Source organism: Globicephala melas, chromosome 15 (assembly GCF_963455315.2).
Source record: "Globicephala melas chromosome 15, mGloMel1.2, whole genome shotgun sequence".
NCBI classification, from domain to species: domain Eukaryota; kingdom Metazoa; phylum Chordata; class Mammalia; order Artiodactyla; family Delphinidae; genus Globicephala; species Globicephala melas.
In genome coordinates this window covers 65,447,786-65,590,393 of record NC_083328.1, presented here as the reverse complement: position 1 = coordinate 65,590,393, position 142,608 = coordinate 65,447,786, and the positions used below count along the sequence as shown (strand labels likewise).

Here is a 142,608-nt window from a genome sequence, read left to right as displayed (position 1 = left end):
CCTTAGACACAACCCATGCTTTATCTTCCTTTTTTAAAAGCTTCTCTGCAACTAGCACTGGGCCTCGCATAGGGAACACTCAGTAAGCCGCACACCAGGGGCCAGGAAGCATGTGTAAAGGCGGCGGGAGGACGGCCGAGTGGGACAGCTCCAGAGTTGGGAAGGGACAGGAGTGAACCCTCCAAACACGGGGAAACGCTTTCAGCAACTCCTCTGCCGGCACTACCAGGGACCAGGGCACGGGCAGCCCATGATCACTTCCGAATGCAGGGGCAACAAAGGGCAGAAGAAGAGCCAGACACAGGAGCCCGTGTCAGCAGCCGGCTCTCCGCCCAGGCACGGGAAAGCTGCCCAGCCAAGCCCGGGACCCCAACACTATCCTCACTTCATGGAAAGACTCCATCTCCCCTCATCAACAGAGGCCACAGGAAGACCAACTTCTCGTAAAAATGCCTCAAGTACTCCTCCACCCACAAAATACCAACTAAGTACCTACTAACCACTTGCCAGGCACTGGGGGTTCAAAGACACAGACCAGGCCTCTGCCCTCCCGACTGCTTGCTGTTTCCCCCCTGGAAGGAAAGGAAAGCTCAGGAGAATGGAGTAACTCACCCGAGGTTCCACGGCTAACGAGGGGCTGCGTCAGCATCTGAACTCAGGCCTTTCTGGCCCCCAAACCCAGCCCCACTCTCCTGCACAAGGCTTTGCAACACAGTTCCCAGAACCCCCCTGAGCCCAGGGACCACCCCCTCTGCCGCATGGCAGGAAGGCCACGGCCCCCAGTTCAAGGCCCTCAGGAGCAGCACTTGCCCAAGGGGCTGGGGCGCCCTCACTTTAAAGCTCAAACACCCGTTTGGAAAATGGAGGTTTCAACACTTTCCCTTAAAGCTTATTAGGGGGAAATGGGCTAACGCTCACCAGAGTATTTGACCGGTAACCGACGAACGGCTTTGGGGCCTGAAACGCTAGAGTCGGAGGTGATGGGCAGTGAATCAGGGGTTCTGGCGCCCCTCGGGCCAGGTTCACACGGGCTCTGCACGACCCCCTGCGGGACCTCGGGCCCACGCGTCACCCGACCTGTCTCTCGACATCAGCGGGCACAAGTCTCCCCACGGGGCGGGTGAGGCCAGGGGACCTGACGCTCCGAACCGGCGCCGGCCGGTGGCGCGGTGACCCGAGGCCTCTTTGTCTAGGACACGAGTCCCGAAAGGTCCACACGCGGCGGAGGGGACGGGCTCAGAACAGGGAGCGAACAAGGGCTCCGAGGTGACCTGCGGCTGGAGCTCCCCCCATCTCGGGCCTCAGTTTCCCCTCCTGTCGGGGGCGGGGAGACGGAGCACCGGCCTTGGAGGCCGCCGGGGGTCCCTGGGCAGCGCGACCTCGCAATGACTCACCCAGGGCGCCGGGACTGTCGGCTGCAGGTCATAGGGGACGACGAGAGAAGATGCTGCACGGTTCCCGGCGACTAGGCCGCAAGACGCAGCTTCCAGCGGTTGAGCGCCAGCGGAAATGCATTTGAGGTGCGGGATGCAGCCTAGAGCGGCAGCTCCCAGGGCGGAACCCGCGCAAGCGGTTCTTTCGCGGCCCCTTGTGGATTAGAACGGAAACTCTGACCTGCCAAGTCTCCAAGCATCCTTTCCTCTTCCCAACCGCCAATCTGAATATTAAATAGCTAGGACATCTGTAGTTTTGACCTGTCTACTCCTTCTCCCTGATTTTCTTGTGGCATTCACTTTTCCTGTTGAATTCAGTCTTGTTGGGAATATCAATTATGGTGTCTTGCCCTCTCCTGAGAAATGTTTGGGCGTGAGACCCAAGCTGGGAAAATTATACTTTCTTCCTTAATTACGTATCTCAAGTGTGAGAGAAGGGATCCTAAAGGAGCTTGGAGGCTAGTTGTGGAGCTATGAGTGGAGTCATACTTCAATTTACAAACTAAGGTGGTTTCTTGTAGGCGGTGTACCTTAGCAGGGTTTTGAAGGACTCAAACAGAAAGGGGGAATGGGAAGATGTTCAGAAAAGGGAGGAAAAGGAAGACGCACAAGCTGATGTGGCGGAAGGGATGGGGGAGTGGATACATGTGTTTGGATGTGAACAAGTTAGAAACTGGATAGAGCATCTCATTGCATGGCCTGTAATAGATGAATCTTTAAATGTTACAAGAGAAGAAAGAAATTCTCATTGTTGCAATGGGAGAGGCACTCACTTGATTCTGAAATGTAAGAAAAAGTCCATGTGTCTCAGTTTGCTCTTGGTTTCTGAGGGCTTAAAAAAATGAGGAAAAGGACAATTGAAATGATTCAAATAAAGTAAAATCAATAAAACAATGAGTAGAAACCAAAATGGCAGAAAATGAGCCTAACCATATTTAGAGCAACATAGCCAAACAACTTTAGGAATGGGAAAAGGGGCTGTGTACAGTCAGCAGAGGGTAAAAAGCTAGAGAACAATATGTTTGACTTTTTGCCCATAAAATTTTAAATTTAGGTAAAATGAACGCATTCCTGGAATATATTTAACAGAATTGCCTTAAGGAAAAATAGAAAACCTAAATAATTTCATAACACTTAAAAAAATTGAATCAGTTAATCTTCCCACAAAGAAAACATCATACCCAGGTGTCTTTTTCTAATATAAGTTTATTTATTTATTATTATTATTTTTAATTTATTTATTTTATCGATTTATTTTTTTGGCTGCATTGGATCTTCGTTGCTGCGTGCGGGCTTTCTCTAGTTGTGGCGAGCAGGGGCTATTCTTCATTGCAGTGCGTGGGCTTCTCATTGTGGTGGCTTCTCTTGTTGCAGAGTACAGGCTCTAGGCGCGCAGGCTTCAGTAGTTGCAGCGTGCAGGCTTCAGTAGTTGCAGCACGCAGGCTCAGTAGTTGTGGCTCGCAGGCTCTAGAGCACAGGCTCAGTAGTTGTGGCTCACGGGCTTAGTTGTTTGTCCTCATGAAGCTTGTGGGAAAATTCCCCCAAAGTGTTGCCCTTTAAAGATATTCCCAAGAGTCTTCATTAGAAGGGCCCACCATTTAAGGATTAGAATGGAGATTTTTGAACCCCTCCCTTCAGGATGGTAGAACGTAGGGTGACTCTGCTGGACGAGAGAAGGATGTGCTAGGAAAACATCAAGTGTTTTCTATGTTCAGCCAAGTATCCCTAACATCTCTGCTTTTCAGCCAGAGTCTATGATGTGAATGGCACATCCGTGAGTTGGGCAGTACACAACCTGCACAACCATATGTGGCAATCCTGCCTACCTACAGTGGAAGATGTATGGAGATGTACTTCAGGGCAAATGTAGCATATGTCTCCCCCACCCCATATACAAGAAACGGAGTAAATGTGAAGCCAGAAATCCACACACAGAGAGAGGGGGAGATGCAGGACAGAGAGTACTGGTGGAATTTCAGTCCCTGGTGTTTGTCATCTTGGAAGCCCTGTTCCACCTCTGCCTTTCCTTTTGTTCAGTTACATAAGCTTTCTAAGAATGTAATTCTTTTTTTTTTTTTTTAGCATAAGTTAAGTTTCTGTCACTAACACTCCTGGCTAAATGCCCAAGTCTTTTCCTTAACTTATCCTAAATGGTCAGTTATTAAGGTATTCCATCACTGGGGGTGGGGGTGGGGAGTTGGCATTGCACGAGGCACTGCGTGCTTATCTCAGATGACTTTCCCATCTACGACACTGGCCTACCTAACTGGAGATTCCAGCAAACAGGGCAGCATGCTGAGGTCTTGAAATAAATGTGTTACGTGCTGAGGTCTTGAAATAAATGTGTTACGACAACCTTTGCTCTTGGCGTTCAGATAACAGTCCATGATCAGTGGCTTGTCCTTATTTGTCAGTCAGCAGTGTGTCTGCAGACATTAAAAACAAAACAAAACTGCAGTGCACTCTCTGCAAGCTCCAGAAGGGATGGATGTTTCAAGTGGGTCTTTTGCCAGAAGGGGGTGTGTTGGGGACCTACCCAGGCAGGAGTAGGCTGGTGATTAGGTCTGCCTGGACCAAGGCTCTTTCAGGAGTGGACACAGGGGGCTTAAGGAGGCTGTAGGGGGAGGGAGAGCCACCAGCCACTTGGAGCCACTGGTCATCAAGACAGAACAGTAGCAGCAAAAAGGGGTCAGGGGCACTGCTGAGCCAATGAACCTTCTATTCATTCATTCATTCATTCATTCAATACATGGTAAATAAGCGCTTCCGCTCTATGGGGCACTATGCTGGTGGGTGTGTCCAACAGATGTCAACAACAGCCTGATTGGCAGGAAATTGAGAAAGGAACAACAAAAACTACCACCTAAATAATTCCCCAAACAACTGTTCGAATGATTTTTCCCCATAAAGGCACTGGAAAAGCTATACCACTTTTCCAATACTGTTTTTTGTTTTTGTATAATGACGGGAGGCAAAGGGATGACTGAAAGAAGCCTATTGTGTCTGCCTTCCTCCAAGCTTATAGTCTAATAATCCACTAATAGCAAAGAAGTTCTGTCCCATAAATGCAAGCATGGCTTTCGATTGGGAAGTCTAGTAGTTTATCACATTAAGAGGTCAAAAGTATGGTAAATATCACAGAATTTGGAGGAAGACAGATATGATGGATTAAGTTATGTAACCCCAAAAGGTGTTATGTTGAAGTCCTAACACCTGGTACCTGGGAATGTGACCTGATGTGGAAATAGTATTTGCAGATGTAACTAAGATGTACGTTAAGATGAGGTCATGTTGCAGGAGGAAGGACCATTAATCCAACATGACTGGTGTCCTTATAAGTGAGGAGAAAGACACCCCAGGAGAATGCCAGAGATTGGAGTGACACAGCTGCAGGATTGATGGACACCACCAAGCATTAGGAAAAGGAAGACTCCCACCCAGAGTTTTAGAGGGAGCATGGCCCTGCTGACATGTTGATTTCAGACTTCTAACCTCCAGAATAGTGAGAGAATAAATTTCTCTTTTAAGCCACCCAGTTTGCAGTAATTTCTTATGGCAGCCCTAGGAAACGAATTCAATAGACATACTTGAAATTTTTCTCTACCACGTTTTACACATTAGCAAGTTACTTAATCCTTCTGAACCCCAAGTTTTCAACTTCAAAGTAGATAAAATATGCAAAATGGTGCCACTATGGAAAATAGGATGGTGGTTGCTCAAAAAATTAAAAACAGAATTGCCATAGGATCCAACAATTCCACGTATCCTCGAAACAAATGAACGCAGGGTCTTAAAGGGATATTTGTCCACCCATGTGCATGGCAGTACTATTCACGATAGCCAGAAGGTACAAGCTACTCAACCGTCCATTGATGGATGAACAGATAAACAAAATGTGGTCTCTACATACAATGGAATGTTATTCAGCCTTAAAAAGGGAGGGAATTCTGACAAATGCTACAACATGGATGAACCTGAATAATATTACGTTAAGTAAAATAAGCCAGTTATAAAAGGACAAATACTACATGATTCCACTTATATGAGGTACCCAGAGTAGTCAGATTCAGAGACAGAAAGTAGAATGGTGGTGGTCAGGGGCTGGAGATAGTGGGGAATAAGAAGTTAGTGTTTAATAGGTACAGCGTTTCAGCTTGAAAGATGAAAAGAGTTCTGGGGATTGATTGTACAATGATGTGAATGTACCTGACACTACTGAACTGAGTATTTAAAAATGACTGGGGCTTTGCTGGTGGTGCAGTGGTTAAGAATCCGCCTGCCAATGCAGGGGACACGGGTTCGAGCACTGGTCCAGGGAGACCCCATGTGCCGCGGAGCAACTAAGCCTGTGCACCACGACTACTGAGCCTGCACTCTAGAGCCCATGCTCCGCAACAAGAGAAGCCACCGCCATGAGTAGACTGCGCACCACAATGAAGAGTAGCCCCCGCTCGCCGCAACTAGGGAAAGCCCACATGCAGCAATGAAGACCCAATGCAGCCAAACATAAAGAAATAAAATAAAAATGATTAAGATGGTAAATTTTATGTTATGTGTACTTTACAATTCAAAAAATTTAAATTAGGTAAAATAATGCATTGAAATACATGAACACCATAAGGGCTTTTTTTTTTAGCTTTTGGCTCATCGTCAGCTAGTAATACATTCTAGCTGTCGCCATCATCATCATGATTATCATAATTTGATAAAAATTACTATTCATTCATAACTTTGAGTCTTAGAATTCTAAAAAAAGAATATACATCATAAACCATCAGTCAATATCACATGTAATGGTGAAATCATAGAAGAATTCTTCTATTTTTATTCTAGAAGTCCCAGAAAAGTAGTCAGGGATGTCTGCTGCCCTTGGCCAGGACAACCCAAGGTCTTAAGAGTAAAGAATTGATATAGTCTGCTAGCATGGTGAGAGATACTGACCCAAAGTCAAATATTGTTACCCCGGAAGGCCCAGGTATTCAGGCAAGAAAGTTCATGATTCTCAAGCCAGGAAAGCTTACGTATAATTAGCCACAAACATCTCAGTTATTTAGTTAGCAAAGGAGGTCCAAAGTTGTTGTTCAGGGAAACCCAAGTTAATTAGCTAAGGCCATCCAGATTCATTAGTCAAGAAGGTTGTTTTCAAGGATTGTCCACTGCAGATAGAAGGAAAGTCTGATGTCACCGGCCAAGGTTATCAGTCTTTTGCTTGGACTCCGGTCCCCCAGGGCCCAGCCCTGCCTGTTTGGGAAGGGAACGGGCCACCTCTTCTCCTGTCTGTCTGCATGGCAGAGGCCTGAGCCATTTAGACTTTCACTGAGCCAACATTGACCCCCCTCTCCGGAACCAGGGGCCTTCAGCCCAGGACAAAAATGAAGCAGAAGCAGAACTAGTGACAAAGAGGCTGTGGGGGTCAGAGGACCAGCGAGGGGACACAGGGAGGAGGGGATGCTGACACCTCGGTGGGAACTGACCCTGGTGGGGAGACCCTCTGTCTCACCTCAGTGTGTCTGAGCATCCAGTGAGGGCCTGGGGGCTGCTGGAGGCTCCCAAACAGGCCCAGACCCAGGCCATGGGGCAGCAGAGGCCCTGGGTGGCTGGACTGGCCAAAGCTACCAATGGACCTCAGTCCCAGCCTGCAGGAGCCCAAGCCTATTCCTCCCGAAAGATGCAGTAACAGATAATCAGTAAGACGGCAAGGAGGAAGATGAACAGAATAAGCAAGACCGCCAGCATGCTGATCATTCTTAGTGCAGGGACAGGGCTTGGAGATCCTGCAGGGCTCACCGGGCCAGCTGCTGGCTTCCAGCCTAGACCCTGGGCATCACCTCCTTCGGACAATCTGTCCAGCCAGTCGAGACCCCATCTCCCCATCCCGCCCATCTCCAGGCTCCAGGAATCTCTCAGCCACTGTGAGGTCACAAACTCCAAGATGATGGAATGCTGACCTCCCAGCCACAGCCCAATCCTTTATAAGTGTGACCAGTATGTTGAAAGAGGGACTTCTGGTATGTCATCATAAAAACATTTTTTTTTGCCTGTCTCTTTAAACTTTCTAAGTGGAAGTATCTTTTCACTGCCCCTAGAAAAATATCAGGCAGTCGTCATCAGTCTTCTGATCATTCTTAAGTAACAAGTCTTGTATTACTAAAAATGGGGAACATAGTTTTCATTCAATTATTTTAAATGTCTGTCTCATGTATCAATCGTGTTTTCAATGATCATTGATAGGTCAGACTTCTCTGCTCTCCACCAACTGGCGCCAAGCACAGGGTGGGTTGCTGTCTGCTGGGAGGGGATGGGAACCTTCTCCCCTTACTTATCCAAATGTGTTTCTCTTCACCAGGTTTCTGCTCACTCTCCCCAGCCCACCCCCACTCCCAGTACCTCCAGGATCAGGATCAGATGGAATGACGAGTGAGATGGGGGAACATTTCTCTCCAGGCTGGTCATGAAATTAATGCTGAGCATTCTCCCTCAGCCTCTGTTTCAGGGGTTCTTCAGAGACCCCCCTCCTGGTGCCCTTTGACTGTACCCCCGGTGATGTGAACAGGCCCTCTTCTTGGGGTCCCCTCCCCCTAGCAGGCTCCCTGTAGGGCAGAACCTCTTGGACAGCAGGTGGACAGTCCTATCCCAGATTTTACACTTGTTGAAGGAGACAATGAAACTTTTTTTTTTTTTTTTTTTTTTTTTTTTTGCGGTACGCGGGCCTCTCAGTGTTGTGGCCTCTCCCGTTGCGGAGCACAGGCTCCGGACGCGCAGGCTCAGCGGCCATGGCTCACGGGCCCAGCCGCTCCGCGGCATGTGGGATCTTCCCGAACCGGGGCACGAACCCGCGTCCCCTGCATCGGTAGGCGGACTCTCAACCACTGCGCCACCAGGGAAGCCCGACAATGAACTTTTGACTGAGGAGCGGGTTGGGCACGGGTCACCTGTGCTCCCCAATTCCAGGTGACACTTATCAAGCTCCCATGTGTTCCTGCTGAAGCTCCTGGTATGAGGATCTCCAGAGAAAGGGGAAATTCCTCCTACTCTCCCTCTTGGGGGCAAGGTGGGGGGAATATTTTAAGACACAGAGTCCATAATTCCCTCTCTTTTTCATGTCTAACACTGTACTGTTAAGACCCTCAAATTAGAAGAGAGAATTGAGTCACAAGTAACCATTTTCCAGTTATTTTCTTCCTAAATTCTGCACCTGGTCCAATGTCTTCTTTAGAAGGCCGCTGCCATGATAGCAGGTGGAACCTTCAAAACCTGCCAAGACTGAACCACCTTTTACCTACCACAACTGTGACTTGTTGTTGTTCCACTGTTCATTCCACTATCTTGGTGCCTCCTTGGTGCTTGGGCTGAAATGTCCATTTTAATGTCCTGTTACACTAACAGCAAACATCAACCATGCCTCTTAGATGCCCAGCCTTCTCTAGGCACTGGGGATGCAGAAATGAACCAGCCTAGATCCCCTCCCTAGCATCATGGGTGCACAGGGTACAGGAGATCATCTAGGTTGGAATTGTGGCTCTGCCCCTTCCCAGCTTTTAGAAGGCACCTTTCCCTTAATCTCCAGCTCAGAACAACGAGGCTCCCAACCTGAGTGTTGCAGGAGGCCCAGACTCTCCTAGGATGTTCCAGGCTCATGGGTGGTGGGGGCCTGTGGCAGGGACATGCTCTCAGCCTCCTGCTTGCTGCTTTTCTCTTCTGGCTCTGAAGAGCTGATCAAAGCCAGATGGCCTTAGACGTGTTCTGATATACAGCAGCCACCAGGCACATGCAGCCACATGTGGCACAGAGCACTGGAAATGTAGCCAGTCCCAACTGCAATGCACTGTCAGTATAAAACAAGCACTGAGTCCAAAGACTTTGAACAAAGGAAAAGAAATCATAAATATCTTATTAATAAGTTAAAAATATTGATTACACACTGAAATGTAATATTTTGGTTATCTTGGGTTAAATAAAATATACTATTAAAATTAATTTCACCTTTTTGGGTACCTTTTTATTTTTTTTTAATTTATTTTTATTTTTTTTTTGCGGTACGCGGGCCTCTCAGTGTTGTGGCCTCTCCCGTTGCGGAGCACAGGCTCCAGACGCGTAGGCTCAGCGGCCATGGCTCACGGGCCCAGCCACTCCGCGGCATGTGGGATCTTCCCAGATCGGGGCATGAACCCATGTCCCCTGCGTTGGCAGGCGGACTCTCAACCACTGCGCCACCAGGGAAGCCTTATTTATTTATTTTTTTAAATTTTTAAAAAAATTTTTGGCCATACCTCATGTGGCATGTGGGATCTTAGTTCCCTAGCCAGGGATGGAACTTGTGCCCCCTGCAGTGGAAGCATGGAGTCTTAACCACTGGATTGCCAGGGAAGTCCCTAAATTTTTTATCTTTAATTAATTTATTTTTATTGCAGTAGAATTGATTTACAATGTTGTGTTAATTTCTGCTGTACAGCAAAGTGAATCAGTTATGCACATATATACATTGTTTTTTATAGTCTTTTCCATTATGGTTTATCCTAGGATATTGAATATAGTTCGCTGTGCTGTGCAGTAGGACCTTGTTGTTTATATGTTCTGTACATTTGGTACCTTTTTAATGTGGCTCCTGGAAGGTTTAAAATGACACATGCGGCCGGCCGGCATTATGTTTCTACTGGAGAGTGCTGCCTTAGGCTCTTCAAATACAGCACACTCTCTCTGCCTCATAAATAATCTCACGGTGTCCTCACAGTGACAGAAGCCCTGGGCTTTCTCAGAAATACCAAAGTATAGCAACTACCGCGCTTGGCCATCTGCTCTGTGCTGTGTTCTCGGTGTGCATTGTTTCACTTAACTCTCACAGCAGCACTGTTGGGGGAGGGGGGACTAAGACTCTGCCCATTACCAGAAAAGGAAAACTAAGGCTGGGCAAAGTTAGGTCACTTAGCCAAAGCCACAGGGAGAGTAAGGGCAAGAGTAGGAGGCAGCAGAGGACACTGGGGCTGTGTGCACACCTGACCCCTTTGTCCAGTATCCTTCCAGCCACAGCATCCCATGGCCCCTCCTCATCATGGAGATCCCCAATGTTCTCACAGTGTTAGAATCCCACAGCCTCCTCTCAGGTACAGAAGATGGAGTGTTCTCACCCTCAGAGGCCCCCCCATCCCATTTCCTTCTCCGCCGCATCGGTCAGGCCTGGATTTCCACATTGTGCTGACTTAGTGAAGCGCCAGGAATCTGAAGTGGGGAGACGCTTGCTCGGACACAAGCGTGGGCTGTTTGCACTTCAGAATGTGGACCAAGTTAGTGGCGGGGTTGCCTCAGGTCTGAGAGAGACACCCGGCCTAGGATGCAGGCAGTGTAGTGCTTGTGGGATTAGGGGCCGTGAGCCCCCCCTCAAGCCTCTCTGCAGTGCCATCGGGAGTATGCGACCTCTGTCTGTCTTCTCTGGCACAATGCAAATCTGACCAGGTCCCCAAAATGCAAATTTGATCACGTCCCTCTGATTCAAGACTGCTTTTACTTTTAGGATGGCATTTTAGCAAAGCACCTGCCCGCCTCTGTAGGCTTATCTCCTTGTCACCCTCATGATCCAGTTTCAGGTCATCTGAACAATATTTTAGTCTGGTGATGTGTCCAAATAACTATACGGCCAGAATTCATTCATTTGTTCAACTGTGCCAGCCACTAAACTCAATACAATGGTCAATCGGACAAGATGCCTATTGTCCACACAATACATGAGTTCTTCAACCTAAATATCCATCAACAGATGAATGGATAAAGAAGATGTGGTACAGATATACAATGGAATACTACTCAGCCATTAAAAAGAATGAAATAATGCCACTTGCAGCAACATGGATGGACCTGGAGATTGTCATACTGAGCGAAGTATCAGACAAAGACAAATATCATAGGATATTGCTTACATGTGGAATCTTAAAAAAATGATCAAACAAACTTTTTTACAAAACAGAAACACACTCACAGACTTAGAGAACGAATTTATGATTACCAGCAGGAAAGGGTGGCAGGGGAGGTATAGATTGGGAGATTGGGATTGACATGTACACACAGCTATATTTAGAATGGATAACCAACAAGGACCTACTGTATAGCAGGGGTAACTCTGCTCAATACTCTGTAATAACCTAAATGGGAAAAGAATTTGAAAAAGAATATATATGTATGTAACTCTATAACTGAATCACTCCGCTGTACACCTGAAGCTAACACATTATTAATCAACTATACTTGGATATTAAAAATAAAAAAGAAAGACCTTTTGCTAATTAAAGCTCCTCATGTGGAAGTCACCATTCCTACAAATTAATGACAAATCAGTGACAACAAACAGAACACACGCAGAAAAGCAAAACAGGTGAGGGAATGTTATTTTCAAAATTTCAGACTGCTTCTGGAAATTACCAAGTCATCCTGACGCAGAACTCCGGCTCCGATCCACCAGAGGTCGCTGCAGGACCACGAGCGAGGGATCCGCTCCCGGCGACGCCGCAGGCCTCGTCTCTGCTGCAGTTCCGCCGCCGCAGAGCGGGTGGAGGAGGTTCCCGGTTCTGGTGGCTTCTGTTTCTCTTGGATCCACGCCGTCTCCCACCATCCGCGGACATCCGCACCTTCCCGCACTGGCTGCAGTGCTTCCTCCTCTGTCCCGCGCCATCTCTCACGGCGACCCGGGTGCGTTACTGAGGGGAGCGCTGGGCACGTGGTCTGCTCCGCCCCTCCCCCCACCCTAAGGGGAAACTGAGGCCCGAGGGGGCGGGGAGGGCCACATGTCGACTTCTCGGCCCTCGTGTCTTCGACAAAGAGGCCTCGGGTCACCGCGCCACCGGCCGGCGCCGGTTCGGAGCCTCACCCGCCCCGTGGGGAGACTTGTGCCCGCTGATGTCGAGAGACAGGTCGGGTGACGCGTGGGCCCGAGGTCCCGCAGGGGGTCGTGCAGAGCCCGTGTGAACCTGGCCCGAGGGGCGCCAGAACCCCTGATTCACTGCCCATCACCTCCGACTCTAGCGTTTCAGGTCCCAAAGCCGTTCGTCGGTTACCGGTCAAATACTCTGGTGAGCGTTAGCCCATTTCCGCCTAATAAGCTTTAAGGGAAAGTGTTGAAACCTCCATTTTCCAAACGGGTGTTTGAGTTTTAAAGTGAGGGCGCCCCAGCCCCTTTGGGCAAGTGCTGCTCCTGAGGGCCTTGAACTGGGGGCCGTGGCCTTCCTGCCATGCGGCAGAGGGGGTGGGCCCTGGGCTGAGGGGGGTTCTGGGAACTGTGTTGCAAAGCCTTGTGCAGGAGAGTGGGGCTGGGTTTGGGGGCCAGAAAGGCCTGAGTTCAGATGCTGACGCAGCCCCTCGTTAGCCGTGGAACCTCGGGTGAGTTACTCCATTCTCCTGAGCTTTCCTTTCCTTCCAGGGGGGAAACAGCAAGCAGTCGGGAGGGCAGAGGCCTGGTCTGTGTCTGAACCCCCAGTGCCTGGCAAGTGGTTAGTAGGTACTTAGTTGGTATTTTGTGGGTGGAGGAGTACTTGAGGCATTTTTACGAGAAGTTGGTCTTCCTGTGGCCTCTGTTGATGAGGGGAGATGGAGTCTTTCCATGAAGTGAGGATAGTGTTGGGGTCCCGGGCTTGGCTGGGCAGCTTTCCCCTGCCTGGGCGGAGAGCCGGCTGCTGACACGGGCTCCTGTGCCTGGCTCTTCTTCTGCCCTTTGTTGCCCCTGCATTCGGAAGTGATCATGGGCTGCCCGTGCCCTGGTCCCTGGTAGTGCCGGCAGAGGAGTTACTGAAAGCGTTTCCCCGTGTTTGGAGGGTTCACTCCTGTCCCTTCCCAACTCTGGAGCTGTCCCACTCGGCCGTCCTCCCGCCGCCTTTCTATTATTTTACTATTTTAATAATTACTGCACACCGCACGGCTTGCCAGATCTTAGTTCCCCGACCAGGAATTGAATCAAGGCCGTGGCAGTGAAAGCGCACGGAGTCCTAACCACTGGACCTCCAGGGAATTCCCCCCAGCGCCTCTTTCGATGTCTCCTGGCACCTGATGTCTGTTGAGTGCCCTCTGCCTGGCTTGGTGCTGGTTTTTCTGAGGCTTTAAAAAAGGAGAATGGGAGTGGGTCTTGCCACAGCTGTGGTCTTCTGACCCTGGTCTCCAGTCTCAGCAGCCCTGTGTTCTTTTCTGCCTCTGGATTTGAAGTGGTTACAGGCTGCCCGTGTCCTGGTCATTGGTAATATGGGCCAAGGAAAAGTTGCAAGACTTTCCCCATGTTCAGGGGACCCATACTTGTCCCTTCCATACAGGACAGCCTTCAGTGACTAGCAGTGACCAAGCATGAGGCAGTCCGAGGATGGAGAGAGTCAGGCTGTAGTGCGTTCATTGCCTAAGACCCGAATCCCCCCAACACACACACCGTGTTTTCCTGTCGATGAGCATAATGGTTTCCTGCCAGTTGGGCAGATCACGTGATGGCTTCTTGTCCCCTGCGGGAGTGTCACATGGCTGCTGTTGCATGAGACGTGTCGTCAGGGAGAGCCGGGACTGAGTCCCAGGTAAGTGGTGTCCCGCCCGTTCTCTAGTACTTGAGTTGTGTGCAGGCTGTGAGGCCAGAGATGTCAGGTGCTGAGGTGTGGAGAGTGAGGGTGCAGTGGAGGCTTGGGCCCCCTTCTGCTCCTGAGAGCCTGGATGGAGGCTGCTGTGATGTTGAGAGGACAGAGATTCACATCCAGTGACCAGCCAAGTGCTCTTCTGTGAGCCTGAGCGAGAATTCTGTCAGGTGTTCAATCCTGGTGCCACTTACACACATTCCTTCAGGACCTAAGAGTTCTCAGTGTTTCTGCCATGAGTCTTCTCTTCAGCTCTTGGCAGGGACTGGTGAATAATCGGGTGGTTCTGTCATCTTAGGCTGGAAGTCTGGTCAGTGACCTGTCTGCTGGTCTGTTGCTAGGCCAGGCCGTTTCCCAGGATGCTGGCAGTGGCCTCCCTTCTCCGCTGCCTCACTGCCCTTTTCTGCCCCTGCATTCGGAAGTGATCGTGGGCTGCCCGTGCCCTGGTCATTGATAGTGCAGGGAGAGAAGTTGCTGAAAGCCTTTCCCCGTGTTTGGAGGGTTCAGTCCTGTCCCTTGCAAACTCTGGAGCTTTCGTACATGTCTTTCTTCCCACTGATTTGCGTTGCTTCCTGGTCCCTGGCGCTGTGTGCTCGCTGAGTGCCCCTTTTCCCGAGCAGGGCCCTGCCTTAGCAGTTCACGGGCTGGCAGTGGAGGGCTCCCCTCTGGACGTTTTCTCTGATTCCCCATCGCACCCCTTCCTCATCCCACATCCTCAGCCCCGCCCCTCAGCGCTGATCGCCTAGAAAGTGTTGATTTGCTGATCGGGCCCCTTATGCTGTAATCTTGAGGGCAGCGCCTCCTTGTTTTGCGTTGCGTCTGGTGCCTGATGCACAGCACCTGGACCAAAAAAAAACCCCAAAGAGGTGGAGATGACCCATCTGTTGTGAGGTGACAGGGCTCCTCCCATTGCAGAGTGTCAGGGAACCAAGCCCTCCAGCAAGCCAGCCTGCCGGGTCAGCCTCCTTTTCTCCACTGGAATTGTTTCTGTAATGAAAGGTAGACTTACTATAATCTAGGTAGACTTACTGGTCATGAGCAGGGCCCGTGGTCCGCTGTGGGTGTTTTTCTAGTGACCAACCTGGACAAAGCCCAGTATAGTTGAGGATGCATCTGTAAGTCGCCCTTATACTACGTAGCAGGCACGGGGCCCTCCCCCCACCTGTTACCCGTTCCGGTCCATTCTAGTCATTGCCAGGCAGCCACAGCCTGCAGACTGGTTAGCAGCAAATTGATCACAGTTGGCACATAGGGTAACGTAGGTATTATTCCTGTCAGAGATGACCTGCAGACCCCCTCCTAGGGTTAAATCGTCCTTGTTCCTGATACCGTGGTGTGGCCGTTCAGGTACTGCAGTAACAGCCTGCCTTCATAGGTGCTAGAGACTGCCAGCTGCTGTGCCAAGTGTTCTGTGCGTCCCCCAGGGCCTGCTGTGAGTGCCCGTTCACCAATTTCCCTTTGCAGCTGGGTCTGTGTGCACAGAGGCTCCACAGGAGGCGTCATCTTCGTGTCAGCCAGGCTCTAGGCCCCGGGGCCCCAGGTAAGGCTTTTGGACCTTTCTCTGGAATGTTGTGTTTTTTGTAAAGTCACGTGTGTGTTTTCTGGGGCTTGGGTGATCGTGTAAGGGGAAGTGTGGTGACAGTAGCATCCTGCTGTGGGGCAGTCCCCCACATGCCTAGGGGAGGGCCCTAGAAACCTGCTTGGGTGAAGGGCTCCCCGGGGCATCTCCCTTCCGAGCCCTGGGGTGTCAGTGCAAGTACCGTTGTGATGGAGACCGCTCCCGCCTCTCAACCTGTCTAGTGCTGTGACCCCATCTCAGACTCCACATCTTCATCTGAAGAGCAAAGCTGGGATAGCAGCAAAAGTTCTAAAAAATTTTTCATGGTGTTGCCATGATCACATGATCCTGATCTTTTCAGCCCGAAAGCATTTGCAGTTTTTTATGCTGGAAGTGTGTTGACTCCCGCTGGCAGAGAGGTTTTGTGGGGTCTTGGCAGGACATGACAGAAACTGCTGGGACTCGGCTAGGCTGGGCTGCTCTCCCTGACCCAGGCCCCTGCTCCAGCCTCCCATCCTTCCTGGCTCTTTCTGCCCTTTTCTGTTCCTGCATCGAAAGTGATCATGGGCTGCCCGTGCCCTGGTCACCAATAGTGCAGGGACAGGAGTCACTGGAAGCCTTTCCCCGTGTTTGGAGGGCCCAGTTGTCCCCTCCAAACCCTGGAGCTTTCACACACTAGCTTTTTGGTCCTGCCATTTCCTTCAGCACGCGGGCCTTTGCCGGCCCACATGTGATATGGTGACCGGGCTGGGCCCCGGACTTGTGGAGGTTCACTTTGTCTTTGAAGTAAAGGAGCCTCCGGACAGAAACCAGTCCATACATTTGTATTTGGACCTCACACTGGAATAAGTTCAGATAATGCTGAAGGGCACATGGGAGAACTGTAAATCGTGGGTTCTGCTCTATGAACTTAACAGGAATAGAGGACAACCCATAATACATTATTCAAGGCAGCCCATGACCGACATGCTTGTTTGTGTGTTGACTTTGCTCCTTTACTCTTTTGGGTTTTTTCCCTTTACTGTTTATTTTTTTTCTTTTTTTTGCGGTACGCGGGCCTCTCACTGTTGTGGCCTCTTCCCGTTGCGGAGCACAGGCTCCGGATGCGCAGGCCCAGCGGCCATGGCTCACGGGCTCAGCCGCTCCGCGGCATGTGGGATCTTCCCGGACCGGGGCACGATCCCGTGTCCCCTGCATCGGCAGGCGGACTCTCAACCACTGCGCCACCAGGGGAGCCCCCCTTTACTGTTTCTTGAGCACAATGTGTATTGCTTCTCCAGGAGCAGCCAGTAGTGTCGAAAGAAAAATAAAGGTGGGCCAGATGTAGGAGCAAAGAGGGGTTCTACCAATTCTGAATCATTCAGAAAGCTTCCATTTGTCATGGTCTGCCAGAAGCCCGAGGAGTTCTCTTGTCAGTCACTGAAGAGAGAAGAGTGCTTTGACTCACCAACCTCTTTGTCGCCCCTGCTTTTAGTCTGTGCTTTGGTGGGTTCTCTTTTAAAAAGGGTGACCCCAGGTGTTCACTAGAGAAGAAATTCCAGGCCTGTGGATCTGTGAGTCTGTGTCTGTAGACTCAAGGCTTGCTTTCTGGTTCATGTTAGGATGTGGTGCGGCAGGAGGACTCTCCCGCCGTGTAGTCAGCCGTCAGCAGGGGGCTGCCCTTCTGCCTTTCTGCGCTGCAGATGTGTTGGGTGGAGGCCGCAACTCTGCCCCGGCGCCTTCACTTAGTAGACTCTGCAGGGGCAACGTGGTGCTCCCAAGAGGCATGTCTGGCTCCCAGACAACAGGTGAGGTCAGGTCCCACTCACCCCCCACTTTTGGCCTGAGGGCTCCTTTTCTTCCACCTACATTCGAGTTTCTCCTGTTTGATCCTGTTTTGCCAGATGTTTTTGTTCTCATCTCATGATGATGTGAAGGTAGTGAGACTAATACTTGTGAACCACCTGGTCCTCAGTAGCCGTCTAACAAATCTGAGACTTCCCTTGTCTTTCAAACCTGCCCTCTGCCCCTTTGCATCAGAGGCTTGTCCTGTCCCACAGCCTAGTCCCTGGTCCTGGGGCTCCTCAGCCAGCCTGGAGCATTTAATGGCTGGTGGTGACCATTTTGAAAAGACTTTATCTACCCCCCGTCCCCCCCCATCCCAGACCTGGCACTTTAAACCTCTGGGTGCAAAGTCCCACACGTTGAGTTGTGGGTCACTTGTGTAGTGTCCTCAAGCATTAATGATATTTTCTCATTATTCCTTCAAATGGGCCTGGCAGTCTTGATTTTCACCCATCTGGGCACCTAATGAGTCTTTCTGGAAGTTTCTCTTTCATTTGCCTTTCTTGGGTGGGCATATTAAGTGGGTCTTTGCAGAATAGGATGACAGCTGCTGGGGCCTTGGGATGGACTGGGCAGAGAAGTAATGACAGTGGTGGGAGAACTGCTGAGGACAATGGTCCATCCTTTGATCAAGATGCAGCGGGAACTTGGTGTCAAAGTCTCTGACAGTGAGATCAGACTGAGCTCTGGTGTATCTGGCCAGTTGCCTTTATTGGGAACTGTTTGAAAGAAAATTGTTTATTCTAAAAACCGAACCTTTGAGGTGTTTTCCTTTATTATCCCATCTATTCTGGTGATATTCGGTCAGTATTTTTTGTTTGTTTGTTTTAATATTTATTTATTTGGCTGTGCTGGGTCTTAGTTGGCGGCATGTGGGATCTAGTTCCCTGACCAGGGATCGAACCCGGGCCCTCTGCATTGGGGAGCGTGGAGTCTTAGCCTCTGGACCACCAGGGAAGTCCTATTCTGGTGATACCTAGTAGGGCCTAGTCTATTGGGACCCTCTCAGTGATGTTACTTGGGGAGAAGATGGTGCTGCAGATTAAATGCTTGTATGGTTCTTCTCCCTCCTAGGTCAGCGTTCGATCTGGAGATCGTTAAGGAAGTCCCAAGGCCATGAGTCAGTGACTTTGGGGTGACTTGGGATCTGGCATTGCTGGTATTTCTCCCCAAGGTGAGTTAATGCCACGGGCTGGGAATCCACCGCCAGAGGGTTGGCTGGTTTGAGTTTATGCAAATGGGAACTCCCAACCGTTGGTCTCGTCTGTCTTTTCTTGTAGATTCCTTTTGTTCGTGGACACCAGCGGGGCAGAGAGTGGAGAGTGCAGTCCACACATGAAGAGCTCCCCGCCGCCTGCTCAGAGTGTCATGGGAGAACTGTTCACTCAGCACGAGAAATCAGGGCAAAGCGCTGGGACTGGGGGCTTGGGGCCCCCTTCAGCTGGCTCTGAGTCCCGACAGCAGTGCCCTTGGGCGCCATGGACAGGGAAGGCCTTTCCCCGTCCCTCTGCCATGCCTGCGTGACTTCAGCGACCAAGAGTTTTTCTCTTGAGCTGGCAGCTGCTCATCATCATCACTTTTCTCTCCACCCATCCATTCAGTAAACCTTATGCACCCGCCCCACCTGCGTTTTAAGTCAGTAACAAGCCACGTGCCAGCGAGGCTGGGCAGGGAGAAAGTGGGTCACAGGCCAAATCCTGTTTCCACTCTGAGCCTTTCCGTCCTGCTCCTGAGGCTTGGCACGTGGGCTGTTGTTTGAGGTGTTCTGTTAGGACGGGCGTGAACAAACGCTGGTGGTTGGCTCAGGTTAGGACCTGTGAGAGTTGAGGGCATCGAGGAACAGGCAGGCCAGGGCTTGGGAAGGGTGATGGGGACCGGAGTGAGACAGGTGCTGATGTCTTGGGGAAGCTGTGGGTGCCTGGCTAATGAGTACGTACCTGCTTGTGTGACCAACTGGCCTAGTTTGCCTGGAATTGAGGGCTTTCTCAGACATGGGACTTTTATTGCCAAAACCAGGAAAGTCCTGGCCAAACTGGAACAAGTTGGTCAACTTATCTGGGTGTAAAATACATGGTGTCAACTTGAGAGGACAGGTTACTGAGTAAAGGTGAGAATGGTGAACGTGGAGCTGCCATTGGTGGACTCAGTCTTTTGGAGATAATTGGGGTAAAATCAACAGTTGCACTGAGGACACGTATGTGAACTTTTTAATCTCCATTTTATAGATGGAGGCATCTACATGAGGAAGTATGTCCCAAAGGCTGTGATGAAAGGCTCTACTTAATTGTCCAGTTTCTGCATTTGGAATTGAAACCACCTTGGCTAAGCTGAGGCAGGATTCAGGCTGTCAGGCCTGCCCGGTGGCTTTGACACCCTGAAGGTCTGTGCAGGGGCAGGCATTCTTCATGGCTGAAATATTCTGCCCTGCTAGCCATTCTTCATGGCTGAAATGTTCTGCCCTGCTAACCATTCTTCATCGCTGAAACGTTCTGCCCTGCTAGCCATTCTTCATGGCTGAAACGTTCTGCCCTGCTAGCCAGTTCCTGGTAGACGCTTCCAGAAGTGGGCAGTCCTTTTTCTGTCTCACTCCGAGGACTGTCCTCTGACTTCTGTTTGCCACCTTTATTCAGCTGGTTGTAGCTGCCTGGAAAGATGCCAAGAGAAGGAGTCTGGGTCCACTGGAGCTAGCTGTGACTGAGCGTGATGTTTGCTGCCATGCAGGAACAGCAGCAGCGGGACACAGGCCAGTCCTGAACAAGTGTTCCTGGGGACCCCGGGCACTGGTCATCATGCTAGCCCTGTTCTACCGCAGTGTGTGAAGCACGAGCCATCCCAGGTCTGTAGGGCCTGAGGAGATCTGAGGAGAGCATTCATCCAGGGTGACCCAGGAACCAGGCTTAGGGTCAGTAAGGCACAAACCTTGGCTGGGAAACTAGGCCTCACTGGAGCAGCTGGTGGGAGATTAACCAGACATCATACTAGACATAGGGGTACAATGGTGAATAAGACAGTTTGTGCCCTAAAAGGGGTCACCAATAAATATATAGATAATGTCTCCACACACCAAACATTACAGGACGTGCAGTGCTGGGCACTGTAGGTGTTGGGGATGCAGCTTTAAACAAAACAGGGTGCCTCCTGGAGCTTGCTTAGAACTGCTGTCCATTATGGCAAGCCACCAGACACTTGTGGCTCTTTTAATAAAACTTAAAATTCAGGTCTTCAGTTTTATCAGCCACATTTCAAGTGCTCAGTAGCCACAAGTAGCTGCGGGGTTGGACAGTGCAGATACATAGAATATTCCCGTCACTGCAGGAAGTTCAGACAGCGCCAGTCTAGAAAACAAGGCGTTGAGTTCCATGAAAGGAGTTGCTGGGACACCTTTACAGAAAGGCTGTCATTTGAGGAGTCCAAAGAGGGCTGCTGTGCCTGGCGCTGCATTCCTGTGATTATGGGGGGGGATTGGGTAAATTGGGGGCATCAGCCCGGAGGGGGTGTGAGAGCACTGGCTTCCGAGTCACAGACCTGGGGTCTAACCCAGCAGGGTGACATAATGTGGGTTTCCATCACCTGACCTCCGTTTCCCCTTGTGAAATGAGAACCACACCTCCACAGGAATATGGTGAGGTAAGGATTAAACAGACTTGTATGTGGAAGCCTGTGTAGGGTGTGGCTTCAGAAAGTGTTCAATAACTGATAGCTATTATTATTTATTGAAGTTTCCTCTTCAATTTTTTTTTGTCTTTTTTCGGCCTTGAGGCTTTCAGGGTATAGCCTGTAATGCTGAAGTTTCCAGGAAAGCAAAAATTGTTCCCCTCCTTTTACAACTTAAGATATGTATAATGCAATGGTTAATAAATATCTAGAAACATATACCCCCAAATTAGAGGATATATGCTTTTCTCAAGCACCTACATTTACAAATACTTTTTATGTTCCAGGTTACAAAACAAGTCACAAATACCAAAGAATCAGTTATACAGATTATTTGTATCATACTACAGTATAATTAAGGACGATAACAACAAAAATGGGTTTGGAAAAATCCATATATTTGGAAAATTTAAAATGTTCAAAAATAACTCGTCAAAGATGAAACCAGAGGGGAATTAGAAACTACTTAGAACTGAATGATAATGAAAATTTCTACATACCAGTACTTGTGAGATGTAGCTAAAGTAATTCTGAAGAAGTTTGTGCCTCACGTGCTTATATTAGAAGAAAGGCTGAATAATTTTTATTAATAAGTAATAAAAAATAGAAGTAATGAGAATAAAAATTAGAGCAGAAACTAAAGCAGAGGGCAAAAATACAACAACAATCAACATGGCTAAGAGTTGGTTCTTTGAAAAGTCATGAAACTGATGAAGAAAAATAATTTCAGGAAGGGAAAAGGACATAGGACAGAACTGGGATTAAAAAAATACAGATTACTTTTCACGTATAAAAATTTAAACTTTGGGACTTCCCTGGCGGTCCAGTGGTGAGGACTCTGTGCTCTCACTGCTGGGGCCAGGGTTCAATCCCTGGTCGGGGAACTAAGATCCCGCAAGCTGCATGGCGCGGCCAAAAAAAAAAATTTTAACTTTGACAAAATGAGCACATTTCTAGAAGACATCCAAAAAAGTTGCCTCAAAGAGAAAGAAAACTTGAATAGTCTGATAAAACCCATCTGATAAAAGACCACAAGGGAACAGTAAAGTCAGATTTATTTGCCTGTTGCAACATAAACTTTTTTGGTCACTGTTAAAGCTGTGACTTTCTCACAAGAGGAATTTTTGATCCTTTCTTGAATAGACATATAATGACCAAAACGTATGTCCCATTGTTAAGGGACAATTGAATGCAGTCCATCTGGAGGAGGTTGAAGGGACCCTGGGCTCTGGCTTCAGACTGTCCGCAGTTTTGTCGGGATTTGGTTGTAGACAGGACATGCATGAGAAACATTGGTCAGGCCTTTAAAATCTTCCCGCCAATGTTGGCTTTTGCTTACAAGAACTTTCCGATCAAGTCTATTATTCTGCATAAACCCAGTCAAGCTGGGTGTCTGTCACCTATAATCCAAAGCATCATCGATTCTTTTTCTAAGCTTGTCAGGTATGATGCTTATTAGGGTATCCTGTGATGGGCCCGGCCCTGGCGTGAGGCCCAGCAGGTGTTGTACTTCTTCAGGAAGACTTGCCTGCTTGTGGTGCTGGCCTAGCTAACGCAGAAGTCCAGAAGGCAAGGGGACCAGCTGATCCGTTTAAATAAGTGTGTGTCAGCTGTCACTCCCAGCCTCCAGACAACGATCCGTTCTCAGGCTCAGCCTTGTTTGTCAATCTACCTACATGTCTGCTGACATTAAAACAGCAGACATGCCTCCTGCCAGTGGGAGAAGAGTGTGTGTGTGTGTGTGTGTGTGTGTGTGTGTGTGTGTGGGGTGTGTGAAGTGGGCGTTTGTGGTTGGAGGGGACATGCTTCTACCCTGAAAATCCAGGAAAGTAGGCAGGGTTGTCCAATGACCTTGGTCAGGAAAACCCATGAGAAACTGGGGAACCTATTGCTGCCAAAAGATGCAGAAACAGAGAAGGAGGGGCCAAGGAGACTGGAAAGTTTTTATAATAAGTTTTTTTCAAATAGCCCATGATTAGAGCAGTAGATTGGATACAGTAATCTGCAGGAAAAATCGTAACTTTCTTTGCTAACTAACCAAGCATTCCAGGATAATGTTTGGCGTTGGTTCATTATCTTTCACCATCCTTGCCAAAAATCTCACATAGCATATGTCAGTTGTATTCACTGAATAATATTCCATTGTTTGTATCTATCACATCTTGTTTATACATTCATCTGTTGATGGACATTTGTGTGGTTTCCACCTTTTGGCTATTGTGAATAATGCTGCTATGAACATCAGTGTACAAATAGCCATTTATGCTCCTACTTTCAATTCTTTTGGAGAACGGGGTCTAGGCGCGCGGGCTTCCGTAGTTGTGGTGCGTGGGCTTCAGTAGCTGTGGCTCGCGGGCTCTAGAGCACAGGCTCAGTAATTGTGGCACAGGGGCTTTGTTGCTCCGCGGCATGTGGGATCTTCCCAGACCAGGGTCCGAACCTGTATCCCTTGCATTGGCAGACGGATTCTTAACCTCTGTGCCACCAGGGAAGTCCCCACCATCTCTTTTTGAGAATAAAATGTTATTGGGACACAGTCACACTAATGAATTTACCCATTGCCTATGGCTGCTTTCACACTACAACAGCAGAATCGAATAGTTGTGAAGATATAGTCCATGATGCTGAAAATATTATCTGTCCTTTATAGAAAATGTTTGCCAACATGTACTTTAGATGATTCCTGAATGCATATTTTAAGTTTTGATAGAGAATTATTTTAGCCTATTTGAGGAAAAAATATAACCAGGGTGTCAAAACTGTGGTTTCATGAATGTTATTGTTTAGGAGGAAACTGAGTTTAAAGAGCGTGCTAATGGAAAGCGGACTTAATGAAATAGTACATAGTGGTACAGATGGTCTTTGGCTCAGGCAGAATTGTGAAGGTGGGGAGGGAGGGCCTGATACTTGAGGCCCACTGGACCGTGCAGGTGCTGGGCGATAGCGGTAGATGCTGAGCATGACCAGAGAGCTTCAGGCCAACCCCTCTGTCGGGAATGGTGGCTGCTGCTCTTTTCAGTTAACAGTGATAGTAAATAATGGGCTGTTATGCCTGGTGCTTTCCATTTCTCAAAGGACTTTCACGTCTGTTATCTCAAATGGATATCATTATTTCCACTTAGCAAATTCATCCATTAATTCCTTACCAAGGATTTATTGAGCATCTATCATGTGCTGGGTGGTATTTTAGATGCTGGGGATAAAGCCATGAACAAAACAGGCAGAGCTGCTACCCTGTGGACCTTAAATTTTAGTAGGGTGGGTATCAGGATTTTGGCAGCAAGGAATCAAAATCCATGATGCCCTCTGGCTTGGGCAATAAGAAAATTTATCATCTGTCATGACAAGAGGTGCAGTGTTAAGTTGGGCTGCAGGCACAGCGTGCTTTTGGTTTTGCTCTCCTTCCCTGTGTTTCTCTTGAACCTGCTCATCGCCATGTGTTACCATCCTCTGGTGGGTATCAAGTTTGCTTTGGTGTATCCTGACATGACAGCACCCACAGGAAAAACAGAAACACTGTTTCTTCCTTGTGTCTCTTTCTTAGAAATGAAAAACTTCCCCAGAAGCCCCACTGCAGACGCTGCAGACTTCCCCATGTGTCTCATTGCCATTGTATTATTTAAATTTAGATTGGACTGCATATTACAAACAATGGTTCAAAGAAGTGTTAAATACAAAATGGAGACTGGACTTGAGAATTCCCTGAGCAGACAAAACCATTTAAGCACACAAGCAAAACTAAATCCAGCTTAGTTCACGAACACAAGTGAAAGTTAAGTTAGGTTATTTCTTAAAAATGCCTCTGACAACCATCATAAAAGAAACTTAAGTCATCTTCCTGAAAATGGTATGAGATATTGGGTTGACCAAAAAGTTCGTTTGGGTCTTTCTGTAAGATGATACAAAAACCCGAATGAACTTTTTGGCCAACACAATAATTGCTTTTTAAAAATGCAATGCAGAAAAAAAAATGCAATGCAGTATTATTAACTAGGGTTACCATGCTGTACATTATATCCCCATGACTTATCTATTTTATAACTAGAAGTTTGTACCTTTCGACTCTCTTCACCCATTTTGCCCATTCCCTGCCCGCCACTTCTGGCAATCACCGATCTGTTCTCTGTATCTATGAGCTTGTTCTTTCTTTAGATTCCACAGATAAGTGAGATCATACAGTATTTGTCTTTCTCTGTCTGACTTATTTCATTTATCATCATGCCCTCAAGCTCCATCCATGTTGTCACAACTGGCAAGGTGTCCTTCTTTTTTATAGCTGAATATATATACCACATTTCCTTTATCCATTCGCCCTTTGATGGACACTTAGGTTGTTTTTATATCTTATAAATAATATTGCAGTGAACATGGTGCATATATCGTTTCAATTTAGTGGTTTTGTTTTCTTTGGATAAGTACCCAAAAGTGAAATTGCTGAATCATATGGTAGTTCTATTTTTAAATTTTTGAGGAAACTCCATGCTGTTTTCCATAGTGGCTGCACCAATTTATATTCCCACCAACAGGGCATGCACAAGGGTTTCCTTTTCTCCATGTCGAGCCGAAACTTGTTATTTCTTGTCTTTTTGATAATAGCTATTATTAAATATTATTTGATAACAATTCCAACAGGTGTGAGGTGATATCTCATTGTGGTTTTCATTTGCATTTCCCTGATGATTAGTGATGTTGAGTATCTTTTCCTGTACCTGTTGGCCATCTATATGTCTTCTTTTGGAAAACATCAATTTAGATCCTTTGCCTATTTAAAAATCAGATTGTTTTTTTTTCCATTGAATTTATGAGTTCTTTATCTATTTTGATTATTAACCTCTTATCAGGTACATGATTTGCAGATATTTTGTCCCATTCAGTAGGTTGCGTTTTCATTTAGTTTACAGTTTCCTTCACTGTGCAGAAGCTTTTTAGTTTGATGTAGTCCCACTTGCATATTTTCGCTTTTGTTACCTCTGCTTTTCATGTCAAATCCAGAAAATCAGTGCCAAGACCGATGTCAAGGTTACCATCTATGTTTTCTTCTAGAAGATTTCTGGTTTCAGGTTTTACATTCAAGTTTTTAATCCATTTTGAGTTAATTTTTGTGTATGGAGTAAGAGTGGGGTCCAGTTTAATTCTTTTGCATGTATATTTCCAGTTTTCCCAACACCATTTATTAAAGAGACTGTTCTTTACTCATTGTGTATTCTTGGCTCCTATGTTGTAAAGTAATTGACCTTATACACGTGGGTTTACTTCTGGGCTCTCTATTCTGTTACATTCATTTATGTTTCTTATTTTATGCCAATACCACACTGTTTTGATAACTACAGCTTTGTAATATAGTTTGAAATCAGGATGTGTGATGCCTCTGGCTGTGGTCTTATTTCTCAAGATTGCTTTGGCTATTTGGAGTTTTTTATGGTTCCATATAAATTTTAGACTTGTTTGTTCTATTTCTGTGAATTATGCCATTGGAATTTTGATAGGAATTGCGTTGAGTCTGTAGATTGCTTTGCGTAGTATGTATGTTTTATTATTATTAATTTCCTTCCAGTTTTATTGAGGTATAATTGACATACAGCACTATATAAGTTTAAAGTGTACAGCCGGGGCTTCTCTGGTGGCACAGTGGTTGAGAGTCCGCTTGCCGATGGAGGGGACACGGGTTCGTGCCCCGGTCTGGGAAGATCCCACATGCCGCGGAGTGGCTGGGCCCGTGATCCATGGCCGCTGAGTCTGCACGTCCGGAGCCTGTGCTCCGCAACAGTAGAGGCCACAACAGTGAGAGGCCCGCGTACCGCAAGAAAAAAAATAAATAAAGTGTACAGCTGAATGATTTGACTTCCATACGTCATGAAATGATTATCACAATAAGTTTAGTGAACATTCATTATCTCATATAGATGCAAAATTAAAGAAATAGAGGAACTTCCCTGGTGGCACAGTGGTTAAGAATCCGCCTGCCAACACAGGGGACACAGGTTCAAGCTCTGGTTTGGGAAGATCCCGCATGCCACGGAGCAACTAAGCCCATGCACCACAACCACTGAGCCTGTGCTCTAGAGCCCGTGAGCCACAACTACTGAGGCCGCATGCCACAACTACTGAAGCCCACACACCTAGAGCCTGTGCTCTGCAACAAGAGAAGCCATCACAATGAGAAGCCCGCACACTGCAATGAAGAGTAGTCAACGCTCGCCGCAACTAGAGAAAGCCGTGTGTGGCAACAAAGACCCAATGCAGCCAAAAAAAAAAATAGAAAAAAAGTTTTTCTGGTGATGTGAACTCTTAAAATTTGCTCTCTTAACAACTTTCATATATACTGTACAGCAGTGTTCATTATATTTATCATGTTGTACATGACATCCCTAGTACTTATTCATCTTATAATGGAGAATTTGTACCTTTTGACTGCCTTCATTCAGTTCCCCCTTTCCTCACCCTCTGCCTCTGGTAACCACAAATCTGATCTCTTTTTCTATGAGTTTGTTTATGTGTTTGTTTTTGAAGTATAACTGACCTACAACACTATGTTAGCTCCTGTTACACAACATGGTGATTTGGTATTTCTATTCATTTCAAAATGATCACCACCATAAGTCTAGTTACAATATGTCACCATACAAAGATACTGCATAGTTATTTACTATATTCCCCCCACTGTATATAGCAATCTATATGTGCTTTTTTTTTTTTTTTTTTTTTTTTTTTTTTTTTTGCGGTACGCGGGCCTCTCACTGTTGTGGCCTCTCCCGTTGCGGAGCACAGGCTCTGGATGCGCAGGCTCAGCGGCCATGGCTCACGGGCCTAGCCGCTCCGCGGCTATATGTGATTATTTTCAGTTCCTGATCTCTTAAGTTCAAATACATTTTTACAACCCTGCATTTTTACTTTCCCCACCCCCACATTTACTGTTTTCAACATCATATTTTACATCTTTTTGTGTGTGTATCGCTTAACTACTTATTGCAGTCATAGATGATTTTACTACTTTCGTCTTTCAAACTTCACAGTAGCTTTACACACTGCTAATTTACCTTTATTGTGTATTTGCCTTTATCAATGAGATTTTTTCCCATTTTAATTTTCTTGTTTCTAGTTGTGGCCCTTCCTTTTTCACTTAGAGAAGTCCCTTTAACATTTCTCATAAGGTTGGTTTGGTGGTGCTGAACTCTTAGCTTTTGCCTGCTTGTAAAACTATTTTTTTTAAAGATATTCACCATGTATTTCTTCTTTAGGTCTTTTCTTTTAAAGTTAATTAATTTATTTTTATATTTATTTTTGGCTGTGTTGGGTCCTCGTTTCTGTGTGAGGGCTTTCTCTAGTTGCGGCAAGTGGGCCACTCTTCATCGCGGTGCGCGGGCCTCTCACTATCGCGGCCTCTCTAGTTGCCGAGCACAGGCTCCAGACACGCAGGCTCAGTAGTTGTGGTTCACAGGCCTAGTTGTTCCGTGGCACGTGGGATCTTCCCGGACCAGGGCTCAAACCCACGTCCCCTGCATTGGCAGGCGGATTCTTAACCACTGCGTCACCAGGGAAGCCCAGCCTGCCTGTAAAACTTTTGATCTCTCCATCAAGTCTGAATGAAAAGAGCCTTGCTGGGTAGAGTATTTTTGGTTGTAGGCTTTCCCCTTTTATCACTTTGAATATATCATGCCATTCCCTTCTGGCATGCAGAGTTTCTGCTGAAAAGTTAGCTGGTATTCTTATTGGAGTTCCCCTGTATGTAACTAGTTGTTTTTCTCTTGCTGCTTCAAATATTCTCCCTTTAATTTTTTTCCATTTTAATTACAATGTGTCTTGGTGTGGTCCTCTTAGTGTTGATCCTGTTTGGGACTCTATGTGCTTCCTGGACCTGGATGTCAGTTTCCTTTCCCAGGTTAGGGAAATTTTCAGCTATTATATCTTCAAATATGTTCTCTGCCCCTTTCTCTCTCTCTTCTTCTGGGACCCCTATAATGTGAATATTAATATGCTTGATGTCTCAGAGATCTCTTAAACTGTCCTTATTTCTTTTTAATCTTTATTCTTTTTTCTTTCAGCTTCATTGGTTTCCACTAATCTGTCTTCCAGCTTGCTGATCAATTCCTCTGTATTATTTAGTCTACTGTTGACTCCTCCTAGGAAATTTTCTAGAAATTCCTTCTAGGTATTTTTCATTTCAATTATTGTATTCTTCATCTCTGGTTCTTCTTTATATTTTCTAACCTTGTTAAAAAATTCTAACTTCTCGGGCTTCCCTGGTGGCACGGTGATTGAGAGTCCGCCTGCCGATGCAGGGGACACGGGTTCGTGCCCCGGTCCGGGAAGATCCCACATGCCGCGGAGGGGCTGGGCCTGTGAGCCATGGCCGCTGAGCCTGCGCGTCCGGAGCCTGTGCTCCGCAATGGGAGAGGCCACAACAGTTAGAGGCCCGCGTACCGGGAAAAAAAAAAAAAAAAATTCTAACTTCTCACTCTGTTCATCCAATATTCTCCCAACTTCTTTGAACATTTTTATGATCATTACCTTGAACTCTCTGTGGGGTAGATTGCCTATCTCAGCTTCACTTAGTTCTTCTGCTGGGGTTTTATCTTGATCTTTCATTTGGAAGATATTCCTCTGTCACCTCATTTTGCCTAATTTGCTCTTTTTATTTCTGTGTATCTGGTAGGTTGTTTACATTTCCCATCCTTGGAGAAGTGGCCTTTTGTAGGAGACGTCTTATGTATCTCAGCAGCACACTCCTCTCTCTGGTCACCAGAGCTATATGCTCTAGGGGTGCCCACTCTTTGGGCTGAGTGTTGTGGCAGACTGACTGCTGTGGGCCATCTGGTAGGTGTGGCTGGCACTTGGTCTCGTTTGTTGTCAGGCCCTACCTTGTGTAGAGGCTGCCAGCCACTGGTTGGCTGGCAGGGCTGGGTCGTGGGGCTGCTGGCTATGTGATCCTGGGGTGGTTCTGGAGCTAGTGCTGGCTCACTGGTGGGCAGGGCTGGGTTCTGGAGTGGGTGACTGTGGGGCTGTGGGTCTCAGATTTAGTGTCAGCCTGTTGGTGGTGGGGCCAGTTCCTGATACAACTGGCTGCAGTATCTGGGATGTCCCAAGGCTAGTGTTGGCCCACTGGTGAGGGAGACTGGATCCTGGACAGAGGGCTGAGGGGTCCAAGGTGTCTCTTCTGTGGACTTTGGCTTGCAGGGGGAAAGGTGCATTAGAGGGAACGCTGAGGACAGGAGGGAAATCATTTACTCTGCTTCCCATTTAGCAATCTGAAAGAAGCCACTTCTTGAACTATCCCCTGTCCTACCCTGTAGTATATCCAGGACAACTGGACAGCCTGGTGAGGTCAGGCAGAGGGAACTATCTTCATTATCTTGGGCTGTCAAAACAAAATACCATAGACTGGGTGGCTTAAATAAAATAATTCATTTTCTCACAGTTCTGGAGGCCAGGAAGTCTAAGATTATTGTGCCAGCCAATTTGGTTTCCCGTGGGGTCTCTCTTCCTGACTTGCAGATGGCCGCCTTCTCACCATGTCCTCACATAGCAGAGACAGAGAGAGACAGAGAGTGGCCTCCCTGGTGTCTCTTTTTGTTGTTATTGTATTCATTCACCTGTTTTGTATTTTAGGTTTCACATATAAGTGATAACATACAGTATTTGACTTTCTCTATCTAACTTATTTCACTTAGCATAATACCCTCCAGGTCCATCCATGATGTTGCAAATGGCAAAAGTTCATTCTTTTTTATGGCTTAGTAATATTCCATTGTATATACGCCTGGTGTCTCTTATAAGGACACTCATTTTACCAGATTAGGGCTTCCCTCTTATGACTTCATTTAACCTTAATTAGTTCCTTACTCCAAATACCAGCGCACTGGGGGTTAGGCTTCAACATACGAATTTTGGGGTTACATAACTCTGTCCATAGCAGGAGGCTTTGAAATTTAGTTTCCCTGAGCTGCCTGGGATCCTAAGTGGTCTAAGTAGACCTAGAGATGGCTGTGGAGCTGGATGGAGAACTTGCTAGAAGGGACCACAGTACCAGAGTGAGGTACCAGATCTGCCCTCTGCCTAAAATTCAGCATATGCCATGGTGAATTGCAAATGTTTATTGAAAGGATCAGTTGACTGTGCCTTCTTTTTGTAGGTGTCACATGAGTGTCCCAAGTTCTCCAGCCTTCAGGAGTCACCCTTTCCTTGAACATCCACTGAATATCAGCTCCCAGACCTGCAGGAAATCCATTCAAGAGCCCAGTACATGCTGGTGTGTTTCCATAGATCCATCCTGTCGCTGCTGCATTTTCCTCTGCATGGCTCCATTGTGCCAGGCCTCTTTGTGGTCACCTGCAGCCATTTCTTCACCTCTTCTCCCAGTTGCCGTTCTTTCCCTGAGCTATTTTGCTCTGAGCAGCCATGGCTGGCTCCAGGACAGCACAGACCCCAAACTCTGGCCTGATCTTGTTTCTGCCTCAGAAGCATGTGGTGCTGTGGCCTCAGATGCCATCAAGGTGTCTTCTAGCTCATCCAGGCAGGCCTGTTCTCAAACGTTCAGCTGGGAGAATGTGACCATTTTCTGGAGTTTGATAATCTTCCGTCTTTCTTGGTGATCCACGGATGGTCTCACAACCCAGCTGAGTACTTATATTCAATCCCAGGAGATTATGAGAAGGTGTTGGTTTGTAGAGGAGAAAGATGGAAGATGATGGGGAGGAAGAGAAGATGTGGGGAAGCCAGAGAAGACAGAAAGAGGAAAACGTATTACAACTTAGCCCAATTTAACTCAAACTTGAATGTGCATCCAAATCACCTAGAAGGCTTGTTAAAGCACAGAGTGCTGGATCCCACCTCAGAGTTTCTGATTCAGTGAGTTTGGGGTGGGGACCAAGACTTCGCATTTCTAACAAATTCCCAGGTGATACTGATGCTGCCGGTCAGGGGACCCCACTTTGAAGACCACTGACTTCATCCCCAAACCATATGGGAGGCAGTGCACCCCCTTCAGACACAGTGTTTTGCTTCTCACAATGGGTAGGCAGATCCGTTCCTTCTTAAATATCCTTGTGGCCAACAGCCAAGTCCATCTGTTTGTTCGCGTAGTAGCAAGATGTCCAACAAATCCCTAAAGAAACTAATGAGCAGCTTGGATCCAACTCCTTATTGTCTGCCAGAGGAAAGGCATCCATGCTTGGTAATGAGCCTTTGGTCTCTCTGCCAGGCTCTGTGGCCAGAATTAAGCACTTTGTCATCTAGCTGGTAAAGGACTTTCTTGACAGTATTGAACCGGAAAGCCTAACCAAGTCATGTACTTACATCCCATTATATTGGGGGAACAGTGGACGGTCTCTACTCTCAGAAACCTGTTTGTTTCCATCTTGGTGGTGTGCAGGACAGGAGAGGGTGTGTGTCCCACATCATGCAAAGTCCTGGGACGTGATGGCCGCTGCTCCCGTTCACACATTCCACCAGCATTTTGTAGCCTCCTGCATAGTCTGACTCTGAACTAAGTCAGAACAGGGCACAGTGACAAAATACATCCAGGATCTGCTTCAAGGCTAGGCCTGTGACACAGCTCCATGCTGGGTGTATAGTGAACCCCCACGAAATGTCAGCCTTGATTATTATGAGTTTGATTAAGAGCAGAGTGTTCCCATCACGATCTGGTATAGAACTCTCTTGCTTGATGCAATTCACAATCTCCTTCTGGGAGGAAATTAGCATTCTTGATAAATGTTTAAGCAATTTTCTGATAAACTCTAACAAGATTAAAACCTCCTTGGAGAAATCAGCTACCCAAACACTCAGCTGATTATCAGACATTTATCTTGTATTCAAGATATAAGTTTAATAATGCTTATCCAACCATTCTGTTTTCCTGGGAAATGTCCTTAACAAAAGGGAACTCTGACTTGGCTTTGTGGCATGATCAAAGTAAAACTTTGTCACAAGCTTATAACTAATTTATCTGAAAAAATTTAAAACAGTCATTATGGAGGTAGGACACAGGAATAGTAATTAACATTTTTAAGTACTTGCTGCTTGCCAGATATTATAGGAAATGTCTTATATAGCTCATCTTTCTTTCTCTTTATAATGAGTTGGGTTATCATAGCTCTGTTTTACTTATAAGATGCTCAGAGAGGTGAAGTGACTTGCCCAAGATCACACAGCCAGTAAACGGCAGAGCCAAGTTTCAAATCCAGGTCTGTCTGAGTGCAGAGCTGGAGCCAGCAATAGCTTCCCTCTTTTGCCTCTGCCAAAGGATTATAGCGGGAGATGGAGAATAGGATATTCTCTGAGAGAAGGACAAGTATAGGGCTGTGGGACTGCACAGCAGGGACAGTTCCCTCCTAGGTACAGGGCTTGGGAAGGAGCTATGGGGGAAGAGGTTTCTCAGCCCAGAAGAGGATGTAGGGGAGGGACACTAAAGACAGCAAAAAAGCCGGTCAGGAGCAATGGTCTGCACAGAGGCAGAGTCAAGGCCCAGGTATGTTTGGAGGATATGGTAGAGTTCAATCTGGCAACTGCAGGAGTGGTCCCCAGTCCTTTCAATAATGAGAACCGTGTCTTCTAGTGTTGTGGATCCTACGTGCTGCTAGTTGGATTCTTACGACTCTGGATTGACAGAGCCCATCCCAGTTCTATCACCTACAGTCTGTGTGATATTGGGCAGATTACTTCACCTCTCTGAGGTGAAGCTTTCTTCATGTGAAAATTGGAAGGTAATAGTAGCATTTCTCTTATAGGATTGCTGTGAGCATTTAATGAGATAAACCATGAAAAGCACATGTCCAGCACCTACTAAGTGCTCTGTAAAAAGGTGAGGTTTTAATGTGTAACTGATTTATGGTGGCATTATGTCACTATTTTCTCAGTAGGGCTGTGAAAATTTTTTTTCTTATTTTAGTGTAATTTCAGACTGCTAAAAAAGTTGCAAAAAGTGTACAAAGAATTCCTGAACACGCTTCATCAATATTATACATATATATACATAAATTTCCCTCCTGAACTGTTTGCAAGTCAGATGCAAACCTGTTGGCCTTTTACCCCTAAACACTTAAGTGTGTATTCCCTAAAAGCAAGGACATTCTCTTATATAGTCATAGTACAATGATTAAAATCATGAAACTGACACTTATACAATACTATTTTCAGCAGACTATATTCAGATTTTGTCAACTGTCCCATAACATCCTACATAACGAATGAAAATCTTGGATCATATATTACATCAGTTTTCCTTTAGTCTCCTTGTAACAGTCTCCTGGTAACAGTTTCCCAGTCTTCTTGTCTCTCATGACCTTGACATTTTTGAAGAGTATATATAGGCCAGTCACTCTCTTTAGGTTTGTCTGATGTTTCTTCATAATTAGATTCAGGTTGTGTTTTGGGCCAGAGTGCATTTCAGTGCATCACATCATTGTGAATATTTTTGTTCATGCCTTAAAATAGGGTCCCCTCATGGGAAGAGCTGGGGGGCACTGGACCACCTGCACAAGAATCCACTGAAGGACTCGATAAACATGCAGACACCCCAGTACCCCTGAGAGTGTGGGCCAGGAATCTACTTGATTAACCAGCAGCAGTGTGACCAGTTGTCTACTTGTCTACGTTCCTTCCAAGACATGGCCAGTAGATGGCGGTGCAGTGTGCACTTTCAATGCAGCTTCTGCATTTCTGGAAAGATCTCCCTGTGAAACTTCCTGTGAATTCAAGTTAACATCCACCAGGAGAGCTTGGCTGCTTAAGCTGCTCTCCCCTCCTGTCCCTTCGGAGTGACTTCTCTTTTTTTTTTTTTTTTTTTTTTGCGGTACGCGGGCCTCTCACTGCTGTGGCCTCTCCCGTTGCGGAGCACAGGCTCCGGACGCGCAGGCTCAGCGGCCATGGCTCACGGGCCCAGCCGCTCCGCGGCATGTGGGATCTTCCTGGACCAGGGCACGAACCCGGATCCCCTGCATCGGCAGGCGGACTCTCAACCACTGCGCCACCAGGGAAGCCCTAGAGTGACTTCTCTTGATGCCCCAGGACCTCAAAGTGGTCAGAACTCCCTTGGAGGTTCCTAAACTCCTCGAGGTGAGAGACCCCTCTTTCTGAAGAGCTAGCCAAGCAACTGTAAAATGTAAAATCATAATACCCCAACTAGCATTTACTGAGAACTTACTGTGTGACTAGCAAGACTCTCACCTTCTCATTTAACTCTCACAGCTACCCCTGAGAAGGAGATTGTTAACCTTCCCACAGTCACACAGCAAGTTCCCATCACTACCTCCTGTTTCCGTCTTGGCTGGAACTTGTGCTTGAGTCAGAGTTGCAGACGGGGAGCAATAATGTCTGTGTCTCTGGCCCAGGCTCTGAGAGCTTGGGGAGCATCCTGAGAAAGGAGGGGATGCCCTTCCCTGCCTTGGGGGCCAGGGTGACTGGGCAGGGAGCTGCAAGGGACAGACACTGGGTCAGTCCCACTGTTAAGGGGGCTTCAACTGATTAGGGAGGCAGACACGACATGGGTCACAGCACATAGAGGGCCAGTGGGCAGGCTGTCTAGAGACTCTGAGAGGCTGGAGGGACTGGGGGACTTTCAAAGACTGGGGGTGAAACCGCACAACTCAGATTGGGATTTGAACCCATGGGCCGGGACTCGAACCTGGCCAAAACCCAGACGGGGACTTGAATCCACTGTCTTTTAATTAAAATCACATATCTGGTCTCAGGACCTACTGAAGTTCAGGGTCTTTATGTCTCAGCAATTCAATAAGAGACAAAGCAATAGGTAAAAAGTGGATTTACTTAGAGGGATACACATTCCATAGATTGAGTATGGTGTGTCTCGAAAGGCGAGAGTGGCCCTGGGAGAAACATCCTCCACGGACAGAGCGTGGGCCATCTCAGAAGGCGAGAGGCCCCGAAATATGGGCGGTTAGTTTTTATGGTCTGGGTAATTTCATAGGCTAATGAGTGGGAGGATTATTCCAACTATCTTGGAGAAGGGGTGGAGATTTCCAGGAATTGGGGCATCGCCCACTTTTTGGCCTTTTATGGTTAGTCTCAGAACTGTCATGGCCCTGGTGTCATTTAGCATATGCTAATGTATTACAGTGAGCATAAAATGAAGCTCAAGGTATACTGGAAGTCGAATCTTCTGCCATCTTGGACCTAGTTGGTTCTAACCAGTTTATGTCACATCCAGAGGCTATGTCATTCTTTTAAAGGTTGTGCCTTGCCCCCTTCCCACCTGTTTCAGGGGGACACTGTGGGACATTCAGTCTGTGTAATGCTCATAATAGAGCAAATCATACTTGTTGAATTTGTTTCCGCTTATTTAATCCTTTTCTAAGAGGACTGAGGGGATTTTCAAGGGAAGGGATCCATGGTATCGGGGAGGATGGTGTGAAATGAGCCTGGAGACGTGGACAGGTAAGAATGTTCACCTGGAGATGTGGGAAGGTGGGGATTTTCTCCAATGGGTGTGGTCAAGGGAAATGTCCTAGAAAGCAGAGAGTTTGACTGGAGATCTGGAAGGCATCCTTATCAATATGCACTTCTGTTGAGGTCAAAGCCGCACATTGTTTATGCAAGACCCCAACTCCCCTTCTTTGTTGTTAGCAGAACCCTGGATTAGTTGAAGTGGCCACCTGCCCAGCTAAAGAGCTACATTTCCCAGCACTGGCAGCTAGTCCTGGCTAATGAGATGTGAGCCAACAAAGCTGGGCTGGTGTATTAGTCTGGATTCAATCAGGAGAGAAAAACCACATGGTAATTTGAATAGAGAAGGTGTAATATAAAGAATTCTTGACTATAACAGAGGATTGAAGTAATGAGGGGTTGCCTAGTAAGAGGTAAAGAGAACTCTGAAGAATACAGGTGAAGTAGCAGATATAAGGAGCAGTCATGACTCTCAGGGCTGAGAAAGAGCTTTCCCTCCCCTATGCCCTCCCCCCAGTGCTGAGGTCCAGACTTTGTTGGTTTGGGCACAGCTATGGTTCACTGAACAGCAGAGAAGTTACTGAGGTCTGCCCTAGTGGAACTTGCCAGAAAACTGCCCTCTATCATACAAGGGAAAGCTATCCTGATACCACTGAGGTATCTCAATGGAAGCACTTGAATACAAAATTGCCAAAGGTGGGGGTGCTGGAGGAAGCTACCGGCCTTTCAGTGCTTCTGGCTGCTGTAGACTAGGAACAGGTGCTGGAGCAGCTGCCTGCTCTGTAGGAGGCTGCTGAGTGACCCACCTGAACCAGGAAAGGGTGGGCTCCTGGAAAAGCCCTCTCAAAGGGATTCGATTTGGCTAGTTTGTCCCTTTTGCACTTGGATCTTCCCTTTCTTCCTGCATCCTGGATCCAGAATGAAGAGGACTTGGCACAGAGCTGCAACTGACATGTCACGTGAGTGAGAAATAAACCACTGTGGTGGTCAGCCACTAAGATCTTGGGGTTGTTTGTTCTGCAGCACAACATGCTGAAACCTGACCAATACACATGAAGAATGTTTATATAATAATTGCCAGTTACAGTAAATAGAAATTTCCTGTTTTGTAAAATACTATGAGGAGGTGAGAATTATGGTTAAAGAAAGAGCCAATAAGTTCTAAAGCAAAGAAAAAGAGTCATAAAAATACTTCCTGGACATTAGAAACACTGATGCTTTCAAATTTATTACAGGAGCAGGAGAAGAAAGAAAAAAGAACAAAATGGGAAGGAGAAAGAGAAAGGTAAAATAGTAAAGAAAAAGCAAAAATAATTTGAGAATACTGTGTTTATAGACAGCTCAACTGACTCCTTGGTATTGCTCAGGAAAATAAGAGGAATATTATTAAACCAGAGCAGCCTCGTTTCTGCTTATCTAGAAGCCACTTCGAATTGCCTGTGGGAGACACAATAGAGAGAATCTCTCTGTCCTCAAGACATATGATTGAAGCCATTGTGCTCTCTCTCAAAGGCATCTTAACATGCCTTGTCTGTCCTCATCAGCAAGCACATGGGCTTCCCACTGAACTCTAGTTTCAGAATGACCTTTGAGTTGTCCCCAAGGATCCATAAAGTTAATAGCTTTTATTTTGAGTCAGACACTTCAGCACACAGTCTCTCAATTTAGTGAGGATCCAGCTATTGGCTTTCATAGAACGTGGCAAGAGACAGAAGCAATTGGCTTTGATGGGTATAAGGAGGAAAAGGTGGCAGAGTGAAAGCCCCACTGACCCTCTCCAGCACCTTTCAGGTGAACAACAGCAGCAGCAGAGACAAATTGATGGAGCAAGTAACAGAAGCACGTGTCATCTGAAATGAATGTGGCAGAGTTGAGCAAATTGGCAAGAGTACCTTCCAGACGCACAGAGATATCTCTAACACATTTAAGGAAGACATGGAGAGTCCCTGCCTATCTCCTGGATATTAAGTAGGTACAGATTTCCTAAAAGTAAGTAAGAGGGTCTGGAAGGGTCTGGCCAACATCTTTACCTGGAAAGATGAGAACTCAGAGCAAAAGAGGACTCAAGAGTGTTAGGGAAGGTCACACCTTGCGACTGTCTTCAAGCCCCGGGTTGATGGGAACCAGGGCTGTAAGGATGACCCTGTAACTTTACCACCCTTGTAATTCTCCGAGCTGGGCTCCTATATCAAGCCAACAAGCTAAGGGCAAGGTGAGGAGAGAGAGGTGAGAATCACACTCTGATATCACCCTTGTACAATGCCAGCTGAACAGAGATGAATCAGCTCAACCACACTGGCTAAAGGGCTTTACCAAGAGCCACAGGTCACAAAGGGATACAGAGGATCCAAATCAAATAATGAATCAGGTTGATATTAGTGATAATACGGCATCGTGCAAACAAATGGATATGTAAACAGCGAATATGTCTCCCATTGAAACACCCGTGAGAATAGTTACAAAACTTGACCATGGCTATAAAGAAAATATCAGTAATTTTCCCCCAAGTAGAAATAGTAGAGACTTCTTTGACCACCAAGTAATAAAACCAGAAATTAAAAAGTAGAAATGAGACAAAAACCCAACCATATGGAAAAATTAAACCCCCTCGTCAGGACTTCCCTGGTGGTGCAGTGGTTAAGACTCTGCACTCCCAATGCAGGAGGTCTGGGTTCGATCGCTGGTCAGGGAAGTAGATCCCACATGCGTGCGGCAGCTAAGGGTTTGCATGCCACAACGAAGGAGCCAGGGAGCTGCAACTAAGGGGCCCGCATGCCGCAACTAAGACCCAGTGCAACCAAATAAATAAATAAATAAATAAAATATTTTTAAAAACCCTCCTCAAAATTTATTTACTCATTTTAAAATCAAAGTATAGTTGATTTACAGTGTTGTGTTAATTACTGCTATACAACAAAATGATTCAGTTATACACATGTATACATTCTTTTTAAAAATATTCTTTTCCATTATGGTTTAACATAGGATATTGACTATAGTTCTCTGTGCTATACAGTAGGACCTTGTTGTTTATCCATTCTCTATATAAAAGCTTATCTCCTAATCCTAACCTCCCACTCCATCCCTCCCCCAACCCCCTTCCCTTGGCAACCACCAGTCTGTTCTCTATGTCCATGATTCTGTTTCAGTTTCATAGATAAGTTCATTGGTGTCATACTTTAGATTCCACATATAGGTGATATCATATAAGTTTTGTCTTTCTCTTTCTGACTTACTTCACTTTGTATGATAATCTCTAGTTGCACCCCCTCCTCAAATTTTAAAACTCCATTTGAGAACAAAAGAAAGTCAGAATTGTAAGTTCAAACAAGATTGGAAAACAAAGATGAAAACACTATGTCTAAAACAATGAGATACAGCTAAAACCATCATGGGAGGGACTTCCTTGGTGGCCCAGTGCATAAGAATCCGCTTGCCAATGCAGGGGACATGGGTTTGATCCCTGGTCTGGAAGATCCCACATGCCACAGAGCAACTAAGCCCGTGTGCCACAGCTACTGAGCCTGCGCTCTAGAGCCCTTGAGCCGCAGCGACTGAGGCCCGCGCGCCTAGAGCCGGTTCTCTGCAACAAGAGAAGCCACCGCAATGAGAAGCCCACACACTGGAACAAAGAGTAGCCCCTGCTCGCTGCAACTAGAGAAAGCCCACGCACAGCAATGGAGACCCAACGCAGACAAAAGAAAATAAAATAAAATAAAATAAAAAAACATTATGAGAGGGAAATTTCTTCTTAAACACTTATATTTCTGAAAAAGAAAAAAGAAAGACAAATATAAATGAATTAAGCATTCAAAGCTGGAAGATACAAAATGAGCAACAAAATACATCTAAGGAAACGGCTTCCCTGGTGGAGCAGTGGTTGAGAGTCCGCCTGCCGATGCAGCGGATGCGGGTTCGTGCCCCGGTCCGGGAAGATCCCACATGCCGTGGAGCGGCTGGGCCCGTGAGCCATGGCCGCTGAGCCTGCGCGTCTGGAGCCTGTGCTCTGCAGTGGGAGAGGCCACAACAGTGAGAGGCCCACGTACCGCAAAAAAAAAAAATACATCTAAGGAAAGAAGGGCAGAACGAAGATAAGCAGAAATTAATGAATTAAAGTATGAAACAAAGGTAGAATTGGTAAATGGAAGAGTTGATTCATTGTGGAAAAAACCCTACACAGTAAAATAGAGAAGCCACTAGCCAGCCTAATCAGGAAAAAGACCACATACAGAGAACACATAATTAGGATGAGAAATGAAAGACAAGCACGATAAGAGAACATTTTAATATGTATTTTTTAATTACATAAATAATGCACGGATACATAGGCATTAGAAATAAAAGTCAAAGAAGAAGAAAAAGATAGAGTAAAAAGTTAAAGTCAGCTCAGGCTGCCAGAACAGAAGACCACAGACTGGGTGTGGCTTAAACAATAGACATTTATTTTCTTATAGTTCTGAGGCTGGAAGTCCAAACTCAAGGTGCCCACACAGTTGGTTTCCTCTGAGGCCTCTCTCCTTGGGGTGCAGACAGTTCCCCTCTTTACACGTTCGCCCCTCTGTACATGAGCCTCTGGTGTCTCTTTGTGTGTCCAAGTTTCCTCTTCTTAGAAGGATACCAGTCAGTTTGATTAGGGCCCAGCCTAATTTTAAGTTCATCGACACATTAAAAGGCCCCATCTCCAAATAGAGTCACATTCTTACGTACAGGGGGTGGGGTGGGGTTTGGGGCTTTAGTATATGAATTTTGCGGGACACAGTTCAGCCCGTGACACACTCTCTCTCTTTTTCCCCCTCAAGTTCCACGTTTCTCCCAGAAGTAATATGATTAACCCCATGACATTTGCGGGGCCCAGGACAAGAGTCAAACCAAGGCCCACATACCATATATCTACATACTTTTTGTAAATCCAGCTAACAAACTGTTAAATAGAAACGTTCTATCCTCCTACCTGGACAAATATACCTTCATATTGACCTGAGAAACCACGTTTGGATTTAGAATTCCTGGACTCTCCAGAGTTTCTTCCTAGAATGTGGTGTAAGGCCTCCCTTCTCTTCCCTTGCCCGGCTCCGTCTACACCACCAGGGCCTCATGCATACACAGATGGAGACTCCAACCTGCACATCCAGGTTTCTCCACACACCCCTCAAACAGGACCTAGCAGTGGTCACAGCAGTGGTACACTCCATCCTCAGGAAGACATACCTGAGGCAAGGTCCCCACAGACTCTGGAAGGAATGCTGGGGTCCCAGGAATAGGAAGGCTGGTCTAGAAGGAAGGTTCAGACTCTAGATGGGCATGTCCTCTGGATGTGATGCATCTGGAAGGAGGATGAGCAGCCCCTCTAAAGAGCAAGCCCAACGGGGAGGTCCCTCTTGCTCAGGTCTAAGGGGAATACTGCTACAACTAGATATTTGTGGGTATCTTTTTAGACCATTTTACATCCATTTAATACATGAAAAGGAGATTCTAATTCCAGAATAAAAGCTTATTTTAAAAAATGGATTCTCGGGCTTCCCTGGTGGCGCAGTGGTTGAGAGTCCGCCTGCCGATGCAGGGGACATGGGTTCATGCCCTGGTCCGGGATGATCCCACATGCCATGGAGTGGCTGGGCCCGTGAGCCATGGTCTCTGAGCCTGCGCGTCCGGAAGCCTGTGCTCTGCAACGGGAGAGGCCACAACAGTGAGAGGCCCGCGTACCGCCAAAAAAAAAAAAAAAAGGATTCTCTCTTTTTCTGAGACTTGCTTTTTTTCCCCATTCTATCTTGTAGATCTTTCCATGTCAGCATATATAGATCTACTTTATTCTCTTTAATTGTTGCATGATATTATACAGTATAAAGGTAAGGGGGAAATGATGAAGGCCCATTTAACACAATGCAATGTTAAGCCTCTTGAAAATTTGGATGATTTAAAACCAAAATAAATTTTAAAAATAAAAATTCCCAAGACTGGCTTAAGAAGAAATAGAAAACCTGAACAGACTAATAACTATGGAAGTAGCTGAGGAAGTTGTCCAAGACAACCCCATGGTTTCTTTCAAATCTACAAGTGACAGGTAATTCCAAAGCTCACCAAACTCTTCCAGAGAAAAAAGAAAGAAGGAAACTGCCCAGTGATTTTTTTTGGAAGGGTATTAATATTGATGTGGATTGTATTGTGTCCTCCCCCCAAATTCATATGTTGAAGCCCTAACTCCCAATGTGATGGTATTGGGAAGTGGGGCCTTCCAACTGGGAGGTGGTTAGGTTTGGATGAGGTCATGAGGATGGAGCCCCCCTGATGGGATTAGTGTCCTTATAAAAAGTGTCCTGAGAGACATCTCCCTTTCTCTTTGCTATGTTAAGACAGCCAGAAGATGACCATCTGTAAGCCAGGAATTAGACCCTAACCAGAAAGCACATTGGTGGGACTTTGATCTTAGACTTCTCAGCCTCCAGAACTGTGAGACATAAGTTTCTGTTGTTAAAGCCACCCCAGTGTTTTGTTATAGCAGCCTGAGTTGACTAAGATAAATACCGAAACCTGACAAAGCAACAAAAAGAAATTCACAGACTAATTTAATCTACAAATATTGAAGCAGAACTTCTTCATGAAAGATTAAGAGGTAGAATCTAGTAATATAGTTAAAGAATAAAAAACTATAGTCAAGGGACTTCCCTGGTGGCACAGTGGTTAAGAATCCTCCTGCTAATGCAGGGGACACGGGTTCGAGCCCTGGTCCGGGAAGATCCCACACGCCGTGGAGCAACTAAGCCCATGAGCCACAACTACTGAGCCTGCATGCTCCAACTACTGAAGCCCATGCACCTAGAGCCTGTGCTCTGCAACAAGAGAAGCAACCTCAGTGAGAGGCTCTCAGTGAGAGCCCACTGCAAGGAAGAGTAGTCCCTGCTCGCCACAACTAAAGAAAGCCCGCACGCAGCAATGAAGACCCAACACAGCCAAAAAAAAAAAAAAAAAAGCATACTTGGAACAGCTGTGCTTATTTTGCAAACTCAGTGAGAAGCTGACTTTTGCATAACTAATTAAAAACCCCTTGGTGGGACTTCTCTGGTGGTCCAGCGGCTAAGACTCTGCACTCCCAATGCAGGGGGCCTGGGTTCGATCCCGGGTCAGGGAACTAGATCCCACATGCCTTAAATAAGAGTTCGCATGCCGCAACTAAAGATCCCACATACCACAATGAAGATCGAAGATCCCGTGTGCCGCAACTAAGACCCGGCGCAGTCAAATAAATAAATAAATGTTTAAAAAATAAAAATCCACTGATATTTTTATCTCAGCAAAAAGCCTCCCACTCTTGTGAAGTTGACATTAGGTGCCCATTTTATGGATGGGGGAAGGAAGCATGGAGAAGATAAATGTGTTAGTTTCCTAGGGCTGCTGCAAAAAAGTACCACAAACTGGGTGCCTTAAAACAACAGAAATTTATTGTCTCACAGTTCTGGAGGCCAGAATTCTGAAATCAAGATATCCATGGGGCAATCCTTCTTCAGAGATTCTGGGGAGAATCCTTCTTTACCTCTTCTTAGCTTCTGGTAGCCTCAAGCATTTTTTGACTTGAAACTGCATGTCTGATCTCTGCCTCTGTCATCATCTTGTCTCTCTGTGGGTGTCTGTCTCTATGTCCAAATCTATAAGGACACCAGTCATATTGGATTAGGAACCACCTGAATGACCTCATTTTAACTTGATTATCTCTATCAAGATCCTATTTACAAATAAAATCACATTTTGAAGTGCTGGGGGTTAGGACTTCATCGTATCTGTTTTGGATGACACAATTCAACACATAACGGTAAGTAATTTTGAATCATGGAGTATTAGATCCAAAAGGGACTTTTTCTATGAAGCCACCCCACTCTATAGTTCCTCTCTGCATGACCTTAACCATGCCCAGGCTCTCCTAAAATGGAAAGTCACCAAGGAAATTCACCAAAATATTAACTATGCTAATCCCTGCAACCCTTGATGACCCTTTAAAATGTAGGCCTCTCAGATCCTCTCTTGTTTCCTACTGACCTGGGTTTCCACCCTCCTGACTTAACATTTCATGGCTCATCTACCTCCCGAATATCCTCCAGAGCCCCAACAGAGGGCTTAGACCTGTCAGGAAGAGCGAGAACCGGGTGAGATATCCTTTGGGGAGTTCTGTGATCTGAACAGGAGTGATATGAAAGTCAAACGCAGGGGCACTGGGCATGTGCAGCACAGCATAGACAAAGATATGGAGACAATTAACAGCAGACTCTAAATTGGAGGAGCTATGTGAAAAGGGCCTGGGGCAGCCCATAGCTGGGGAAAAGATTGGAAAATTAGGTTAAGTGACAAGAGACTTCAAATCAAATCACCAGATACATATTAAGTGCCCAACTCAGTACTGCAATGAGGCATGGGTGATACAAAGACATATAATATCTGTTTCCTGCCCTCAAGGAAAGTATAATCTACTTACAGAGGTTAAACATAAAACTCAGGAGACGTAAGATAACAAAATATTTAAATAGCAATTCACAGTGCCACACAATCATTTGCTAAGTGAACTGTAGAGCTGATGACAAGCTTTTAGAATTCTGAACCAGGAGAGATTATCTGGTTATTTATGGTCTAGATAGGCTGCATATTTTCTTGCTGGGGGGAAACGAAGGGTTAACTGAGCAGGGCAAATCAATGAAACTAAGAGGTGCTTTTTCACAGAGATCAATGAAATTGATAAACTTTTAGCTAGACTTAAAAAAAAAAAAGAAGATCCAAATAAAATCAGAAATGAAAGAGGAGCCATTACAACTGATGACACAGAAATAAAAGGATGATAAGAGACTACTATAAACAATTGGGTAAAAGCCAGAAGAAATGGAAGCATTCCTAGAAACATACAACCAAGCAAGGTTGGATCATGAAGAAGGAGAAAATCTGAGCAGACCTGTAACTAGTAAGAGATTGAATCAGTAATCAAAAATCTCCCCCAAAAGAAAAGCCCAGGACCGGATGGATTCACTGAGAATTCTACCAAACATTTAAAGAAGAATTAATGCCAATACCTCTCAAACTCTTCCAAAATACGAAAGAGGAGGGGATACTTCCAAACTCCTTTTATAAGGCGAGTGTTACCCCGATGTCAAAACCAAAGTCAGTACAAGAAAAGAAAACTACAGGCCAATATCTCTGATGACTATAGATGTAAAAATCCTCAACAAAATGCTAGCAAATCAAATTCAACGGCACATTAAAATTATCACACAACATGACCAAGTGGGATTTACCTGTGTGGGGCAAGGACGGTTCAACATATGCAAATTACACACCACATTAACAAAATGAAAGATAAAAATCACAGGATCATCTCAATAGATGCAGAAAAAGCATCTGACAAAATTCAACACCCTTTCATGATAAAAACACTCAACAAACTAGGAGAAGAAGGAAATGACCTCAACCTAACAAAGTCCAGATGTGACAAGCCCACCACAAACATCATACTCATTAGTGAAACATTGAAAGCTATTCCTCTAAGATTAGGAATAAGGCAAAGATGCCCACTATTATCACTTCTATTCAACATAGTACTGTAAGTCCGTGATACAGAATGAGTCAGGAATCCAGGCTGCTGGAGGCTCTGTCATCGTCAGTACATTTATCTCCAGTTACCTTGGGTGTCAAATCTGGATGTGGGAGGGGAGAGAAAGAGAGAGAGAGAGAGAGAGAGAGAGAGAGAATGAGACTCAAATAGGGGTGTTTATGGGCTACATACACCCAGAGTGGCACACTTCTGCCCACATTCCACTTGCCAAAGCTCAGCTACATGGTCACATCTAACTGCAAGGGAGGCTGGGAAACAGCTGTGAGCCCAGGAAGAAAGAGAAATGGTTTTGTGACTAGCTATCTAGTCAGACTCTTTCATACCTGCTCTTTTTCAGGTGAGGGAACTTAGGCTCAGAGAGGTGCTAGGTCACAGTGAGTAGAGAAATTGAGAGACCCCAGCTATATATAGTTGATGGAGCAAAAAACAAATGTGCGAACATAGTATCTGAAATTATAAACTGACCAACAGAGAAGCCAAAAATATGAAGTTACATAACTATTTTGAGAGAGGAACTGTAAAAGGGGTGGGTTAATGAAGTCAGTAATTTTGTTTAATATTGGTGAATAAAAAGAGAGAGAGAGAGAAACAGGAACATTATTTAATATTTGGAGGTATCCAGAACTAAAAACAGAAACGTTTAAGGAATTAAAAGTTGTTCCCTCTGAGACCATTGCTGCTTATTATGGACCCTTTTGTACATTGATGTTTTTGTTCTTTTTTTTAGTTTAATTTTTATTTTATATTGGAGTATAGTTGATTTACAATGTTGTGTTAATTTCAAGTGTACAGCAAAGTGCTTCAGTTATACATATATCCATTCTTTTTCAGATTCTTTTCTCATATAGGTTATTAGAGAATATATTTTTTTAATATTTATTTATTTATTTGGCTGTGCCGGGTCTCAGTTGATGCATGTGGGATGTTCGTTGCCACATGCAGGATCTTTAGTTGTGGCATGCGGACTTCTTAGCTGCAGCATGTGGGATCTAGTTCCCTGACCAGCGATCAAACCGGGGCCCCCTGAGTTGGGAGCGGGGAGCCCTAGCCGCTGGATCACCAGGGAAGTCCCTATTACAGAATACTGAGTAGAGTTCCCTGTGCTATACAGTAGGTCCTTGTTGATTATCCATTTTGTACATTGATTTTTTTTAAAGCATGTGCCTAAATTGCTTTGATTGACATCTTACAATTTTTATTTTTAAAAAGTAATATTTGCTTGTGTAAAAAAAATCCAAACTACAAAATGGCACAACAAGGAAAATGAAAACTTCCCAACCTAATGAACCCTTTACTTCCACTCTTCAGAGGTAACCTCTGTTTCCAGTAAATTTCCAGTAATTTCTAGGGTAACCTCCTAGAAATTTCCTGTGTACATATAAGCATTCATATGTCTATATCATCTTAAATAAAAGGAGATGATACTGTACCTACTGTTCTATAGCTTACACTTTCTACTTAATAACGCCTTGACGTCTTTTCATGTCTGCATATATAATCATTCTTCTCAGTGACTGCATAGTATTCTTCTGTGTGGACGCACCATAATTTATCTGTTAGTCTTTATCGAGGGCCACATGGGTTGCCTTCAGTTTTTGTTTTGTTGGGTTTGGTTATTGTTTTGCTATCACAAACAATGCCACAATAAACAGCCCATGCAGCTCTGGTATAGTAGATGAATAAACCCAGAAAAATCGAACTTTGTTTCTAGGGAGCCTACATAACAAAAGACACTATAAGAAGTCTCATAAATACAGACTGACGCATGTTTTGCATACTTCTTTGAATACATGCAGAAAAGTGTACAAATAATAAGTGTGCAGATAGATTGATGTTCACAGAGTGAACTCACCCATGTAACCAGCACACAGATCAAGAAGTAGAACACTATCAAACCCCCTTAGGAGCTCTTCATGGTCAGTCCTCCTCCCAGGCAGCATGAGCACTCTCCTGACCTTTGGTTCCATGAATTAGATTCACCTGCTTTTGAACTTTGTGTCAGTGGACTCATACAGCAGGTACTCTTTTGTGTCAGGTTTCTTTAACTCGGCGGTCTGTTTGTGGGAGGTATCCATGTTACTGTACGCAGCTGAAGTTCTTTTGTGCTCACTGCTGCTTAATATTCTGTTGTGCGAATATTCCACCACGCATCCATCCACTACTGATGGACATTTGGGTTATTTTCAGTTGGGGGTTATGATGAAGAGTGTATATGAACACACCAGTATGCATCTTTGGTGAACATAGGTGGACATTTCAGTTGGGTGTCTGACTGCTGGGTGATGGGGCACATCCATGTTCAACTGTAGCAGATCCTTCCAATGGTTGTACCAATTTACATTCCCACCAGCAGTGGACAAGTGTTCCAGCTACTCCACATTCCTCATAACACCTGGATTTTGTCAGGGGGAGTTCTTAGAGAGGCACTTTTGATTGAACCGCAGGTCCTAGAAAGCTAGCTGGGGGTGGAGGGGTAGGGCTGAAAGAAAGCTGGGCTTGATTGGGTCTGGGGGATGCCAGTGATGGCTCTGGGACTAGCCCTGCACCCCAAGATGAGGTGGCAGCGGTGAGAGTGTCCTTTCAAAAACAGCCTACCTGTCCCTGGGGTTTGTGATGATAGGTCTGCACTAAGGGTACCATGAGATCACTTGAGGTGGGAGGAAAGCCTTCTCTAAGGGATAGAGAGAATCCAGCTCTGGGTTCTTTAGTGGCCATAAAGCAGACATCTATTCTGCTGTGTTTTAATCCTCTGTGGGCTGGGAGAAGCAGGCCCACGTAGATCTGCTGTGAGGGAAGTTATGTACCAGACTCCAAGGAAATCCTCAGGATACCTTGACAGGTTCCTTTGTCACATGAACCAGGTGCAGCCCCCTAAGCCAGTCAGCTGGAGGTGAATGTCAAGCCTATAGTTATGGGACAGGTGGGGATCTCAGAAGAGAGGCCTGGACCAAAGGCATATACTCGGGGCTCATGGCAACCACTGATGGTCTTCAAATCCTTGGAGACTGAAACCTGCTTCTTGCTTACATTAACCAGAGTGGATTCTGAAGTTTGAAGTTAGGGATCCCGACCAGTACAGGACTTGTAGCAGCAAAAAGAACAGAGCTGGGGATGAGTCAGGGGGGCAGGAGATGAGGGCCCTCCAGGCCTGGTCAGACCACAGAGAACAGATATCAGTGTCACTGGCCTTGAGCTCAGTGTCTGAGGCCAGCAGTGTTTCGGAGCCGGAGAATACAAGACCCCTTGTGAAGTTAGAGGTAGCACAGTCACAAGACCACCCTCACTTCTGATATCAATTGCAAGTTGGAGGGTCCCCAAGACCACCCATAAGTTCTATAATTGGCTAAAAGGACTCTAGAACTCACAGAAATCGGTTACACTCCTGGTTACAGTTTGTTAAAGGGAAAGGATACCAATTAAAGTCAGCCAGTGGAAGAAGGGCAGAGAACAGAATCCAGGGAAGTTGTGAACACCGAGCTTCCAGTTGGCCCTTCCCTGTGGATCCGTGGATGGCCTTACTTTCTCAGCATCACAGTGTGACAATATGCACAGTGTTGCCAACTGGGGAAGCTCACCCAAGCCTTGGTGTCCAGTCTTTACTGGGGCTCCATCTGTAGACATGGTTGACCACCCACGTGGCTGACCCCATCTGCAGCCCCTTTGGAGGTCCAGATGGTACCATGTCACCCAAAGTCCCCACCATAGATCACACCGTTAACTGTCGGGCATGTCCAGTGCCCCCAGCTAGACAAGACACTCTGATCAGGCAGGATTTCCCAAGGGCCTAGAGATGACTTCTCAGGGGCTGAGGGCAAAGACCAGCCCCCTCTCTGAGCCAAGGTGAATTCTTTATTACATAACCCTCCCCCCACGCCACTGCCGTGAGCCCATGTGAGTCCCCTCCCCTGCATACTCCGGAGGAGGGGGGAGGGTGAAAGAGGAGAGACTGAGAGCAAACACACCATTGCTAAATTGATGGAAGGGTCTCTTTAAATGGTTGGATTCCATTTCTGGACATTTATTTCACAGATGTACGTGCTCCTATGTTTCTACGGATGCATGAATAAGAAATGATGTATGGGTAAAGTTTTTCACGGAAGCACTATTTATTGTCAAGAGTTCAGCTGAACTGGAGAGAGCTGGGCTGCCAAGTGTCGGAGGAGTTGACTAAAGCAACAACAAGCCAAAATGAAAGCCACAGTGAAACCTTCAGTCACTCACTCCAATAGCACAAGCGAGCGGCTCAAACCAGAGAAAGCACCGACACCCCTGTTCCATTTCCCCCATGGGACAACGTGCAGGTGGATCAGGGGTTTCGGTGCAAGTGTTGGGGCCGTCTCACTGATGAGGATCCCCAAAAAGAAACCTCTGTCAGGTTCCTGGACCCTGAGCCAGGGAGGCAGGGGGAGGGAAGGGGGGAAGGGCTGGGAGTGGAAAAGTACTGAGTGTGAGTCATTATGGGGAAAATATCTTCAAGGTTCCCCCTTCTTTCCCTGACAGAGTCCTTGGCAAAGGCCTCTGAAAACCTCTGCCTAAGGTTTCAGGTAAAGAGACTTAGGAATGAGGGCTTCCCTGGTGGTGCAGTGGTAAAGAATCTGCCTGCCAATGCAGGGGACACGGGTTCGAGCCCTGGTCTGGGAAGATCCCACATGCCACGGAGCAACTAAGCCTGTCCGCCACAACTACTGAGCCTGTGCTCTAGAGCCCGTGCACCACAACTACTGAGCCCGCGTGCTGCAACTACTGAAGCCCACGCGCCTAGAGCCTGTGCTCCGCAACAAGAGAAGCCACTGCAATGAGAAGCCCGTGCACCGCAACAAAGAGTAGCCCCCGCTCACTGCAACTAGAGAAAGCCTGCGTGCAGCAACGAAGACCCGATGCAGCCAAAAATAAAAGTAAATAAAATAAATTTATTTAAAAAACCCCAAACTTAGGAACAAAGGCTTCTGGGCTAGGAATGCAAATATGCAAAGAGCATAACTGTCCAGGGTGCCTGAGTCCTTGACTGCAACTCCCCTCAGAGACCACAGTGCATTGTCTGGGCACCGAGACTGGGATGAGGAGGGTAGCTTTCCTCCACGAGGCCTGTCAGGTAAAGCCTTTGTAATTGCCTATGGTCAGGCCCCAGAAATCACACGTAAGATTTTGGTTAAAATGCTGGACTTCAGTTAAAATAAGGAGCTGGACTTCTCATTCATAAAAGCCAAATATCAGAAACAGCCTAAGGACCCATTAGTAGGGGGTTGGTTAAAAAAATTGTGGTCCATCCCCACCAGGAAATCCGATTAATCTCTAAGAAAGAGGAAGCTGTCTTGTATGTCCACAAGCGTGGAACAGTGTGTAGCTGTAGGAGGGCTCTTGGGAAGTTAGTGAAGCGCAGAGGGGGAGGCAGTTTGTAACCAGGAGGTGCAGCATCTCCAGGGTGGCGTCTTAGTTTGTGTGGGCGTGAGCTCTATGGCAGCATAACTATCAATGGTTCTTCTATAGTCTCTCGATGGTTCTTTGATAGCCCAGAGTTCTGATCATTAATATCAGAATGTGCTGTCCCAAGGCCAGTCCTCCTATAAGGTCTGAGCTGTTGAGGATACTTGCATGTCTATAGTCGGATTTCAGGGTGTCACAACCTGCTAGGGGACCCCAGGGCCAGCAGTGGTTGTCCTGGAGCTACCGCAGCAAGATATGATGACACTAACTCGAGGCTCTGTTACTGAATGAATGTGTTTAGTCTCATGGGGTAGGAATGGCCTTTCCTGGCGTTGTGAATGAGAAATATTTTGTTCTTTCACAAAGAATTGTTTTTTTCCCCCGTTTCATAGCAAACCTGGCTGCCCCGTACTCATCAAGTACGTGCCTGGGCTTCCCGGAGTCCTTTCTTGGGGCCATCCCCTGGAATGTCCTGGAGCGTTCTAGAATGCTCTGAAATGAAGGCTTCCTTGAAAACTAGGCTGAGTTTCTTACAAATATGCAGAGGAGACCAACCCACAGCTTTTCCAGGCAATGTGGCCAACAGTCTCGTATCATATCCAGGATTTTGAGCTGGTGAACTCCTACCCTATTGTACAGCCACGCGCGGGCCCCACCCACCTTACCAGTCACACGCCAACCTGAGTTCCATTTGCTGGCACTTGCGTTTCTTTGCCTGAGAGGTTTCTACAGCTGCTAGAGCCCGCCCTGCCCAGACTAGAAGAACCCGAGAACTGATGTCCCCAGGAGCTGCCCTCAAACAGTGGTTGATGGGAGACGATGTACAAGCATCCTGGCAATCTCAGCCCTTGGGTGGATACTCTGAGTGTTCTACACTGGCTCCCAGAGTTTCCCGAGTGGGATTAAGGTGGTAATTGGTTTGATCATGAACACTTTAAAGGCTGCCTTCCCTTCCCCATCACATTTTTTTTTTACAAATTTTTAAAGATTAATTGATTTATTTATTTATGGCTGTGTTGGGTCTTCGTTTCTGTGCGAGGGCTTTCTCTCGTTGTGGCAAGCGGGGGCCACTCTTCATCGCACGCACAGGCTCAGTAATTGTGGCTCATGGGCCCAGTTGCTCCGCGGCATGTGGGATCTTCCCAGACCAGGGCTCGAACCCGTGTCCCCTGCATTGGCAGGCGGACTCTCAACCACTGCGCCACCAGGGAAGCCCATCCCCCCCACCATCACATTTTCTCTCCTCTACTGGTTATTTCCCTGGGATCCTCTTCCCAGTAAACTACTTGTACCCTCCTCCTTGTTTCAGAGTCTGCTTCTGGGGAGCCCAAAGGAAGGCAGGTGATAATCGCATCAGCTGTTTACCAGGACCTGGTTATGCCCTATCCTCCCCTCACCCCCAGAAGCTGGACGTGAACCCACTGAGTCCCTAGTCACCCTGCAAGGAGGTATTCCCAGCAAATTTGACAGGGGAGGACACAGGCTTTAGAGAGGCCTTTCCCCAAGGCCCAAAACAAATAAGTTGGAGTCAGGATTGGCTCTTTCCACGGTGAGGCAATGTCCTGAAAAACAGACATAGGAACTGGGTCTGTGCTGCCTCTAGTTCCCCTGTGCTGACCAATTCAGTGCCTGCAAACAGAAGGATGTTCAGTAAGCACGTCCAGCCAATAAATATTGAATCCCCACTAGGGTTAAATAGATCCTTTTACATGGATTACCTAATATCATCATTATAAGAGTCCTAGGACATGGCTACTATTATTATCATCCTTATTTCATAGGATAAAGTGGGGGAAAGGGGGAAAGGGACCGGTCCAAGGCCACGTGGCCAGTGCTGGATGAAGCCGAGCCCTTCACAGTCCATCACAGGATGGATGATGGTGGCAGACAAGTGAACAAAAGGGACGAGGCGAAGCCATGGCTCACCCCGCCTCCAGTTGGGTGACAGTGCATCGTCCCATCTTGGAATGCATCTCTGTCACACACAGGGTAAATGGGTCTATTCCCTGTGAATTATCTGCTAGCCGGCAGCTCCATCCACCTGCTCATTTACACAATTAAGAAAGCATCCAACGAGCCTTGTGATTCCCAGTCCCCGGGGGCCCAACCGCATAACTTGGAAATGACTGTTCGGTAAAGTCTGATCAAAGGCCGGTTGTTCAGTAATTAGAAATCACGGCCTCTTCCTCCAAGCTTGGGGCTCATAAACAACAGTTGGATGAGTCTTTTATTCGGGTCAGACCCAAAACCTAGACAGATCCATTGCCTCCTAATTTACACCCGTTTCAATGGGGAGGGCAGCAGGAGGCTGAGTTTTTGCTCCCGGAGACCCTCTGGCTCCTGTGTCTGCAGCAGACAGAGAGGGAGGGAGAGAGGGAGCACGTACTGAAATGAGCCCATGAACTGCCCCCAAACTGAGATGGACAGTTGTCTTAGAGAGCCAGCATCAGCACCAGGTCCAGGGCTGAGCAGGGAGTGGAATCCCATGTTCTCTCATTGAGGTTCCCACAGCAGCAGCGCTGAGAAATGGGAATGTGGTCAGGGTTCATCCTTGAAGACCACAGATGGAGCTGACCATCCAAAGACCCCTTAAATAAGAGAGGGTTGGCAGTAGGGGGGTTCAGCTAGAGTACCAGATGGTTCCTTCACTGAGCCATTCAATAAATATTTATTGAGGACCTACTAAGTGTAAGCACTCTGCTAGGCACAGGGATCCGATGGTGAATAAAAAAGACCTGCCCTTGAAGATAGTACAGGCTAGCAGGGGAGGACGGTCCATCCCGGTGGGAAAGTAAAATCCAGAGTTAGAGGGGGTGTGGGTGTACGTGCTGAAAAGGAGGAGTGTGGGGACAGAGGCCAGTTCCCCAGAGCTGACAACAGAAATGGTCTTCATCCTCCCAGAATCTCCAGGAATACGCTGCACATCTGGAAATGCAACTTGGCAATCCAGCTGTGGCCCCCAAGCCCTGTCTTTCGCCCTGTCCTCAAACTCTCAGGTACCGGACGTTGGTGCCCAAAAACAGGAAGTCCTAGGAGAGACAAGACAGGACAGGATGGTAAAAGCATCCTCTACTCCAAAAAGATGCATCTCTGATTTAAAGGGACACCCACGTCTGGGGAAGCACAAGCTCTGCCAGAAAGCAGGTCAGTGCGTAAAACGAGCGTGTGCCTGTGTTCCCAAGGTCTCCATAAAGCACAGCTTTTGCCAGCTACCTTCTCTAAGGTGGCAATTAATCTGTCATCTGCCAAGCTGCTGCTTCCTGGCAGACCTCATAAATGTCCCCTGTGTCACCTAAATTCTCTCTCCTTGGTGAATAAGACAAAACTGTGAGCTGCTGGGGTTTATTCTCCTACTTCCTCATAAGTTTCCATCACCAAAGGGGTGGGAATTCTGAACTCAGAGCAAAATCCAATTCTTTCCCACAGCAACCATCCCCTGCCTTTGGGGGTCAATCACATGGGCAGAGCTGACCTCAAATTTTTATTGGATATGATAGTATATACAGTTGACCGCTGAACAACTGCGGGGTTAGGGGCACCGATGGGTGGGAAAATCCACGTATAATTTAGAGTCAGCCCTCCGTATCCGCGGTTCCTCGCGGCCGCAGTTCCTCATACACAGATTCAACCAACTGCAGAGATGGTGTAGTACCATAGTATTGTATTTATTATTGAAAAAAACCTGCGTATACACGGACATGGGGCCATTCAAACCCGTGTTGTTCAAGGGTCAATCTAACAAATTTCTAATGACTTCCATGGTGCCAAACTGAGCTAGAAGCTCTAATCTTCATAACTGCCCAGTGAGGTCTGGGCTACACCCCACTTGACACAGGAGAAAACTGAGGCCAGCTGCATGAATCGTCACTCAGTCCTTGCTTTGAACAATGATCTGTCTCACTCCTTATAAACTCTCAACAATAGTTGGATGTTGAGTATCTCTGGACACAAAAGGGCTCGGGATATTTGTTTTTCAAATGTCTCAGTTGATCTCTGTTTCAATGTTCCTGATCGCTCTGCTGCCTGTCCCTCTCTTTAGTAGCTGTTGTTTGCTGGATGTTGACTATGTACCAGGCACAAAGCAGCATCTCCTTTAATGCTCACAAGCCTGCCAACCCAGTCATCCCATCTTACGGATGCTCTTCTAGAAAGATAACCTGAACCGTGGGGCACAGATGGCGCATAAAATGTTTGGTCAGAAGAGTGGACAGTCTGGTGAAGAATCAGACATATTCCTTGGTATTCAAATAGTTAAGTAAATTATGGTCCCTTGCATGCTTGGGACAGAATTTAACATTGGTGGGGGGAAGGGAGACTAGACTGCAACCAAAAGAAAACAGGTCTGAGCGCTAGCAAGGCAACTATCCATAACAAGAAAACAATTTCAAAAAATGCTTGGAGGAGGCAAAAGGCTGGAAGGAAGTACACCAGAAGTCAAGCTATGAGTGTGGTGGGGCAATAGGTCTCTGAGGGACGGCACACCAAACATGTATCTATTAATACATCAAAGCTCTTCCACTTAAGAAATTAGAAGAAATTTTATTTTAATTAATTAATTAATTAATTTTGGCCTCACCACACGGCTTGTGGGATCTCAGTTCCCAGACCAGGGATTGAATCCGGGCCTTCAGCAATGAAAGTGCTGAGTCCTAACCACTGGGCCACCAGGGAATTCCCAAGAAATTAGAAGAAATTTTAAAAACTTACAAATGGCTTTCAGAACCTGAGCTGTTGGCATGGCTAGGATTGCTGTATTTTTAAAACGAGCTGTCTTGAGGTTCTCCCAGGTCACCCACGGCCGGGGGGCGGGGCGGCGGGGGGTGGAAAGTTGTGACACAGGTTGTGTCAAATCCCTCCTGCCCCCATAGAGGTGCCACTTCTAAAGGACACATGGACGGCTTCATGGCATCCAGCTGACCCTGAACCATCCCACCCCCGTGGAGGCTTTCCCAGCTGCAGGGCTGGGCTGGGTCCCACCCACTGAGTTATAGCCTGCAAACCAGGAAAGCTAACCAACCCCCCTCCCCAGTTCCTCAGAACCCTGCTGAACCCACTGACCTTGTGGATCTGGAGAACAGGGTCATAGAGCTGAATACGCTTTAGCAGAGGGAGCGGGAAGCCTTCTGCCAACTTATCTGGAGGTTGCAGCAGAACATTGAGAGAGATTTGTTAATAAATAATTACAGAGAAAATTTTACACCAAGAAGTTCCTCTCTGCAAACCCTATACATGGTATATTCCCATTTAATTACCACCAAAGATTGGGATTATTATTCCCATGTTACAGATAAGGAAATTGAGGCATAGAGTGGCCAAGTAACCTGTCCTAGGTTCCATAGCTAGAAAGTGGAAGAACTGGGATTTGATACCAGACAGACTGACAGAGGAGCCTGAGCCCTCAGCCATGGTGCTCTGTGGAGACAGTGGCAGGGATGGGTCAGCGTCTACTCATGATAAGAATCCAGTGGGCATTTGCTCTCTGCCCCCCACCTGCATCCTGCTTTCTACTGTAGCCAAATGAAGCAGGGTCTCTTTAAGCTTTATTTTTTGACCAGGGAGATGGCAACTAACTGGGGAATGTGATTTTAGAGGTGGGCTGCCTTGTACCCTGTATATTAACTTGGTTCTCAGTCTCACCTGTCACTTCAGGGTGTGTGTGGGCACTTCTGTGAGCCCCTCTTTCTCTCTTAGGAGGAGGTTTACTGTGTTCCAAAAACTGCCCCTATCCTCAACCCTCCTTAGAGGCCTGGAATGAGGTGAGGCCGACTTCAACACTCCCGTCTCACAGACAGGCCACTGAAGCTCAGAGAAGAGAAGTGACTCGCCCAAGGTCACACAGCCTGCAGGAGAGCCCTGGTCCCAGCTTTCTTTCCCCGAAAGAGCAGTGTCCACTCTTGACTTGGAAAAATCCATAGTGATACTTACCATTGACCTTGGGGTAGAGGGTGCTGAGAAGGTAGTAATTGAGCAGCGCCTCCAACAGCTCCACCTGGTGGAGAATAGGAGAGGTACACCATAACCACATGTACCATCTTGCCCACCAACAAACCTCCAGAGAGGCCACCCCGTGGGTGGGGTGGTTTTGTATGTGCTGACATGGCAAAAGGCTTGAAAAAAAGCAAATTTCAGGTAGTTACCTACATCATGCTACTATTTTATAAAACTATTTTGAGATGCACATTTATATGTGTACAAAGGGGTAGAAAAATTTGGAAGACTACACACCCAACTATCTATCCTCCAGGAAGAACATCAAGGTTTGGCTTAGCCTTATCTTTAGTAGTTAATTTTTCTTTTTACAGTGGAAATGTTTTCCCAAGTTACTTATATAATAAAAAAGATTTTTAAGTCAAAACAAAAATTATGAAACCCAACTTTTAACACTCGCTATGTGCCAGGTATAGGGCTCAGAGCATTACATCTACACCTGATTCAATTTTCACTAGAACACTTCGAAGTTAATATTAATGTCTCCATTTCACAGATAAGAAAACTGAGGCCCACAGAATGAAAGTGACTTGCTAGAAATCGGGCAGCAGGGTCTGAATTTGAATCCAGATTTACCTGATTCTACAGGTCTTATTTTATTTTATTTTATTTTTTGCGGTACACAGGCCTCTCACTGTTGTGGCCTCTCCCGTTGCGGAGCACAGGCTCCGGATGCGCAGGCTCAGCGGCCATGGCTCACGGGCCCATCCGCTCCGCGACGTGTGGGATCCTCTCGGACCGGGGCACGAACCCGTGTCCCCTGCATCGGCAGGTGGACTCTCAACCACTGCGCCACCAGGGAAGCCCTACAGGTCTTATTTTTTACAGTCGATGTTCTGAAAACATGATAGGATGTCTTTTTGTGACTCTTTACATATGAATAATTTACTTCATAGAACATTTTTACATGCCATGCACAGATACAATATTAGTGTGTCATTATTGACTTTAGCCTTTGTTCTCTGAAAGGAGTCATCCTTCAGGGTCCCTGTGGGCAATGTTTCTCCCCACACTTGATGTATTTTTTCCACTTCTACTTGAGGGAAAGTCTGGGAAGTGGGGGGCAGGTAAAGTGTGGTCAGAGGGAACCAGTATCCATAGGATGGTAAAAAGGAAGCCAACTACTGTAGATGAAAGTCTTTCCATCTCCTCCTTGGCTTGCGAGTGGCTGCCATCACCCTACCTTCCCTCTTTTCAGAAATCTCTCCTCGACTGTTTCAGCCCACGTAAAACTTCCCATTCTTTTTCCTCTTTGTGGAAATCATCTTTTGGTTTTGCCTGCCCAGCACTCAATTCCTTTTGTTTTAATAATAGTCCCTATTTTCTCCTGGGCAACCCTCCTTTCCAGTCTCAGTCCGTGTGGTTTGGGACTGCAAATCCTGGCTTGGGGAGTGTAGATTAAACCCAAGCTCAGCCAACTGACCTTGTCCAATTTCCGACCACGTGACTGGCTAAAGAATGGGCACATGACCAAGATTAATCCAACGAGGGCTTTTTTTTTTTTTTTTTTTTTTTGTGGGTTAAAAAAAAAAGAAACTACAGGAAATTTGTGAGTTTTCCACCAGTGGGAAGAACCTGCCTGAGAATGAAGCCAACACAGATGAAAGCAGAATGGAGAGATATTCTTTTTTTTTTTTTGGAATATATATATTTTTTCTTTCTAAAAAATTGAATGAAAGATTCTTTAAATTCTGTAGTGTTCTACAATTTTTAAAAGTTTCACACACATGATTTTATATAATCCCTTAATAACCGTTTTCCCCCATCCCTATATCGCCCCTCTCCCCTTCCCTTGGAGATTCTTGAGGTACTAATTTGAACACCTGGATCCAGCTATGCCTGAAACCTCTAGCCTTAGCTTTTTTGTTTTTGTTTTTTGGTTATGATCCTATACATTCCTTCTGTTTGCTTAAGACACTTTTAGTTGGCTTTCTATTCGTTGCAGTTAAAAGAATTCTGTCCAATAGATGATTTAATTATACTGTCTTATATTGGGAGGTAACTGTTCCTCTGCCCTATGGTTCCTGTCTTCAAGAACTTCTATGCTTTTCTAGGGCAGAGAGTAACTCTTCTCCTTTTCTATTTTCTATTATAGGTGCCAAAGCATTGTTTAGTAAATACTCTAAATTAATTATTACCCTAATCATTTCATAAATAAAAACAATAATAACTTACATTGAATACTCCAACTTTAGATTCTTTCAGTTCCACTTGTATCCTATAACAAATCAGAGAAGATTCAGAGATGTGGGCATTATGTTCAAGGGAAACCTAAGCAATGTAGGGATCCCCAGAAAGGAGGAGACACCAGCTTGAGAAGGCACAGGGCCAAGGGTGTGGTAGCAGTGAGAGTGAAAAAGGCGATTGAGGAACCAAAAACAATGATACAACCTTATTGGGAAGACTTGCAGAGGGGAAGTGTATAGCATAAAAGAACTCAGTCTCTATAATTTCAGGAAGTCAATATTGCTGATGTCTAAAATTCATAGATTAAGAAAAAGCAGTATTAGTAAATTCTTTAGAAATTTGGAAGTAATGGGGGTTAGGTGAAAAGGAAGTTTATGGAGGCAGATCCAGTTGGCCAAAGGAATTGGGCCAACTGGGGTAAAATTTAACTTTCCTTCCCAAACCGTGGGCCCCACGGTTTGACAGGGGGATCTGGTTACATCCCACCTCCAGCTACAGGGAATCAGCTGAAGCGTCAGATGGAGCCCAGTTGAGCGCCCCCCATGTAAGTCACGAGGCTGACTTACTTTTCTGGCTTCAGGAATCCAGTGATCTTGCTGGTGTTGAAGGTCAACATGACAGACACATTAGTGGCCTGGTAATTCCAGTAGAAAGAAACAGGTCTAAATAAGGAGGTTGTCATGTACAGAACGGATAACTATGAGGACCTGCTGTCTCCTCTAAGCAAACATCTCACTGAGTTAAAGCAGGAACTTGCCCACTAGATTAGACTCCCAAGAAGCTCATCATGGGTGCTCAATAAACATTTGAACTTGGACTTGAATATTTTTACTTGAAATTGCTGACTATGATAGCAATTAAACTTTGAACATACTACCAAGAGAAGGTATAGAGGCCTATGCCTGGAGATCTCTAAAGGGACCATGTCTAGCTATCTCAGGGCCAAGGTTCAGCCCGAGTAAATAATAATAGTAATAATAATAGCTTATGTTTTAATTTAAAGTATATCGGGGACACGTAGTTTTTCAGGGCAGAAGTCTGGTGTGTTCCCCTTTGCCTGGCAAAGCAATGAAGCTATCCTTTTCTGCTTTACCAAAATAATAAAAATTAAAAAAATAAAATAAAATATATTGACAACAATTTTGATAACAATAACAACAATATCAAATTGCAGATATAACATCTAGGAGCAATTACTCCTCTAGAAATTTGTCTTGCTGAGTTTCAAACCTGGAACAAGAGAGCAAAGTTCTCCATCCTGTGAGCAGGACCCCCAAAAAACTCAGAATCCCTTCTCTGTTTGACAGGGTCCATTGAGAAGGGAGACACAACTCTCAATATTTAACCAAGAGGGAATTTCATACAGGGGATTGGTTATACAAATGATGGAATTGCTGAGAAGTTAAAAAAGAGTTGGAGAGGCAACTCAGAGATTAGCAGAGGTGGGAAGCTGCTTCCACCCCAGGACTGGAGGAACAGAGGGAGGAATTGGGGAGGCACCATGGAGGAGACACAGTCAGTGCCTGAGTCTCTGTCCAAGATAAAGAGAGAAGAAGAAATACTCTGGCTTCTTTCTTCCTCCCACCCTCTGTTCTCCTGACAGTGTCTTCCATTGGCTGACCTAGCTGGAAGTCAGTGCAAGGAAGCCTGGGAAATGTAGTCTTCAGGGGTCAGATATAGATACAGAGCAGAGCAACAGGTCAAAGATCCCCTCTGCCTTCCTCGCCACAATAGCCCAGACTCACTTAGTTGGGCAAACATACATTAAGCAAATAAACCTGCAAACAGCTACATTGGTATCTTTACAATAAGTCCTATGAGGAAAAATAATAGGGTGCCACAAGGAAAAAAAAATGACAAGGGGCCTAAGGTAGATCAGGGATAAGGGCAACCGAGAAAGGCCTATCTGAGGAAGTGATACTTAAGTTGAGATCTATCTTAAGGAATTAGCCAGGTGCGGAGTGGGGGAAAAAGCATGTAGGAAAAGGGAGCAATGTTTGCCAAGCCTTTGAACCTTACCACACCAAGCCGGAAGACGGGCTCCTTGACGGAGTTGGGCAGGAGCACAGAGGCCTCAATCTCCATCTGGGCAGCTGAGGACAGATTCCCAGGGCTGAAGTTCAGGAACGGGGCAGAGACCATTGTGCCTTGGAGCATTAAGTTCATGTTGGGGTACAGTCTGGCTAACTGAGGGCAGAATGAAGAAATTATGTCAAGAGGAGGAAACATGCAGGTTTGCTGGGAGAACCTTGAGGGAGTCAGATCAAGCTGAGGACACTTCTTGGTTGGTTTAATTTCCACAAAATGCTCTGTGCCTTTTTCTCTTGAAGGTATAACTGGACATCCTTCCACGTCAGACATACGGAGTCTGTGTCACTTATCTCATGGATGCATTGTATTCCACTGTGCATGGGTACTGCAATTGATCTAACATTATTGCACATCAAGTTGTCTCCAAGGTTTTGCCATTTTAAAGACCACTCTCCTGTGTACCCTTGGCTATTATTTTGGGGGATACATTCCTAGACATGGAATTGCTGAGTCCAAGGGCAGGGATTTTTTTTTTTTTTTTTTTGGCGGTACACGGGCCTCTCACTGTTGTGGCCTCTCCCGTTGCGGAGCACAGGCTCCGGACGCGCAGGCTCAGTGGCCATGGCTCACGGGCCCAGCCGCTCCGCGGCATGTGGGATCTTCCCGGACCGGGGCACGAACCCGCGTCCCCTGCATCGGCAGGCGGACTCTCAACCACTGCGCCACCAGGGAAGCCCCAGGCAGGGATATTTTTAAAGCTTCTGCCAGTTATTGATTGCCAAGCTGTCCTCCAGAAAGATTAGGCTGATGTCTTTTTCACTCCACACCCCTCCCTGGGCAATGGGTGAGAGCTCTTTTTTTCTCTATACCCCCATCACACTCAGGTAACCGCACATGCAAAGCCCAGACACCCCTGTTTCTGAAGCAGAGCACGCCTAGATCCCACCATTTCAAAGAGCTGGCAATTTTCCTTTTAATTAGAATTTATTTTGGGGTCAAGACTGTTCCTTTTACGGGGGAAGTTGGTGGAGGAACGACAGTCCCATGAGCCTTTTGGTTATGCAAATATAAAATCTACATTCAGTTGTAAAAGGGAGATCTTTAGAAGGTTGAGGAGGTAAACCACTTGACCAAGAAGGTGACCCGAGCTGCTTCTGTGTCAGGTTGATTATGATGTGAGCAGGAAGGGAGAGGGAGAGTTTCCTCCTCTTTCTGGGCAAAAGGGATGTTGGAACCAGGATGAAGCCAAGGTCCCTCTAAAGCTAGCGCCGACAACATGGTGGCAGGTTGGGCTTTTGTGGGGCTCTAGGGAGGGAAAGGGCCTGCTGTGAGGGTATGTTATGGAAGGACGTGACCCAGGTACCGCAGTATTTAAAGTTCAACCATTTTCCCAACGTTATAATTCCTCTCAGCCATCATCAAGCCTTCTGCAAGGAACTTTAAACACTACAACCTGTCTGAGCTGTGTCTTGGGGGGACTCAGAAGGTAGGGGAGAGGCGACAGGACAGGTGGATTTCTGTGGGATTAAATGAGATATGGAACATGAAGAGCTTAGCCCAGCAAAGACCAAGCTACAGGGTTATTCACTGCAACACTGATGTAGCAAAAGACTGGAAACAACGTAAATGTCCTTCCATGGGGGACTGATTACCCAAACTATGGTCCATCCATAATACAATGGCAGACTGGATTCCCAAGAAAACAAGAGTGAGGAAGCTCTTTATCTACCTACATGGAATCATCTCCTGGTATACTAAGGGAAAAAGTAAGGTACAAAATGGAGTGTAAAATATACCTCCATTTGTGTAAGAAAATGGAGGAAAGACATACATTTGTTCACATATACTAGAATAGCCCCAGAAAGATGTGTACGATCTGACAATATTGATAGACTCAGGGTGTGAACTGGATGTTTAGGGGACAGGAGTGGATGGGACTTTCCACTCTATAACCTTCTATGTCTTCTGAATCTTGAACAGTGAGAATTTATTATCCATTCAAAAAATAATTTTTTCAAGCGCCAAGAACAGTGCCTGACCCCTAGTACGCCCTCTGTAACTGCTTGGTGTTATTAATTAGGATACATTTTGTGGGACATGTCGGCATTCCTTGGTATTGTCAGAGATCATCAACAAAAGACTGGGCAGCCTGTGGTCCCACGAGACACAGGGCTCAGGCCCCTGTTATCTGGGCCTTGAAGGGAAGGGAGTCCCCAAACCTGTAGCACCACGGCCTTCACTGGGGGCCCCACTGCTGGCCTTCTGACTCTTGGTCAAGCTGAGAGGAGTGTGGAGGTTTTAAAGAAAACCCCTGAAGTATTGGGGGCTCAGCCTGCACCCTGAGGGCTGAGGGAAGCCTTACCCGGGGGCAGAAGGCGCGGAAGGACTTGGTGGTCAGTCGGATGTGAGAAGTAGGCGGAACCTGCGGCAAAGGGACACAAAGAAGTTTTAGGTGCTCCGGCCGGAGCCGAAGGTCTGAAGAGAATTGGGGAAGTGGGGGGATATTCAATCATGTAGCTTCTTTTTTTTTTTTTTTGCGGTACGCGGGCCTCTCACTGTTGTGGCCTCTCCCGTTGCGGAGCACAGGCTCCGGACGCGCAGGCTCAGCGGCCATGGCTCACGGGCCCAGCCGCTCCGCGGCATGTGGGATCTTCCCGGACCGGGGCACAAACCCGTGTCCCCTGCATCGGCAGGCGGACTCTCAACCACTGCGCCACCAGGGAAGCCCAATAATGTAGCTTCTTGACTGCTCCGGGTTACCATGGCAATGGCGAGATGCCTGTTCTGCATTCACATGAGCACACGAGTCCTTGGGATCCTGACTGCTCTCCTTGGGCCATAAGTGACACTCACGACTCAATCAGAGGATCCACAAGGGCGAGATTTTCAATCACGCAGATCTAGGTTTGACTCTTGGCTTCGTGACTATGTGATGTCAGGTGAGTGCCTTTACCTCTCTGAGCCCCAACTTCCTCACCTATAAGATGGAGATAATTATAGTCCCCACTTGTTGGGTCACTGTGAGGGCTAAGGGAGATGGTGGGTACAAAGCATCTAGCCCAAGGCTTAGCACATGGTGAGCGCTCAGTAAAACACAGCTACCGTGATCCCACCCACTGCAAGAAAGGACTGTACCACAGGTGGGAAGGGTGACTCGAACATGGCCATAGAAGTAAAAGGCCTGGGTGTGGGTGAGTCAAAGGACACATGTCACTCCATCCGTCACTGCTGGTCCTCAATGTATTACCAGGGTAGGCTGGACCATCCAGTTGGGACTGCACTGTGTTTTCCCCACCCTCCCTACATCGTTCACGAGGCCTCAGCTTTTACAAAGAGCTACAAGAAACATCCATCTAAACCCCAGAGATATTAAAGAGACTGAAAGAAATATTAACCACGTGATCCACTCTAAAATTCAGTAACCTTCATACAAAGCCACATCTCTTTATACAAAGAGACAGTTATTTCAGAGCTAAGTGCTTGGAAGACTTTGTCTCTCCTTTTTGCTGTGAATCACTAAATCATGTACCCTTTCCATTTTGGCTACAGGAAGCTCCTGCAGAGATTCGTGATATTAAAAAAAATCAATTTTGGGGCCCAGTGTCTTTATAAAATTGTGCTTTACTTTTAACTTGGTCTTTATTTTCTATTCTATGTAACTTTTGCATTTATCAGTGTATCTATTGTCCTGCCCCATTCACTAAAATCTTTTTTAAAACCTCCACAGACCATCAGGATGAAAGAAAGTATGAATTAGAATAACAGATCGAGTCTGGAGGGAAAAGTAAAAGACAGACAAGCAAGCCACAAAGTCTTCCACAATTGTTCTAAGGGAGAAAGAACTTTGACTTTGAGCTTTCTGGCAGCCGAAGTGAAAAGGGAAATCATACTAACATATTTTCCTGCTCTTGATCTTTCTTCTTAGTCATGATTTACTATTTCACTGATGTAAATGTGTGGAAAGGAAAGAAGGAAGGAGACAGTGTCATTTGTGGGAGATATTGTGCTATGATTCTCACCATGTCATCTGTGATGGAAAAGTTCAGGTATCCCACTTTGTGATAAACTAGGCTGGCGGTGTTGAAGACATAATTAGAGATGGCAAAGTAGATCATTCGGCTGTGTTCTTCTGGAAGGCTCATGACAGGAGCAAGGAAGGCAACCGGGGAGCGGTGATCACGGCTAAAAATTTCACCCTGGAGAGAGAGATAGAATCCATTTGAACTTTTCTAAGTCTATCCCAGGGCTGGACATCTGAGCTAAGTAGTTGCCTATAGAGTCTGATGAGGGGACATGGACTGGAGGCACTGCCTGAAACTCCATTAAATAAGTTTTCCTTGGAATCTAAAAAAACAGGGTACAAATGAACTTATTTACAAAACAGAAGTAGAGTCATAGATGTAGGAAACAAACTTATGGTTACCAGGGGATAAGGGAAGGAGGTATAAATTGAGAGATTGGGACTGACATGTACACACTACTATATATAAAGGAGATAACTAATAAGAACCTGCTGTATAGCACAGGGAACTCTACTCAATGCTCTGTAATGACCTATATGGGAAAAGAATCTTAAAAAAAGAAAAAAAAGGGGGCTTCCCTGGTGGCGCAGTGGTTGAGAATCTGCCTGCTAATGCAGGGGACACGGGTTCGAGCCCTGGTCTGGGAAGATCACACATGCCGCAGAGCAACTGGGCCCGTGAGCCACAACTACTGAGCCTGCGCGTCTGGAGGCTGTGCTCCGCAACAAGAGGCCGTGATAGTGAGAGGCCCGCGCACCGCAATGAAGAGTGGCCCCCACTTAACACAACTAGAGAAAGCCCTCACACAGAAACGAAGACCCAACACAGCAAAAGTAAATAAATTAATTAATAAAACTCCTACCCCCCAACATAAAAAAAAAGAGGATATATGTATATGTATAACTGATACACTTTGCTGTATACCTGAAACTAACACAACATTGTAAATCAACTATAATCCAATAAAAATTAAAAAATAAAAAGGATGTTTTCCTTTGGATCAAAGTGTGTATCCAGAATCTCTTAATGAAACGATCCGCAGAAGCTTTGGTCTATTAACCTATAGGACCTCCTGGCCAGCTCCTCTACACCACTGAGGGCCAGCTCTGATTGACCTCACCTGCTTGGTGGGAAAGGTGAAAGAGGGGAGGAAGGGGGAAGGGAAGTTTCAAGGCCTAAGTGATGTAAGACAGCGTGGGAGGGGCTTCCTTTGTAGCGCAGTGGTTAAGAATCCGCCTGCCAATGGAGGGGACACAGGTTCGAGCCCTGGTCCGGGAACATCCCACACGTCGCGGAGCAACTAAGCCCGTGCGCCACAGCTACAGGCACAGCCAAAAAAAAAAAAAGCTTAAAAAAACAAAAAAAGACACCGTGGGAGGATCCTGGCTCTGGGAACACTCCGCAGCAATCCATATCGCCCTGCCCTTGACACAGTGGGAACCACGGGTAGATGAGGACAGATCTGAAGCCAGCAGAACAAGAGGCCCCAGGAAGGGCTGACCCTGAGGTGACCCCGCACTGGGCCTGGACCCGCCCAAGCCCCCCGCCCCAGACCCTTTTACCTTAAGCATCACGTCCAGTATTTCCGCTGTTGCCTGAGGGGCCTCCATTAAGCTGTAATCAATCCCAGCGAAAATGTCCATCTCCATGGTGACTGAACGGGGGAAGGGCAGAATTAGGAGGCAGACGAGTGAGAAGGGGTGAGGGCTCTGGCTGACCCACACTCTCTGTGACTTTCTTCAGAGCCCCCTGCCCCTCCACCTTAAGACCCTCCACCCAGCCCAGTGCTGGGGGCAAAGAACTCCTTTGCCGAGAAAGAGTTGACATGGGTTCCTCGGTTCCACTGGTGATTTAGCCACAAGGGGGCTGGTATGCTTAGCCCAGAGCCTGAGCAGTTTCCAGAGTCTCACATACTCAGACACACAGTCACACACACACACACACACATACACACACACACACACACACACACACACATACCCTGAGGGCAGGAGGAACTCAGGTCTGGCAGCCCTTCCACACCTAGGAAGCCACACAATAGGAAAAACTCTCCAGCCAAAGCTATTGCTCCCCAAGTTTACAACCGAGACCTTGATCTTCCAGGAAACCAGCCTCCTACCAGTACGAACCAAATAACCAGGAAGGCTGGGCCATGTCCAAAGGGCCCAGAGACTCCCCTCCAAGGCCCTGGAGGGACGGGAGTTTTCTGTCCCAAGCACTTGGGTGTCTGTGCCTGCCTGGGTCTCTGCTGAAGGGGAATGTCAACAGGTGAGTGTGGAGGACCTGGGGGCCAAGGCATGAGAGAACACCTCAACAATTTGCCAGGGCCTGTTTCTGCCAACTTTATGTGTGTAGCCGAGATCCGGGGCCTCCACTTGCTACATTTGAAGGGGAAGAGGTGGTGTGAGGCGCTCCCTGCCCCACTGTTGGCAATAGCAAAGGATGGCAACAAACCTACCTATCCAGCAGCTGGGGACTTATTAAATAAATGGAGACATCCGTTAAGATAGAACACTGTGCAGCTGTTAAAATGAATTCCCCATGGTCCAGTAGTTAGGACTCCGTGCTTACACTGCAGGGGGCACAGGTTCAATCCCTGGTCAGGGAACTAAGATCCTGCAAGCCATGTGGCGTGGCCAAAGGAAAAAAAAAAAAAAAGAGGTCTATTAAAACCACTTTGGAAAACTGTTTGGCAGGATCTGCTAAGGCTGAACCTATGTGCACCACAAGAACCTGTAATTTCTCTCCTGGGTATATACCCAAAGACGTGCATCCACAGGAGGTAGAATGTTCACAGCACCTACCCACAATGGTCTAAAACTGAAACTACCCAAATGGGCTTCAATAGTACAATAGATAAATAAATGGAGAGACATGGACACGGTGGATTACACAGCAGGAGAATGAACTCACGATATGCAACAATATGGATTGACCTCATATTTTAAAGTCGAATAGGGCTTCCCTGGTGGCACAGTGGTTAAGAATCTGCCTGCCAGTGCAGAGGACATGGGTTCGATCCCTGGTCTGAGAAGATCCCACATATCGCAGAGCAACTAAGCCCGTGCAGCACAACTGCTGAGCCCGCGTGCCACAACTACTGAAACCCACACGACTAGAGCCCGTGCTCCGCAACAAGAGGAGCCACCGAAATGAGAAACCCGTGCACCGCAACGAAGAGTAGCCCCTGCTCGCTGCAACTAGAGAAAGCCTGCGCGCAGCAGCAAAGATCCAACGCAGCCAAAAATAAATAAATAAAATAAATAAATAAATAAAATGTGTATCCTTTAAAAAAAAAAGTTGAATAGAGAAAGCCTCCAGCTCTTGATAAAAGACTCTACTGTATGGTTCCATTGATGTACAAAGTGCAAAGCTAATCTTTGCTAGCAGAAGCTGGGTTACTGGTCACCCTGAGGGGTGGGCAGTGTCAGAAGGAGACACGGGAGGACTCTGAAAGGCCAGTCGTGTTCTGTATATTGATCTGGAAGCTGGTACGTGCATGTGATCAGTTCGTGAAAAGTTTCTAAAAACTCTTCACTTATGATTTGAGCACTTTTCTCTCCGTATTAACTTCTACACAAAAGTTTTAAAAAATGAGATCAATTTATATGTGCTGATGTAGAAAGATCTCCAAAGTATACAAGTTACAAAAGAACAATGTCTCTATTATTATAGACTAACATATATATTCATAATTATGCATATTCACATATATTCATGAACAAAAGGAATACATATGTGAATGTATAGTCATATGCTTATGTATGTGTATATTTATATTTGAACATTCAAAGGAAATAGGTTACCTCTTGGAAGAAAATTTGGGGAGAAAAGGGGATTTTAATTTTAACTTTCAACACTTCTCTTCCATGTAAGGTTTTATAAGGTACATGTATGCACTTATAAAAATTAGTAAAAATCAAGTATCCCAGGGATGGGTGGGGTGTCCTACCTGGCAGAGTTTGGAGGTAAGGCTGTAGGTCAGAGGTCACCGAGTTCTGGATTATTTTGCAAATCTGAAAAATATGGGAAGAGAAAGCCTGAGTGAGTTCCCTGGCTTTGGTCTGGCCCTGTGCTAATTGCCTTAGTTCCATTATTTCACTTATTTGCTAACTGGTCATTGATTCTACAAAAATGTATAAGTGCTTATGATGTACTGAGAAAGTAGAAATGATCAAAAACATGTCGGCCCCCATGTCGACCCCAATAGGGTCCAGCTGGTCCTGTCAAAGTCCATCCCAGGACTGGAAATCGGAGCTAGGTAGTCACCTACGCAGCGGATGAGGGGACATGGCTAGAGGCACTGCCTGAAACTCCATCATGAAGGACCTTTGCCTTTGGGATGCCCTGGTCTCCCAGGGTCTAGAGTTGAAATAGCAGAACTAGACAATAAGTAGCAATGGCCACACAAATAAGTGTATACTTAATGCAGATACTTCTTAAATGTCATCACTTAACAGGTTAGCTGGATTGATCAATAGTCCCCACTTCCCCTGCTGCCCATGGAAGACTGAACCCTCCCATCCAGCGGACTACCGCACACACTAAGCACTCAGAATTTTTTGCCCCAGTTGAACGGCGTGCGTCTCAAGAAAAGGAAATGTGTGTTCTCTAACCTGTTTGCTTTCCTTGTTATTGCAATCTCTCAAATTATTTCTTATGTAAACCCATGAAATACGACTGAGACAAGAGTCGTGTCTATGAAAACCTACGTTTTCTTTCCTTCTTCTTCTTCTTTTTTTTTTTTTTTTTGGCCATGCCTCAGGGCTTGAGGAATCTTAGCGCCCTGACCAGGGATCCAATCTACACCCTCGGCAGTGAAAGCGCGGAGTTCTAACCACTGGACCACCAGGGAATTCCCAAAAACCTATGGTAAGTGTTTTGGAAAGGTGAGTTGCTTAAAGAAAATGCTGGTAAATTGGTGTGGACCAGAAAAGCTTACAAGGAAGACAATCATAAAAATCTAGAAGGATTCTGCATTGGGATTGCTTTGCAAATGTCTTTAGATTCTCATTGTGGTTAAAGAAATCTGAGCTGGAATTTGTAGCAGATGCCTGTTGAATGAAAGAAGGACAGTGCAATGCCAATCAAGAGACTGTTTGCAAAGAACAGTTCTGGGCCTGGGTCAACTGCATTTACATTTACTGTATCTTAAAACATTGGATTCATATGTAAATATTTTCTTTGTTCAGGTGTGTATGAGTGAGTCCTCACTTTAAACAGCTTTTTTGATTAACCAGCTATCACCTGTGGTGCAAACGGATGCACAGATACAGTGGAGGGAGGGGCACGTGGGCAGGGGGGTCCAAGAGCATGGATGGGTCCCCGGCCTAGTGACGGAGTCACCGACGGCTCCCTTGAAGAGGTGGCATTTGAAGGGCAAGCTAAAGGGTGAGCAGGCATAAATCAGGCACAGGCTTGTGGGGAAGGACTAGGCTGGGGGTTGGGCAGACAAGGGGTGAAATCTTTACCTCCCTTTGCAGCTGGCCTAGTTTCTGGGAGAAGAGTTTGGTAGTGGGGAGCTGCCAGAAATAAAGGAACGAGGTGGTGAGGAACCTTCATGGTTGGTTTCAAAGGAGCCAGGAAACTCTGTCGACCTCACCCAATGGGGGAAGGGAGGCCTTCAGGTGCTTCGGCTCCAGACACGCAGTAAGGTCTCCCAGAGAGGCAGGTTGGGGCAGTGGTTAAGGGTGTAGTAGGGAAGTCTGAAAACCTGGGTTCAAATCCTGCTAAGCCTCCACTGGCTGTGTGACCTTTGCAGAATCTCTCTCTGCTTTGGGGTCCTCACCTCAGGATACAGTGACAAGGCCCAGTGCTTTCCAGGGTGTTTGGCGGGGGTGGGGTGAGGTTATAAGAAGATGAGTGTGTATGGCCCAGAGAGTAAGCACTCAGCAAGGACTCATTATTCTTAGCCCTGCTAGTCAGATACCACATCCCTCCCTGAATGGGGAAGCCGAACGGTCCTGCACCAGGCTCTTAGTTGCCCCGGGAGAAAGATTTCTGAAGCCCTATAAAGATCAGGGGTCAGGACTTCCCTGGTGGCGCAGTGGTTAAGAATCCGCCTGCCAATGCAGTGGACACGGGTTTGAGCCCTGGTCCGGGAAGATCCCACATGCGGCTGAGCAACTAAGCCCGTGTGCCACAACTACCGAGCCTGCGCTCTAGAGCCCGCAAGCCACAACTAGTGAGCCCACGTGCCACAACTACTGAAGCCCGTGCGCCTAGAGCCCGTGCTCTGCAACAAGTGAAACCACTGCAACGAGAAGCCCGTGCACCACAACGAAGAGTAGCTCCCGCTCACCGCAACTAGAGAAAGCCCACGCACAGCAACAAAGACCCAACGCAGCCAAAATAAATAACTAAATAAATTTAAGAAAAAAAGATCAGGGGTCAGGGGAGAGAGATCTCCATCTTTCCTGAGACACCAGCCCCCACAAGGCCTTTGGTACAAGCTGCTCCCAGCTCCAGAAAATTCAAATCCTGACCTAGCCTCCTGTCAACAAGGTGACCACCAAACAAATTACTCCACACTCAGAGCCTTCTCCCTCAAACGTGGGAAACGGTATCTCCTTCAGAGGCTGTGGTTAAGATCCAGCGGCATTGCCTATGTGAAGTGATTAGTACATTATTCTTAGCCAAACCACAGGCTCAACAAATAACCACCATTATTATTATAAATAAGAATAGTTATATAGAGTGACACATTCTGTATAACATTAATTATATTAATTTATCAAAATAATAATTATCAGGGTAACTTATTACCCTGATAATTATTATATTATTATTAATTGTAATATGATATTATTTTTATATATTATTATTAATCATTATTATCTCCATCATCAACAGGGGAGTATAAATCCAAACCACTGAAGAATATTATGTCCCACTCAGAAAGGCATGGCAACATGGCAGTGGGGTGCTTGAGAAGGAGGCTGGCATATTTCCCAAGCTCACCTAGACCCCAGGACACCAGGATAAGACAGGGAACAGAAGGCGGCTTGCTACATCCAATCTGTGGGGTCTGCATGCTATTCTCTCTTCAACCACCAGGAGGCACTCAAAGCCAAACCAGATGTTGTACCAAGAGCGGTGTGTGCGCCTGTTTTTTCCTCTGTTACTTTCTCCTTCCCAAGCACAGTCATTGCTACAGACACAGCTTCAGGTATATGATACCCCAGAAATGGGATTTTGGGGTGAAGTGAGTGAGTGCGAGAACTGAAAGTTAACATGAAACCTCTTTCTTTGAGCCAGAGATTCCAAAATTTGGAGATTTCACATAATTTTTTTAACGGGAAGAACTGACACTCTGTTGCTGCTTCCGCGTACAAAGCAGGTGCTCATCGCCCAGGTAGGAACCAGAACTCCCACCTGGTCCACACACTCCCAAAGGTTCCTGCTTGGTCTCTGAAGCCACCTAAGTGTTGATTTTCTTTTTTGCGTTTGTGGCCTGCAGGGCCGGGGCGGGCAGTGAGCAAAGCCAAGCAGCCCCATTTGGCCCCTTGGCCAAGCATCTAACCCTTTTCTGTCTAACTGGATAGACTCGGAGTCCAGAGGCCTACATTTTGCCCCCAGCTTTGCCGCACACCAGCTTCATGACCTTGATTTGTCCTCTCTGGGCCTTGAGCCCAAGTGTGCCTGGGCCAGCCCCTAGGGCTGTTCAAGGCCAGAGCCCATGAAGGACTTGGGCCCAGCCCCTTGAGTGGCCCGGCAGCGCCAGCCGCTTGTACGTTCTTACCTTGCTCTCCAATACTCTTCGGAACTTGGACTCGATCTGATGGTGGAAGAGATTCAGCAGCCACCTGGGGAGAGAAGCACAGTGTGTGCCACTGAACGCAGGGACAGTGGGGCAGAAGGGAGAGCCAGGCCAGTCCCCGAGGGAGCCCTCCCCACCCCATTCTGGTCCCCTGCTGTGTCCCAGAACCCTGGATGGGATGAATATGCAGAGTCCCAGTTCCCAGCACACTCACTGATTCAGTGCATCTGGCATCCCAGCCCCCTGCTGTGCCCCAACGTCAGTAGATTTGGGGGAGGGGCTGGAGAACCCATGTTTTTCTAATCAACAAAACTGAGACTTGAAGAGACTTGCTCAAGGGTTTATATATTTTCCACAAACTCTCCTTTGGCCAAAAGCCTTCGTGTTTCTTCAGTAGCCAAATTGCACTTGCCTGTTGGTGGTGAAGTTTGTCTTTTGGTGGCAATGGCACACCAGTACTCCGAGCTTAAATCTGCTTTTGTTAATTTCAGCAGGTCCCCCAAAGAATTACCTCCAAGTGCACGTGATATACCCATGCATTACGCCTGGACCCTCATGCTTATGGGTGACCAGGCCTTGGGCTAAATGGGCCTGTGGCTGCAGCCAGGGGTCAAGCTGGTGAGTGTCCCGATGGTGACCTACCCCAAATCTCCCGACATGTGCACGTCCACATCACGGATGTCGCTGCTGCAGCTAGAAACAGCGACCTTGGGTCTCCCAGAGGGGTCGCTGCCCAAGAGAAGATTGACTGAAATGGTGATGCCCTTGACTGTCACATCAAAGGAGCCATCTAGTTTCCTAGAGGAGATAAGAGAAGTAGTAATTGATTCCTAGACTAGGGTCGGCCACCATTTGGGGGGAAAATATAAATCTCAATTCTTACCCCCAAATAAGTGAAGCTGCAGTAAAAATTTAATTACAAAAATTATTACAAATATTTATTACAAAGCAAAGATTTATTACAAATAAGACCATAAAAGATCAAGAAGAAAGCTTGGGTTCATTTACTTATGGTCAGGGATGGGCAAAAGCCTTTCTAGGTTAGATCTAAGTCTCAGCAGCCCTAAAGGAAATGGTGGATAAACTTGCCAGCACTGAAAATTAAAACTTTAGTGAAAAAAAAAAAAAAAAAAAAAACTTTAGTGAACAGTAACAAAAAAATTCCATACGCAAAGTAAAAAAAAAAAATTCCTTCTTGATCCAGGCAAAGAGCTAATTTCCATGACATGTGAGCTAATATATGAGTTAATTTCCTTAATACACAAAGAACAAGGCTATACAAAGAAATAAGGAAAGGACAAAAGGAAAAACAAGGGATCAAAGATATGAACAGGAAGTTCAATTGCAAATAAGCACATGAGAAGTTATTAAAAGTGAAAATAACAATGATGCCAGTTTTCACCTAACAGGTTGATAAAAAGTTTAGAAGTTTTCATACCCAGTGCTTGTGAAGATATGGGAAAACAAAACACCGGTTGGGAAAGCACATCTAGAACACAAGCTGGTGGGATCTATCCTGATTTTAACCACAAACCTTTGGCCCAGTTATTTTACTTCTAAGTCTTTACTCTGTGGCTCGTCCAGTCAAGATGTATGTGTGGGGCAGCTCACTGAAGCATCATGGGTAATAGCAAGAAATGAGGAAACAACCTTAAATGTCAACTAGTTGGGATAGGTTCAATACGTTGTGGGCATCTATGCTATGCAGCCTTTAAAAAGAATGAAGCCAAATGTGGTCTAGTTATACAGTGAAATATTACCCATCCATACAAAAGAATAAAGCCCTGATGCATGCGGTAGTGTGGATAAACCTCAAAAATATTATGCTACACGACAAAAGTCAGAAACAAAATGTCACATACTATACGATTTCATTTATATGTCCCGGATTGGCAAATCCATAGAGACAGAGGCGGGTTGGTGGTGGCCCAGGACTGGGGGAGGGGGAAATGGGGAGTTAGTGCTTAATAGGTGTGGAGCATCTTTTGGGGTGATGGAAATATTGTGGGACTAGGTAGAGGTGGTGGTTGCACAACATGTGAATGTCCTAGATGCCACTGAATTGTATACTTTAAAATGGTTAATTTCATGTTATGTGAATTTCACGTGAATAAAAATACTACAGGGACTTCACTGGTGGTCCAGTGGTTAAGACTTCCCGTTCCAATGCAGGGGGTGCTAGTTTGATCCCTGGTCAGGGAGCTAAGATCCCACATGCCTCGTGGCCAAAAAACCAAAACATAAAAGAGAAGCAGTATTGTAACAAATTCAATAAAGACTTTAAAAATGGCCCACATCAAAAAAAAAAAAACTTAAAAAAAAGTTAAAAAAAAGAATGAGGTAGATATTCGTATGCTCATATAAGAGATCTTGAAGAGTATGGCCTCATTCCTGTCATGGAAATTGAATAAATATGCAAATGTAGATGACCGATATACTGAGCATCTTTCTAAAGCAGTGCTGTGCAACAGAAATATAATGTGAACTACGTGGGTAATTTAAAACTTTCTAGCAGCCACATTAAAAAAAGGAAAAAGGTGAGAATCATTTTAATAGTATATGATTATCATTTCAACATGTGATCAATGTAAAACTTATTAATGAGATTTCTTATGTTCTTTTTTGTGCTGAATCTTCAAATATGGTGTTTCACACTTACGACAGATCCCCATTTGTTCCAGCCACTTTTCATGTATTCAGTAAGGACATGTGGCCAGAGGCTACTGTGTAGGACAGGGCAGGTCTCCAGTGTCTATATGGCCAGGTCACCCATAGTTGCCCTCCTGTTATGGGCTGAACTGTGTCCCCCCAGATTCAAATGTTGAAGGTACTTCAGTAACCAGAATGGGACTGTATTTGAGACAGTGATTCAGTTAAAATGAGACCATTAGGGTGGGCTAGAGTCCAATCCGTCTGCCCCAGAGACGTCATTCTAAGAAGAGGAGATTTGGACACACAGAGAAGCACCAGGGGTGCTGGCTCATGGAGGGATGACCACGTGCGGACATGGCAACAGAGCAGGCATCTGCAAGCCCAGGAAAGAAGTCTCAGAAGAAACTAAACCTGCCCACATCTTGATCTTGGACTTGCAGCCTCCAGAAGTGTGAGAAAATAAATTTCTGTTGGTTGAACCCCCTAGTCTGTGACATTTCATTATGGCAGCCCAAGGAGACTCACCCACCTTCCATCCAAGGACCTCAGAGGTCAGAGAACAGTTCAAAGTGCTGGAGAGGTCGTGCCCCTGAGCGCTACCCTTGACCAATGGCAAACAGGAGGTTGGGGAACCTCAGAGGTGTGCTCTGCCTACACTGTCCCCAGGGGTCCCTGGGAGGGTTGAGCTCCGGTAGCTGCCAAGCTGACCTCCTTCTTCCCCACCTCACTTCTGCACACCCCCTCTATGTTTCCTTAGGTCGCTCCCCAGATAAAGTACTTGCACTTGAATTCTTGCCTTGGGGTCTGCTATGGGGGAAGCTAGGAACACCTTGGACCCAGGAAGGGTGGAATGAAAGCCAAAGCCAAGGTTCCGAGGGCCTGGAAGCAGAGTCAACTTACAGTATCCGCTTGCGCACCTTCCACTTGCCCTTGACTCTGATGAAGGAGTCGGAGATGGAGAAATGCAGGCCGTGGCTGGGGAGGGGCTTCAGAGCAGAGCCGAGCAGCTCACAGCTGTGGATGTTCAGGCTGGAGAGAGACCCACAGAAGCGGCATCAGCCCGGAGGCAGAGGCAGGTCCAGCCTCAGCAGGGGTCTTGCTCTCGCCCCCATCCTACGGGGACTAGACCAGCTGAGCCTGCATCAGACAGGCTTCTGGCTCCCCACACGTACCTGCTGTGTGCCCTGCGCTGACCAGGCGGCCATGCCAAGTACTTTACATGCATTATGTCAGTTTGTCTCACAGGTGGGTTCAGCACTGTTCAGGTTCCCTTTTTACAGAGGGGGACATAGAACCTCTCAGAAGGGATGCATTTGCCCAAAGCTGCACAGTCAGGATCAGAGCTCATGTGCCCCTGGCTGGGATCCTGAGCAGGGTGCATAGATGCACCCCATCATCACTTTCCTCCACACCTCCAGGTGGGGGAATCGGATTCAGAAGAGGCCGAAGGCAGCCTCAAGAAGAGACAAAAAAGGGCTGAGAGAAGCAAACCAAGATGACGTGGATTGTGGAGCCAACAGTGGGAAGAGAATGGTCAAGTTCCATCTTCTTTGCCCGGTACACAGTAGGTGCCCAATAGATGTTTACTGATGGACTGAATAAAAAAAGGACTGAATGAAGCCATCAGTGGCGAGCAGAGAGGTGCGTGATGAGCTGTGGGCTCAATTGCCCCCGTTCCATTGTCAATCCTTCAAAAACTGTTTGATGCCCTTTTTTAAAAAAGCATCAGCTGCTCAGGTCTAAATATCCTTTGAAGACTCAGCTCAAATGCCACTGCATCCAGGAAACTTTAGCTGACTCCTCCAGATGTGCCAACCTCAGGGCTAAGAGGGCTACTACATCTAAAATTTAAGGTTTATTTAAAACAATGTTTAAGGTCTAGCTTCCCTTCCAGGCTACATCCAGTGGCCAGGCCAGAGCCTGGATTATCACTCCAAAGAGGCAGCAAATTATCCCCATTTTACAGATAAGGAAGCTGAGGCTCAGGTCACACAGCTAGCGGGTCTTCATTAATATTTGTTGTATGAATGAATGAAGGGGCCCAAGTTCCTCCCAAAACTTCCCTCTGAATTCTGCGAGGAACCATCCCACCGTCTGCCCCAGAGACGTCCCGAGCCAGTCCTGGGGCTCTCCCTCCCTTCCTCTCTGGACCCCCCGGCCCCTGCCCAGTCACCTCAGAGCCCCACCTGTGGAATTCATAGTGCGCATTGCCGAGGTATTTGATCTTGGCGTCCCCGCTGAAGTCGGGCAGTGTGACATCATGCAGTTTACTCTGCAGAGCCACCAGCTCCTCTTGGGCCACTGTGGATGGGAAAAAGCTGGGAGTCAGCGTAGTCAGCCTGCCTCCCTCCCTCTAAACACTTCAGTGGCTCCCACCTGCCCTGGGGAAAGAGGTCTACTTCCTGATTAGCATTAATTGCAGTTGCAGGTTATTGAGCCCCTCTAGAGCACCAAGTAGCAAGAGAAACACACAGGGGCATCACTGCATTTCTGGTGGGGTAGTTATGTTCATGCCCATGTTATGGATGAGGACACAATGTCTTTGTCAGCAGCTCTGAGAGGGAGGAGTGCTGTGTGCTTGGAGGGTGGCCCTCTTTCCTGTCCTTCATGGCATCTAGCCTGTGTAGAATAGACTGTAAGGATTTTAGGGCTAGGATTCTGGTGTTGGCACCTTTCTAGGTGGGTGACCTTGAGCAAGTTTTCAACCTCGGTGTTCTCTGTCGGTCAAATAGCAATGATAATAATACTTTCCTCATTGGGGTGGCATGAGGGTTAAAAGAGATCATTGCAAAGCAAAAAGGGGCTGACAGGATAAAAAGCACCCTTGTTTATCCTTTTTGACCCACCTCCTAGAGAAATGGAAATAAAAACAAAAATAAACAAATGGGACCTAATGAAACTTAAAAGCTTCTGCACAGCAAAGGAAACCATAAACAAGATGAAAAGACAACCCTCAGAATGGGAGAAAATATTTGCAAATGAAGCAATGGACAAAGGATTAATCTCTGGAATATACAAGCATCTCATGCAGCTCAATATCAAAAAAACAAACAACCAGTCCAAAAATGGGCAGAAGACCTAAACAGACAGTTCTCCAAAGCAGATATAGGGATTGCCAACAAACACATGAAAGGATGCTCAACATCACTAATCATTAGAGAAATGCAAATCAAAACTACAATGAGGTATCACCTCACACTGGTCAGAATGGCCATCATCAAAAAAAAATCTACACACAATAAATGCTGGAGAGGGTGTGGAGAAAAGGGAACACTCCTGCACTGTTGGTGGGAATGTGAATTGATACAGCCACTATAGAGAACAGTATGGAGGTTCCTTAAAAAACTAAAAATAGAACTACCATATGACCCAGCAATCCCACTACTGGGCATATACCCTGAGAAAACCATAATTTGAAAAGAGTCATGTACCACAATGTTCATTGCAGCTCTATTTACAATACCCAGGACATGGAAGCAACCTAAATGTCCACTGACAGATGAATGGATAAAGATGTGGCACGTATACACTCTGAAATATTACTCAGCCATAAAAAGAAACGAAATTGAGTTATTTGCAGTGAGGTGGATGGACCTAGAGTCTGTCATACAGAGTGAAGTAAGTCAGAAAGAGAAAAACAAATAACACACATATGTGGAATCTAAAAAAATGGTGCTGATGAACCTAGTTGCAGGGCAGGAATAAAGACACAGACATAGAGAACGGACTTGAGGACACAGGGGGCGAAGGGGAAGCTCTGACGAAGTGCGAGAGTAGCAGTGACATATATACACTACCAAATGTAAAATAGCTAGCTAGTGGGGAGCAGCCGCATAGCACAGGGAGATCAGCTCGTGCTTTGTGTCCACCTGGAGGGGTGGGATAGGGAGGGTGGGAGGGAGGGAGACACAAGAGAGAGGGGATGTGGGGATATATGTATATGTATAGCTGATTCACTTTGTTATACAGCAGAAATTAACACAGCAATGTAAAGCAACTATACTCCAGTAAAGATGTTAAAAAATAAATTAATTAATTAAATTTAATTTATTTAAAAAAGCACCCTTGCTTGGTGCCTGACACATCAGGTACTCTGTAAATGCAGGGTTTGTGTCATTAAAAGTATGGAAAGGGGCTTCCCTGGTGGGGCAGCGGTTCATGCCCTGGTCCGGGAAGATCCCACATGCCACGGAGCGGCTGGGCCCGTGAGCCATGGCCGCTGAGCCTGCGCGTCCAGAGCCTGTGCTCCACAACGGGAGAGGCCACAACAGTGAGAGGCCTGCGTACTGAAAAAAAAAAAAAAAAAAAAAAAAAATATATATATATATATATATATAGAAAGGACCAAAATGTCCAACTCTGGAGGACTGGTTACATTTACACAGTGGAAAGGAGCAAAAGGCAAATTTTGCCTGATCTAGCGTTTCAATATAAACAGCATTCAGCAGGATCTTCTGTTTATCTGAGGTATGTGAGACCCAGGATTCTGCCCTCAGGGAGGGTGTGTATACACAGATGACCAGGGGTCTCCCCGACTCCGCCTCATACCACTTTGCAGTCCTCCCTCCAGCAAATGCATGAGCCGGTCTCTCTGCCAAAATGCTATCTCTTGTCCCTGGTTAATGTATCTTTTCTACCTCACCTCCTCCAAGAACCCTTCCTTGATTTCCCTCTCTCTGTCCCCAGCCAATCTGGGCTCCCAACAGCTCTACCTGAGGGAATGTTATGACCCCAGTGAACAGATAAGGCAATTGAGCCTCCATAAATTTGAGGAGCAGCCCTCCATCCAGTGCTGAGGGGAGCGGTACATAAACACCCTAGATCCCTTGCCCCTTGGACAGTTTATTTCTGAGGCTTTGTTTTAGCATCTTTTAAAAAAATACTACAAATGAATCTATATACAAAACAGAAACAAACAGACATAGAAAACAGCATGGTGATGAAAGGTGTGGGGGAGGGACAAATTAGGAGTATGGGATTAACAGGTACAAACTGCTGCACATAAAATAGATACACAAGGATCTACTGTATAGCACAGGGAACTATATTCAGTATCTTGTAATAACCTATAATGGAATATAATCTGCCAAAAAAAAAAAAAGCCTGAATCAGTTTGCTGTATCCCTGAAACTAACACAATATTGTAAATCAACTATATTCCAATTCTTTAAAACTGAGGTATAACATCCGTAGAGGTGTAACCTAAAGGGCACTAATCTTAAAGGTATTGCCAGGTAATTTTTACATGTTTATGCACCCATGTAGCCACCGCCCAGAGTAAGATGCAGGGCATTCATTCCCAGCACCCCTGCAGGCTCCCTGTGCCCCTTCCGGGTGGTAACCACCATTCTGACATCAATTTTTAAAATTTATTTATTTATTGGCTGCGTTGGGTCTTCGTTGCTGCACTTGGGCTTTCTCTAGTTGCCGCGAGCGGGGGCTACTCTTCGTTTCAGTAGGCGGGCTTCTCATTGCGGTGGCTTCTCTTGCTGCGGAGCACGGGCTCTAGGCGTGCGGGCTTCAGTAGTTGTGGCACACGGGCTCAGTAGTTGTGGCTCGCCGGCTCTGGAGCACAGGCTCAGTAGTTGTGGCACACAGGCTTAGTTGCTCCGCAGCATGTGGGATCTTCCTGGACCAGGGCTCGAACCCATGTCCCTGCATTGGCAGGCGGATTCTTAACCACTGCTCCCCCAGGGAAGTCCCTAGTTTTGTTTTTTTTTTTAATATATTTTTTTTGTTTTTTGTTTATTTTTTGGCTGTGCTGCACAGCATGTGGGATCTTAGTTCCCCGACCAGGGATCAAACCTGTGCCCCCTGCACTGGAAGTGCAGAGTCTTAACCACTGGACTGCCAGGGAAGTCCCTGACGTCTAGTTTTAAGGCATATGTTTTCAAACTCGAGCAAAAATTTTCCAGCGGAACTGTTCCCATCACTGAGGCGGTAGCTGGTTTAACGATACGCCTCTCCTGGTGAGGGGGCTATGTTCTAGTTTGGTGAGAATAGGACTGAGTTGACGCCCTGCATTCAATTTGTGCTTTTCCTGGAATTTCTTTTCTGTTCTTTCCGGAGGGGAAGGGCCGAAAAAGGACCATTCCAGGGCGCGGCGCTGGGCTTGCCACATTTGGGAGCGCCGCCTGAAGTTGGGCGCACAGCCTCCCGACGCCCTGCCGTTGGGCTGGTGGAGGCCGCAGCACTGCTAGGGTTGTATCAGTCCTCCTGTTTGCACTATTTCTTTTTGCGACCATGGCCCCGCCTTAAGTATTTCTAATTAAGAAACAAAACCTCAGGAAACCGAAACTTAACCAGCCGCTCTCGCTTCTGTAATTACGCCTGCTGACCCCCCCCCCGCAACCGTCCAACCAATCAGACGGCGACTAGTGTCTCTGTTTGAAAGTCAACCAATTGGCGACTAGTGTCTCTGTTTGAAAGTCAACCAATTGGCGACTAGTGTCTCTGTTTGAAAGTCAACCAATTGGCGACTAGTGTCTCTGTTTGAAAGTCAACCAATTGGCGACTAGTGTCTCTGTTTAAAAGTCAACCAATCGGCGACTAGTGTCTCTGTTTAAAAGTCAACCAATCGGCGACTATGTTTGTACCGGTCTATAAAAGAGCTGTACTAAACTCCGCCAGGACCTCTTAGCGTCACCGGCAACGAGTGCGCGGAGGTCCAGGTTCGAACCTGCAATAAATGACCCTTGCCGTTTGGCTTTGACTCTCGACTCTGGTGGTCTTGTGGAGGGGCCTCGCGACCTTGGGCATTTCATTTGGGGGCTCGTCCGGGATGCCCCCAAGCCCACCAGACATCAGGTCAACGGGTCATCGCTGACAACCGATCGGTAAGTAAGCCGGCTCAGGGTACCTTCTGTTTTGGGGACTAGGACAGTCCTGGCGGACGCACTATAGGACACCTAGTCGGGTGTGGTTGGAGACGTCCACCACGACCCATCTGGGGCTGGCAGCCCATCTGAAGCGCGCACGCGATAACCTCCCCTTCCTCCTTTTACAGACTCCGCTATTGGGACTGCTCTTAATCACTTTTGTTTTCAGAGTAACCTTTTCTAATCAATCTCTTCCAGGACCTAGACATGGGCCAAGCACAGAGTACCCCCCTCTCCCTCCTTCTCGCTAATTTCGGGGATGTAAAGTCCCGAGGACACAACTTCAGTCTGGATATCCGGAGAAGAAAACTAATTACCTTCTGCCGCTCTGAATGGCCAACTTTCGGGGTTGGCTGGCCCACCGAGGGTACCTTTTGTCTTCCTATAATCCTAAAAGTTAAATCTAGAGTTTTCTTGCCAGGAAAAGAAGGCCATCCGGACCAGATCCCCTACATCCTGGTATGGCAGGACCTGGTAGAAAACCCTCCTCCCTGGATGACCCCCTTTTTGTCATCAGGGTCATGTAAGAACCTTGCGGCCCGACCAACTAAACCTCCCAAGCCTCAGACCCGAACTGCACCCATACTCTCTGACAGCCAAGACCTCCTTCTCCTAGACCCCCCCCATATCAATCTCCTCCTGTGGCCCCACAACCAGTCCCCCTTCCTGCTCCTGGCTCTGCTCCTCTCCCCTTGGTAGAACCTCCTGCGGCCCCTCCCGGAGGGCCACCCAGGCCAGAACCGGAGGACCGAGAGGCAGAGGCACTACCGGTCCCCCTGCCCAATGAAAATAATTCCCAGGGGCCGGCTGGGCGTACTCGCGGACGCACTCAGCGCGACCCAGGGTTCCGCCATCCTGATTCCACCATAGCCCTACCCCTGCGAGAAATAGGTCCTCCCGATGAGACAGGGAACCCCCGACTCCAGTATTGGCCATTCTCTACCAGTGACCTATATAATTGGAAAACCCAGAATGCCCGTTTTTCTGATAATCCTAAAGACTTGATAGCTCTTCTAGATAGCGTTATGTTCACTCATCAGCCCACCTGGGATGACTGCCAACAGCTCCTCCGGATCCTATTCACTACGGAAGAACGGGAGCGAATCCAGCTGGAGGCGAGAAAACTGGTTCCTGGAGATGATGGTCAACCCACCGCTAACCCTGACCTCATCAATGCAGCTTTTCCCTTAACTCGCCCCCCGCAGGATGAATGGGACTATAACACCGGAGAAGGTAGGGGACGACTGCTCATTTATCGCCAGACTCTAATGGCGGGTCTCCGGGCTGCCGCGCGCAAGCCCACTAATTTGGCCAAGGTATATTCAATCGTACAAGGTAAAACAGAAAGTCCCTCCTCTTATTTAGAAAGATTAATGGAAGCCTTTAGGCAGTATACCCCTATGGATCCAGAGGCCCCCGAAAATCAGGCCGCCATTGTAATGTCCTTCGTTAACCAGGCAGCCCCTGATATTAAAAAGAAACTCCAGAAGTTAGAAGATCTGGAGGGCAAACAGATACAGGACTTACTCCGTATCGCCCAGCGCGTCTTTAATAACCGGGACGCCCCAGAGGATAAACAACTTAAAGCCACTGAGAAAATGACTAAAGTCTTGGCGGCCATTGTTCAGAAAGATCAAGAGGGCCCCCCAGCCACTCGACCTCCCAGGTGACCATTGGACAGAGATCAATGTGCCTATTGCAAGGAAAAGGGCCACTGGGCTCGGGAATGCCCCAAGAAAAGGCAGCCGCGCCCCAACCAGGGGCAATGGCAACCGAACGCCACCCCAGTCCTGTTTACGCATGATACAAAGTAGGGGGGACGGGGTTCGGAGCCCCTCCCCGAACCCAGGGTAACCCTACGAGTGGAGGGGAAACCAGTCCAATTCCTGGTGGATACAGGGGCACAGCATTCGGTCTTGGTTAAGCCCCACGGGAAAATTTCTAACAAATCCTCCTGGGTCCAGGGAGCTACGGGAGTCAAACGTTACCTATGGACCACTCAGAGAACTGTGGACTTGGGCACGGGAAGGGTAACCCATACCTTTCTGGTCATTCCCGATAGCCCTTGCCCCTTACTGGGGAGGGACTTACTCACTAAAATGGGAGCACAAATTCATTTTCGGCCAGAGGGGCCAATCGTAACAGACCCTCACGACCAACCCATATCTGTGCTCACCCTGAACTTGGAAGATGAGTACCGACTTCACCAGGAACCACCCTCCCAAAATCAATATATAGAGTCATGGCTTCAGCAGTTCCCCGAAGCATGGGCAGAAACAGGGGGGGTGGGACTAGCCAAACACCGCCCAGCCCTATTCATAGAGATCAAACCGGGGGCAGATCCTGCACGTGTCCGACAGTATCCCATGCCCCTAGAGGCCAAGACTGGTATCACTCCTCATATTCGCCGGCTTCTTGACCTGGGGATACTGCGTCCCTGCCAGTCGGCCTGGAATACACCCCTGCTGCCAGTCCGCAAACCTAACAGTAAAGACTACCGCCCAGTGCAGGACCTGAGGGAAGTCAACAGACGGGTCATAGACATCCATCCTACTGTGCCCAATCCATATACTCTTTTGAGCGCCCTTAGTCCAGAAAAACAATGGTATACTGTGCTGGACCTCAAAGATGCCTTTTTTAGTTTACCCTTGGCGCCCAAAAGTCAAGAACTCTTTGCCTTCGAATGGTCAGATCCCGAGAGAGGTATAAACGGACAACTCACCTGGACCAGACTTCCCCAAGGATTCAAAAACTCGCCTACCTTGTTTGATGAGGCCCTACACGAGGATCTCAGTGAGTACCGGAGACAAAACCCCAATGTAACCCTCCTGCAGTATGTTGATGATCTCTTAATAGCTGCTGAGACCGCTGAAGCCTGCCTGCAGGGAACCAGAAACCTCCTACGGACTCTCGGCACCCTGGGATACCGAGCCTCTGCCAAGAAAGCACAGATCTGCAGGCCTGAGGTAACTTACCTGGGATACCTATTGAAAGGGGGGCAACGATGGCTCACAGATGCACGGAAGGAAACCGTCCTCCGCATCCCCAGACCCACCACGCCTCGACAGGTGAGGGAATTTTTGGGGTCGGCTGGGTTCTGCCGTTTATGGATACCCAAATTTGCTGAAATGGCCAAACCGCTATACCTAGCCACCAAAGAGCAGACGCCCTTTGAATGGACAGAAGAGGCTGAGCAGTCATTTCAGCAGATTAAAACTGCCTTGCTATCCGCACCCGCCCTGGGTCTCCCTGATGTCTCCAAGCCCTTCCACCTCTTTGTAGATGAAAGCAAAGGCATAGCTAAGGCCGTGTTGACCCAGCCCCTCGGTCCTTGGCCCAGACCTGTTGCTTACCTATCAAAAAAATTGGACCCAGTGGCTGCCGGCTGGCCTCCTTGCCTCCGGATGATCGCCGCCACGGCCCTAATGGTAAAGGATGCTGACAAACTAACTATGGGGCAGGAGTTACATGTCACCACCCCCCACGCCATCGACGGGGTTCTCAAACAGCCTCCCGACCGATGGATGAGCAATGCTCGATTAGTCCACTACCAGGGTCTACTGTTAAATCCCCTCAGAATCAGCTACACTCCGCCGCGGGCATTAAACCCTGCCTCCCTATTACCTGACCCAGATTTGGACTCCCCACTCCATGACTGTGCAGAGGTACTGGCCCAGATCCATGGGGTTCGGGAAGACCTACGTGACCAGCCCCTACCGGATGCACAAGTCACATGGTTCACTGACGGCAGCAGCTTTGTCCAGCAAGGTCAGAGGTATGCGGGGGCAGCAGTAACATCAGAAACTGAGGTGATATGGGCAGAGACTCTCCCCCCAGGGACCTCAGCCCAAAAAGCTGAATTAATTGCCCTGACCCAAGCTCTCAAGATGAGCAAAGGCCAAAAAGCTACCATATACACAGACAGCCGGTATGCTTTCGCTACCGCACATATACATGGGGCAATATACCGAGAGCGGGGACTACTCACAGCAGAGGGCAAAGACATCAAGAACAAAGAGGAAATCCTGGCTTTGCTAGCAGCCATATGGGAACCCAAAAAGCTAGCCATTGTACACTGCCCGGGGCATCAAAAACCCACGAATCCAGTCACCCGAGGCAACAATTTGGCAGACCAGACGGCTCGAAAGGCGGCACACACTCCAATACCATTACTTCCCCTGCAACTGCCGGATCCAGGCCCCCGGGAACTACCACCCCAACCCGACTACTCGGAGGATGACATCAGATGGATGAGCAAGCTTCCTCTAACCCAGGTTAGAGACGGATGGTGGCGGGACGCTAAGAACAATATCCTCCTTCCTGAGAGACTAGGAACCCTGGTCCTTGAACGGATCCACCGTAGCACCCACTTGGGCGCCCGACGGCTACAGGATCTCATCAGGCAGACTGGACTTAAAATTAAAAATGTCTCCGAGAAGACTGAACGACTGGTTGCTGACTGTGCAGTCTGCCAACTCCATAATGCCAGCACCCACCCGCCAACCACTGGCATCCGGGAGAGAGGAAACCAGCCTGGAGCCTACTGGGAAGTGGACTTCACGGAGGTAAAGCCTGGCAAATATGGGTATAAATATTTACTGGTGTTTATAGATACCTTTTCAGGTTGGACTGAGGCATTCCCAACCAAGAATGAGACTGCACGAATAGTAGCTAAGAAGCTACTAGAAGAGATCCTGCCCAGGTATGGCTTTCCAGTTATGATAGGGTCCGACAACGGGCCAGCCTTCGTTTCTAAGGTAAGTCAGGATCTGGCTTCCATACTTGGGGCTAATTGGAAATTACATTGTGCATACCGCCCCCAGAGTTCAGGACAGGTAGAAAGGATGAATAGAACTCTAAAAGAGACCTTGACTAAATTGACCATGGAGACTGGCGCTAACTGGGTAGTCCTACTCCCCTACGCTCTGTTTAGGGTGCGAAATTCCCCCTATAAGCTAGGATTTACTCCCTACGAAATAATGCATGGTAGGCCTCCTCCTATCATCCCTAACCTAAAGACTAACCTTATCCAATTGGACCCAGAAAATAATCTCCTGTCTTCCCTCCAAGCCTTACAGCGGATACACGAGACAATCTGGCCCAAACTAAAAGAGCTATATGCAACAGGACCCCCACCTACTCCACACCAGCTCCGGCCAGGTGACTGGGTCCTTGTCAAACACCATCGACAAGAGACCCTAGAACCCAGGTGGAAAGGACCTTACCAGATCATCCTGACAACGCCGACAGCCATCAAGGTGGACAGCATAGCTGCCTGGATCCATCACACACACGTCAAGCCGGTGGACCCATTTTCTGACCTCATCAAGTCCACTAAAGCTGACGTCACCTGGACTGTTGACCGGAGTAAGAACAATCCCCTCAAACTGACTTTGCGCCGTACCCTCCCCCATGATGACCAAGGTACTGTTGATAGCCCTAATGATAGTCCTAACCCTCAACCCTCGGGCCACGAGGGGAGGATTCGGCCCTCCCCCCAATAAGAATACTTTAATACAACTACTATATGGTGCACCGTGCGAGTGCAGGGGAGGTACTATGGAGACTCCTGTTGTTCCCCGAGGGTATACTCATATGCAGGACTGCGGGGGCATAACTGCGTATCTTGTTCAGGAATATAGGGTTACCGGGGCCTCTCAAAACTGGCAATGCTACCATAAGCCTAAGCCACTCCCCCCTCGAGCCACTTGCCCCTGTTCCACCTTCCAGGAATCAATGCATAGCATGTGCTATTCCTCTTACCAGCAATGTATAGGGGCCAATAACAAGACTTATTTCACAGCCATACTACAGAATAATAAAAGCCCCACCATTAGTGATGATAATAAATACCTTCAGGCTGGATGCACTGGCACCCCCGGGACCCCGGTATGCTGGAATACCAGGGCCCCCACACATATGTCAGACGGTGGGGGGCCCCAGGACGCAGTGCGCCAGATAGAAACCCGAAGACAAATAGAAGAGGCCTATCGGCATCTGTACCCACAGCTCAGCTACCACCCCCTAATTCTCCCTAAGGTCGATCCCTCTGAATTGGACTCCCAGACCATGTATGTAGTCAATATATCCCCGTGAACTCCTCCCTCTGTAGTCCTAATACCACTGTCTTTGTCTGTGGAAGTAACCTAGCATACACCTATTTACCCCCGAATTGGACAGGGGTCTGCACCCTGGCCACCCTTCTCCCCAATGTAGACCTGATCTCGGGAGACACCCCATTGCCCATTCCCAGCTTTGACCTCTGGGCAGGGAGAACCAAACGAGCCATTACAGTCCTATCCCTCCTGGTAGGATTAGGAATTACAGGAGCTGTGGCCACAGGGAGTACGGGTCTTGGGGTCTCCCTTCACTCCTATAGTCAGCTGTCTAGGCAATTAATAGAAGATGTAGAAACTCTCTCTGGGACCATTCAGGACTTACAGGACCAATTAGATTCGCTGGCCGAGGTGGTCCTACAGAATAGGAGGGGCTTAGACTTGCTGACAGCTGAACAGGGTGGGATATGCCTCGCCCTAAAAGAAAAATGTTGTTTCTATGCAAATAAATCAGGCATTGTAAGAAACAAGATCCACCAGCTCCAGGAAGACCTAGCTCGCCGCCGGCAAGAATTAGCGGATAATCCCCTTTGGTCAGGATTTCATGGGATGCTCCCCTTCCTCCTCCCCATCCTGGGCCCTCTACTATGCCTCCTTCTCCTCCTCACTATAGGTCCCTGTATACTCAGTAAAGTCATGAATTTTGTTCGCGAAAGAATAAATACAGTCCAGCTAATGATATTAAGAACACAATATCAGCCCTGCGAGGCCTCAGAAATTGAAGAAACGGAGCCTTGAGGACCCAAGATTGGCTCCTCTGGTTCATGAGAAAGGGGGGAATGAGGGGGCTATGTTCTAGTTTGGTGAGAATAGGACTGAGTTGACGCCCTGCATTCAATTTGTGCTTTTCCTGGAATTTCTTTTCTGTTCTTTCCGGAGGGGAAGGGCCGAAAAAGGACCATTCCAGGGCGCGGCGCTGGGCTTGCCACATTTGGGAGCGCCGCCTGAAGTTGGGCGCACAGCCTCCCGACGCCCTGCCGTTGGGCTGGTGGAGGCCGCAGCACTGCTAGGGTTGTATCAGTCCTCCTGTTTGCACTATTTCTTTTTGCGACCATGGCCCCGCCTTAAGTATTTCTAATTAAGAAACAAAACCTCAGGAAACCGAAACTTAACCAGCCGCTCTCGCTTCTGTAATTACGCCTGCTGACCCCCCCCCCCCGCAACCGTCCAACCAATCAGACGGCGACTAGTGTCTCTGTTTGAAAGTCAACCAATTGGCGACTAGTGTCTCTGTTTGAAAGTCAACCAATTGGCGACTAGTGTCTCTGTTTAAAAGTCAACCAATCGGCGACTAGTGTCTCTGTTTAAAAGTCAACCAATCGGCGACTATGTTTGTACCGGTCTATAAAAGAGCTGTACTAAACTCCGCCAGGACCTCTTAGCGTCACCGGCAACGAGTGCGCGGAGGTCCAGGTTCGAACCTGCAATAAATGACCCTTGCCGTTTGGCTTTGACTCTCGACTCTGGTGGTCTTGTGGAGGGGCCTCGCGACCTTGGGCATTTCACTGGCCACCTTGCCTTTCTCATCTCACATCACTACTCTCTTACAGTGTTTCCCGGAATCAATCTCCCAAATCAACTACTCGCACCCAAATCTTTATCTCTGTTGGCTAGTGGGGAACCCAGCTAAGACAAGTAACGTGCCCAAGTGGCCCAGGGGTTGGGTGACGAGGCCAGAACCCGAGCCAGGTTTGCCTGGCCGGGAAGGCTGCACCACCCCAAGGGAGAGAGTCCGCTCTGTGTCCCCTGCCGTACCCAGCGCCGCCTGGGGCCAAGCGGGTCAGCCAAGTCCAGCCAACAACCAGAGCTCCTTACCATACTCCAAGCCCTTGTCGGTGATCCTGGCGACCAGGCCAGGGTTGGCACCCAGGGCCCCCGGGGTGGATGTGAGCAGTATTCCCAGCAGGAGGGAGGACAGAGCCCCAGCCGAGGTCCCCATCCTGGGCTCCCAGAGGGCTGGGCCAGGTCTGTCGCAGCCTCAGGCTGGGCCCAGCTCCCTTAAGTAACTGAGGCCTGAGCCCTGGGGCAGCTCCTGAGTGGGGCGGGTTCCTGGAATCAGGAAGGGGAGGCCTAGTGACTGGAACCTGCTTGCAACACTGTTGGGGTCATGGGTCATACTTAAAAGCCTGTTGTCGCCGCCCCGGGTGAGAGGATGGGTTGGCCTGGGCCCAGGTGACACTGTTTGTGCCCTCTTCCCACAAAAACACCCCACGTTCATTTCCAGGAAGGCCCGGTTTTATAGAGGCTCAGAGGGGCCAGGTCACCGGCTCAAGCTCACACACCCGGCAGGTGGCAGAGCTGGGAGTCCAAGCCAGCTGAGTTATATACTCACCTGTTTATGTGAAAAAGAAATCTCCGCCCCACACCCCTGCTTCCCATCCCCTATGGGAAAACAGGCTTCTCAAGCCTTGCTAGTGGTAAATCTTCTGGAAGGCAACTTGGCAAATCCTTAAACACCTGCATGCCCAGTGACCCAGTAATTCTACTGCTGGAACTTGACTCTAAGTACATAATTAAGTCAGTGTGGAAATATGTCACAGCAGTAGGATGCCCTTTGCTGCTCCGTGTGACATCGGCAAGGTCAGAGTGGGACCCTAAGGCGTTCAACAAAAGCGCACTGGGTATACTAACTCTCATACATTTAAAGTGAGACTGTAGAAATAAATGTATTTCTTGATACTTCAGAAAGATGCTTATGAGGGGCCCATTGCCAATGGCATCATAGGGTGAGGTTCTATTTCTTTGTTCTATTCTCACGTTTGCCAATCTGGAAAATTCTTAGCAAGGAGTTACGAGGGATTGTTTCTGGTTGGATGGGCAGGATTATGAGTGTTTTGAAAAACTTTTTGTTTGCTGGTATTTCAATTTTTATTTTCTTGGGATATATTGTATTTTCAGTAAGTAGAGAAAATAAAATTTTATTTTGGGAAACAAAATTTATAGTAGGGATTGTGCTTAATTTGTAGGGATCTCTAGCCTCCCAAGAACTCCCTATATTCGTGAGTTTTGTTTTGCCCCCACCTCCAGGAAGCCTTCCCCGATCACCTCAATATTTCCCTGGATTAGAGGAAGGTCCTCCTCTGAGATCCCAGAAACCTTTGTACTTTCTCCATCATAGCATTAAACCACTCTCTGCTTTTCTGTAATTGTGGTACTTTAAAAATATGCCCACAAATTCTTTGATACTCTTTCCATCAAAAGGTGGGGTCTCTGTGTCTTCATCTTGAAATTGGGTGGGTCTTTGGACTGCCTCAATACACTGACTGTGGCAGGAGGGACAGGGTTTCTTCCCAGTGGGTCATAAAAGGCACTGGATTTGGGGTTGGGATCAGAACTTCCCACGCTGAGCACAGGGAAGCCCACACTGGGGCCTCTCTGCTCCTCTGTGTCCGTTTGTTTCTGTCCATCAGGCTGAGGTTCTGGGCTCCTGTGTCCCACCCCCCAATCCCCCTGCAAGAGGCCTGAGTGCTCCTGAGGGCAGGGCTGAGCCTTGTGAATCCTGTGATCCTTCCAGCTCCGGGTGGGAACTGGCAGGAAAGCAGCATTTATTGAGCGCCTACGATGTGCGGGCCACCATGCTGGTTATGCCACACAGCCCCTCTCGGCCCTGCAGCAGCCCATTACGGTGAGTGTTGAAGTTTCGTTTTGAGCTGAAAAAACTGAGGCTCAGAGGGGTGAAGTGATTAAGCCATAGTCACCCAGCAGGGGTTTGAACCCGGATCAGTGGAATGCCATTGCAAAGCGATGGTCAGAGAAGGCTTCTCTGAGGTGACATGCTGAGCTGGGACCCTAAGGATGAGGACGATGTGACCTTTGGAAGAGCCATTCCAGGCCAGCAAAGAACAAGGACAAAAGCCTGGCAGCAATGTGCCTGGGGGCATCTGCTCCCTGGACTCTGACTGTGGAGGTAGGGAGGGGCGCTGGGCTGGGAGCCGGGAAACCAAGGTTCGGATCTGGCTTCTGCCTGGCCATGGGGCCCTCGGCAAGCCTTGTCTCCTTCTGTGCCCAAGTTTCCCTCTGTAAAATGAGGGGGACAGAGCAGGTGACTCCCATGGGCCCTTCTAGCTTGGAGACGAGGGAGGACATTCTAGAGAATGAGGACCTCATGGGGACACAGATGGCACTCTTCCTCTGGCAGAGGTCTGAGAACGTCCAGGCTGGGGGCTGTTTGCAGGGCCGGGAGTTCCCATAGCAGTGAGCTTTGGACCTTAGAACTCCCCGGCTGGCCAGCGTGCCCCACGGGCCCAGGCCCGGCCTCCACCGCCACAGGTGCCCACCCCCAGGTCAAGGTCCCTGCTGGTGACCCAGGACCCAGCAGAGGCCCCTGGGAGCAGCATGAATCCAACACTGGTCAGAACCCCTGGACTTTTCTCCTACCAGTCTGTCCATCCACCTCCACGAAAGCCAAAGCCGCTGTCACTCCCCCACCATCAAGTCCTACAGCAGAGAAAACGCTCTCCCTTTTAACAGGAACGGTGTTTAGTGTGTTCTGATTACAAAAGTCTCGAAAAGAATTTGGAAAACCCAGAATTTGGAAACCACAGTGCCTGGAATACTGAGCAGCACATGGTAGATAATTGAGTGAATGAACGTAAACGGGAAAAGTGAAAGCTTAAGGGCATGGATGCTGGGACCAGGTGGCCTGGCTTTGAATCCTGGCTCACCCACCGGGTGACCTTGGGCACGCTGACTCACTTTTCTCATCTGTAGCTGGGCTCAGACAAAGGCCAGCACGGCAGGAGGTCGGAGGTTAGGAAGACAGCAGGGTCAGGCCCTTCTCCCTGCTTCCTCCTTGCTTTGGATTTTAAGTCTGGCCACGGTTGCATCACTCTTGACACTCCTCTCACCCTTGGCTCCAGCCTCCCCATCTCCCCCCAAGGCTGGGACTCCCCTACTGCTTTCTTTGCTGCTTCAAGCCTAGGGAGGCTAGTTCCTGGGGGCCTCCCATCCTTCACAGGTTTCCTTAAGCCTGTCCCCCAGCTCTGTAAATAGCCCCTTCATTCGAATCCCGAGAACCATCTGAACTGGATTCTGATTTCCTGCCTAGACCCTGATGGACACAGTTGGTACACTGAGTATTTCTTCTGTTATTGACCTTTTGTAGCAAATGCCTTCCTCTCGTGGAGAGCTCTGAGTTCTTTTCCAAAGTCTGAACAGGTCTTGTGCGGGAACAGTAGCCTGTGAGACAGAACTAAAAGTACAGAGCAACCCTCACTCTGCCACCAAGGATGTCTCTGGGGGCCAGCTTCCATGGGGAGGTGAGATCCTCTTGGGTCTTGTAGGTCACACGTGGTTTTGCAGAGGAGAGAGCCGAGAGCGTCCAAGAGAAGGAAGCAGAGTGTGTCGAAACACAGAGCCAGAACACGTGACGCACTGGCAGCAAGGAAGCCTGGGTCCCTGTCTAGGCTCTGCTCCTGATGTGCTGTGTGACACAGGGTAAACCATGCCCCTCTCTGATCCTCACTTTGCCTCCAAATGCAGATGAAGGTGTTGGACTAGGACAGTGTTCCTCGGATCCCAGGGATCTCATTTATTTATTTTATTTTAAAATTTATTTTCATTGACATATAATTGACAGGTAAGTTTAAGCTGTACAACGTGTTGACTTGATGTATTTATATATTGTAGTATGATCACCACTGTAGCGTTAGCTGACACCTCTATCACAGCACACAATTATCATTTCTTTTTTGTGGTGGGAATAAGTAAGATCTAGTTTCTTAGCAACTTTGAAGTTTATGATACAGTATTGTTGTCTGTAATCACGATGCTGTGCATTAGACCTACAGGACTTATTTATCTACTAGTTCCAAGTTTGGACCCTTAAATATCATCTCCCCAGTTCCCCCCTGCCCCAGGCTCCCAGTAATCACCATTCTACTCTCATTTTTACGAGCTCAGCTCTTTTAGACTCCACCTATAAATGATATCATACAATATTTATCTTTTTTTTTGCTTAGCATAATGCCCTCAAGGGCCATGTCGTTGCAAATGACAGGATTCCCTCCTTTTTCATGGCTGAATAATAGTCCATTGCGTATAGATATACAAATTCCAGATGTGGAGATAAGGGAATGCTTGTAGACTGTTGCTGGGAATGTAAATTGGTACAGCCACTAGGGAAAGAGTATGGAAGTCCCTCAAAAGATTAAAAATAGAACTGCTGTATGATCCAGCAATTCCGCTTCTGGATATATATGCAAAGGAAATGAAAACAGGATGTTGAAGAGATATCCGCACCCCAGTGTTTATTGCAGCATTATTCACAGTAGCCAAGACATGGAAACAACCCAAGAGTCCGTCAACGGATGAATGGATAAGGAAGTTGTGGTATGTATATATACACCAGGGATCTTGTTAAATACAAATTCTGATTCATCACGTTCCTTTGGTAGCTGAGACTCTGCTTGTCTCACAAGCTCCAGGTGGTGGCAATCCTGGACTGTACTTTGAGAACAATGGACTAAGTGGGCCTCAAGTTCCCTCCAAGCTCAGTGATTTTCTACCTCTGTTCACTCTTATTTTCGGCACAGTTTTCTATGATGGTGCCTGCACTCCTGAGCACATTGGCTCTAGTTGAAGAGAAGGATGTCGTGAAGACCTGCCTTTTTGGAGCTCTGTAGGTACTTTGGAGTTTGATGTCTATGGCTGCCCCCTCTCTCAACCCAGTCACCTGCAGATCTGTGATGTGTGTGCATGAACACACACACACACACACACACACACACACATGCATGAGCCCTGAGGCATGTGGATTTACAGAAAAAAAAAATAGTACTGTCAGTGCCGATCCAATGTGGTTTGAGATTGTGTCACCTACTTGGGATGCCAGGAGATGTCACCTGCTGAAGCAGGGCTGGCCATGAGGACACACAGCCTCTCACCCCGGGGAAACTCTAAGGAACTTGAAAACCCTCCCATGTCTCCCTCCACCCCTTCTCCGCCTCTGCAATTGGCAGCATCTAAAATTGGAGCCATAGCCTCATTTCAACAGGTCTTAATAGCTTTCGGGACCCTAAGGAGCTTCTGTTAAAATGAAAATGTCTCAGCAAGAAAAGATTCTTTAATAGTTGCCAGAGTTCACTTTATTGGATTCCTTTCCTGGAAGTCCAGAGGGCCCTTGCTTTTACAGAAGGGGAGGCTGAGACCGAGGTGGGGAAGACCAGCCACACGGTGAATCCATCACTGAACCCAGATTTCTAGCCAGGCAGTGGTTCTGTTTCTTGGGGTCAGGCCCATCCTGGCAGGCAGCCCTGGATCATACTTTGAAAATCATGACAAAGTGGTTTTGGATTCAAATCCCAGATCATTTAAAAACTAAATATTTATTGAGTGTCACCTGTACGGCAGGCATTGGGAAGAGAACTGTGGCAAGCCAGATATAGTCCTTACAGTAGAGTGAGGATTAGTGAGTTTTTGATTTGATTCTCATAACCACGCTTTGAGATGGGTATTATTATGATCCTAATTTTACAGATGAGAAGATTGAAGGCCAGAGGCTTAATTGCTCAAGGTCACACAGCTGGTAAACAGCAGAGCAGGGATTTGAATCCACGGTGTCTGGGACCACAGCTTCTGCTTTTAACCACCATGGCATGAGCTCATCAATGGTACCACTCATTCCTCACAACACCCTCACGCCACAGGGGAGGGCAAGGTTCTACCTCTACTTTTCAGAGGAGGAAATAGAGGATTAGAGAGGTTAAGTGCCATTCGCAAAGTTGTGCAGCCCAAGAGGGATTGGGTTGACACCTCTTCTTCTCTCCCCCTGTAGGGTGCCCCTCCTTCATATTTAAGTCAGCACTGCCAAAAGGAGCCCCAAGTGGGCAATGCTTAACCAGAAGTGAAACTGCTCTGATGATGAGCTTTTAGGCAGTCCACAGTGGACAGCTCAATTCTTTTTTTTTAAACACCTTTATCAACATATTTCACATACCATAACATCCACCCACTTCAAGTGTACAGTTCAATGGGTTTTAGTATAGGGTTGGCCAAAAAATTCGCTAGGGTTTTTAATGGAAAGAGCCGAACGAACTTCTTGGCCAGCCCTATATATTCACAGGGTTGTGCAACTCTCACCGTAATCTAATTTTAGAAGATTTTCTGCACCTCCCCCCCAAAGAAACCCTGTACCCATTAGCCATCATTTGGAGTGAGCAGTGCTTAGCCTGAAGGAAGAAGCCGCTCTAACAGTGGTTTTGTAGGCAGCGTGGCAGATAATTTGGAGTGTGTTGGGGGGATGCCCCTCACATCAGACCTCCAAACAACTGCCTATTTCTCAGCCACTAGTAAGAGGTCTCCAGGGCACACTGTGTTCCACTCACTAGTCTTTTTTTTTTTTTTCCGTTGCTGTGCATGGGTTTTCTCTAGTTGCAGCGAGTGGGGGCTACTCTTTGTTGTGGTGCGCAGGCTTTTCATTGCGGTGGCTTCTCTTTGTTGTGGAACACAGGCTCGAGGCACGTGGGATGCAGTAGTTGTGGCGCACAGGCCCAGCCGCTCCGCGGCATGTGGGATCTTCCCGGACCTGGGCTTGAACCCGTGTCCCCTATATTGGCAGGTGGATTCTTAACCACTGAGCCACCAGGGAAGTCCCACTCACAGGTCTTTAGATCCAAGAAATAATTGTACTTTTTTCTATAGAAAGTGGGGCACGGGCTACCTGAATGTTTTGGAAAGTAGAGGGTAGGCGTGGGAAGGGGCCGACCATCTCCAAAGAGAATGATGGGAGATGAAGTGAGGGTGGGAAAAGGCAGGGTTATGTCCCCTTACTTATCTGTTATGCTCCCACCCCAGCCAGAGGGGTCTTTAAAAAATGAGAATTAGATTGTGTCCTTCTCCTGCTCAAAACTCTCCAATGGCTTCCCTTATTTTTTGGAACAAAATCCAGAGTCCTTAACAGTCTTCAAGGCCTTCCAGCCTCATCCCATGCTGTGCTCAATTCACCCTCTTCCAGCCTAACAAGCTGCTTTTCTCTGTTCCTATTCAGTGCCTCCATTAGTCTTTGGCCAACAGAAAAAGTGCACCCTCTTGGAGGACAAATTAGAGAAAGGGTTTTGTTCCCTCAGCCTGGTGCCTTTTTTTTTTTTTTTTTTTTTTTGCGGTACGCGGGGCTCTCACTGTTGTGGCCTCTCCCGTTGCAGAGCACAGGCCCAGGACATGCAGGCTCAGCGGCCATGGCTCATGGGCGCAGCCGCTCCGTGGCATGTGGGATCTTCCCAGACCAGGGCACGAACCCGTGTCCCCTGCAACGGCAGGCGGACTCTCAACCACTGCGCCACCAGGGAAGCCCCAGCCTGGTACCTTTTTACAGTGCACCGCCTAGGCAACTGAAACCAGTAGTCCTGCCTTCAATATGCCAAGCCCCAAACAGGCAAGATTTGGACATCTGGGAGGAGCGGAAAGAGCATGGGCTCTGATGACATAAAAGGCAGGAATCCCAGCTCAGCCACTTACCAGATGTGTAATCCAGGGAGTGACTCAATCTACAAGGACTGAACAAATCTCACCCTGGGGGATGGAAAGTGCTGTGAGGATTAAATGAAATCATTAGTGTGCTGTGCTTGATCAATGTCCCTCCCTTCGTGGCCCCAGAGTCGCTACCTCCATTTAACAGAGAATCGATGATGTTAGCAGAAGCATGTACATTTTTCTTTTAAAATTAAAAAATGTCTTTTATCTGCTTTTCCTCACTGCAGTGTTTCTCTCCATTTTTACTAGCACCAGCCTGGATGAATTCTGAAGGACAACAGACTCCTAATTTGTGCCCACCCTCTTCCACTCTTGCCCCTCTAATGCTTTCAGAAGTCACACACAAAAAAACATTTTTAAAACGAAATCTGGTCATGTCATCCATACACCACTGCCTGCTTCAAACTCTTCTTCATTTTTCTGGTCTCAGACCAAATGTCAACATCTAAGGAGGCTTTCCAGGAATGTTCCACCAGTTTCAAGTACAGTGCTGTTAGGCTCTATCTAATGGCCTGAGATAGCCACACCTGATGTTCCATGATAGGAAATGGCCCAAAGTCCCCAGGGAAACTCACCAAGAGTTCAACAACAGTCTGGGCTGGTGATCGGGCTTCCATACCAGCCTGCAGAGTCATGGGGAAGTGTTAACTGCAGCTGAGAATGTGACTGACTAAAAACTCCAAAGGGCTCTGTCCCCTGACTCAGTGTTCTGCTTTGGGCCCAATGGCTGGGCAGGAAAGCATGGACTAAAAGAGCCATCAAGGTGGAGCCCAAGTGTGGGGCAGAGAAAACGGGCTGTGCAGGATAAGCGCCCGACAGCGACCCCGCGTGGTAGTGACAGGAGCAACAGCCCCGGTAGATGACTGCACAGGAAGACAATGGGCGGTGCGGAATCACTGTTCAACAGCGACACCATGTGGCAGTAGCAGGAACAACATCCCAATGGACAGAGCCACTCTACAGACCTCTGCCTGACATTAGGAAGCAAGACCCACTCCCTTTGGACTAAGTAAACCCCAATTATTCTTGGGGATTGTTGAATGAGGGATGCCCTCAAAAAGGGACAGTGGGAGTTTCTGCTAAGGAAAGCATGTGGGGGGCTCAAGAAATGAATTAGAGAACTAAAAAGAGGTGATTGTATCTTGGCCACACTGCGTACAGCCAATGAACGAATGAATGGACATAAAACAAGAAGAAACCATACCATCACACAAAATTCCACAGAAAAAACAGGGTTTTTGTTATTTTTCTTTTTTAATGTTGTGGGAAGCACAAAGAGAAATATTGTGATTACAATTGAAATGCAATTCCTGGAGGAAATGTCCATGCAGCCTTAGCCCTTGAAAGAAATTCATAATCCCTAAAATACACACCACACACTTTTCCAAGGAACAAGGTTCCCATGTTTAGATCATTTCTGAATCTGAGTTCAGAGACGTTTGCAAGAGTCTCCGAGTCAAGAGCTAGAGAGGGAAGCCTGGAGGGAGGCAGCCCGTGCTCCGTGGGGCCTGTCAGGGTTAGGGTGCTGACAGCCCCTCACCTCCCGATGTGATTGACAGCCCCCAGCACCCATGGGGACTTCAGCTGTACTGGACATCTGCACCGAACAGGAGGAAATCCTGGGGGAGAGACGAGAAGGCTGTCATCAGCCGGAAGTGTACCCCTCATCTGTGAATATGGGGATGCTGGGTTTTTAGAAGGAAACTCTGGGAGCCTGTCTGTCGGGAAGGAGAGAGTGGTGCAGGCCTGTCTGCTGACAGAAAGGCAGGAGTGAGTGGGGCGGGGGGCACCTGGCATCCCACCCCTGGGGTCTGCACATCCGTGGCTGCCACGGCCCGTGAATCTGTCAGCAGCTTCTCTGCCAGCTGTTTTCTTCTCAGACGTGGAGACCCCTGGGCTGCTGGGAAGGCCTTCACTTGTCATCCCTGCCTCTTGGCAGCTCCAGGGAGCCCTCCTTGCAATCACAGTTGCAAAACCACTTCTCTTTTGCTCCTTCCTGCCCTTCACTCAGAATTTTCAGAAATGAAGGAATTAAATTGTGCCTATGGGGTCATTTTTTTATTTTAAGGATGAACTTGGTAACATGTAGGGAACATGGGGAATGTGTTTCCTCTGCTCGCTCAGCTATTTCTCTACTGTCTCTTAGCCCTGGTAGTTCTCCCATTAAGTTGAAAGAATCAGGGATTGATGGGATGGATGTTGGGGGTGAGGGAGAGGGAGGAAGCTGGGCGGAGGTTTCCCAGGAGGGCCACCAGGTCATCAGGAAGCCATGGACAGCAGTAAGGAATGTAAGAGTGGGTGATGGTTTCCTTGCAGAGTTAACAGCTTTGTTGGGACACGGTGGGTTTAAGGATGGAGGCACGAGGAAACCAGCATATGTACACTTCGGGAACGTAGAAGAGACTGGAAGCACGGCCGGGTCACTGGGCGGCACAAAGGTAGCTGTTGAGCCTGAGTTGATGAAAGTGACCAGGGAAAGCAATAGCGGGGGAAGGGCGGAGGCCGGGGCAGGAACCCTGGAGAACTCCCACTGGTAGGGGAAGGAGGAACCAGCAAAGGAGACCAAACAGCCCAGTGAGAGGTGGCTGGAAAACCGGGAGAGGGAATCTTCAAAGCTAGGAGAAGAAAGATTCCATGGATGGGGGGAAAATAGTGTCACAGGCTGTCAGGGGGTCAGGGTGAGGGAAAGGAAAGAGGAGGCCGTCCATTACCGTATCTAATCTGCCAGGCCCTGCGCTTTATACCCCAGGGCCTAGAAGGATGCTGGATGCAAAGGAAGGCACGTGACACCTACCTGTCAAGTATTTAAGTGCATCCACCTTATAAAAGAGGCTTTGGGGCCACCACGTGAGTTCCATTTTTACCAAGGGGAGGGTGGGAGTGGTGCAGCCTATGGTTAAAAGCAGGGACCTGGCTTTGACTTTGGACTTCATGTGATGGCCATGTGGCTTTTCTGAGTCTTAGCCTCTGTTCTCTGTTTAGTAACAGCGCCCACCCTCTGGGATTGTTGAAAGGGTAGAAAGCGCTTGATCCAGAGCTGACATGGAGGAAGGTGGCTATTGTGATGGGAGATTTGGCGAAGGAGAGCTTGGGGACTCACCTGGTGAGGCTGAAACACCAGGTTGAAGAGCTGGATGGAGGCGGGCAGCGGGAGAGGGAAGCCTTTCTGCAGCTTCTCTGCATTGGAGGTTAAGGTAGAGGTTAAGGTTAAGGTACTTCCTCTGTAGGGAAGAGGGAGGTAGAGGGAGCGGCAAGGATCTGAGACAGACAGCCCGGCCGCCCTGGCCCGGCTCTGGGAAGAAACCTGTGAAGAGGCTGCCTGGAATCTCCCACTCTCTCCTCCACCGTGCTCTGAGCACCCAGGACTGGTGAATGCCCGCCCCCTCAGCCCGAAGACCACCCTCCTGAGGGTGCCGGCGCTGCTGGTGCACACCCAGCCCGAGTGACAGCCGGAGCGGCTGCTTGCTGGGCTGTGCAGGCCCCCCGGGGACATGTGATGGATAGGCACACGAAGCCCGTCCATGTTTAGGATGAAACTGGAAACGGGCTGTGGTCCAGCTCCCCCATCCCGCCGCATTCTGCTGTGAAACTCTGGAGAATTCTAAACTCCAACCTGGTCCCTCAGGTCATTACGAAGCTGCATTTGTCAAGGTAGGAGGAGAAGCCAGAGACTATATGTAATAATTGGTTGTCTTCATTTACAATTTCCAAGTGTTCTAGTTACACAGCACGGGGGCCTCTATTTGTGCCCTTGCCCCTGGCTCTGCAAAGGCCAGGGGTTTCACCAGTGAGTGAGCTGAGTGGAAGCGTTAGCCCAGGTTCGCCCTTCTTCCTTGGTCCTTCTCTCTCAGAGGTGGAAAAAGACCTAGGGCTCTGGCTTCAGGGCTGGGATCAAATCCCAGTTCCATCTCTCACCTTCTCTGTGACCTGGAACAATCACTTAACTTCTCTGATCTCCCATTTCCTCCTATGAAAACTGACGCCGTTGCCATCCCCTGTCTTAGGGGCTGTCTCAAAGGCTGGATGGGCACATGGGAGGAACTCAACCGTTTTTCCCATCCCTTTTCTGGGTCAGATGCCATTTGAGGCTCATCTGAGGGCACCACCTCCAGCTACCACAGCTGGGGCTGGGTATTGGGTGGTTTCAGGACCGAACCCCACCCCCACCCCGCCTCTTCCCCAGGACTGAAAATCAATCCTTTCTCCAAAACTCCTTACCGTTAATCTTGGGAATCATGACAGTGGGTACAACGTAGTTCATGATAGTCTGCAGCAATTCAACCTGGGGGTCACGAGGACGATGGGACACACATCAGGGCACTGTAGCATCAGCTGTCCTCCGTCACCCTCCCTCCCACCCAGGGCAACCTCACAGCTGGGAAAACCGCTGAGAGATGGACCCAGGGGTGACGCGAAAACTCTGCAGCTCGATCAAGGTCACCAAAGTGACCCCGTTTGCTTTAAAGTTTCCAGATACAAATCACATTCTAGACTGTAGGGGGCAAGGCTGAGGTAAGGAAGGTCGTCACAGAGTATTTAAATGTGAAAAACTTTGCATAAGAAAATGCACCTGCTCTGACACTGGGCTAGAGAGCAAACTAGTTCAAACTTTTGGAGGGCTATTCGGCAATGTTCATCCAAAGCTTTAAAAATGTGTGTGCGTGGTGGGCCAGCAAACATGCCTCTAAGGCATTGTGATAGATAGAACCAAAACAATAAATTAACAGCAACCTACATGTCCAACAATTGGGGAATCATCTGGGGAACATGGTGGTACTTTGATACTAAGAGATACTATGCACCTATTAAAAATGATACTGTAGAAATGTAATTATCAGCACAAATTTTTCGTGCTATATTTTTGAGTAGGAAAAAGCAGGCTAATGTATAACTGATTCACTTTGCTGTACAGCAGAAACTAATACAGCATTGTAAATCAACTATACTCCAATAAACCTGTAAAAATAAAGAAAAAGTAGGCTACAGAAACCATGTAATTCCATTCTGTTATTAAATATGCATAGAAAAAGGTCAGGAAGGATGTACTCCAAATCATTAATTAAGTGGTGAAACCAGGAATGGTTTTTAGTTTTTGTTTGTGTGTTTTGCAAACCTGTAGGTTCTGACTCTTCTATAATGTATATGCTTTGCTTTTGCTATAATTTAAAAAATTCAAAAATAATGTAACACCCTCACGATGATCGCCTGTAGTGGTGACATTCACACCTTGTAAATATGTACATTTTTGTTTCTAGAACAATTGAGTTTCCTTCCCCAGACTGTAGTTCCCTGGGTTCATCAAATGTGGTGCCCTTCTTCTCAGGAATCTGGGAACTTTAAATTTTTATTTTCTGCGGAAGCAGAAGTTAGTGACCGACTGAGTCCAGCTGCCACCATGAGAGCCTTGGCACCAGTAAATCCATGAAAATGCAATGAGGTCGCTTTGGGTCCTTCTGTTTGTTGTAATCTTATGAGATGGAAATGGCTGGCTGGATTTCCATTGGATTTGGAGGGGATGTTGGGACTGACTTCAGGGCTGGGTGGTTTATAAGGTACCCACTCAGCAGAAATCTTGGGGGGCATCTCAGAGATCTAAGGAAATGTTCTCCAGAGGTTCAGCAAGAGGCTCTCTGGAAGATTCGGGCCATGTGCAGTAAAGTGCTGTGGACAGAATCAGCACACTGTGGCTTCTAATGGAAGCCACAAGAGTGATGCTCCTTCAGGTCGGCTGTGGAAGTACACTTGACCTGCTATCTACACGGGCAACTCTCCACCAGTGCCAGAGGGTGGTGATGGGGGAGCAGCAGGGGTGAGTCTATTTGATGACAGTCTGTGATTCCGGGTAGTGGAATCATCTACTTGGGCTGGCAAGACACCTGTCGTCTCCCTCCCACCTGCCCTACTCAGTCTCTAAGTGACTCTGCCATTCATTCGCCCAGCTGCTCAAGCCAAACATCTAGGAGTCATTCTTCATTGCCTTTCCCCCCACCACACACATCAAATCTCTCACCAAGTTCTAATTCTACTTCCAAAGTGTGTCTCCAATCCACCATCTTTCTCCTTCTTCCTGGCCTAGACCCAGCGTCCATCATCTCTCACATGGGCAAATGCACCTGCCTCCCCAACGATCCACATGGTCTGATTCTCGTCCCCTGTAATCGATTCCCCCCATCCCAGCCAGAGGCATCTTTTATAAGGTATACGTCAGATCATGTCACTCCATGCATGAAACGTTCACCAGCTTCTCGCTGCCCTTTGAACACAACCTGTTCTAGTCCAGGAAGCTCAGGCGAGCCAGCCCCTGCCTGCCTCTCTACAGCCCCTACTTGCTTTTTCCAGCCACACTGCTTCTCTGCATTCCCCAAACATGCCAAGCTTGTTTGACCACAGGGCCTTTTCTCCTGCTATTCCCTCTGCCTGCAACAGATCTTCACCTTGCGGGCTCCTTCAGCCCAAATATCACCTCCCCAGAGAAGCTTTCCCTGATCACACGGTCTAACCCTTAACCTCCCCCATCACTTTCTACCCCACCTCCACTTAGTTTTTCCTAGCATTGATCTTGACTGAAATGATCTTCTTCATTTCTTATTGTCTGTTTCTCTACTACAATGTAGGTTCTAGAAGAAGTCACTTCTTATCTAATTCATCAGCACATTCCCACACCTGGGGAACAGTGCCTGCCACATAGTAGGTACTCAATAAGGTAATTAACTCGTTTATCCAACAAACATCTGTTGAGCAGATTTTCTGTACCTGACTGTGCACATTTAATCCCATTTAAAACTCACCACACTAACTCAGGTGGAAAGGATTATCCCTGATTTGTGGGGAAGATATGAAGTTCACAGAGGGGAAGGGACTTGCCCAAGGCCCACAGTTAGTAAGCTTGGAGCAGCAATTCCAGCTCGGGTCTCTGTGCCCACAAAGCTCCCTGCATCATTACTTCACAGGCAAATTATATGCAAATGAACCAGTGGTCTGTTGAAATGATGCTATGAGCCCAGGTGCCCTCAGGACAGTTATCTCAAGATCAGAGGAAGGAAGGAGCCACCAATGGCCTCAGACTCACCGGGAAGGGGCCGATGTCGGAGTGCTTCAGTTCCAGGAGCAGCCTGTGAGAAGGGGAGGGGGAAGTGGAGACCACCATTAGCCTGACTCATATTAGAGTTCAGTTGCTGGGGAGAAGGGGCCCACTCTGGTAGATGCTGTCTGGTTTTCCCATCCTGTATCCATTCCCCCTTTCTATGGTGACAGCCCCCTGCTTTCCTTTTGGACGGTCACCCATTCCCTACATTATTCATGCTGGGTTCTGGGGTGGGCTGGCCAAAGGGCAGTCTATCTCCCCTGCCAAGGTGATTGCTTTAAGGATTGACTTCTAGCCCGTGCTGGTCCAATGAGAGTTGGTCCCAGGACTTCTGCTGGAAATATCGGAAGTGAGGTATTCTCTTTTCTCCAGCAAATTACGGAGATGCTGGTAACAATTTTTGCCATCACTTGGTGACAGCCTGCTGGGAAATGAAGCCAGCATAAGGGATAGTAAAGCCAAGAGATCAAGAGAGTCAGAGTTGTAAGGATATCATTTGAGCACTTGGATACGCCCTTGCCTGAAACCCTTGGACTTTTCAATTATTTGAGCCAATAAACAATCCCATATTTGCAGACTTTATGGCATCTTAACAATGATCTAGGAAATAGGTAAATAAATGGCTATTTATTGAACCCCTATCATTCGCTATGTTGGTTGCTTTATCCGATTGAATTCCCGTAATACCCAAGAGCCAAGGGCCATCACACTCCCATTTTACAGGTGAGGTCCTTGACGCTCAGAGAAGTCAAGCAATCTGCCCAAGGTCACACAGCTAACATTCAGCCAAGTAGAATTTCAAACAGGTCTCCCTGATGTCAAAGCTTTTGTTGTCTCCAGTACCCTACAAAGTTTGAAAACTCTTGCCTATGGACTCTCACCACCCCCATCCTTGCATATTTTAGAAAGTCTGTGTTCAGCCGTCACCCAGCTCTATTTTCCCCGGCTCCTCTACTTGAGCGGCCCATGGGTGTTTCCAGGAAAATTAAATCCACATGTTTCTAAAGCAGTAACACTTGTCAAAATGATGCCAGGAGAAATAAGCAGCACGTAAACCTCAGGAGCCAAACTCAAGGTTAAGAAGGACAGCTCTGAGCCAGAGAGAAGGCAGAACTGGGGAGGAATGTGGGTCGACTCAGTTTAAACAGTGTGAAAGTGATGAAGATGTAGATGCCAGGTTGGAATGCGGGGGTCACCGCATGGACTCTGTGCGTCTCCCTCACTCTTGATCTCTGTGTATCTGCTTGTCTCTCTCTCTTCTTTCCACCTTTTGTGTCTCTCTGTCTCTCCTGTTAATGTGTCTCTCCATCTGTCTTGCTCTCACTCTCTTTCTCTGCGTCTCTCCCTCCCTTCCCTTGTCTCTCTCTGTCTGTCTCTTTCTGACTCTCCCTCATTTCTGATTTTTTTTTCTTTTTCTGTGTGCCCCTCTGTCTTTCTCTTTTCCTCTTGCTTATTGTATCCCTCGAAGTGTTCTAAGCACTGCAACACATATTAATACCTCATTTCACCCTCAAAATGATGCTGTTGGCAAAGAACAATTATTGGGCTTATTTTACCAGCCGGGGAAACTGACTGAAGTTTGGAGAGTTCAGTGCTTGCCGAAGGTGAGCTGCGCTTCCAAGGCAACAGGCTCAACCTCAGAGCCCACATCCCTAACCACAACCTCCTCTGCTGGGATTCCAACCCAGGCACGGATTCCAGAGTCTCCCAGCAGGAGTTGGCTGACGAAGTCCCAAGGAAGCGTGTGAAGAAGTTGAAGTGTTTTCCAAGTGCCAAGGAAGGCCAGGGACGTGGAGTGGCCGGGGGCTGGAGCAGATCCATCAGCTGGCACTGCCCAGCCATGAGTGGGCCTAGGATGGGGTGGGGGGTGACCTGGGCTGCGGGGCTTTCGGTGCTAAAACTGGGACGCTGCAGACAAACCGAGATGGTTGGTCACCCTACACTGTGTGGTCTCAGGTCACTTCATCTCTGAGCATCAGTTTTGCTGTCTGCAAAATGCGGATACGGTGCCCACCATGCGCTGTTTGAGGCTTAAATGTGACGGATGAACAGGAAAGCTTGGCACGTTGTAAGGTCATTGCTAGCCCACGGGCACCAAGAACAGATGGGCAGTCCCCTCCTCGCGTGCCCACAGGCCCACTTACTTGTCCAACTTGAGCTCTCCAACAAGCCTGTCTGACCTGGCACCAATATCCGCAGAAACGTTCACGTACTGCAAAGAAACAATCCAGGAAGTGAAGGCCCCTGACCCAGGGGCTGGGGACTCTGCGAACCTCCAAGACCGGAAGGTAAGCTTCACAAAGGCTCGGCAGAGAAGCCCACCTGCGGGACCACGGAGGAGAGGACTCTTCCTTCTGCAAACCTTGTGCTTGTTGATGAGTCCTGGCTTGTCAACCAATTACCATTTTCTCCCCCTGCTTCTGAGACCATTTCAGCGTTCCCAGGCCACTCCCGTGGACTGTGGGAGACAGGCTGTGGGGCTGGAGTCCAGGCCAGCCCTATTCCCACAGACATTCATTCACACAACGAATGTTTACTGAGTCAGGAAACCAAGATTCCCAACCTCAGCTTTCCTGCCCACTGTCTGTGCGGCCTTGGGCAACCCCCTCAGAACCCACTGAATCTGCAAAGTGGGGAAAATGGGCCTCAGCCTGAGACTGGGCAGACCTGAGTACCTCCTGGTGGGGAGAATCTGGCCCTCGCCTTCAACTGCCAGAGTGGGTACCACCAAATGTTTGCGGTGTGACAGAGCGAACAAATGAATGAATGCACAAGTCAATCATGGAATAAATACTTGAATAAGTGGAGGATTAAACTGACAAAGGACAGAATAAAGATATGCATGGGTGAATAAATGATAAAGGAATGAATGAACAAATATACAAATGAATGATCAATTGAACAAAGGTATAAGTAAATGAATAATGGAATAGATGAATGTACGTATGAACCAGCAAAGATATAGTATATTTCAAGATAGCAGTCAAGTGAATAAATGAATGAATAAATGAATGAACAAATCCACAAATACATAATTGAATGACCAAAGATACAAGTGAATGAATTGGAAATAGTACGCATATTTCAAGCCAAGGACGGAACGAACAACGGAATGAATGAATGCCGGTAGGAGTCAGAAGCAGTAGGACAGTGGCTCCAGTCTCAGGCCCTGGAAACACACAGTCCAGGTTTGAGTCTGGGCAGGATTCACACTGGTCCCTCTGACTCTGAGGGCCATGCTCTTGGCCCTGTCCAGGGCTCCCCATCTGTTCTCACCCGGGAGCAGCTTACCATCTCAAGCAGGAAGAGGGGGGCCAAAGAGGAGTCTGGGAGGACAGCAACAGCCTGGGTATCCAGGGCAAAGGTGAGGTCAAGGCCAGTGGGGCACACGGCAATGTTCGGTGGGGAGGAGGCCCAGATGAGGAGTTGCATCTTCATGTCAGGGAACATCTTAGCCACCTGCAGCCCCCAGCAGGGACAACCAACAAAAGGGGCAATTTTATTAAAATGTTTCTAAATCCAATCTTGTCCTGGTCCCGCATAAACACCACCAATGTCTTCCCATTACTTTTGGAATAAATCATAAAGACTGCATAATTCAGCACTTGGTACCCTGCCAACCTCACGCCCCATGCTTCTACCCCTCGCCCTTTAACTCCAGCCACAAGGGACTTCTCTTCCTCAAATATGACCTGCTCTCTTCCCATCTAAAACCCTTTGCACTCTCTGTTCCCTCTCCCTGAATCCTTGTCCTGTATTCTTCCCTAGCTTCGCTCTTTTCCTTCCTTCAAGTCTAGAGAGCAGTGGTGGCTTCAAGGGGGAACAGAGGAGAGCTTTGGCAATACCCCCATCTCAGCTAGCCTCCAATCCTCCCCCAGGTAAATTCACAGTCTGAGTAAAAAGAATGCTATCGTTATGCAAATGAAGCCTCAAGACAATTCCCCTGGCCCCCTACCAGTCACACCTCCTCTATACCAGTACCTCCTGTATAAAAATTTCTGGAAGTACCACCCCTGAAGAGGCCATTATGGACTGAAAGTTTGTGTCTCCCTGCCCCCCACCATCCCCTGCAAATTCATATACTGAAGCCCTAACCCACAGTGTGGCTGTATTTGGAGGTGGGGCCCTAAGGAGGTAATTAAGATTAAATGAGGTCATCAGACTGGGGCCTGGTCCAACAGGATTACTGTCCTAATAAGAAGAGACACCAGAGCTTTCTTGCTCTTTCTCCATGAGCTCAGAGGAAAGGCCATCTGAGGACACAGCAAGAAGGCAGCCATCTACAAGCCAGGAAGAGAGCCCTCACCAGACACTGAATCTGCTGGCACCTTGATCTTGGACTTCTTGGCCTCCAAAACTGTGAGAAATAAATTTCTGTTGTTTAAGCCAGCTGGTCTGTGGCATTTCCTTATGGCCGCCCAAGCAGACTGAGAGGCCTTCCCCCGCTGCCTTGTCTGAAGTGACCTCATCAACTTCAGCCAATTAGTGTTGGCTTCACTTATCACAGTCTGCATTTCCTTTTTGATTGTTTTGGGTTTCTAACAATAATTTTCTCTCTCCACTGGACTGGAGCTCCAGGAGGGCAGGGATACGGTCTGTTTTGCTAGATGCCCGGCACAGGGCCCCAGAAAGGTGGTGGGCACTCAATGGATATTTGTTGAACGGATGAGCCCTCAGCATCTACCCTCACACCTGATCACGTGGGTGCCTGGAGCCTTTCTCTGTACCAGGGATGGGCTGCACAAAGCTCTTTCCATACTCTCGGGCTGGGCTGCCTCTGGATCTGGAGAGGGGCGCTCTCGGCAGGCCGCTCAGCAGAGCCCTGTCCTACTTAGCTCCCCCAGGCCTCCTCACCGAGCTGCCTAAAGGGGAGCAGATCCTTTCTCACCTGGGGTAGGAGGGTTCCAAAGGATTTTGTTGTCAGGAGGAACTTGGATTCCTTTGGTAACTGTAGTGAGAGAAGAAGAGAAAAGGATCTTGGAAGATTATGTTATAGATTGGGTGGCAAATTCCATATGAGGGGTGAGAGGCTGAACATACAAACAGACCATGGCCAGACCACATATGACAACAGAATGCCGACCCAGAAGGGTCAGGGCATGATCAGTGACTGCCAGCTTCCCTATTTTTTGCATTGAAAAAGTCAAATATGCTGCTCAAACCAATCCCATAGGCTGCCCGGCCCATGCGCACGTTAGCCCACCTCCAGCTTCCCCGCACCGACGACCTCCATAAGAGCCTACCTGAAGCCCTCCCTTTTTTTCACTACAAAGCTTTCCTGCCCCCTGTCTGCCTTCGATTCTCTGCCAAACGCAAATGATAGAGGTTGACTCCCTTGCCCTGAAGAGTTCTCATTCGGGTGGCCGTTCTTTATTTCCACAGGGGGACATGTGGGGGTCAGCATCCCTTTGGTGCCTCTACAGAGAGGGAGGATGTGGCATCTCTTCAGGGAGCAGCGTAGGAGGAACCCTGTGCGGGTGGTGACCAGGGTGGGATCAGGTTGCCCCTAGACTCTGGAGAAGATGGTCGTTTCCTCATTTTACAGATGGGTAAACTGAGGCCCAGAGCAGGACTCAGCCACAAATATACAATGAGGATGATGACGATAACGGTGAAATGATGATAAGGCTGGATTACAGACCAACACATGGCAAGTACTCAGTCAACGTTGGCTGTTACTGTTAGTATTCAGAGGACTTCCTCCGTGCTGATAAACCCGTGCTGGGGCTGCACAAGCATTCATATCTCATTTAACCCTCATTACACCCTTTGGAGGAAATAGAGGAAACCGAGCTTCTGAGAGGCTGAATAACCACCTAAGGTCACCCAGCTGGAAAAGAAGGGGAGCCGGGATTTGAACTCAGGTCTGGTTGACTCTAGAGTCCAGACCTTGATCTCCCCAACTGTGAACCAAGACTCAGATCCAGACCGTCTACTGCACTCTGAGCCCACCTGGCCTTACCGTGTCCTCGCTGAGGGTGAAATTCAGGACTCCAGCCTCTTGATACACGAGCCCGGCCGTGTTGAAAAGATATTCGGAGATGCCCAGGTACACCATGCGGTTGTGGTCGTTGGGAAGGGTCAGCGCCGGCGGGGCAAAGGGAGGGGGCCTGCGGTGGGCCAGCCTGAAAAACTCCCCCTGGGGGAGGAGGCGGCAGAGTGAGCCTGGGCATCCTTCAGGAATTACAATTTGATGTCTCCAGTCCAAGAAAAACTGAGCTAAGGATACCAATCACGTATTCACAGAGGAGAAAGCCATGGCCAGAAACTAACAATAGCATCTCCTCCTGGGGCTACGTTCTAAGTGCTTTTCCCACCAACACGGTGAGGTAGGTGAGATTATACTCATTTTACAGGAGAGGACACTCAGGGAGGTGAAGTGACTTGCCCAGGGTCACTCAGAAGGGTAAGTGGCAGAGTCAGGAACTGAACCTGGGCAGCCAGAGTCCGGCAAGCACACGCCCAACCACGCCGTTGCCTCTGCCTCAACCTCGCAAAGAAACGCAGAAATTCTCCTAAGAGAACAAGGAGGTTCTGTTTGTTTGTTTTCATCTATCAAATTAGCAAAATTTTCCAGAGAGCGGTAAACTGATTTAAGTGTGTGTGTATTTTAAGCTCATACTACCCAGTTTTTGGTGAAAGCATTCACATGCTGCTGGGGATTATACGTTTATGTTTCTGAAGAGCAATTTGGCAACACGTTGCAAAAACAGATCACTTATTGAGCTAAAGAAACAAGAATGTTGAGTTATAAAAAAGCAAATTGTAGATGGATACATATGTTAGAATGCCATTTATGTAAAATTTAAAGGCCTATAAAACATACTATATACGCATTATTGACACACACAGGCAAGAAGGACACACAGGGACGTCATCCGTGTGATTCCCTGGAGGGTAGAGGGTCCCCAAGGGGGCCTCAGCTATTTATTTCTACAATGTTTCATTTCAAAAAAATCAGAGGTGACTATGACAAAATATGTAACATGTCTGAAATCTGGGTTGTGGGTGCGTGAGAAGGTGCAATACCCTCTGTACTTTTGGATCATTTCATTATTTACAATTAATGACTGTGACACTCATATTATAGAATAAATACCACATGCAACTCTTAAAAATATCAGGTGTAAAACAAAGACAAAAAAAGAAAACATAAAAGACAAAAATTAAAAAAAACAGGTGGACCTATGTACCAAAGAGGAACCGGCTCTACTGTATATCATTAGGTGAGAAAAGCAAGTGAAGAACAGTGTGTATTCCTACGTGCAAACAGATTCTCAGCAAAACTAGATGGGCTTTCACATACATGCTCAGGACCAGGGGACCGGAGGGCTAATACCCTCCGCGGCTGACAGCCATTACCTCTGGGCAGGAGCCCCGAGTGGGGATAGGGGGCAATAAACAGGACATTCTCATTTGCCAGGGATAAACAGGAATTGTTTTAATCTTTTATTCCATCGTATCACTTAGATTTTTTTAAAAACTATACTACTTGGTCCAGCAATTTCACTTCTAGGAAATAGTCAAAGATGGGCAGAGATCCAGCTATAAGGATATTCGAGGCAGCTCTGGTTAAACTTGTGGGAGAAATGGAGAGAGCACAGACACCCCAGGAGGGGGCACTGTCCACGTACCTTACCACAAGCTGTCCACTGAGAGACCCAAGAGCCAGTAAAAGGGCTACGGGAGGACATTTCATTGATAGATGTTCACATTATACTGTTCTGGTTTTAAAAGTTGTAAAACAGAATGTAAAATATGACGTATACATGCATGTGCGCGTATGTACTTCTACGTCTATATATGTGGTTTTTATGTGTATTTGTTTCTGCCTCTGTTACGCATGTCTGTGTGTGTGTGTGTGTGTGTGTGTGTGTGTGTGTGTAATTTCTTGTGTCTCAGCAGAGACAAGGACTGGAGGGTTGGGAGACTGTAACTTGTGTGTCAACAGTGCATATCTCTGAGTTGTAATATTAGGGCAATCTCTCTTTCCTTCTTCCCTTCCTTCCTCCCTTCCTTCCCTCCTATTTATTTCTCTGCTCTTTTGTGTTTTCTACATTTTCTTTTTGACATCAAATGTGTTTTAGAACAAACAAGTAAATAGTAAACAAACAAGCCAGTCACCGATTGTGGAGGGACTGAGGTACATCCGGAGGGGATTCAGGGAGTGGGACTTATTCCAGCTGAGGAGGTCCGAGAAGGCTGCTCGGGGAGTGACAACCCAGCCCACATCCACTGGAGGATAAGAAGAAGCCAGTGGGGTAGAGGAGGGCATGGGAAAGAGGGGAGTCCAGGCAGAGGGAATGGACAGGACGAAGGCCCTGAGGTGGGAATTAGCTGGATATGTTGAGGAAGTGCAAGGCCAGTGAGTTTGGTTGGAGGCTGGGGAATGAGGGGGAAAGTGGCATGAAATGAAACTAACTCCATCTATCCATCCATCCATCCAATACATATTTACTGAGCACCTATTATATGCCAAGCATAGTTTTAGGTGCTACACATACAGTAAAGAATAAAGCGGGCTTCCCTGGTGGCACAGTGGTTAAGAATCCGCCTGCCAATGCAGGAGACACAGGTTCGAGCCTTGGCCCGGGAAGATCCCACATGCCGCGGAGCAATTAAGCCCATGTGCCACAACTACTGAGCCTGCGCTCTAGAGCCCACGAGCCACAACTACTGAGCCTGCATGCCACAACTACTGAAGCCCACGTGCCTAGAGCCCGTGCTCTGCAACGAGAGAAGCCACCGCAATGAGAAGCCTGCGCACTGCAATGAAGAATAGCCCCCGCTCGCCGCAGCTAGAGAAAGCCCGTGTGCAGCGACAAAGACCCAACACAGCCAAAACTAAATAAAAAAAAAGAACAAAGCAATCACAGCCCCTTTTCTTTCATCACATTGAGGGAGACAAGCTTGCGACCGTGTGTACTAAGTGCTGCTGAGAAAAATAAAGCAGGATATAGGGGAAGAGGAGGGCGCTATTTTAGCAACAGTGGTCTGGGAGGGCCTCTTTAGGGAGAAGATATTTGAGCAAAGACTTGAAGGAGGAAAGGGAGAGTTTCTGTGGATATCTGGGCCAGAGCCTCCTGTTTAGAAGGGGCAGCAAGTGCAAAGGCCCTGGGGAGGGAGCAGTCGCAGCGCATTTCAGGAATAGCCGGCGGGCCAGTGGGACTGGAACCGGGAGAAGATGAGGAGAGTGGACTGGGGAGAGCAGTGAGGATGGATAGGAAAGGGGTGGAGTCATGAGATCTGTCTCCAAGGATGATGGGGAGTCGGGGGGGGGGGAGGTGGTGTGAGGCAAAGGTGTGAGGGTGTATGATTCTTGGTGTAAGTCTTACCTTCAACAGCACATCCAGGTTATCAGCTGTGGCTTTGGGAGGTGCAACTAGAGAGTAATCGATCCCAGCCACGTTGTCTATTTTGGTTGTCACTAGGGGGAAAGAAGATGGACCATGAACTGGCTCCCCATGGCATCTTTGGGGCCTGGGATGCAGGGGCAGCATCCCCTAAAGTTGAATCAAGACCTGCAGTGCTAATTCCATTCCTACCTCCTCCAGGGAGCCCTCCCTGAGGTCTCCTTAAAGGAAAATGAGCCCACACCCCACATTCACAGATATCGTCTCTCTCCCTTCTTCCAACAGCCCGGAGACATGGCTAAAACACAGAGTCAAGGAGCAGAAAGACCTGAGCTTGAATTGAAATCTATGTGACCTTGGACAAGTCCTTTCATTTCTCTGAGCCACATTTTTTCATTTGTAAAATGGGGTATTACTAGTGACCTTGACAATGCCCTGTACATGGTAGGAACTCAAAAGCCAGAAGGAATCATTATTAGCAGTGATAATATCCCAGGCTGAGCCCAGACTGGCTTTAGGTCTGAGTGGTTTCTCTGTTTCCCAGCAGTAATCAATGAGGATTAAATAAATATTGGTTTCTCCTTTAGCCCTTCCTTCCCATGTTAGTGGGGAATAAACCGAGTCTCAGAAAAGGTAACTAGTCTAAGATGGCAAAGCTGGTGAGTGACAAGGCTGGGACTCAAGCCAAAATCTTTTTCCTGCCTGGTGAGGCCAAACCCTGGACACTGCAACTGCACTGAACGCGCCCAGGAGGGGCCCTGTGCCTGGAGGGGCTGGGGCGATGCCTGGGGGAAGGGAACGTATCTGAAATGGACATGTGCCATGTGCCAGCCAAACCAGGCTCCACAGGGAGGCAGCCCAGGCAGCAGTTTGGGGCATAGGCTTGGGATCCTGTTTCTGCTTCTTACTGCCTCTTGACCTCAGGTAAGTCTCGGCTCCTTTCTGAGCCTCCGTTTCCTGGTGGTAAAATTGGGACAAAACAGTGATCTCAGCGGGGTGTTAGGAGGCCGAGAGGAAACCATTCTGCTGGGTACATGACACATGGTGAGCACTTGGCCATACGGGTCCTCCCCCACTTACTGCAGCCCTTCACCATTTACCAAGCATTTGGGGAAAGAGAAGATTGTCCCCATTTTAAAGATACGGAAACTGAGGCTCTGAGAGGGGAAGCGATCAGCCTCAGATCTCAGGCCAGCTATGTATCTCTGGCTCCAGAGAGCTGCAGGTACTTGTTGTTTGGCCCCTGCAGAGCTGCTTTTCCATTAAACTTCTGGACCTGCCACAAGGACCTGGCCCAATAGGGGATCTGATGCCAATTGCCATTTGGAAATAAGCTGTGCTACCCATTCCCACCCAAGCCCAGGCCTGCCTAGGAAAATTGCTGGCTCCATCACACTCTCCCTGTGTCCCTCACCCCCTCCCCCTTCTACCCCAGCCTCCTTACCTGGCAGTGTCTGGAAATAAGGTTGCAGCTTGGAGGATACGGTACTGGTCACTACCTCGCAGATCTGGGGAGAACAAAAGAACTGATCAGCAAAGTTTTCCTATAGTGGAAAATGTCCTCTGAGAATAATTATCCAGACATGTTTTGCTCTTCTTGAATGTTTCCTTGAAAATCATATAACTACTCAAGTTTCCCTTTTCTCTTTGGCCACCAGGAAGCTCAGAGTTCAACATGTAACTTGGAAATAGTAACTTTATATGACTGTATGACCTGCACATCTGCATTTTACTTCCTACTCTGGCATGGAGCTTTCCTGATGGGTATTTATGTTTTCTGTTTTTTAATGTGAGATTTTGTTTGTTTGTTTGTTTTTGTTTGCACTCAGACCCTTTGTGGAATGAGGTGGTGAAAAAACGAACAGGAGGTGGTCAGATGTCGGCCTTCCCCTGTGTGTGCTTCTAGGAGCAGGGGGCAGGTCCTCTGCTCAAGCCTGGGTGGGCACCCTCATCTTTGCTTTGTGTGGCCAGAGAAGACTTCTCAGCCGTCCCCCTCCCATAACTCATAGGGGAACAAGCACTGGTCTGAGAAGCCCTGGGTCACATGCTGATTTTGCCACTGAGGAAGTTACTCCATTTCTATGAGAAAAGAGACCCTTATTTTCTCATCTGTAAAATGGAGCCCTGCGGGTTATAGTTTCCATTCCATTTGCTCTTCTGGAATGTGGCCCTGTCACACCCATTTAGAGGTGGAGTCTGTGAACTCTCCCCTACAATCTGGGTGGGCGGGGTGGCTACTTGCTTCTAACCAATAGAAAACAGCGCAAGTCACACTGTGTAACTTCCCAGGTGAGGTCATAAAAGGCTGTGCAGCTTCCACTTCGGTCTCTTGAGATGCTCCCTCTGGAACCCATTGATAAGCTGTGCAAAGCCCCAGCCCCATGGAGGGGACACGGGTAGATGCTCCACTCAACAGCCCCGGCTGAGCCGAGCATCCAGTCTTCCCAGCTCAGGCACCACGGACATGAGAGGAGATCCCACCGGATGACTCTAGCCCCAGGCTTTGGAGTCTTCCCAGATGAGGTACAGACATCATGGAGCAGAGACAAGCTACGCTGGTCCCGCTGTGCCTGCTGATTTCCTGATCCACAGAATCCGTGAACATTATCGAATGGTCGTTGCTGGATGACGCTGTATGTGGGGCTATTTGTTTCGAAGCAACAGCTGGAATAGAGGATTAAAATCACAGGCTTCCTTAATTTGACCCATTGGGGCTGATGGGGTAGGTGGTGCAGTAGGTGGCGGTGGTCAGATAAGCCCCGCCTTCACGACGTTGCTCCCCCCACGTCTTGAATGACCTCATTCATCCAACGGAGTCTCTCCAGTCCTTGCATTTCTTGACTGTTGGGCAGCCCCGGGCATGGTGGGCCACTGTCTCTGACTGAGGACCCTCCCCGCTCTCCGCCTGGCCCGCTACTTCCTCTTCCTCGGACACCCTGTGAGCTCCTTTTCCCTCGTGAAGATGTTGATCTCCTTGGACTGCCCGCTCCTTCCACCCAGGAGCCCCTCTGGAGCTTGCCATACATGCCCATGGCCCCTGTGGGACATTGTTGGTCCACCCCGGGGGTCTCCTGCGCTTGGCATCACAGCTCCCTACACACCCAGCAACTCTCCCTGCCTGAGGACTTTAATCCCTGGACCTTGCTCCCAAGTGCCAAGGAGTTACAGCAGCCAGAAAGAGGGGTGAGAGTTGATGGATAAATACCCATCTTCCCCACCCCTTTGGGACAGTTCTGAGGTGTGTGCCCCGAAGTCCCGCAGCACTGAGCCCCAGCTGTCCAGAGTGGTAGCCCACTCAATAATGTTCCTGTTCCCAGCTCTCTTCCCCACCCCTCGCCTGGGATCCCCGCCCAATAAAACACTCGCACCTGAATCTTTGTCTCAGCCATGCCTGGGGGGACCCTGATTGGGTCCCCCGCTCCACGTTCCCAACCTGCGGCCAGCACCCAGACCTTGGTTTGCAGCCAGACATCTCCCCTGAGCTCCAGCCTGAGAGTCCAGCTGCCTTCCTGGACCAAGTCCCTGGATGTCCCACAGGCCCCCAAGGCCAGCACATCTCAACCAAACCCATCAGGTTCCCACTCCTCCACAGTACTGGTCCCCCTATCTGCCCACAGGGCAGATAGGGCACCTCCACACTTCCCTCCCGCCTTCCCCACTGTCAATCAAGTTATTTTATCTGGGGGGGTGGGAGGGAGGAAGGAAAGGAAGGAAGGAGGGAGAAATTTTGGTTTTCGTGGAGTGTGTTTCTATCACATAAAACTCTGGATGTCCCAAGGAGACTAAGAATGTCACTGTCGGAGAAACCCGTGCCTCTGCTCCAAGTGGCCCAAAGGTGAGAGCAGGCGGCACATCTGGCAGCGAAGGGCCAGCTGGACACCTGGGCTGCCTGCCCTCAGCTACTGCCCTCCAATGCCAGTTACTAATGAGGGCCACCAGGGGGCTCCAAATCACAGCAAATCACACGGCAGCCTGGCGCCTGCCTGTCTGCTGCCACCCTCCTCCGCCCCCACCCCCATCCACACCCTATATAGACCCTTCCTTCCCTCAGACGCCCACTCTTCTCTCTGAATTCCTGGGGAGTGGACTCCCAAACTCATTCCTTGCCATTTCCAGGCCTTCGTAACATCATGGACACCCTGACACTTCATTTATTCATCCATCCATCCATTCATTCATTCAGGCCCATACTCTCTTCTAAACAATATCTTAGACTAATTAAGAGCTTCACCTCTGAGGTGGGGCGGCATGGGTTTGAAGCCCAGCCCTATCACTTCCTCTATCTGTGTCTCAGTGTTATTATTGTTCAGCTTGGCTGCTCTCAAGGGGTCACTCTTAAGGCGTTAACAAGAAATAATCTGTTTCAATAGTTCTTTACGGTAAATACATGCTAACACTCCCCTCATACTATTACTTAATTACAAAGATGGTTGAGTTACGGTTGAGCCAGGCTGCTGGGGAGCCTTCACTATTTTAGTAATCCTTACAACGGCTTGGTGAAGAAGGTATCAATGTCCCCATTTTACAGATGGTGAAACTGAGGTTTGGAAAAGTCAAGTGATTTGCTCAACATCACACAGCTAAGCCCTGGAGCCAGAATCAAAACCCAGAGACTCTGACTCTAAAACCTGTTTTATAATCTCCTCTGTTATGCATTTTGACCACCAGGCATGGATTTTTTTTTTTTTTTTAACTTTTGACAGAGTGCCTTCAGATAGATGATCTCATTTGATGGATGTCTCCCTACCCATGTTGTCAGTGCCTTTCACTGGGAGACCAAGGTCTCCCACCTGGAAGACTGCACAAGCCTCCTCAGTGTCCCCGAGACTCCTGGTCTCTCCAGCCGTTCTCACGGCAGCCAAAGAAGTTGTTCTAAAGCACAGATCTGGCCAGGTCACCCCTTTGCCTAAAACCTTCAATGGCTCCCCATTGCCCTTTGAGAAAACTCAAGCTCACTTGTCTTGGGAGACAGGCTCAGGGATTTCCTGGAGATTGACAATTTATTAATGGAAAACTAGCCCAAGGAATGGCCCCTTTTCTCAGCTGAAGAGGTTGGCTTGCGTGGGGCGGGGGTTAGGGTGAAGGTAGGCTTGGGAAGCTCTGGTCCGTGTCTGTCTTTCGTACCAGTTCCAGCCTCAGGACATAGTTTGACCACACTCTAGTCTAGCAGCTTCATCAGCTGCATGTTTTCTGGGTGGGTATCGCTACCAAGGGGGTTCGGGGTTGGGGGATGGGGAAGGAGGCTGGAGGGCTATGAGGAGAGGGGCTCAGTGCAAGAGAATGGTAGTTTCTCTGCAGGGAAGAATGATGGGAGAAGAGCAGAGGTGGTCCAAGCATGGGGGAATTTGCCATGTGTGTGTCACATGACCCTTTCTTAGTTTCTCACTGGATCCCCAGGAAAATTGACATGACTGATTTTTAGAGCTGGACATGTGCTTTCCAAGGGCCGTGGGGTACTGCTGAAGAGGTCTGGGTGAGAGCAGAGATAAACCCACGCACATATGGTCACCTTATCTTTGACAAAGGAGGCAAGAATATACAATAGAGAAAAGACAGCCTCTCCAATAAGTGGTGCTGGGAAAACTGGACAGCTACATGTAAACGAATGAAATTAGATCACTCCCTAACACCATACACAAAAATAAACTCAAAATGGATTAGAGACCTAAATGTAAGGCCAGACACTATAAAACTCTCAGAGGAAAACATAGGCAGAACACTCTGTGACATAAATCACAGCAAGATCCTTTTTGACCCACCTCCTAGAGGAATGGAAATAAAAACAAAAAAAACAAATGGGACCTAATGAAACTTAAATGCTTTTGCACAGCAAAGGAAACCATAAACAAGACAAAAAGACAGCCCTCAGAATGGGAGAAAATATTTGCAAATGAAGCAACTGACAAAGGATTAATCTCCAAAATATACAAGCAGCTCATGTAGCTCAATATCAAAAAGCCAAACAACCCAATCCAAAAATGGGTAGAAGACCTAAACAGACATTTCTCCAAAGTATACATACAGATGGCCAACAAACACATGAAAAGATTCTCAACATCACTAATCATTAGAGAAATGCAAATCAAAACCACGATGAGGTACCACCTCACACCAGTCAGAATGGCCATCAACAAAAAAATCTAGAAACAACAAATGCTGGAGAGGGTGTGGAGAAAAGGAACCCTCCTGCACTGCTGGTAGAAATGTAAATTGATACAGCCATTATGGAGAACAGTATGGAGGTTCCTTAAAAAACTAAAAATAGAACTACCATATGACCCAGCAATCCCACTGCTGGGCATATACCCTGAGAAAACCATAATTCAAAAAGATAAATGTACCACAATATTCACTGCAGCACTATTTACAATAGCCAGGACATGGAAGCAACCTAAATGTCCATCGACAGATGAATGGATAAAGATGTGGCACGTATATACAAGGGAACTCAGCCATAAAAAGGAACGAAATTGAGTTATTTGTAGTGAGGTGGATGGACCTAGAGTCTGTCATACAGAGTGAAGTAAGTCAGAAAGAGAAAAACAAAGAACACACATATGTGGAATCTAAAAAAATGGTGCTGATGAACCCAGCTGCAGGGCAGGAATAAAGACACAGACATAGAGAACGGACTTGAGGAAGGGGGCGAAGGGGAAGCTCTGACGAAGTGCGAGAGTAGCAGTGACATATATACACTACCAAATGTAAAATAGATAGCTAGTGGGAAGCTGCTTCATAGCACAGGGAGACCAGCTCCATGCTTTGTGACGACCTAGAGGGGTGGGATAGGGAGGCTGGGAGGGAGGCTTAAGAGGGAGGGGATATGGGGACACATGTATACATATAGCTGATTCACTTTGTTGTACAACAGAAACTAACACAACACTGTAAAGCAATTATACACCAATAAAGATATAGATATATATATATATAAAAGAGGTCTGGGTGAGAGCAGAAGTGTCCAGCGATGCGTGAGGTATGTGGACACAGAAGGCCCCACCCGCTCTGACAGGAGGTGAGATTCTGAGCCCCTCGTACCTTGCGGTTCATGCGGTTTCGGAGCGAAGACTCGATTTTTTTACGGAAGAGTTGGATCAGCCACCTGGAGATTGACACGTGGGGACATGCATGAGGCTTCCCAGGTGGCCCTGGGATGCATTCCGAAGGCTTCCTCATCTGGGAAGCCTTCCTCCCTTTTCCAAATAAACCTAAACTCCCTCATCCCTGGGCTCCAACTCTGTGCACCCCCATCAGACACTTCTTCCCCTGTGTGCGACCTGTTTCTGAGGTTATTTCTTCAACAGGTGCACGGCTGGACCCCCATCCCATCTCAGCCTCAGTCCTCACCACTCCCTCTCTCTGTACTCCAGCCACACTGCTTTGCTGTATCCTCCTGTGTCCTGTGCTTCCCCTCACCATAGGGCCTTTGCACATGCTGTTCGCTCTGCTTAAAACACCCCTTGTCCCCAAGTTAATTAACTCCTACTTATTCTTTTCATCTCAATTGAAATGTCATTTCATCAAAGAAAATGAAATGACCAGCCCCCAGACTAGGTCAGATCCTCCAGTTCTATGTGTTCATCGCACTTTGTACCTCTTTTTCTCAGTTCTTATTGTGAGCCATTAATTAATGCAATGATTTGATTAATGTTTGTCTTCCCCACAGGCTGGAAGCTTCAAAAGAGCAGGGACTGTGTAACTAAGACTCTGGGGCCAGCAAGTCCTGGGCTGAATCCCAATCCCTTCTCAATACTCAATAGGGATGAAAACTCAGGTTATTTCCTATTCTTTCTGTGTCTTGTCTCCTCTGAATATGGGGTAATAATTGACGAACTGCACAGAGCCATTGTGTGGATTGAATGAGATAAGGAACATGCTTGAAACAGTGCCAGGCATGCAGTAAGTCTCCAATCGCTGTTAGCAAGGCCAAATTTTTAGTGACCACTGCTACTTCCTGAGCACGATGCATAAGCCTGGTGCATAGCAGATTCTTAGTCGATGTTCGTTGGATGGATGGAGAGATGAATGCTTGCAGGCTGTGGTAAGGATTGTATAACTTGGTGCACTTAAAGTGTTTAGTGCACAGCCCGGAGCATAAGTGCTCAGTAAAGTTTGCTGAATGAATATTGAATGAGTGAGTGACTCTTCAAGGCAGGGATGTTGTGTGTTCCATCTGTAGACCCCTGTCCCCTTACACCTGAGGTCTGGCATAGAAGTGGCATTTGGGATGTGTTTTCTGAATACAAGAATAATCAGGACAGGGACTGCCCTGGTGGCGCAGTGGTTAAGAATCCACCTGCCAATGCAGGGGACACGGGTTTGAGCCCTGGTCCGGGAAGATCCCACATGCCACGGAGCAAGTGAGCCCGTGCGCCACAGCTAGTGAAGTCCGCGCGCCTAGAGCCCGTGCTCTGCAACGAGAAGCCACCGCAATGAGAAGCCTGTGCACCGCAGCTGAGTAGACCCGCTCGCCACAACTAGAGAAAGCCCATGCGCAGCAACGAAGACCCAACACAGCCAAAAATAAATAAATAAATTTATAAAAAAAGAAAGAATAACTAGGACAATCCTGTCCCTCCTCCCATCCACAGCCCCAGGAGATCATACCCCAGGCTGCTGCGCGAGATGCGTACGCGGACACTGTTGACGTGGCTGCTGCAGCGGGAGCAGGTGACTGTGGGGTGGCCCGAGGTGGGGTCATAACCCAGCTTGAGACCAGCCAAAATGGAGATGCCATCCACACTCAGGTCAAAGTTGCCGCTGACTTTGCTGAAGGGAAACAGAAAGAAAAGACTTGGAGCAAGCATTTTCTTCTCGCTGCCATTCAAACTTCACACCAATGCTGGAAGGCAGGTTTTGCTATTATCTCCACTCTGGGTGAGGAGATGGAATTCAGAGAGGGAAGGCAGCTTGCCCAAGATCACACAGCAGCTGAGTGAAAGAGCCAGGATTCCAACTCGAAGTCTGAACCCATGTCTACCTGGCAGAACCCTGCTCTTACTGCCTCAGCCTCTGCCTGTGTGCTGTGTGGCACTGAGAGTGTTTCTCAACCTCTCTGAGCTTCAGTTTCCTTACCCAGACCCTGGACCAGCAGTGGGACACCAGCTTTGCCACTAGAAAGCTCAGTTTGGGGGACCAATGACTTTAATTAATGCCCTCATTCATTAAATGGGGTTAATAACTCCTCCCTCAGGGATGAAATGAGTTTGGGATAAGACAGTGAGTGTGAATGTAGTTTGTCAACTCTTCTATAATGTGAGGAAGTATTGTTATCATTTTGTGTGTGTGTGTGTGATCAGTAGTGAAATGATAGATGTGAAACAGCCCAAGTGAAGAAGTAAGCAATTCTTGTTGTGGGGAATGGACACACCCAGCAGTCCTTGTAACAGAAGGCAGACTCACGCCCCTCTCCTCACCAAAGTGTCTGTTTTCTCCCTGGATTCACCACAAAGGAGAAGCTGATAAACTGACAGGTCAGTCTGAACCACTGTCACTGCTGCACAGAGTCACTGCAGGGAGGGCCCAATATTTAGATTCAGAGCTGTTGTTTGGGTGATCTGCCCCAATTTTCACCCCTCCCTGCACCCATACCCTCACCATTGCCTACCTTGGGGGGATATGTGTGTATTTCCATGCTCCTGACCTTGGACTTGATCACATGACTTGCTTTGGCCAATGGCATACGAATAGAAGTGACCATGGGCCAGTTCAATCCCCCCCAGGCCTTAAGGGGACCTGCATGTTTCTGGTTGCCCTTTTTGCACCTCCGCCATCACTAAATCTGCTCTGGGTAGCCCACTGGTCCAGGGAGGAGGAGATACCTGTGTAGCACGGCTACCTCAGCTGAGGGCAACCTACATCAGGGAACCCCAATCAACACATAGATAGGTAAGTGATGATATATGACTTGTTTGAGGTCACTGAGTTTCGGTCATTGATGGTTTGTTACAGAGCGATAGCTAACTGATAAAGGGGTAAACTAAAGGTCCCACTTAGCCTTCCATCCTAAGCCACATGCACCAGCTCAGCCTTGCCCGTGCCCTGCATTGAGATGTGGGAAAATTCTCAGCTATTAACCAAGGGTTATGTTGAAAATTCTTCTGTGAAAAGTTCCCCCAGGAACTCTGAGGGGCCAAATGGTAATGGGCCAGGCAAAAATTGGGCATTCTCGAGACCTTGGCTCTCATCTCCTCCAAATATCACCAAGAGCTCACTCACACACTCAACAAACACTGAGCTTGGACACGCACATGAAATTCTTTCGTGCTTTCCATTTTCCACTCATCTTGATACTGGCATCTTTGATGGAAAGATCAAGGTCTTGATCAGGCAACGGTCTTATCTGGGAATTGGGAAGCTTGAATTCACGAATAACCAAGCTGCAAAGAAGAAATGATCAGTTAGTCTCTAAGTGTCCCCACAAGGACTCAGTCAGTGGTCAGTGCAGACGCATTCCCCTCCATCCCGGCCCTTTACCCCAGTTATTCCAAAAGAACCCAGAAGCTATGAGAGCAGCCTGGGGAGCTCTGTGGTTAGGCTTTGAAGTCAGACAAATCTGCATTTGAACCCTGCTCTTCAGTTTACTGCTGTGTGACCCCGGGCACATCACTTAATCATGCTGAGCCTGTTTCCTCATGTTGTAAAATGAGCACAGTAACCTCTGTCTTGCAGGGTGTGTGATGATCAGTGAAGATTATCCCAGTGACTACAATTTCTGTAAAGGGTGGAATGTGTCTGCCTTTTTTTCACTACTGTAGCATAGCCTGGTGAGTCAGACACACAGTAGGTGCTCAAAAATATCTGTTGAATGAGTGAGTGCCTAAAATTCTTTAGAGGACATTTATGGATTTCTCTCCCCAGCACCCATTCCCCTCTCTCGTGATGACAGAAGTGCCATTTACTTTGGAGGAACCCTTCCCCACATCTAGTCCGTGACGCTCCAAAGAAAGTTGACTTCACCGCCATCTTCAGGGGGTGGAGCTTGAGACTTCAGCACAAGCTCCTTCGTGTCTGCTATCCCCCTGGCCACAGTGATTGGTCCAGGAGTGTGTACATAACCTAAGACGGACCAATCAGAGTGAATCTTAGGAGTTTTGCTTGAGCTGTAAGGAGAAGGTGCCCTCCTCCCACAGGGCTGGGAGTGCTGAGAAGGTGCCGGCGAGTGCTTCGCGGGGAGGCCCTACCCAAGAATTAGCCCTCCCGAGGGAAGCGGTGCTGAGAGGTGGCAGGAGAGAAACAGGGTCCAGTGACATTTGAGCCTTCCTCAAGCTGAACCCGAAGACAGACAATTCCAGGGACCTGTGAGCCAATACCTTCTGGTTTAGGCCATTTTGGACTAGGTTTTCTGTCCTTGAAACCTCACCCCCACCCCTAATCCTAATTAACATGTGGGCTTGGCACAGAGTTTGGGGCTCCATGACATCCCCGTAGGAGTCACGGCGAGTGCCTGAAAGACCGTTTGTGTGGTTTTCTCCACATGCAGCTTGGGGGATTGGATCCCCTTGGGATGGTGTAAACATTAGCTTGGGGATCCTAATGTCTCTGAGTTTAGGAGTCGGTGGCTCTGTGAGTCTAGGTCTTGGTGGCCCCAACACACTACAGTCCTGCACACGGAGGACTGAGCTTGACGGACCTTACCTGTAGAAGCTATACTTCCCTTTCCCAAGGTACTTCATCTTAAAGCTTCCTGAGAAAGTGGGAATTGTGACCTTCTCCAACTCCTTCTGCAGAGTAGCCACTCCCTGCTGGCAGGCTGAGGGGAAAGAGCGGGGTCAGTGGTCAGAGGTGTGCAGCCTGTTCATGGCAGGGACGTTGGGATTGGAAAGATCTAAAGCAGGGCTCAAGTTAAGGTTTTTGTCAAGGGCCCCAGAGCAAATATTTTCTGCTCTGTGGGTCTTACTGTCTCTGTCACAACCACTCAGCCGTAGACAATACGTCAATGAGTAGGTACGGTTGTGTTCCAATAAAACTTTATTGATGGACACTGGAATTTGAATTTCATATCATTTTCACATGGTGTGAGATAGGATTCTTCTTTTGATTTTTTCCAACTGTAAAAGCCATGCTTAGTTCCTGGGCCATGCAAAAACACGTGTTGGTCCAGATTTGGCCTATGGGCTGTCATTTGCCAACCCCTAGTTTAAAATATCACCCCCTCCAAATACCCAGTCATGCATCCTGCGGGTGTTATTGAACATCTGCTCTGTGCTCTGCCCTCACAGATACTCTATCTCTCTGGCTTTCGGACTCTCTCGCCACAGGACCTTTGCATGTACCATTCCTGTTGCCTAGGAAGCCCCTTCCTCTCATCTTCACCTGGTCGTTCTAGTCATCACTTCCTCTAGGAACTTTCTCTGACTCATCAGATGAGAGCGATCCCCCTTGTTATCATTCTCATGATGCTGTGGGCATCTCTTTTGGAGCTCCCATTACCGTTTGTAATTATGCATTTATTCATGTGATTTTTTTTACTACTATCTCTCTTCCCTACTAGATGTAAGCCCCCCAAGGTCAGTGGTAGACGTCACGGACATCCCCTGTCTTTACCACAGTGACTGGAACTTAATACCTGTTGGAGGAATGAATGAATGAATGTTCCAGGGTCAGGAATTCTGCCATCAGTTATTAGGTGGTTAACAGCATCGAAAAACCAGTTAAAAGGCAAACACGTTAAATGAGAAGAGTAAGTAGTAGGATGAGGGATCCCAGGAGCCAGTTAGGAAGTAGTAAGAATAATAATAGTAATAATAATAATAACAGTTACCAAGCTCTTACTCTGTTCCAGGCACAGTTCTGGGCTCTATACACGTATTAAGTTACTGAATCTGAACAATCCTGGGTAGTAGGTCCTGTTACGACTCCCAGTTCACAGATGAGGAAGCTGAGACTCAGAAAGGTGACCGCACAGCTGGCAGGTGATGGAGGCAGGACTGGAATCCAGGCCTTCTGGTCCCAGAGCCTGTGCCCTGGGATAGGCCTTCTGGGGGTTCAAAAGTAAACAATGCCTAGATTGTCACTGCCCGGAGGGAAAAGAAAATGTGGGATGGCCACGATCTGTGGGTCTGCAGCGGCCAGGTCTTGAAGGGTCTCTAATGCCAAGCCCAAGACATCCACTGAGGGCACTAGGGAACCACTGAACAGTGTAAGTAAAGAGGGGGAATGGGCAGCTTTGCTGTATTTCACAACTGTCACTGGTTGCCGCATGGGGTGTGAGTAGAAGGGGGAACCGAGGCTGCTGTGACAGGACATGAAGACTTCTGGGCTTAAAGGCCGAGCCCAAGCCTCTGCTCTCTGGAAGACTTCAGAACCACCCCAGCTCTGGGTATAGAGCAGGGACATAATCCTTTCTCCTAGCTCATGGGGAACCTTCCGTCTGCACCCCTGGGATTCAGAGGTGTCCTGCCTGGGCTGGGGTAGGAATTCAGGGGTGGGATACCAGGTCCCTTTGGTCCTGTCCTGATTCCCCAGGGGTCCACCGCGGCTGTGGTTCTGCCTTCCGGATCTGATTTCTCCGGCACTGGCTGTCCCCCACTGTTCTGCAGTTCATCTCTCTGCCACCGAGAGGCAGCATTGAGCAGCCCCACCCTGGTACATCTGACAAGACCAGAGCTCAGCTCCAGGCCGCCCACTTCCCAGTCCCTCCTCCAAGTTTGTCTGCTCATCTGTAAAGGTCGCTAGTAACAGTATGTCCTTTTAGCACAGTGCCTGGCACCGATCTGAGCAGGTCAGGGGGCTGCTTCATGCCAGTCTCTCCTCTGTCTGGGCCTGGATGCATGGCCTGGGGGACCCTCTCTGGGTCACCCAGATGGCTAGTGTGCACAATATGGCTGCCAGCCCCTGCCCTGGGGGAGGGCCTCCCCGCCCTGAAGACTGAGCCAGGGACCTTGAGACAAAAATCAGGGCTGAGAACCAGCTTGGAAGGAAGTGAAAGGCCTAGAAGCCCGAGTTGGGTATTGCGTAGAGGGAGGGGACCATGAGGCACCTGAGCACTGGACTCAAGAGTCCTCCAGGCCAGGGCTCCAATCCCGGTGCTGCCGCTTCCAGCCCTGTGACCTTGGGTAGCTCACCTTATCTCAGCTTCTTCATATGTAACACAGGGGTAAGAGGGCCTCCTTGGAGGAGCTGTGAGCAGGCCGTACACTGGATGTAAAGGGCTGCACACAGCAGGTGCTCAATCAGTGCTCCTCAGGGGTTGGAGGGGAGAAAAGGAAGGCATCCAGTTACCGTAGTCCAGGCCCTTCTGGGTGATCCTGGCCACGACGCCGGGGCTGGTGGTCGCTGTCACAGCTGTGCCCAGGGCGGCCAGCACCACCAGGGTCGCCCACCTCCACGTGTCATCAGGGCCCCTGGCCATGTCTTCGTCCTGCAGAGCTGCCAAAACCTTGAGGCCTTGGAGGGGACCCAGGGACCTATAAATGAGGCAGCTGGGGAAGTGCAAGTCAGTGGAATGTAGAAAAGAGGAAGGAACACAGCAGGGGCAGGAGAAGGGATGGACGGCTGCCTGCCTGAGGTCCCCCACCATGGTCAGGGCCACAGCCCCAGAGCAGCCAGCAGTGGAGCCTGGGAGCCCTGTGTCTGTGTGTGTGGTGTGTGTGTGGTGTGCTATGCTGTGTGTGTTTGTATGTGTGGTGTGTGGTGTGTGTAGGTTGAGACTTCTGGCTCTGGGCATCATTCTCCTCCCTAAGCACCCCTTCTCCCTCCCTGAACCCCCACCCCAATCCCTTTATCTAAGGACTTCCTGGAAGCTGGGTGGTAGGTACATCAGTGCTCATTATATTTTTCTTTTCTTTTTTTTAATGCTTTACTGAGGTACAGTCGAGAAATAAAATTGGATACAGTTGGCCCTCGAACAACACAAGCTTGAACTGTGCAGGTGCACTTATATGGGGATTTTCTTCAATAAATACATGCTACGGTACTACACCATCTGTGGTTGGTTGAATCCACAGGTGTGGAACCTTGGATATGGTGGAACCGCATATATGGGGGGCCGACTCTTAAGTTATACGTGGATTTTCGGCTGCTGTCGGGGGGGTCAGTGCCCCAACCTCTGCATTGTTCAAGGGTCTAGTGTATATTTAAAGTGTACAAGGTGATAATTCGATAAATGTGTACATTGTCAAGTGACTTTCCCAGCCACGCTAGTTAACTCATCCATCACCTCACATAGTTATGATTCTGTGTATGTAGTGAGAAGGTTGAAGATTTACTCTCTTAGCAAATCCCAAGTGTACAATAGAGTACTCTTAGCTATAGTCACCTTGCTGTGCATTAGATCCCCAAAACTCATTCATTTTATAACTGAAAATTATATTTGTCTTTCTATTTTTGATTCCCTCGATGTTTTCCACAGTAAAACATTTAAGGAAACAGAACATTTATTATTTTCTTATCCTGAGAGGCAAAAATGGTAATAATTAAATGCTTGAATTTTGGAGTCTGGTATCTTAACTGTGGTTTTAAATCTCAACTCTGCCACTCTGTGGTGGTTTGACCTTGGTCAAGCCCCTTAACCTCTCTGAACCTCAATTTCCTCTCTGTAAAGTGGGGATAAACAGAATACCCTCCCTCTCTGGGTTTTTGTGAAGACATAAAGGGCTTTAAACCACGTAAAGCACCTAGCACAACACCCCTGCATAATAAGCCCACAAATGGTAGCTACTAATGTCACTCTGGCTTTAAAAGTAATCCATATTCATTGACCAAAATTTGAGAAAGAACCAAAAAAAAAATAAAAATTACCTGCAATCCCTAATTCCAGAGAGGACAAGCAGAAGTGTATTTTAGAGCATTTCTCTCCCCTCTCCCCCCTTTTGGTAAGTGTAGATAGAGTGTGTTTTTCAACGAAGAAATATGGGATCACACTGATCAGTTCTGCAAAGTTCCCTTTCTTCAATGAACAGTATGTAGGGTTCCGTCTCCTTCTACCTGCACTGCACGGTATTTCATTGCTTCCTCATCCCACAGTTTTCTTCACCAAGCTTTTGTTTTTATTCTTTTTACCGCTTCTTTTGACAGATGCGGAACCTGAGGGTTCGAGAGGGGAAGTGTTCTTCCCACTGTCAGACAGCTAGCTGCTAGCAGAGCTGGGATTCAAACGCAGACGCATCCCACACCATCCTGAGTCCTTCAGTGTTTTGGGGGTTGAGGGGGGCGGTGACCAGCACATACTCCCCATCTCCACACCAGCTTCCCCGAAGGATCTCTGTCTGCTCTGCCCCTGCCCCTCCCTTTGCAGCAGCCTCAGGCCCGGTGTGGGCGGGAATCCCGCTGGGCAGCCGCACCATCTCCATGGTGATTAGAGGAGGGGCGGGGCTGCAGAGGGGGAGGATGGCTTCTCTTCCGCTGAGTCCTCATCAGCCCCCTGGCGCCCTGTCTCCCCGACTCTGATTTGATGAAAGCCTAATGAAGCCCATTGAGCCAGGAGGACATGAGACCTCCTGAGTTTTCTTTTTTTTTTTTTTCTTTCTTCTCTTCCTCTGTATCTAAAAGGGTCTCCCTTCCTGCCCCAACCTGCCACAACAAGAATCCTTCTGGCTTACTTAAGAATGAAAACAGTGACCATGCGCCGAGCATCTAGTATGTGGCAGACACTTTACATATATTGTCTCCAAGCCTAAAAACAACCTGTGAGGGTGGGATGATTATTCTTCATTTTGGAGTTGAGGAAACTGAGTCACAGAGCGATTATGTCCCTATCAAGGTCACACTGCCTTTCATGGAGAGAATTCTCCCCTCTAGCTTTCCAAGAGGACTTGTCACCCTGGGTCCTCACCCTAGCTCTACCTTCCTGGGCCCCCAGACTCACATGTCTGTATCTGTACAAGGAAGATAGATGCCAAAACACATAGATCCATGACTTGTCAGACAATTAGATTTTTGAAGAGTTATCTTACACAGTTTTGAACACCTGCAGCTCTAACTGCCCCAAATTCCTGAGTGCCCTGAGTCCAGGCAGATGTTGCATCTGTGAGGGTGTCAGACAGGAAAGAAGTATTAAGAGGAAACTCACATGATGATGACTTACACCACCACTACATCAGAATCTTAAAACCAACGGGCAAGTTTTTGAAGCAGCCAGCCCCACTGGCTTCCCTCTGATCAGTCAGATCCAGATGAGTCCATCAGCGACCCTCTGGCCTCCTTTTCAGCTCTGCCACTGGCCATGGAGCTGTCCTACTGCTTCAGGCCTGACTCTCTACTCGGTTTGAGTGACAATGTCTTCAACCCAAGGAATAGAAATCCCCAGCTCACGTTGGCTTCAACAATAAACACATATAATATCTCAGAGACAAAGTCCAGAGAGAGGGCAGGTTTGAGGTTCTGATTAATTCAACAGCTAACAGGACTTCCCAGAGGTCCAGTGGTTAAGACTCTGTGCTTCCACTGAAGTGGGTGTGGGTTTGATCCCTGGTTGGGGAACTAAGATCCCACATGCCGTGCAGCCAAGAAAAACAAAAACAAACAAATTTGCAATAAAAATGGGAATTAAAAAAGAAACTCAACAGCTAACAGACATTTACCATCTCTCCACACCTGACTGCCCTCCTAGTGTCTCAGATTTACCCTCACACTGGCTTCTTTCATGGTTGTGTGAAATCAAATTCACATTTAATGGCAAGACAAGAAAATTTAAATGTAAAAAAATTTCTCTGGGGGCTTCCCTGGTGGCGCAGTGGTTGAGAGTCCGCCTGCCGATGCAGGGGACACGGGTTCGTGCCCTGGTCCGGGAAGATCCCACATGCCGCGGAGAGGCTGGGCCCGTGAGCCATGGCCGCTGAGCCTCCGCGTCCGGAGCCTGTGCTCCACAACGGGGGAGGCCACAACAGTGAGAGGCCTGCGTACCGCAAAAAAAAAAAAAAAAATTTCTCTGCCCTTTGGCCTCCTCTCTCCCCTCTGCCGTGCATTGCGTTAGGCATTGACCGAAACTTCCCTGTTGGCAGAAATACCTGCTCAACCCTAAAGAGCCACATTCTCCTAGCGTCACCAAGAGAACTCCTTAAAGATAACATTCCTTCCTGATCTTGTAAGGGGATCACATGGCCCATCACCTTGTACTTGCATATCTGAATTGTGTAAAATGTCAATAATACGTCATCTAACGTACAGCCCTCTGTCTCAAAAAACTTCTGTAACTGTGTTTTGACTTCTAATGGGTGGAACAGTTCTCAGAGCTTTCTGAGATGCTGTTCCTGGGTTTTTTTTTTTTTTTTTCGTTTTTTCATTTTGTTTTGTTTTGTTTTAGATTGAAACAATACAAGCTTTATTCAGTGGCCAGAGAATGGAGAAGCAGGAACTAAGTTCACAGATTAACTTCTCCAGTTCCTGGGCTATAATCCTCAACTTGGCGTGAATGAAATTTTTCATTTTTCTTAGATCTACTGATGAATCTTTCATTGACAGTTGCAAGATGGTTGCAGCAGCTCCAGCCATTGCGTCTAAACAGGCTTATTCCAATGTCTCCTCCTCCTTTTCCTCCTCTTCTTCTTCTTCCTCCTCTTTTTTGGTCTTTTTATCATTACTGTAAAATACTTCAAACATATAGATAAGAATAGACTACCCAGGTTTACAAAATCTTAATATTATGCCATATTTACTTCTTATAGTTTCTTTTAGTTCTATGAATTGTAATGCCTATATAGCTATGTGTACGTAACCAGGATCACAATAAGGATATAGAAAAATTCTGTCATCCACTCAAATTCTCTCCTGTTATCCCAACTCAACATGGCTTAAATCATAGGAAAATATATTACCTCAGCAGGAGTTTAGAGGTGGGATGGGTCAAGAGTGGTTAATTCGGGGGCTGGCTCTGTCCATCTTTCTAATCCGTGCTCCTTAGGATGTCGAGTTTTTCCAGAGGAAATTTCATTGGGCTTGGAGCCCTGGGTTCATAGTTCCAGCCAGGCTACCTGCTCTGGTCAAGTTATTTGACCCTTCTGAAATTGGGGTTCCTCATTTAAATATGGGGAAACAATGCCCATCATGGGGGTTGTTCTGAGGATTAAATGAGATAACAGGTGTGGATCAATTTGCATAGAGAAGGTGCTCAACAAATAGTCATAACTTAACCTTCATGGCTAGCTGGCTGGAGAGTCCTGGAGCCCCCAGGAAAACACACTAGGGGCACAACATACTGAGCGCTCGGTCCTCGGGTCTTTGTGTTTGGGCTGGACATGCGCAGAGGGAGAGGAATCCAGGGCTCCCACGGCCTCTGTGAGCCGCCACTCCTCGGCCAGGCGCTCTGCAGAGGAACACCCGCTCCCAGCACAGCAAGGCAGTTAGGAGTGGAAGCTGAAACCTCACTGATCTGGGGGCAGATTCCAGCTTGCCACTTACTCACTCTGTGAGTTTGACCTTGTCACTTAACCTTGCTGAACCTGTTTCCTCATTTGTCCCCACACTCCATCTTCAGGGGCAGCTCTTCATCAGGCCTCGATGCTCAGCTGTGACCATGAGGTCATCCTTGCGGTCAGTGGAGGCCCCATAAACTTCTCCCTCCCCCTCAGCCCCTGGTCCTCCTGTTCTTTCCCTCCTGGTTCCAACTTCTCTGTGTGTCTGGCTTCTGGTGTATGTTGTCAGTTATTTTCTGATCGTGGATTGGGGATGCAGGAACAGGAAGGGTCTCGTGGTGGGTCCGAGGGGTGGAGGGGAGGAGAAGAATAGGACCTCATGGACATCAGGCCTCAAGGTATGTAGTATCTAAAAGGCAATCAGACGTTTTGTACCGTGGAGAAAACCTCTTGAGAGGGTGTCTCCCCTACCTTGTTATGTTTAAAAAAAAAAATCTCTTTCTGAGCCTTAAATCTCAGAAAAAGACCCCTTTGGGTACCCTGGTCTTGGACGTGAGGGCAGGTCTTTCTCATGGTGCTGTTATTGTTATTATTATTTTTATTATTACTAGTGCAGTCCTGAAGTAGATCACAATGAATACAACAAACTAGTGAATATAATATAAAAGAAGCAGACTCATGAGAACAAACTAGTGGTTACCAGTGCGGGGTGGGGAGACAATATAGGGGTGGGTGAGTGGGAGGTACAAACTATTGGGTGTAATGTAGGCTCAAGGATGTACTGTGCAGCACAGGGAATATAGCCAATATTTTATAATAATTGTAAACGGAAAGTAACCTTTAAAATTTTATAAAAATTAAACATTTCATAAAACCAATGAATAAATGAAAGAAGGGTCAGAACCCAGAGCATAAATTCCAGACAATAAATGTATGGAGACTGAGAAGGACAAGCTCAGCCTGACAATCCCCAGAGGCTTCCAGGAGGAGGTGAGAATTGACCTGGGCCCTGGGGTGGCAGCCTTGGGGTTGAGAGGAGGAGGGCCACTTCTGAGTCTGAAGGCATTAGCTTTGCAGGAAGGACAGTTTCTGGGGAGAGCTGAAGGCCGAGGGAAAGGGAAATAGAAAGCCATGTTGTTCTCCCAGGGGGCAGAGGGGAGAGAGAGTGTCGCTCTTGCTTCTCCACTCGCTCTGGAAGCTGAGAGTGTTGGCTCTAGCAGGCTGGGCCTCCTCCAGCCCCACAGCGGATCACAGGAAGTAAAGCGACACACAGTTGCCAAATGTCCAAGGAGCACCCAGAACCATTTCGCCTCAGCCACATTGGGAAATAGGTGTGTGCTCAGCCAGCCCCGGGGGACTGTGGCCGGTAAAGAGCAAACCGCTGCCGGCCTGGCCCTGCCCAACAGTGGTAAGAGCACGGAGATGGAGACACAGGCGGGCTGGGACCACGGAGGGCCAGTGAGGAACGGCCTGGCTTTGAGCCCTGGCTTGCCTCTACGCGGCTATGTGAACTTGGACGAGTCTTTGCTCCTCTCTGGGCCCAGGGTCCTCATCCGTAAGAGCAGCCCCCTCTTTGGAGGGTTTAAACCACACTGGCAACCATGTCAAACCCTTGGCTAACATTCCCCCTTTTTTTTTTTTTTGAATTTTATTTTATGGTACGCGGGCCTCTCACTGTTGTGGCCTCTCCCGCTGTGGAGCACAGGCTCCGGATGCGCAGGCTCAGCGGCCGTGGCTCACGGGCCCAGCCGCTCCGCGGCATGTGGGATCTTCCCGAACCGGGGCACGAACCCGTGTCCCCTGCACCGGCAGGCAGACTCTCAAGCACTGTGCCACCAGGGAAACCCTAACATTCCCTTTTAATAATCCTCACCCATCCCTGAAAGTAGGTATCACTGGCTCCATTTCACAGGTGAGAAAATTGAGGCTCAGAGAAGTTAAGTAGCTTGCTTGAGGCCACACAACTGAGGAATGGCACATGGGTGTTGAGGGCCTCAAAAAGAGGGGAGGGTGCACTTCCTGTTGGGTTGCATGATGAAGTTGACTCTGCAATGTCAGGACTCCCTGAGAAACACATCCCCTTAGCCCCCTGAGCATTTTCCATGGACCGTGGGGGGAGGCCAGGTGGAGGGAACAGGTAAGCCAAGGCACATTGTGGTCTTGTTCTGAAAGCCCACTGACTCCCAAGTTTTTCAAGTATGAAGGTCCTCCATGATGATAGTTAATGTTTGCAACCAGGAGGTTGAGGAAAACCACTAAAGATTTAGCCACTCTATTTTTTTATATTTTTTTATTGTTTAAAGGCACCAATGTTGCATCTCTTGCCTTTATTCAGTAGTCAGGACTTCCTCTGACCACAGCCGGGAAATGTTCTCTCTGATTTTTATTTATTTATTTGGGGCTGTGTTGGATCTTCATTTCTGTGCGAGGGCTTTCTCTAGTTGTGGCAAGTGGGAGCCACCAGCCACTCTTTTAAATGAATTTGCATTTTTCGAGCTCAGGGTTTAGACATTTGAGATGAGGAGCCAGGGGCATGTTCAGGTGATAGTTGATAGTTTGGCAAAGGGACCTCTAAACGCCTAAAACTTGTGCTGCCGGTTCCCTGCCGCCTGGCCCCCACTACACCTGGGGAGCTGAACTCAGAGACTGTCAAGCTCAGAAACCAAGTACTGATTCATTGTCAGCTGGACCAGTGGCCAGTGGCTTAGCCTGGCCAGGAGCACAGACGCCAGGGGGACGGGTCTCTTCCCATGGCTCATCCCGTCCCCTCCCAGACTTTGACTGACTGCCTGGTGGAGAAATCCCAACAATGGCTGGCTTGCGTGGAGAGAGAGTGGAGGGGGGGCGGGGGGGGGAGAAAGCCAGAGTGAGCTTGGGTTTGGCTTACTGGTCACAAGGCACAGAGCAAAAGAACAGAGAAAGGGCACCTGGGTGTGTGGCCCTTTAGCCCCAGAGACTCCTGCCCACCAGCAAACCAGAACCCATCAGCGTCCTGGAATCCAGCCAATTGGAGTAGCAATTCCAAATTCCTAGGGGAGGGGAAAAGGTGGCGAGAGCAGGGAAGCAGGTGGGGTTGAGAGCATTTCTTACCCTCCTTGGGGATGTGAGCTGGCTTCCAGACAACGCTTCCTGACTATCTGTGTTCACAGATCCTTTGAAAGAATTCAGATCCTCCATCCCCACCTGCACCACAGCCCGAGGCCAGGACTACCTTGGTGACAGTAGGAGCCATTAAAGGATTTTGAGCAGAGGTGTAGCATAAGGTAATTCTTAGCTTAGATAACATTTATGGAGCACTAACTCTGCGAAAGGCACAATGTTATGTGTGCCTCTCAATTCATTTTAATGAAGTTCACTCTGCCTTCAGACTAAAGGCCTGGAGATTCCTGTGATTCTGTGAAGCAATTTTTTATCCTTTCCATACATTTCTTTTCCTGCTCAAATCAGCCACAGTTGCCTTCTGTTGCTTGCAGTTAAGATCCCTGGTTAGAACAATATCCGTAATTGCCGTGTGTGTGTGTGTGTGTGTGTGTGTGCGCGCACGCGCGCGCGTGTGTGTGTGTGTGTGGTGTACACAAGCTCGCATGTATGAATCTGCAGTGACCGCGGTGATAAGAACCATGAGAAGCCGTGTACTGGGTTCTGTTCCCGGGTGTCTGATAGTCTGAAGGTGGAGGATTTTTCTGAGAGAAAAGGGCAGACAAACATTAACAAAATGCTTCTGTGTACCACCTTTCATTGAATCCTCTCCACCCAGGAAGGGGTTAACATTTGTATTTTTTATAGAAGATGACACTGAGGGTCAGGAAGGTTGTCAAGGCTTCAGCACTACTAAGCGTGCAGCTGAGGACAAGTCCAAACCCTGGCCTCCTCCCACCGTACCCACTGTCTGTCCCCTGGAGCTCATGGGTGTATCTTGAGGACTAAACGTGTGGCAGACTGGCCAGGTGGGGTCTTCAAAAGGGGCAGAGTGCTCTGCCAGCGTGGGGCACTGTGATTTCTGTAAGTGCACAGAAAACCCTGGCTGGGCTGGTGAGTCCCACCCCCTGCCCCACACACCTCCCCAGCATATCAGTGGATTCTGACGTGAGCCATCCATGGTCTCTGAAAGAGATCTGTCCATGGGGCGCCCTACAGGGCCCCGTTGGCCACCAAGAGCCTACTGCACGCCTTGCCCCATGGTGTACCTTCCCCGAGGAGTGAACAACAGTGGGCTCTGTCCTGGAAGTTGCTGCCAGTACAACTGGGGTTGAGATGACCACTGTAAAATGAGGCCACCATGGCTAAGCCTTTCCTGTGTGCCCGGCCAGAGCTGGAAATCTCCATCTGTAATGGACATGGCTGTTGATGACTGGAGGTGCCCAGGCTCTGCTTGAGCCCTGCCTGCTAAAGAGAGGCTGGCTCAGCTTCTTCCTGTCCTCCGCCCTCTGAAGAGGGAGCTGCAGGGATCTGGGGGTTCTGAGTGGCAAAATGATGAAGCAGGGGTGGGGGAAGAAAGAGGGAAAAGACCAGGTTCCAGGGCTAGCTCTGGGGGATGGCTCTGTAATCTACATATGGATAAAAGGATTCTTACCTGTTTTGCTCCTAAGTAGCTAGACTGGCTTCCGGCACACAGTAGGCGCCTGTTGGCTGAATTAAGGGAGAGCTCCAGAGAGATGATATTGATGGTGGTGAGGGATGTGAACTGTTGAGAGGGAAATATTAAGAAGGATCTCAGGAGATTGTGCCTATTCCTTTCTGGGTGCTCTAAATCACAATGAGTTGTTTAAAAATTATTTGGGGGATGTCAGGACAGTGACCCTGTGAGCACCACATGCCCTGAGATGGGACCAGTAGGCTCATACACATACATCTATCAGCGGGATTTTCACAGCAATCCTCCTAGTCATTTGCCGAGCACTTACGTGGTGCCAGGCATCGTTCAAAACCCTTTGCACATGTGTGCGTGCTCATATACACGCACGACATCCTGATGAAGGAGGTACCATCTTTATCCTCATGCTACAGAGGAGGACAGAGAAGTTGACTTCCTGGCCCAGGGACACACAGTTGATATGTGATTAATTGCGAGTCGATCCAGGGGACACCAGAGCCCACCCTCTTGACCTTATCCTCATGTACTAGAGCCCAGGGTGTAGGGCCCCTGCCTGGGAGACGGCCAGGCTGCCTTGTGGCAACTGAAGGGGGCTTCAGGGTCTGAAGTTCTGCCCCCCTGTCCCAGTCTCCTGCCTTGTCTGTTCAGGGAGGAAAAATAAACATTGACAGGACGGGGCTCAGCGTTCATGTGAGGGCTGCTGTTTTCCCAGCTGTGGAATGGCCGTGTCCTCCCAGCCTCCTGGACTCCAGTGGTTCCAAGGAGCCAGGACAAAGCGTGGTCATCGTGGGAAAATCAGCAAAAAGAGGGGCAGGGCTTCCCTGGTGGCGTAGCGGTTGAGAGTCTGCCTGCCGATGCAGGGGATACGGTTCGTGACCCGGTCCGGGAAGATCCCACATGCTGCGGAGCGGCTGGGCCCGTGAGCCATGGCCGCTGAGCCTGCGCGTCCGGAGCCTGTTGCTCCGCAACAGGAAAGGCCACAACAGTGAGAGGCCCGCATACCGCAAAAAAAAAAAAAAAAAAAAAAAAAAAAAAAGGAGGGGCAAAAGAGAATAAAGATCAGCTGTGACCCCTCCACTAGGAGAGACGTGGACACCATTTCTGGTGTTGAGCCAGCAGTGTGTCTTCCTACCAGTGTGTGCGTGTATGTGTGCGTTTGTGTATATACACACAAGCAGATGGAAGTCTGTTACTTAGTTGTGTGCCATGGATATTCATTTGACAATGCTGGGAATGTTTTTCCATATCATTAGATGTTCTTACACAGCGTATTTTTTCTAGCTTTCATGTGGTTGGCTTGTTTTAATTTATAAAGGTATTATACGCATCACCTTTTATACTTAGCACTTTTTTAATTGAGGTGTAATTTGCATACAGTAAGTCACCCTTTTTAGTGTTTATGTCTGAGTTTTGACAAACCCATAGTTGTCTAATCACCACATAATCAACATACAGAACAGTTCCTTCCCCCCCAAAAGTTTCTTTGTACCTTTTTGCAGTCAGCCCCTCCCCCCAGCCCTACCCTGGCAACCCCTGATATTTTCTTTTTCTATACATTTGCCTTTTCCCAAATGTCATAAATGGAGCGTATAGCCTTTTGAGCCTCGCTTCTTTTACAGAACGGAGCATGGAGGTATATCCATCTAATAGTAGTGTTTTGTTTTTTTTTTAATTTCTGAGTAATATTCCATTGTATGGATGTATTACAGTTTGTCCATTCACCAGATGAAGGAATCTGTTTGTAGTTTTTGGTGATTATGAGTGGATCTGCTATAAACATTCACATACAGGCTTTTGTGTTTAATTTTTTATTTCTCTTGGATAAGAACCTAGGAGTAGGATTTCTGGGTCCTACTAACATAGGCAACATTATGTTTTAACATAGGAAAAGCTAATTGTGTGTTATTTACGTGCACTGTGAAAAACTCGAACAATACACATAAACTGCCGGTATTTTAACAGAAATTCTTCCCCTTCTTTGAAATGTATCTATGAACAGATTATATAAAGAGAATTATACTATATATGTGGTTCTACAGTCCGCTTTTCTCAGTATTTCTTTCCATGTGTGAACGAAAAATGTCACCTGCCGTATCAGTGAACAAAGGAGGTTGTGGCCAGCAAGCCAACAGCCACTGCAGCTCCCCCAGCAGTGTACCCTGAGGGGCTTCAGGATGGAGAAAAAGAGGATACTGGCCCTAGATAGTTAAGGTGTGTATCAAAGGAATGATTTCAATGAACCCAGACTCTTGCATCTTCCCATACATACAAAAGCACTAAATTCATTAAGTTGAGATGTTTGTTTTTTCTTTAATTAACAGTAATCTTTTGATGTTCTGACTACCTGGTTTTTGTTGCAAAATCTCCTATATAACCTGGCTTCTCCCTTACCTCTTCAGAGCAGTCCCTCAGAGCTGAGAGGCTGCCTCCGGGGCTTAAGTCCTCAGCAAGTCTGCCAAATAAAACATAATTCTCAACTTTCAGGTGGTGCATTTTTTTTTTCAGTCAACATATGTCACCACATTGAAACCTACCACATCTTTTTAGATTACTATACAGTGTTCCAATGCATGGATGTACCATAATATATTTAAACAATCCCCTCTTGTTGGATATGCAAGTAGATAGTTTCCTTTTTTTTTTTTTTTTTTTAGGTCTTATGAACAACATCCTTGAGCTAAGTGTTCTTTTGCATTTATAGTTATTCCTTTAGGATAAATTCCTAGACGTGGACTTGCTGGGATGAAGACTTGCACGCCACTTTATTCCATTCTACTTTTTCCTTAACACTTTTTTTTCCTCATGCATATATGAAAAGTTGGTATACAACACAACCTGCCTTGCAAATGCAGAAGGAAATATTGGTCTTTCCAGTAAAGTGCCAGAATAATCGGCTCTTCATAACAAAGAAAATGAAAATGATTCCCTACCTCACGCCATATACGAAAAACCCATTCCAGATGAATTAGGAATTTAAATGTAGTGGTAACGCTTACAACTTCAGAATAAAATGTAGGAGAGCATCTTTATGGAAAGATTCTTTAACCAAAGCTTTTAAAAACAAGATACAAAAGGTTGAAACCGTAAAGGAAATATATGATAAGTTTGACTACATGAAAATTGAGAACTTCCATTCATCAAAAGACCCCATTAAGAGAATGAAAAGACAAGTCACAATCTGCTATATTTGCAACACACATAACTAACCAAAGAGTAGCAACTATAATATGTAAAAACACCTATGAATCAATAAGAAAGAGACTAATAAATAACACAATAGAAAGTGAGCAAAAATATGAACAGAAATTTCAAAAAAGAAGCAGAAATGATCCATAAACATGAGAAAAGACACTCCACCTGTTTTGTGCTCATCTCAGTCTATCAATAAGCAATGTGGTTGGACCGGCCTTTGTGGTTCTTATTATGATTACAAGATGTCCTTCAGAAATAACCATCAGGAAACTTTGAGAAAATAAAGGTTTATTACTTACAGGATCTGAAAGTACACAGCACACCTGGGTCCACACAGCAAGGCTGCAAGTAGCAAGAGAGAACACATGTGAGGGCCTGGGGTTCTGCTTTTATTGGGGTAGAGGGTGGGGGCTTCAGGTTTCCTGGGCTCTCTCTCTATTGGTGAATTTAAAACATAAGAGCCGGAATGTAAAGTGCAGGAAGAGAAAAAACAAGTGGTCCATATGGTCAATTATTGAAATTAACCA

The 142,608-nt window shown here is 47.6% G+C and overlaps 2 protein-coding genes, 3 long non-coding RNA genes and 4 other non-coding genes across 16 annotated transcripts in view; 5 read left to right on the top strand and 4 right to left on the bottom strand.

Moving 5' to 3' along the window:
* Positions 1-1,543, bottom strand: part of LOC115839239 (uncharacterized) — a 6,330-nt gene extending 4,787 nt beyond the window's left edge. For 3 of the 4 annotated variants that reach the window (XR_004033960.2, XR_009559113.1, XR_009559112.1), the window contains exon 1: positions 1,395-1,543. This is a non-coding gene — a long non-coding RNA (uncharacterized lncRNA). The remainder of the gene's footprint in view (positions 1-1,394) is intronic. The other variant, XR_004033961.3, reaches the window with a different exon arrangement.
* LOC115839404 (small nucleolar RNA SNORA71) lies at positions 139-272 on the bottom strand. Its single transcript, XR_004034053.1, has one exon. It is a non-coding gene; the product is annotated as a small nucleolar RNA SNORA71 (small nucleolar RNA).
* A 10,375-nt stretch (positions 1,544-11,918) lies between the features above and the next one.
* On the top strand, positions 11,919-26,964 carry LOC115839240 (uncharacterized). 5 transcript variants are annotated; one of them, XR_009558979.1, is made up of 4 exons: positions 11,919-12,110; positions 13,867-15,560; positions 18,477-18,576; positions 18,683-26,964. It is a non-coding gene; the product is annotated as an uncharacterized lncRNA (long non-coding RNA). The 5 variants fall into 5 exon arrangements; XR_009558977.2 differs by having other exon boundaries at positions 13,718-15,560; XR_009558978.2 differs by lacking the exon at positions 11,919-12,110 and adding an exon at positions 17,180-17,365 and having other exon boundaries at positions 12,125-15,560; positions 18,683-26,954.
* Positions 13,136-13,269, top strand: LOC115839405 (small nucleolar RNA SNORA71). The gene has a single exon (XR_004034054.2). It is a non-coding gene; the product is annotated as a small nucleolar RNA SNORA71 (small nucleolar RNA).
* Positions 14,428-14,561, top strand: LOC115839410 (small nucleolar RNA SNORA71). Its single transcript, XR_004034059.2, has one exon. It is a non-coding gene; the product is annotated as a small nucleolar RNA SNORA71 (small nucleolar RNA).
* Positions 16,123-16,253, top strand: LOC115839413 (small nucleolar RNA SNORA71). Its single transcript, XR_004034061.1, has one exon. It is a non-coding gene; the product is annotated as a small nucleolar RNA SNORA71 (small nucleolar RNA).
* A 3,444-nt stretch (positions 26,965-30,408) lies between the features above and the next one.
* LOC115839242 (uncharacterized) lies at positions 30,409-34,805 on the top strand. Its single transcript, XR_004033974.2, has 3 exons — positions 30,409-31,302; positions 33,782-33,855; positions 34,488-34,805. It is a non-coding gene; the product is annotated as an uncharacterized lncRNA (long non-coding RNA).
* Positions 34,806-54,361: 19,556 nt separating this feature from the next.
* Positions 54,362-91,037, bottom strand: LBP (lipopolysaccharide binding protein). The gene is made up of 15 exons (XM_030830613.2): positions 90,914-91,037; positions 78,291-78,405; positions 77,005-77,133; positions 74,095-74,250; positions 73,435-73,498; positions 69,646-69,709; positions 67,256-67,347; positions 65,691-65,867; positions 64,034-64,093; positions 61,660-61,827; positions 60,207-60,274; positions 59,629-59,671; positions 57,391-57,454; positions 56,524-56,600; positions 54,362-54,494 (listed from the first exon to the last, which is right to left on the bottom strand). Exons 1-15 carry the CDS (start codon positions 91,035-91,037, stop codon positions 54,450-54,452), a joined length of 1,446 nt encoding a protein of 481 aa, XP_030686473.1. The 3' UTR covers positions 54,362-54,449.
* A 9,109-nt stretch (positions 91,038-100,146) lies between these two features.
* Positions 100,147-129,356, bottom strand: BPI (bactericidal permeability increasing protein). Its single transcript, XM_030830583.2, has 15 exons — positions 129,227-129,356; positions 126,641-126,755; positions 125,254-125,382; positions 123,611-123,772; positions 122,042-122,105; positions 116,448-116,511; positions 114,986-115,077; positions 111,613-111,789; positions 110,539-110,598; positions 108,942-109,109; positions 107,795-107,862; positions 105,636-105,678; positions 102,785-102,848; positions 101,667-101,743; positions 100,147-100,185 (listed from the first exon to the last, which is right to left on the bottom strand). Exons 1-15 carry the CDS (start codon positions 129,354-129,356, stop codon positions 100,147-100,149), a joined length of 1,452 nt encoding a protein of 483 aa, XP_030686443.2.
* Between the last annotated feature and the right edge of the window lie 13,252 nt (positions 129,357-142,608).

Coding starts and splice junctions, on each gene's coding strand:
- LBP (XM_030830613.2), bottom strand. CDS start 91,037: ATGGGGACCTCGGCTGGGGCTCTGTCCTCCCTCCTGCTGGGAATACTG. Junction 61,828..64,033: donor TCCGCGCCTTCTGCCCCCGG/GTAAGGCTTCCC, acceptor TTCTGCCCTCAG/TTAGCCAGACTGTACCCCAA. Junction 60,275..61,659: donor CCGTCTTCCGGCTTGGTGTG/GTAAGGTTCAAA, acceptor TGGAATTACCAG/GCCACTAATGTGTCTGTCAT.
- BPI (XM_030830583.2), bottom strand. CDS start 129,356: ATGGCCAGGGGCCCTGATGACACGTGGAGGTGGGCGACCCTGGTGGTG. Junction 125,383..126,640: donor GGGAAGTATAGCTTCTACAG/GTAAGGTCCGTC, acceptor TCTTCTTTGCAG/CTTGGTTATTCGTGAATTCA. Junction 105,679..107,794: donor GGAGAGCTCAAGTTGGACAA/GTAAGTGGGCCT, acceptor CCCTTCTCACAG/GCTGCTCCTGGAACTGAAGC.